At 40.1% G+C, this 121,896-nt stretch overlaps 2 protein-coding genes and 1 long non-coding RNA gene across 6 annotated transcripts; 1 reads left to right on the forward strand and 2 right to left on the reverse strand.

The window, feature by feature from the left end:
- Positions 1-19,968: 19,968 nt before the first annotated feature.
- On the reverse strand, positions 19,969-31,672 carry LOC125964098 (uncharacterized). The gene is made up of 3 exons (XR_007476763.1): positions 30,322-31,672; positions 23,088-23,244; positions 19,969-20,068 (listed from the first exon to the last, which is right to left on the reverse strand). It is a non-coding gene; the product is annotated as an uncharacterized LOC125964098 (long non-coding RNA).
- A 31,346-nt stretch (positions 31,673-63,018) lies between these two features.
- Positions 63,019-121,546, reverse strand: FAM170A (family with sequence similarity 170 member A). Of its 4 annotated transcripts, XM_049708512.1 has the most exons (10): positions 120,594-121,544; positions 116,248-116,341; positions 105,293-105,418; positions 82,503-82,661; positions 80,512-80,596; positions 68,276-69,704; positions 65,797-65,937; positions 64,264-64,990; positions 63,935-63,993; positions 63,254-63,330 (listed from the first exon to the last, which is right to left on the reverse strand). In XM_049708512.1, the coding sequence occupies exons 6-9, from the start codon at positions 68,343-68,345 to the stop codon at positions 63,987-63,989; spliced, it is 945 nt and encodes a 314-aa protein (XP_049564469.1). In that variant the 5' UTR covers positions 68,346-69,704; positions 80,512-80,596; positions 82,503-82,661; positions 105,293-105,418; positions 116,248-116,341; positions 120,594-121,544; the 3' UTR covers positions 63,254-63,330; positions 63,935-63,986. The 4 variants fall into 4 exon arrangements, with proteins under 4 accessions (XP_049564471.1, XP_049564469.1, XP_033279717.1 ...); XM_049708514.1 differs by lacking the exon at positions 105,293-105,418 and having other exon boundaries at positions 63,019-63,330; positions 64,707-64,990; positions 120,594-121,546; XM_033423826.2 differs by lacking the exon at positions 105,293-105,418.
- Positions 111,120-113,782, forward strand: LOC101283648 (nucleolin). Its single transcript, XM_012532179.3, has one exon. It carries the CDS (start codon positions 111,249-111,251, stop codon positions 113,370-113,372), a length of 2,124 nt encoding a protein of 707 aa, XP_012387633.2. The 5' UTR covers positions 111,120-111,248; the 3' UTR covers positions 113,373-113,782.
- Positions 121,547-121,896: the final 350 nt, after the last annotated feature.

The following is a 121,896-nucleotide window of genomic DNA, read 5'->3' on the forward strand; positions in this document are numbered from 1 at the left end:
CCCAGGCTTAACAGAGTGAGAACAAGGTGTATGTTGAAAACAAGGAATTAAGAAAATGCCTATTAAATAAAAAGATTATTCTGACACTTGTGAAAGACTTTTTTCAGGGAGACTATTACAATGGGGTTTGTAGTGGGGGATAGAGACTGGGTCAACTCTGAATAGAGCAAGAAAAAGTGGAAATATATAGCCAAAGAGCAGGGTGGAAATCAGTGGATGGAAAATTACTAAAAGGAAACATCAGGAGTAAGGAGAGATTCTGCATAATCAATTTGACAGGATTATTGCTGAAGGCAGGCCAGGGTGATAAGATATCTAGAGTGCAGGATAAGGAATTTGGTGAGATGCCAAAGCTAAGAGATGAAAATTTTGATCAGATATCAAGAGTGCAGGATTTTCTCTTTGGTGGGGCTAATAGTGGACTCCAGGAGGGCTTGTACCAAGGAGTACTTCCCAGAGCTTCTGCTGCCAGTGTCCTTGTCCCCACATTGAGCCACAGCTGCCCCCCGCCTCTGCAGGAGACCCTACAACGCTAGCAGCATTAACCAAGAAGAACTACAATCCTGCAGCCTGTGGAACGAAAAGCGCATTCACAGAAAGATAGACAAAATGAAAAGGCAGAGGACTATGTAACAGATGAAGGAACAAGATAAAACCCTAGAAAAACAACTAAATGAAGTGGAGATCGACAACCCTGCAGAAAAATAATTCAGAATAATGATAGTGAACATGATCCAGTACCTCGGAAAAAGAATGGAGGCAAAGATAGAGAAGATGCAAGAAATGTTTAACAAAGATCTAGAAGAATTAAAGAACAAACACCTAGAAGAATTAAAGAAGAAACAGACAGAGATGAACAATACAATAACTGAAATGAAAAATACACTAGAAGGAGTCAATATCAGAATAACTGAGGTAGAAGAATGGATAAGTGAACTGGAAGACAGAATGGTAGAATTCACTGCCACAGAACTGAATAAAGAAAAATGAATGAAAAGAAATGAAGACAGCCTAAGAGACCTCTGGGACAACATTAAATGCAACAACATTCACATTATAGGGGTCCCAGAAGAAGAGAGAGAGAAAGGACCCGAGAAAATATTTGAAGAGATTATAGTCCAAAACTTCCCTAACATGGGAAAGGAAATAGCCACCCAGGTCCAGGAAGTGCAGAGAGTCCCAGGCAGAAAAAACCCGAGGAGAAACACACCAAGACAAATAGTAATCAAATTTACAAAAATTAAAGACAAAAAAAAATTATTAAAAACAACAAGGGAAAAACCCCACAGATAACATACAAGGGAATCCCCATAAGGTTAACAGCTGATTTCTCAGCAGAAACTCTACAAGCCAGAAAGGAGTGGAACAATATATTTAAAGTGATGAAAAGGAAGAAACTACAACCAAGATTACTCTACCCGGCAAGGAGCTCATTCAAATTCGACGGAAAAATCAAAAGCTTTATAGACAAGCAAAAGCTAAGAGAATTCAGCACCACCAAACCAGCTCTACAACAGATGCTAAAGGAACTTCTCTAAGTGGGAAACACAAGAGAAGAAAAGGACCTACAAAAACAAACCCGAAACAATTAAGAAAATGGGAATAGGAACATAAATATCGATAATTACCTTAAATGTAAATGGATTAAATGCTCCCACCAAAAGAAACAGACCGGCTGAGTGGATACAAAAACAAGACCCATATATATGCTGTCTACAAGAGACCCACTTCAGACCTAGAGACACATACAGACTGAAAGTGAGGGGATGAAAAAAGATATTCCATGCAAATGGAAATCAACAGAAAGCTGGAGTAGCAATACTCATATCAGATAAAATAGACTTTAAAATAAAGAATGTTACAAGAGACAAGGAAGGACACTACTTAATGATCAAGGGATCAATCCAAGAAGAAGATGTAACAATTATAAATATATATGCACCCAACATAGGAGCACCTCAATATGTAAGGCAACTGCTAACAGCTGTAAAAGAGGAAATCGATAGTAACACAATAATATTGGGGGACTTTAACACCTCACTAACACCAATGGACAGATCATCCAAACAGAAAATTAATAAGGAAACACAAGCTGTAAATAACACAGCAGACCAGATACATTTAATTGATATTTATAGGACATTCCATCCAAAAACAGCAGATCACACTTTCTTCTCAAGTGTGCATGGAACATTCTCCAGGATAGATCACATCTTGGGTGAGAAATGAAGCCTCAGTAAATTTAAGAAAATTGAAATCATATCAAGCATCCTTTCTGACCACAAGGCTATAAGATTAGAAATCAATTACAGGGAAAAAATGTAAAAAACACAAACACATGGAGGCTAAACAGTACGTTACTAAATAACCAAGAGATCACTGCAGAAATCAAAGAGGAAATCAAAAAATACCTAGAGACAAATGAAAATGAAAACACGATGATCCAAACCTATGGGATGCAGAAAAAGCAGTTCTAAGAGGGAAGTTTCTATCAATACAAGTCTATCTCAAGAAACAACAAACATCTCAAATAAACAATCTAATCTTACACCTAAAGGACCTAGAGAAAAAAGAACAAACAAAACACAAAGTTAGTAGAATGAGAGAAATCATAAAGATCAGAGCAGAAATAAATGAAATAGAAACAAAGAAAACAATAGCAAATATCAATAAAACTAAAAGCTGGTTCTTGGAAAAGGTAAACAAAATTGGTAAACCTTTAGCCAGACTCATCAAGAAAAAGAGGGAGAGGACTCAAATCAGTTAAGATTAGAAATGAAAAAAGAGAAGTTACAACGGACACTGCAGAAATACAAAGCATCATAAGAAACTACTATAAGCACCTCTATGCCGATAAAATGGACAACCTGGAAGAAATGGACAACTTCTTAGAAAGGTATAACCTTACAAGACTGAACCAGGAAGAAATAGAAAACATGAACAGACCAATCACAAGTAATGAAATTGAAACTGTGATTAAAAATCTTCCAGCAAACAAGAGTCCAGGACCAGGTGGCTTCACAGATGAATTCTATCAAACATTTAGAAAAGAGCTAACACCCATCCTTCTCAAACTCTTCCAAAAAATTGCAGAGGAAGGAACACTCCCAAACTCATTCTACAAGTTCACCATCACCCTGCTACCAAAACCAGACAAAGATACCACAAAAAAAGAAAATTACAGACCAATATCACTGATGAACAAAGATGCAAAACTCCTCAACAAAATACTAGCAAACAGAATCCAACAACACATTAAAAGGATCATACACCATAATCAAGTGGGATTTATCCCAGGGATGCAAGGATTCTTCAATATATGCAAATCAATCAATATGATACACCATATTAATAAATTGAAGAATAAATCCACAAGATCATCTCAATAGATGCAGAAAAAGCTTTTGCCAAATACAACAGATTTATGATAAAAACTCTCCAGAAAGTAGGCATAGAGGGAACCTACCTCAACATAATAAAGGCCATATATGACAAACCCACAGCAAACATCATTCTCAATGGTGAAAAACTGAAAGCATTTCCTCTAAGTTCAGGAATAAGACAAGGAGGTCCACTCTTGCCACTATTATTCAACATAGTTTTGGAAGTCCTAGCCACGGCAACCAGAGAAGAAAAAGAAATAAAAGGAATACAAATTGGAAAAGAAGTAAAACTGTCACTGTTTGCAGATGGCATGATACTATACATAGATAATCCTAAAGATGCCACCAGAAAACTACTAGATCTAATCAATGAATTTGGTAAAGGTGCACGATACGAAATTAATGCACAGAAATCTCTTGCATTCCTATACACTAACAACAAAAGATCAGAAAGAGAAATTAAGGAAACAATCCCATTCACCACTGAAACAAAAAGAATAAAATACCTAGGAATAAACCTACCTAAGGAGGTAAAAGACCTGTACTCAGAAAACTGTAAGACACTGATGAAAGTAATTAAAGATGATACAAACAGATGGAGAGATATACCATGTTCTTGGATTGGAAGAAACAACATTGTGAAAATGACTATACTACTCAAAGCAATCTACAGACTCAAGGCAATCCCCATCAAATTACCAATGGCATTTTTTACGGAACTAGAACAAAAAAATCTTAAAGTTTGTATGGAGACAAAAAACACCCTGCATAGCCAAAGCAATCTTGAGGGAAAAAAACGGAGCTGGAGGAATCAGACTCCCTGACTTCAGACTATACTACAAAGCTACAGTAATCAAGACAATATGGTTCTGGCAGAAAAACAGAAATATAGATCAATGGGGGCTTCCCTGGTGGCACAATCGTTGAGAATCCGCCTGCTAATGCAGGGGACATGGGTTCGAGCCCTGGTCTGGGAGGATCCCACATGCCGCGGAGCAACTAGGCCCATGAGCCACAACTACTGAGCCTGCGTGTCTGGAGCCTGTGCTCCGCAACAAGAGAGGCCGCGATGGTGAGAGGCGCATGCACTGCAATGAAGAGTGGCCCCCGCTTGCCACAACTAGAAAAAGCCCTCGCACAGAAATGAAGACCCAACACAGCAAAAATAAATAAATTAATAAACTCCTACCACCCAACATCTTCTTTAAAAAAAAAAAGAAAGAAAGAAATATAGATCAATGGAACAGGATAGAAAGCCCAGAGATAAACCCACGCACCTATGGTCAACTAATCTATGATGAAGAAGGCAAGGATATACAATGGAGAAAAGACAGTCTCTCAATAAGCGGTGCTGGGAAAACTGGACAGCAACATGTAAAAGAATGAAATTAGAACACTCCCCACACATTAGAACACCATACACAAAAGTAAACTCAAAATGGATTAAAGACCTAAATGTAAGATACTATAAAACTCTTAGAGGAAAACACAGGAAGAATACTCTTTGACATAAATCACAGCAAGATCTTTTTTGACCCACCTCCTAGAGTAATGGAAATAAAAACAAAAATAAACAAATTGGACCTAATGAAACTTAAAAGCTTTTGCACAGCAAAGGAAACTATAAACAAGACAACCCTCCAAATGGGAGAAAATATTTGCAAATGAATCAATGGACAAAGGATTAATCTCCAAAATATATAAACAGCTCATGCAGCTCAGTATTAAGAAAACAAACAACCCAATGAAAATATGGGTAGAAAACCTAAATAGACATTTCTCCAAAGAACACATACAGATGGCCAAGAGCCACATGAAAAGCTGCTCAACAACACTATTAGAGATTTGCAAATCAAAACTACAATGAGGTATCACCTCACACCAGTTAGAATGGGCATCATCAGAAAATCTACAAACAACAAATGCTGGAGAGGGTGTGAAGAAAAGGGAACACTCTTGCACTGTTGGTGGGAACATAAATTGATACAGCCACTATTGAGAACAGTATGGAGGTTCCTTAAAAATCTAAAAACAAAATTACCATATGACCCAGTAATCCCACTACTGGGCATATACCCAGAGAAAACCATAATTCAAAAAGACACATGCACCCCAATATTCATTGCAGCACTATTTACAATAGCCAGGTCCTGGAAGCAACCTAAATGCCCATCGACAGACGAATGGATAAAGAAGATGTGGTACATGTATACAATGGAATATTACTCAGCCATAAAAAGGAACAATATTGGGTCATTTGTAGAGACGTGGATGGACCCAGAGACTGTCATACAGAGTGAAGTAAGTCAGAAAGAGAAAAACAAATATCGTATATTAGGGCATATATGTGGAATCTAGAAAAACGGTACAGATGAACCAGTTTTCAAGTCAAAACTAGAGACACAGATGTAGGGAACAAACGTATGGACACCAAGGGGGGAAAACAGGGAGGTGGGGGGATCGGGGGGGTACTGTGATGAATTGGGAGATTGGGATTGACATATATATACTAATATGTATAAAATGGATGACTAATAAGAACCTGCTGTATAAAAAAAAATAAGTAAATAAAAATGACAAAAAAAAAAAAAGAGTGCAGGGTTTTCACTAAGCTGAACCAGCAGGAATATTTCTAAAATTTGATCAACGGCAGGGCGCAAGAGTGAGGCCTAGTCAAAAAGAAGACTCAGAGGAGCCTGACTGAAGTTTGGTCTTTGTCACTATGAATGGTGAGGGAGGGAGTGGGGCACAGGTAAAATGCCAAGAATTGGGCCCAAAAATGGCATTATATTTCTCAACAGCATGGCTAAAAGCTGGAAAATAATGGAATAATATCTCTAAAACTCTGAGAGAAATTGTTTTTCAATCTAGAATTGTATATCCAAGTAGCTTGATTCAAGTGTGAAAGTCTCCTGAAAACATTTTTTGATTATTCTTAAAAAATTATTTTCCATGTTCCTTTTTTTTTTTCAGGGACATACATAGGATATGCTTCAAGTAAAGCTGTAAGCCCAGAAAAATATACCATGACAGCTTGCTGCCTGTGAGGGGAGCAGAATATGTGACCCCAAAATATGTCACCTTGGCATGTGGATTATTTTGAGCTGAAGGTAAACAAGACCCAGCAGACCTAAAAAAAAAAGCAACTTTTACTCCCTTAATTACCTAAAAGAATTTAGATGGAAGACCTGGCCCAGAAATATAGCTATTACCAAAGATAATTTTTTATCCGAAAGACCAAACGTAGGCAGAGCAAACATCTAATTACCAAGCATCTGCTCTTCTTATTCTCCTGTGAATTTCCCTCTTCCCCTTTGAAGCCCCAGGCCCCTACCCCATTCTTTAGCTCAGTATGGCATATAATCCTCAACTGCCCAACTTGCTCTTGGGGCTCAAATCTTTGGGGGTCCCATATATACAAAATTAAATATTTCTCTTGATAATCGATCTTATTTCAATTTAATTACTTATTTCAATTTTAATTACTTTAAAAACCTAAAGGGGAAAGAGGGAAAACGTTCTGCCTCTATACCTGCAGAAAATTATTTAGCCTTTAACAGTTTAGGGAAATTAAACTATAACCAATTATTTTACAAAGGGTTTTGGAATAAGAATTATAAACGAGAGAAGGGGAGACCTTTAAAAAGGTGGGAAATAACACTTTCCTCGTGTTTAAATTTTTTAATTAACATTATCTTTTATTAAGCTTGTTTTGCAAGACAAGTATCCCATAAATGCTTCTATCAATACCCTCTTCAGATCTTTTAGTTTCATTTTTGCTGGCGCCAACATTCAATGCAATCATATACTTGTGTGACCTTTTTGGTTTGTAAGGCATGGTAACCTGATAATTTTTCTTTTAGTTTTTCCATGTAAACACTTCACTGTGTTCAATGGGGCATAAGAATAGGAGCCTGCTTTTTATTCAGTTACCATATTAGTTAAGTCACCTTTTGTTGCAGAATAGACACCTTACGGATGCTAACTTGGCAAATAAAGGAAGTTATTGAATCACATGGATTAAAAATTCATGTATGACTTGAGGCCAGGGCTTGAACTACGTCAGCATAACCAGGCTTTCTCCTTCTCTCCACCCTGTTCCTTAATGTGATGGCTTAATGTGATGTCAATGAGGCAAGATAATTAATCCACACCTTTCATGTTCAAGTCTAGCAGAAAATATAAAGAGCATCTCTTTTAGAAAGCTCATCTTAGAACCCAAATAATTTACTTTGATTGGCTCACTTAGGTCAGGTGACTTTCCCTGAAACAAACACTATACCCTGGGAAATCAGGGTCACAGCTTTCATGCTGTAGAGTCTCTGGCCAGAGAATAGGTAATCCAGTTTCCCAAAGGAAAATTGGCATATTTTTTCCTGTAGAGGGGGAATAGATTCTGGGCAAGCAAAAATAGCATACATATGTTACAGCTCTTAATACATTCAAAAGCCCATTGTTCTGCTGTCTCCACCGAGCAGAATTCCCAAAGAAGAATTTACCTCAGCCCAACTAAATGCTTCTCTTGGTTAAAAAAAAAAAAAAAAAAAAAAAAGTTAAAAATTAACACACAATTTCTTTTTAAACTTATGATCAAATCACACACAAATGCATATTTTTCAAGTTCTACATAGTCATTTGGAGTCTTTATGGAGTCCTTGCTCAATGTTTTTAGTAGCTTATAGTTATGACAGAAACTAACTATAAATGTAAGGAAAAGTTGTGATTTTCTTTCCTCAGAGGATGTGCATTTCTACCTGCAGTTTTCTCTTGAATATCATCACATTCTACCCTCAGCTTTGAAGATGAAATATAAGGGTTTTCTTTCACATCGATGCCCCCTGGGTTGCTGGCTATAATCAGCCCCCCGGGCAGGAAGCTGAGTATTCTGGGCAGTCACGTTGCATGTCTCCGAGATCAGATGAGGAGAGCAGCTCCATGGAGGCCTCCTGCATATTCCAGGAAATGGCTAAAGTGATGTGGTTTTCCTCTTTCCAAATAATTAATTTTCAAAAATTGGCATGAGGCTCTGCTATTTCTGTACTTGCATAAGATAAGCCACTCTTGTTCCGTTCAGCTGCACATCTGCCTGTGGAGCACTGGGTTAATAAGTTACCCCTGCCATTGCCACCCGTGAAGGACTGGCTAGGGTTTTATTTCTTTTCTACTTTTATTTATTTATTTATTTATTTTGTGGTACGTGGGTCTCTCACTGTTGTGGCCTCTCCAGTTGCGGAGCACAGGCTCCGGACACGCAGGCTCAACGGCCATAGCTCATGGGCCCAGCCGCTCCGCGGCATGTGGGATCTTCCTGGACCGGGGCACGAACCCGTGTCCCCTGCATCGGCAGGCGGACTCTCAACCACTGTGCCACCAGGGAAGCCCTAGGGCTTTATTTCTACAGAAACAATCCATTCTCTGCCAATGCATCTGAAGGTCAGACAAAGAAGCATAGCTTTTCTAGTTTCAAACCTCACATTTTCTTTTCTAAATGAAAGTTTATCACATTTGTTTATCCAGTACCTAGCAGAATTAAGTATCCTCTCTTTAAGAGATCATAGTCTGGTAGAAATTCTGATATGTTATTATGCTATACAATGATTTAGAAATGTATTCTAGAATCCTAGTATATATGCATAGCTAATCTCCTAGATTAAAAGTTGTCTTTGGACTTCCCAGGTGGCGCGGTGGTTAAGAATCCACCTGCCAATGCAAGGGACATTGGTTCGAGCCCTGGTCTGGGAAGATCCCACATGCCGCAGAGCAACTAAGCCCACGAGCCACAACTACTGAGCCCATGTGCCATAACTACTGAAGCCCACGTGCCTAGAGCCCATGCTCCGCAACAAGAGAAGCCACCGCAATGAGAAGCCCGCGCACCACAGCGAGGAGTAGCCCCCGCTTGCCGCAACTAGAGAAAGCCCGTGCACAGCAACGAAGACCCAATGCAGCCAAAAATTAATTAATTAATTAATTTTTTTAATAAAGTTGTCTTTGATATTAAGTAACCACCAAAAAAAAAATCCACTTATGTATTCATGAATTCTGAGAGAGAAATATTTTTAATACATCTACATATATACATTTATATTTATATATATATTTATTTTTAATACATCAAAGACATTTGATACATTTACTTAAAGCATTTTTCTCCTATTGAACAAATCCCTGTTCTTTGGTTTTGTCAAATCATAATGATTATAATAATTTGCAAATTTAAAAAATTAATTTTGAACTTCCTTAGGGTATACATGGCTTGATAATTCTTTATATATCTTTAGATTCCATTATCAACTTCTCATAATTCTTTCCTGATAAAGTGGATTGGTGATGAACGGAAAGGACAACCCTAGAGGGGAAGCAAACTTCTTTTTTGTTTTGTTTTCTGGTCACTTCTTGAATGGGATTTCCCATGTATGGCTTGGATCTTGCAGCTAAAGAGAAGTAACTCATGGAAGAAGATATTTAGGAGCTAATTTATATAAGACGAATAAATCCAAGACAAGAAGAAACCTTTAGGGTTATAAATTATAGGATTTTTCCCTATTATAGATCCAAGTACAATAAATAAAAATTGGGATTTATTTTCCCAGAGATTAAAGTACCAGAAACGAATCTCCCATGTGGAACTTGCTCTTAGGCACAGCATCGGATTTCTCCCTTGATGTGTAAAGCAAGAAGTAATGGAAAAAAATATCCCAGCTGAATGAAAACCACAAGTGTCTCTGATGCCCTGGCCCTAATGGCTTTTATTCCTCTTGCAAAAACTTTTTTACCCTATAACCAAAATAACTGTCTAAGGCACATTGTCTGCAGTCCTTTGCAAGGCTTTTAAAATACTTTCAAATATAGTTTAACCCATCAAAGAAGCAACAGGTCAGATTAGGATTTGAGGCTACAGTAGTAATTACAGGTCCCTTTGGTTGTTTAACACATAACAACTCGTCTGGGGAAGGCTGGTATTAGAGTAAATTAAATTACAAGATAAACTTGTTAGACAAGTGTACTTTGACTAGGCTTTTGAAAAAGAATCCAAATGATGAAAACATCATCCACTATCATTTGTTTCACCAACCCACAAAATCTTCACTCAAATATTAGGGTCAGTTATATATTTATCAACTCGTGTGTGCTCTGAAGAGATAAACTAACGCATAGGGAATAGAAGTGTAAAGTGGGACTTTAAGTTATGTATCAGGGAAACACATAAGTCTTTGAGAATCTACACTGAAGATCAAATTTAAAACTTTCACTTGATTCTGGAAGGCTGAGAAAGCCCAAGGAAATAAAGTGCTAATAAATGAGGAAGTAGAAATATGCACTGAAATGCAACAGAATAAGGAAACAAATGTTATCCAGCTCAAGATACACTTAAAAAGATTCAATGTAGCTGGATTCTAAAATAAGACTTAATATTCAGGTTTAAGAGGTATTTAATTTTTTCCCAGCTCTGTCCACTGAAAGGTCCTAGAAGCCCAGAAGTAATTACACCCCCGGAGCAATTAGCACACCCAACACCCAGATCTTTATTCCTAAATACCATTCTCTATTAAAAAGAATCAGGTAACCCTGGAGAAATGACAGATTCCAGGGTTGGTGCAGGGAAGGTACAAGATGAACCTGAACATTTTGTGCCAGAAAGTAAGGAACTGCTAAAAATACACTAAAAGTTAAAAAAAAATTTGACATGTCAAAAGGACACATAGAGCCATCTCAAAGGCATTCCCACTGGGCAAGTCAGAGACAATTTAAGCATCAAAATAAACAAGGTCCATAACATATTATAACCCATTGAATAAAATAATAACCTATATTGACAATAAATAGATGATTGATAAATAAATAAATAAATGGTATAGATAGATCTTTCTAACTAGAATGCCAACTAATAAATCTGGAAAGATCCAATTTGAAAATCACATGCAACTATCATGATAAAAATTTATTTAGATAAGGCTAATTGATAGATTAGTCTTGGGTGATAAGGGTGGTGAGTGAGTTTGGTGAGAAACAGGATATTTCTATAGTTCCACCCCACAAATTATCACAACTATCACACCAACAGTGGAGCACAGCCAGCAATCTACCCAGTAGTGAAGCCTAGGCTGCAACCTTCACATCTTCAGGGTACAGCTCTTGGCCCCAGTGATCACACAACACAGCCTGAGGCCCTGCACCAACTTAGTACCCTGTCTGTGGCCCCACCTGAACATAGAGTCAAGCCAGCGGCACCACCCTGCCAGGAAACACAGCTTGTGATACTGCCCAACCAGAGGTGATTGCAGAGCCCAGCTGGTGGCCCCACCTGACAGCAGAGCACAGCAAGTATCTCTGCCAGACTAGGGAGCCCACCCAGCGGCCCCACTTGAATGTGGAGCCCAGCCAGCAGGCCCAACCAACTGTGGAGTCCAACCAGCAGTAACTGCCCTGACTTCAGAGCATGGACAGTGGTCTCATCCAAATGTATCCAAGGAGATGAAAGATCTGTACACTGAAAGCTATAAAGACACTGATGAAAGAAATTAAGCAGATACAAAAAAATGGAAAGATATTTCCTGTTGATGAGAAGAATTATATTCTTCTTGTTTTGGATTTTAGAAAGTTTATTAAACATTTTTGGATTGTCTGGGCTATTGTTCTCCATTGCCAGTGTTCACAGAGTATAGGAATTCATGCTTTGGGGTTGAGAGAGAGAGATTTATCCTGCCTTGTAGTCTTGGCTATTTCTTATCACACTTAGGGGATTTGACAGTTTGGAGGAAGCTGGGAGTAGAAGACGTTTCCATTCACTACTGTTTGAGGACACACTGGAGGAGGTCAGACACACTCTCTGCAGTGACCCTGTAATTGTCCCTACTGGAGAGAAGTATTCTTCTTAATATTTAATATTATTAAAATTTTCATACTACCCAAAGCCATCTATAGATTCAATGTAATCTTTATAGGAAAAAAAGGCATTTTTTTACAGATATAGAAAAAATTATTCTAAAATTCATTTAGAGCCACAAATAACCAAAGCAATCTTGAGAAAGAAGTACAAAGGTAGAGGCATCACACTTCCTGATTTCAAACTATATTAAAAAGCTATAGTTGGGGCTTCCCTGGTGGCGCAGTGGTTGGGAGTCCGCCTGCTGAGGCAGAGTACGCGGGTTCGTGCCCCGGTCTGGGAGGGTCCCGCATGCCGCGGAGCGGTTGGGCCCGTGAGCCATGGCCGCTGAGCCTGCGCGTCCGGAGCCTGTGCTCCGCAGCGGGAGAGGCCACAGCAGTGAGAGGCCCGCGTACTGCAAAAAAAAAAAAAAAAAAAAAAAGCTATAGTAATCAAAACAGTATGGTACTGGCCTATACATTGACACATAGACCAATTGAACAGAATCAAGAGCCCAGAAATAAACCCCCATATATAAGATCAACTATTATTTGACAAGGGAGCCATGAATACTCAATGGGGAAAAAGTATTCTCTTCAATAAATGGTGATGGGAAGACGGGAATAAAGACACAGACCTACTAAAGAATGGACTTGAGGATACAGGGAGGAGGAAGGGTAAGCTGAGACAAAGTGAGAGAGTGGCATGGACATATATATACTACCAAACATAAAATAGCTAGCTAGTGGGAAGCAGCTGCAGAGCACAGGGAGATCAGCTCAGTGCTTTGTGACCACCTAGAGGGGTGGGATAGGGAGGGTGGGAGGGAGACACAAGAGGGAGGAGATATGGGGATATATGTATATGTATAACTGATTCACTTTGTTATAAAGCAGAAACTAACACACCATTGTAAAGCATCCAATAAAGATGTTAAAAAAAAATGGTGATGGGGAAACAGGATATTCACATGCAGAAGAATGAAAATGGATCCTGATCTTACACCACTCACAAAAATTAACTTGAAATTACTTAAAAAAGTAAATGTAATACCTAAAAACTGTAAAACTCCTAGAATAAAATATAGCAGGTAAGCTGCTTGCCATTGGTCTTAGAAATCATTTTTTGGATATAACTCCAAAAGCACAAATTTTTAAAGGACTACTTCAAACTGAAAGTGTCAGAGTATCAAGAGAAACCATTAACAAAAATGAAAAAGCAACCTTTGGAATGGGAGAAAATATTTGCAAATCATGCATTTGATAAGAGGTCAATAAAAAGGTAGGAATGTAAATTGGTGCAGCCACTATGGAAAACAGCATGGAGCTCCCTCAAAAAAATTAAAAATAGAACTACCCTATAATCCAGCAATCCCATTTCTGGCTATATATTCAAGGAAATAAAATCATGATCTCAAAGATTTATCTGTACCCCCATGTTCAATGCAGCATTATTCACAACAGCTAAGACATGGAAACAACCTAAGAGTCCATCAACAGATGACTGGATAAAGAAAATGTTGAGATATATATATATATATATATATCTTTTAACATTCCCACCAACAATGCATAAGAATTCTCCTTTTCCTACATCCTTGCCAGCAATTGTTATCTCTTCTCCTTATACATACAATGGAATATTATTCAGTCATTAAAAATAAGGAAATCCTACCATTTGCAAAAAATAACATTAATGAAACCTGAGGGCTTCATGCTAAGTGAAATAAGAATGACAAATACTCTATCCCACTACTGGGCATATACCCAGAGAAAACCATAACTCAAAAAGACACATGCACCCCAATGTTCATTGCAGCACTATTTACAATAACCAGGTCATGGAAGCAACCTAAATGCCCATCGACAGACAAATGGATAAAGAAGATGTGGTACACATATACAATGGAATATTACTCAGCCATAAAAAGGAATGAAATTAGGTCATTTGTAGAGATGTGGATGGATCTAGAGACTGTCATACAGAATGAAGTAAGTCAGAAAGAGAGAAACAAATATCGTATATTAATGTATATATGTGGAACCTAGAAAAATGGTACAGATGAACCAGTTTGCAGGGCAGAAATAGAGACACAGACGTAGAGAACAAGCAGAAATAGAGACACAGATGTAGAGATTGGGATTGATATATATACACTAATATGTATAAAATGGATAACTAATAAGAACCTGCTGTATAACAAAGTAAATAAAATAAAATTTTAAAAAATTTAAAAAAAGAATGATATACTCTATGATCTGATCTCCCTTATGTGTAGAATCTAAAAACATTGAATTCATAGAAACAGAGTGTATACTGGTTAATGCCTGGGGCAGGGGATGGGGGAATGAATGAAGGTGGTCAAAGGGTATAACCTTCCAGTTATAAAAAGAGTAAGTGGGGCTTCCCTGGTGGTGCAGTGGTTGAGAGTCCGCCTGCCGATGCAGGGGACACGGGTTCGTGCCCCGGTCCGGGAAGATCCCACATGCTGCAGAGCGGCTGGGCCCGTGAGCCATGGCTGCTGAGCCTGTGCGTCCAGAGCCTGTGCTCCGCAACGGGAGAGGCCACAACAGTGAGAGGCCCGCGTACCGCAAAAAAAAAAAAAGAGTAAGTTGTTGGGATCCAATATAAAGCATGGTAACTGCAGTTAACAATGCTGTATTGCTAAGAGAGTAAATCTCAAAGGTTCTCACCACACGCACCAAAAGAAACACCTATGTGAGGTGCTGGATGTGTTAACTAACCTTATTGTGGTAATCATTTTGCAATATATACACATATCAAATCATCATATTTGTATGTCTTAAACTTACACAATGTTATATGAAAATTATATTTTGGTAAAGATAGAAAAAAATTTAAAACACAAGCAGAATTTATTCTCTCTCTCTCTCTCTCTCTCTCTCTCTCACTCACACACACACACACACACACACACACACAGTTAAAAAGCAGTTGAAAAACCTTAAAAGCCCTGCTTCTAAGGCCTTTCAACTGCTTTAATCAGGCCCTAGAACATCCCAGATAATCTCCCATAGTTAAAGCCAACTGAATAAGGATTTCAATTACATCTGCAAATTCCCTTCACAGCAATACCCAGATTAGTGTTTGAATAACTGGGGATGTAGCTTAGCCAAGTAGACACATCAAAAAGAAAAAGAGAAACCATCACGTTATGAAAACTCATATATATAAACAAGGAGGTTAAAAAAGATTATTTAAATGTAGAAACTATAGCCATTCATTCAATACTACTGCCATCATAAAAAAAACGTATAACAATAAAAGCCAGGCAAACCTTGTAAAAGAATAAAGATGTTTCAATAGGCACAAAACAGACATTTAAGATGAACGTCATTCTTGAGACAAAAGTAAGAAGCTATCAAAGAATAGTCAAACATAGCCATCTATAATATACTGTTTCAGAAGGAAAGCTTTAGCTCATAAGTCAGGTTCACCACGATAAACAACCAGAACCTGGAAAATATTGGACATCATAAATGACACAGAGACTGAGAAACAAGAAGTTGTCATATTTTATCATGGTTCAAAACAAAATGACTCTCAGTCCTATGCCTTGAAGGGGACAGAGGTTAGAAAAACGCTAGCAGTTGTTTTATGACCTTTCCAGCTTTGAAAAGAAAGGCCCCTTAGGCCAAGCAAAGCCCATTTTTCCCCATAATTTGAAGACCAACAACATTTTATCCTGGTGTGAGAGGTTGATCCTCACTGTTTGACCGCACACATCTTTTCACAGATGGAGCTGAAGGCAGTGCTTTCCCAGAACCACGACTCTTTTCCTCCTTTACCCTGAGCCTGCAGTGCCTGGGTACACTTCACTCCAAGTGACTGTTCCCTACAAGCTATAGTTCATCTTTTCTTTTCTTTTTTGAAACACTATATTGGAGAAGAAAGCTGCAGAGCAGCTTTTGTGAGACTCTATTATCAGAACAAAAGGAGGAAGAGCATGCATCAGTAGTTCATTCTTCTTAATAATTTTTACGGACTGAATGTTCTCACTGAGAAGTTAGAGAAGTCACTTAGAAATTCATTATGCAGGGAGAAAACTCAAGATGGCTCCTGGCACTAAGCAATTTTTTTTTTCTATTAGATCGCTAAAGTAGTTACCCCGCACCTGGGTGTGAACAAAGCTTAATAAAACCTTGTAAGTGATAACACTATGCTCTCAGATTATTATCTTCAGGATGTCTCTGTACACAGTGCATATAGTCATCTTCAGTATCACTGCCTACACTGAAACAAGCAGAGGCCAGGAAGACCCTGCTGAGATGGAGATATTATTGGGTCGCTGATCGGTTCACTTACTAAGAGGTCCACTCCTACCCACTGGCCTCGCCTGTGAGACCAGACTCAGCTTCAGGGTCTGCCTGTTAGTAGGGTGGGAAAACTCCCATAAAGTTGAAGCTTGAACTTCAATTTACCCAAACAAGCCCTCTCGTGGGGGAGGGTGAGTAAGCCTAAAGAAATAACGTTACTGAGAAGTTAAGACTTCTAGAGTAGAATCCCCTCGTACCAGCACTAAAAACGAGGAGTAGGACACAACATGGCATAAGTATTCCCTATTGGCCAGATAAAGGGGTGAGCATGTGAGATTCATAGGAAAGTTGGTGAAGACTCATAGTCCTGGATTTGTACAGAGAAAAGACCCCAAGGAGCTTGAGAGGTCAAGGGTGAGTCAAGGTCACTAGATGGGTAACCAGGACAGAATGCTAGTGGCACAGCAGGCCAGTGCAGACAACAGCAGCAGCACATGTTTTGTACAGCATCCTGGAGAGATAACAGGAGCGGTGGCTACAGCACACAGAAGCAGAGGCACAAAGAGAGGCACAAATCTTATGTAAGATAACCTTCCTCTTGGGGTCCTCCAGAAAGACTAGAAAGGGGAAGGTGTAGGTACCTGTTGAGGCCCTTGAGCTCTCAGATTTCTTGCTGCCTCTGGAGGTATTGATTAAGTCCCCCTATGATCTTAGCTCCGTAGTTCTTGCATTATGCATTTTCAGACTTTATTTGAGCATTTCTTTTTCCAGACTGGGTCTGAAAACCAGTGGTGTGAGACTAAGTGTGATTTAAAAACCAGACTGGGTCTGGGATCAGACCCAGACCACCTTCAGGGACTTGAACCTTTGGTTCACATCCCCCAATTAAAAAGGGTTACAGCAGGCTCTTGGAACGAGCTGGAGATCTGAAGTTAAAACTGACCTAGGGAGGTTTCTCTATAGAAGCAGTTGGCATCTTAAGGTGGACAGTTCTCCCAAGATCGTGGATCAAGATCTTAATCTCCAATATGAAAGCTTTATTCCTTTTGCTTTTTCACTACTTGCCTTTTCTCTCTGTTAATGTACAGGAAGATAAGGTTCCTTATCTCCGGTATCTTTCACTGAATGTACTGCTAAGTTCATGGCTGCACAACAAAAGTCCTTAAAACTTTCTTGCTAAGGTGGTTTAGATAATAAAATTGCAGAACTAGAAGGAGTCTGTGCCATAGTAAATATCTCTTACTGTACCTACATAGACACCTCTGGTATTGCAACAAATACAAGAAATTATCAAACAAGCCACTTGGCTAAAACAGGTTGATGCTCCTTCAGGTACATTCTTTGATTTATTTGATGCCAATTGGTTTGATTCTTGGGGGCCCTGGCTAAGGAGTACACTCAGTCTCTTGGTATTATCCTCCTAATAGCTATCATTATAGTTTCCCTGGTGTGCTATATTCTCTCAAAGGTCTTAAATGCATGTTTGCAGCCATCAGCAGTACATCAAACGGTCTCGCTGCACTTGGAAAAACAGAAACAAAACAAACAATGAGATGAACAGCAAGAACAATTCTTTCATGATCTGGCATCATAACCTAAAACTTTTACAAGGAGACAAGAAGGAACTTAACTCTGATGGTTACTGAGAGTGGGCTAATACCAATTTTTGGTCAATCTCTCATGTATGAGAGGATGAACAAAAGGGTGGAATTGTTAAATTAATAAACAAGGAGGGCATTAGACTGATGTGGCTTTAATGCTGTGGTGACCTACATAAGCAACCCAAAATCTCAGCCTATAAATGCCTCAAGACTACAAAATCAAAATACTGAGGACAACTAATCACAGTCAACTAGGCTTTAAGTTATAGCCAATAAATAATTTCCTTACTTTGCTTCTGCCTTTTCTCTATAAAAGCTTCTCCCCAAGCTTTTACCCGTGGACCATTCCTAAACACTTCTGGTTTGGTATTGCCCAATTCAAATCAATTTTTGCTCCAATAAGCTCAAAATGTTTACTATGCCTCAATTACTCTTTTAACAGCATGAACACTCCAGTCCTTCACAGTCCCCAGGACTCTCAATTGTCTTTTAACAGTTGTGTTTCACATTTTTGTGACTCAGTGACATTTGAGCTTGAAAGCCTCTGCTATAAGTGAGTATGAGGTGGGTCCAGTGGTAGATGATTCAAGGAAAGGCCAATTAAACTGTAGGTCACTCTTCCTGATACCCCAATTAACACATTTAATAAAAAGCAAGCTATGCTGTATTTCATGTTCTTCCAGGCATCCATCTAGCATTCCAAAGCTCACGATCAGAAAAATATGCAGTCCCAATAGCTCTCTTCTTATAAAATATGTATATTCATAGAATCTTTTCTGTTCGTTTCACAGAATCACAGCATACGTACATCTCTTTTTTGGCTTATTTGTTTAGCTTGAAATATCTTTTCTCAGTATAGAACAATGGATGAAGTATTTACAAATACTGACACAAAAATATTTAACATTTTTTCTTTCAGCTTAGCAATGTACAATAAAACAACAAACAGAAAGCATTAAGAGCTGAATTATTCTGAAATTGGTCACACAGAATTCCAAAATACTTGTCAGATTTTAAGCAATAGATATTAGGAAGGTAATGCATGTATTTACATGAATCTAAGAACATTTTTGTAGCCTCCTACAGTTGAAATATACTGAGCCACAACAAGCCTCCAGACAAAGCTCACTTCTATAATTTAAGTCCCATTTGCAATAACTTCATAGGACAGCATAGACATTAAAACATATAATTTGTGTCGGCGGCAAAGAGATTCCATTATTCACTTATTCATCTTGAGATTCTCAGTTACAAACCAAAGAAATTGTTCTAGCTCATTAAAGCAGAAAAAAATACTTCATTAAAAGGATATAAGTTTCAGAATCTCTGGGAAAGACCCAGAAGCAGGCTTGATGTTCACTCTTCCAAGAACAATCTCCAAAATAAGACACAAGACTGTTCCAGCACCAGGGCTACCACAAGGTACAACATCACAGTTTGCACTGGTGGTTCCAGGTACTAGAGACAACTCCTAGAGTCTTTTGGACTGTGCCTCTGGAAGGCTGGATGTCTTGGCCTGCGTCAATGTTTGTGCTTGGCTGCAAAGCATGATGGCTAGAAAAGTAAGGTTATGGGCTCTGCCACTGTGAGCGGTGGGTTAATAAGGCGAAGAACTCCCCACACACAAAAAAAGGTATACAAAGGTGCTGAGGAATCAAATGACCACTGCCCACGCACCCACCCCTGCCAAAGCAACAGGGCATTAGATACTGGGTGAGAAAGTGTTAAAGAAAAATAAAATAACATGTTAAGAAACAAATTCTTGTGGAATTTTTAGTCCGTTGGGGAAGACAGGACAAAAATTAAGCAAATAATCACATTAATAAATGTATAACTACCAACCGCATAAGTGATCCAAAGGAGAAAGTTCTGGTTCTCTGAGAGCTCATATCAACTGGAGATCCAGAAGACTTCTTAAGGAAATGATTTCTGACCTGGGATCTGAAGAAGGAATAAGAATTAAACTGATGAAGGGAATTGAAGAACATTCCAGAACATTCCATTCAGGGGAAGCACATACGCAGACAGCTGTGATGAAAGGGAACACAGCAAGTTTGAGGAGGAGGAAGGACCATGTATTTACTTGAGATTAAGGTTAGGGTGGGAAAAGAGTTGTGTAAATAAGGTTTGAGAGGTAGATGGGGCTAGATGAGGCAATATTTATGTCTTCATTCTGAAAGCAAATGTGGAAGGGGAGTGCAAGAGTACTCTAATCAGATCTCTCTGATAATTTTGTGTCAACTGAGCACTGGGAGGCTGTAGACAACATGTGGTTCAGGAGGGAGGTGATTGTAGTCTCACCTCTTACAAGACACTTGGAGAAAACCCACCAGCCACTTTACAGTAGATTCTTGTTGCTTTTTCTTCGGCGTGTGTAAGTTCTGTTTTAATCAGTTTTGCTATAACTGTTATTTTGCAAAATTGAATTACATACATGCTTAAAACATTTTCTGATTTTGAAAAGTTTAATGTCATAAATATTCCTTTTTTGGAAACTGCATCTCTGATGACACTCTAGAGCATTTGCAATTCATAGCCTAATGCATTTGGCTAAGTTGAAATTCCTTGAAATTCAGAATTTATAATAAAAGGCATTATAGTTTCCAAATAGTAGTGGATGACCAGGGAATTACAGTATTTAGCGCTGCTTTTCAGACTTCCACCTGAAAACTGCCTTTCCCTGGTCGTCTGATCTACTGTCTCTTCGCCAATTAATTCTTAGTTAATTTCTGCATAAATAGCAATAGAAAGCTCTATAAGAACTTCATTAATTTTTTCTTCAATTACTTGAAATTTGGTTAGAACTGAAGATTTCTTTGCATTAAAGCAGCCTGAAGTATTAGCTTTAAAAAGTGTGGTTTGAAGCCAGGAGACTTGATGTTAAGTTCTGTTTGCATCACTTCCCAGATATATGACATTTTGAAAGTTATTGGAGTCTTTAGCCTTTGTTTTCTCAACTGCAAAAGAGAGGGCCTCCAGCTGAGTTGTAATGAAGATAAAATAAGAGGCTATTTCATCAAAGTGATTCGCATGCTAGACAAGTGTAGAAGCATAAACATGAAAATGATTTACTAAATAAACAGGGTTCGGAAATGCAGAAACACTGGGGTGCTTCATAGCAAAGAAAATATTCAAAAATTTTGCAGCATTTTAAGAATACACACAAAAGTAGAGACCGGAACTGTTTTGACTGTGCCTGTGTTCCTTCTTTCGGGATTTTCCTTGTTGGTCTCTGAGTTTAGAGCATGTGAAAACCCTGGATCAGCCTCCAGCAGCCTCCCAGCTGGGCCACACCCCAGAAAGCAATCGTGGCAGTAAATTTAAACAGAGTCCAGGAGTAAGCACAGCATATCTCTTCAACAGCCATGTATGCTGAGGTTCTTTTGGTGCACTATGTTTCATTTCATTTTATTAGCTGTTTATCAGATATACAGGGCGGAATAATAATACACCTCAGCTCAAGGCACTTTATAATCATCGATCCATATGAGTCTCTCTAGTTTTAACAGTTATTTATTCTACTTATCCACATCTCCAAGGTAACCATTCTGCTGTATTTCTTTTTTTTTTTTAATTTATTTATTTATTTATTTATGGCCGCGTTGGGTCTTCATTGCTGTGCGCAGGCTTTCTCTAGCTGCGGTAAGCAGGGGCTACTCTTCGTTGCGGTACACAGCCTTCTCATTGCAGTGGCTTTTCTTGTTGCGGAGCATGGGCTCTAGGCGTGCAGGCTTCAGTAGTTGTGGCACACGGGCTCAGTAGTTGTGGCGCACGGGCTTAGTTGCTCCACAACATGTGGGATCTTCCCAGACCAGGGTTCAAACCCGCGTCCCCTGCATTGGCAGGCGGATTCTTAACCACTGCACCACCAGGGAAGCCCTATTTATTTCTTTTTATTTTAAAGTGCTCTAAAATGTGTTGTGTGATTTTGTTAGCATTTATTTTAAACTATGTAAATCCTTATAGATCTCATTCATTTTCTTACTCTTTTGGACTAAGTACTATCTTTTTAAGATCCAATCTTATTTCTATGTGTACATCAGATATGCCCCTCCTAAAGCTCCATAACCACCCATGGTATGTATTCTCCAAGTCTTGCCTATTTACTCTACCCAAACTGCCACCAACTCCCACCACTGTAAACATTACTGTAATAGCTATCTTTATATATTTCACACTATAAAAATATTTGAAATTTTCTGTGGGCTAAATTCTCAGTAGCAGAATTGCTGTGTCATAGTATGTATGTACACTTAATTTGTCTACATCCTGCCAGACTGTTCTTCAGAATGGCTGTATCAATCTACTCCCCATGAAGCTTTCTGCATAGCTGCTTCCCTGACAACACTCAGCATTATCCAGTTTTCTAATTTTTGCCAATTTAATACTGTTAATTTAACCTGAATTTCTCTGATTACTATCTTCAGCATGCCTTTGAGGACTTGGTTTCGAGAGTTTTCTTTTCTGTAAATTGCTCTCTCATAGTCTTTACCTGTTTTCCTATTGCGGTAACTGACTTGTCAATTTACAGAAATTCCCTGCTAATTATTAATTCCTTTCCAGTTTTGAACATTGAAAATACCTTCTCCCATTTAGTCATCTATTAATTTGGTCCATAGTGTTCTTCATGAATGAAAAACCTTAATTTTCCTGAGCATAATGAAGCTTTCACAGATTATTTCTTCTTTTCTAACTTTCTCATCCTTGGAGATCTTCCCCTGTGGTCCTCTCCCTGCCTGAAGTCTCACCTGAGGGTGCTGGGGACAGAATGACAGCTGCTCAAGTACAGAGGATGGATCAGTTTTGTTTGATGCTCTTTCCGCACAACTACAACAATGACTGGACCAGGGTTAGTGCCATTATATATAAGTGCTAAATGAAGTTAGAAAGTCTCCCAGAGCTATGGAGAGGTCATTTCACCTCCTGGATTCTTTAAGGTGCACAGTTCCCCACGACTTACTTGGTTTGCATACAAGAAAAATCCTTCTTGCTCAGGGAGGGAGGGCTGCAGTGGGGTGGAGCAACGGAAGCTGTTTGTCACTCTCTTTCCATGATCTCAATTTCCATGATTTCAATCTCCATATTGTTCCCAGTGGATCGTTCCGAAAAGTCAGTATCTGGAAGATTTTACATAGATATGCATATGAGTAAGTATCTTGCTGGTAACCAATATTTCTTGCTGGTACAAACCAATCCAAAACGTACATTCCCACAATATTTCTGATTGTTTTCTTTATTGGGGTATAACTTACATGCAATAAAATTCTCCCATCTATACAGCATATTTGCAGGGGGAGCCTTAATTTTGATATAATTGTATTTAGCAATCTTTTGCTTTGTTTTTCCTTTTGAAATTTTTTGAAGTGTTTCCCCATTCCTAGATTGTAAAGATTATCTCATACATTCTCTTAAATCAGCTGTATTTTTTTCCCTTCTAACTTACATGTTTAATCTATCTGGAGGTAACTCATTATGTAGTCTTAGGTAGGGATACAATTTTTCTCCATATAGTGAGACAATTTCCCAAAAAAACTTCAACTAAACATTTTCTACTGATTTGTGGTAATTCCTTTAAAGTTTATTAAATTCCCATGGATATATGAGTCTCATTCTGAGTGTATCATTTTCTTCCACTTATCTGTTTATCTGATCTTATACCAATAGCACATTGCTTTTACTACTCTGGCCTTGTAGTATGTCTTAATATCTGGCAGGGCAAGCTCTTCATCTTTACGACTTCTCTTTAAGCAGCAGACAGCCATGAACTTTTATTTCTCTCTACAAATTTTACAGCAAATTTAATAGTTTCCCTAAAATATCTAACTGGAATTGTTACTGAAATTGAATTGCATTTATATACTAAATTAAAGAAAATCTCTATCTTAATAATATGAATTCATCCCATCCAAGAGCATGAAATGTCACTCTCTTTCTTCATAGCATCTTTCATGTCCTTCACCCAAATTTTAAAGTGTGACAGGAAAATTATTTGAAACTTGGAAATAAGACCACAAAAAGGTGAGTGGGATATCCTTTCAGTATCACATGAGGGCAAAGGTCACAAAAGTATAGTTATAAAATGTATTTAGTTTATCTCATTGTTTACCATTAATAAAAGGTCTCAAACTTAGTGAGGTTACATGTTAACTTCTAGAATTTTTTCCAGTAGATGCAAATAATTTTGTGTCTAATGAAAGAGATGACTCCAAAGATTTATGGTCTGTGTTTGGGACATTAGTTTTATAACTAATTCAGCAGTCCCGATATTTCTCTGCTAAACTGCCTATAAATCCCTGGCATCTTAAGTTCTCTTTGAACTGGCCATACACCTTATTGGTCCCCTTATTAATTAATGGGTTTAAAATCTTTAACATGTTGATTTTATATTTGCATGAAAGTCATGGTTTTAACTTTTTGAAAAGCACACTTTGGTGAGTTCCTTCATAAAGGTCTTACATATTCTAGGTTACTTTAACTCTTAGATAGTTTATAGTTGTATTGCAATTATGAATGGAATATTATTTTTCTGGAGTTTCCTGATTAATTATTGCTGGTATAGAGCAATATTTTTGATTTTGTAAGTTGATGCTGTATAAAGCAACTTTGCTAAACACATACTGGTTCTAATAGGTTGTCTCTGGATTCTATTAGTTCTTTTAAGTACACAATTACAATATCAGCAATTAATGAACAGCTAGATACTATACACTAATAAATTTTTAAAGATAGATAAAGTGGATAAATCCCTAGAAAATTATCAAATGCCAAAATTAGCCCTAATTTTACAAATACTTCCCTTGAGGTTGATCCTAGGTTTAGCTTCTGACTCTCAATAAAATTCATATTTATGTTGTGTACATAAATGACCTCATTTAATATCCACTAAAATTCTGTAAGTTAAGTGCTATGCCCATTATATATTGAAGAAAATAAATATATAAAGGGTAAGCGCATCGTACAAAGTCACAACATTAGTTGTGGTGGCTCCTTGTCAAAAATTCAGCTCTTGTGCCTTGAAACCTGGTACAATTTTCTGAGGCAGAAACTTTTGTGTGTCTCTCTGCCCCTATCCTCCAGGTCGTTTTATTACCTAGAAGTTCAGAAAAAAATAAAATTGATCATAGCAAAGAAATGTTCATCAGCTAATAGGGTAAGTATTCACATGAGGTTTGATTTTTGCTATCCTTACATCTACAAAGGAAGACCAATTTGTTATCACAGAAAAGTGAGAAATACAAAATGATATCTCATCAGGGGTTTTGCTTTCTCTTTGGAGTCTGGAGGACAAGCAGGTTCCTATAACTGATGAAGCTGCTTTTAAGATGTACTTGTGGCTGTGTTCTCATATTCGGCAAATAAATATACAGGGTGCCCAGTTAAATTTAAATTTCAGGTAAACAATGGATATTATTTTAGTATAGCCATGTCCCATGCAATATTTAGGATATATCCAGTATGTGTGTATGTGTGCATACTATATATCCAGTGTATATTATATACACATAGTATACATTATAATCTTTACCACAACCCTGAAAGATTATTATTCACCTTTTAATATTGATAAGGAAGCTGAGGTTCAGAGATATTAAGTAAATCATTCAAGGCCACCAGGTGGTAACTGGCAAAGCTGATCAAGACCATCTAAAACCCATGCTCTTATACTGCTTCCCCAGTTCCTCAAGTAACCCTGTGGGACAGCACCATGTTTCAGTTAACCCCAGTCCCATTCCCAGCCCTCTCCTCCCTTGCTCCACTCTATGGCAGGGGTTGGGAAAACTAAACTCTCCCTTTCCAGCTTCCATCACTTCCAGAGCAGGCCATGTGACACAGTTCCGGCCAGAGAAGTGAAAGCAGAAGTTGACTGGAGCTTCTGGAAAATCTTGGCTTTCACGATCAAAGGGACAAACATGAGTCACTGATCTGCCCCTCCTCCTCTTGCCATGATCACAGATTTGATGACGGGCGACGTAGCCCTCATCTTGTGATGACTATTAAGGAAAGGCCAGGGGGTCTATAGAGTTGCCAGCCAACCCTGGTACTATCAAACCTCTGAACCAAGGAAGAGCAACACCTACCTCTAGACTTCCTATTAGGTAAAGATAAAACTATTTGTTTAGCTACAGTAAGTCAGGGTGTGAATTTCCTTTCCACACTAATTATTTGGGTGTTAGGGATTCTCAATAGATTCAAATTCAGACAACATGAATTGGATGCCTAATACTTCCAGGCTCCCTGATAGATGTCATCATAATTTAACCCTTACAATAGCCTTGTGTGGTGGGGATTACTGTACCCATTTCACAAAACTGCAGTTCAAAGAAGCCTCGCAGCCTGTTCAAAGTCTACCCTAAGCTGGTAGCAACATCAGGATTCAAACCTGTGTCATCTGAATCTGACTGTAGGCTTTTCTCTTTTAGATGACTGGAAACACTCGTATGATACTGAAATAACAGTTTGGTTTCATTTTGAAAGTATGCATTCAACAGGAATTTTCCAGTTTTCAGAGATGAATAATCATTTTATAAGGAAATTTTACTTTTACCAAAACTCATATTCCTTAAACTCACTGAATACATTAAACTAGCCTATGGTTTTTCATTTTTATGTAGAGCAAGTTATGTTCTCTACTAGGGAGAAAAGATGTGTGATAAAATAAAGGTTGAAATCCAAGGAACATTTTTTTAAAAACCAAGTACCAAAAACTACTACGTTACAAATGTGAAAAAAAACCATGGAATATGATTGTAATAGTTACATCTCACATTGGCTGAGGATGGAATATGTAATGCTGGAGAATTCTTTTACCATTGCATTTTACGCTGAGTTCACAGTACTACACTGACTGCCAATCTCTTCATAATGAGAGTCTTTCGGCAGAGGAAAAGAAAAATAAGTTGTCATCTTAAAAAAGAAAAAAAGTACTATAGAAAGGGACAAAGATTTGTCAAAGGGCAGCACAATAACCATTATGGGAAGGCATTACAAAGTCAAAGAGAGCTGGGTAACCACTCATTTGCCCACCAACTTAATAGGATAAATTCCTCCAGGCTCTTAAAAGATAATGAGCACACCAATTATTTTCTCAGGGCACAGGAGCAGGTCGAGGAATTACTGCTGTGTTCTGACACAATAACACAAGCCAGACAAGTCAGAAATGTCATCGTCAAGCAGTCTAAGGATATTTGAGCAGAGAGATGTTAATCACAGGTGAGTCTTGCCAGTGGCTCTCCAATCACAGAAGTCAGGGTTCATTTTCAGTTCAAGCATGATGCTCTCAAATCAAATCTGGTATTAACGACATCCCACAATAAGGAGATTTGCAGCAACCATAAATCTTTAGATCTCTAAGTCAGTTGTCTATTTGTCCTTGTTGTCAGAGAGCACATATTTACTCAGCTTTCAGAGCAAAATAATTCATATAGATGCCAGAGATAGGGGAAGATAGCATTGATTCATGGACATGGGTTGCTGTGCAGTAGGTTTTTTGACGTAATAATAATTGCTATTTGTTTTGTACACTAAAAATAATTTCCAGGTACAAATATTACAATCTGTTCAAATCTATTAAGTTTTCAGGGGAAGTAACAAGAGTTTTGCTGGCTTAAGCAGTCCTCTGAAGTTCTTTTGTTGTTTCTATTGCTGTTCCATTGGGCTTTTAACTTTAAATATTTTATTTAAAAATTTTTAAACCTACAAAAATGCTGAAAGAAGAGAACAATAAATACCATTCATCTAAATTCATCAAAATATTAATATTTTATCACTCTTGGTTTTTTTTTCTGGGAATTTTCTTTTTTATTTTATTTTATTGATTTACAATGTTGTGTTAACATTTCTTTCCTTCTTGCCTATCTCTGGACTAATCATATTTTTTAATGTAAGAATATATATACTTTCTTGCTCTACCATTTGAAAATAAGTTCCAGACACCATGACAGTTCATCCCTAAATATCACACATCTGCTAAGAATGAGTGTTCTCCTATATAATCAGAGTATCACTTTCATATATCCACATTCAAATTTCCCCAGTTGACCAAAATTGTTTTTTTTAATTGTTTTACTTTTTCAATCTAGGATCAAATCAAGGTTCACACATTGCCTTTGATTATGTCTTTTAGTATCTTAAATCTTTTCCTGAAGAGCATTCTTTTTGTTTCTGTTTCTATTTTCACAACATTGAAAAATTCAGGACAGTTGTCCTATATTATGCCCCACATTCTGTATTTAATTGTTCTTCACCACGAGAATCAGGTTAAATATTTTTGGCATAAGTACTACATAGCACACAGGGGATGCTGTATACCTCCCATTGTGTCAGGTATCTATTCTAAAGGTTAATTTTCCTTGGCAATGAAAACACATAATCCATGGGATAATACCTCTTGCCACCTCCAACAACATTTTACTCAAAAGTTTTAGTATTCTTTGATGATCTTTGCTTGAATTGCATTCAGGTGCAAAATGGTGATTTTTTTAAAGAATTCTCTCCTTTTTCTACATTTACTATAATCTTCTGTAAAGAAGAGCTTTCCTACTTATTTCTTCTCTCTCCCTCTCTTTCCCCTCTTCTTTCTATCACTATAGATTTATGTTCAATGTGATATAATCTCTTATCATCATTATTCTTTTCAATGCTCAAATTGTCCCGGTTTTTTTTTTTTTGGTTTTTTTTTTGTTGTTGTTGTTGTTTGGCTTTTTTGCCGTACGCGGGCCTCTCATTGTTGTGGCCTCTCCCGTTGCGGAGCACAGAGCCTCTCCCGTTGTGGCTCTGGACGCGCAGGCTCAGCGGCCATGGCTCACGGGCCCAGCCGCTCCGCGGCATGTGGGATCTTCCCGGACCAGGGCACGAACCCGCGTCCCCTACATCGGCAGGCGGACTCTCAACCACTGCGCCACCAGGGAAGCCCTCACTCAGACTTTCTTATCAGATTTCCCGGAAGTGGGGCAGAAGGGGAGGAGGGAAGGATGAGGTTTAAGATGTCAGCAAACATCAAATAAATGGGTTCAGATAAAATTTTAAATATTTTTTAAATTTGTTTAATTTAAAAAACTTTAAAAATAGAAAAATTTTAAAGTTATTTTAATTTAAAAAAATAAATTAATTAAAATGTTTTTAAAATGTTTAAAAATGGGGTCAGACTATTACACTGGGCTACACTTACATTCTTTTACATAAGTCTATGAGATAGAGATCTGTTACATAGGTACCATGTGTGCCCAAATCACCTCCACAGGGTACATGTGAAGTACCTGGAATAAGAACACAAGGCACTTCCAGCTCTTTAAGTGGGAAACAACCTCTATTAATACACAGTAGCAGCAGAAAAATCATTATTCCTTTGCAAGTTACTTGACATTTTCAAATTGTTTCTAAATCAGTTATGGACAGGGCTATCAATTTTCTGTTTAGAAAATCAACTTTAGAAAGGATATGTGCTTTCATGATGTCAGAGGGCTCCTCAGAGGGTCAAAAGCATTTAAACTTGTCTCTCAGTCAAGACATCAAGATAATTCTAAGAGCCTCTATATTTCATATAAGTGTCAGATTAGAGCAGCTCATCATTAAGTTGAATTAATAGAAATAACCATTACATTTAAACACTCAAAAAATAAAGCTACAGATCTTTGTCAAAACATATAATGATAAAACAATAATATTAGCAGCTAACGTGAATTGAATGTCTTTATGTTCCAAACACATTATAGTCATCCTCGTAACAGTTCTTTGGATTTAATATTAATATTATCTCAAGTTTGCAATGAGGAAATTTAAGCCCAAAGAGGTGAAATAATGTGACCAACATCCCACGGCAGGTAAGTGAAGAAGTGAGAATTCAAACACAAAGCAGAAAAATAACATTGAAAATTCAACATTTCGGGACTTCCCTGGTGGTCCAGCGGTTGAGATTCTGTGCTCCCAGTGTAGGGGCCCCAGGTTCGATCCCTGGTCAGGGAACTAGATCCCCCACACACCGCAACAAAGACCCCGCAGGTCACAACTAAGACCAGGCACAGCCAAATAAATAAATAGATATTTTTTTAAAAAAAGAAAATTCAACATTTCATTACTGTATTTTAGCTCTGAAAGTAGAACACGGATTGATTTCCACTAAAGATAGAAAGCGCCAGACTGGCTCAGATTTTAACCTAATCAGCATAAACTTTTATTCTCTTCTCTTCTATTTTTACCTTAGAATATTAGGGTCCAGCATCCAAGACAGCCAGTAGCCAAATGACCAGGGATGGGGCAGAAGAACTGTTTGGACTTTTCCAATCCAAAGGATCACATCAACAATCAGTTTGGAATTCAGTGAAGTATGCCCTGTTGCGGTCTTGAGGTGATTTTTTTCAGCTGAAATCCAGATTTCTCTGTGTTGTAACCACTCTGAAGAAACAGAATAAACCCCCCACCCAAAATCTGGTTGGAACGTCAAGACTGATGACACACAACAAGAAGGTATGAAAGGTTTATTACTTACATGAAATGAGAGAGGCGTTGAGTTCAAAAGTACCTATAGACTAATGGGTTAAAAAAATTGTTCAAACACTGTTTGACCTTCAGCTTTGGAGATCTCAATATCACATGTGTAGCGTAATAGTCTACATGACATATTTTTCAGAGCACTTTTACACACATCTCATTGAATCACCTCAATAACTGAGTGTGAATGAGAGAAAATTTACCTATGCAAACGTGAAGCAAATATCTCATGTAATCAATATGTGTATTCCAGTAGGCAGAGGGTGCTAAACACCTTTATAACCCCTTGGTGCACGGCTTTGCTCAAATGGCTGTGGCAACCAGCTGTGCCGCAGATATAACCTTTGACAAAATGACACACCTCTGCTGTACTGCCCGTCACTTGCTTTCTGGCCCAAGCTTCTCTGTCCACTGAGATTCTGGGCTGTGATGGGTCACATGCAAATCTGTAAGTACAAGGAAATTAACACCCCTGGAGCAACCCTTGATTAACATAGGATAGGAACTGGGAAATAAACACTCACCTTTCCCTGTCCCTGGTGGACGATTCTGAGGCACATTCTGTATAACTCCAGTGGGGCCCTGCTAGCATTGAGCCCCAGCTGCACGCAGCCACCTTCTTAAAATTGCATCCTTGGATTCACTTCCTTTCTTCCCTGTTCCACTCTTCCCAATCTGCTGTGCTTATCCTGCTTTATCAGATTTGGCTACAGTAGTTAATAAATCGTTAATATATACTTCAAGAAAAATCACATTCCCTGGGGACTATTCATCAAGCCCTTGTCATGGAATCTGCTTTAGAAGGGAACCCAAACAAAATCAGAGAGTTTAAGTAACTTAAAAAAGAGTCAGTTAATGTTGCAGTTAGAAAACAGGTCTTCTGTCTGCTTATGGGATGTGATTAAAAGCACAGGCACTAAAGTCACATTCAACTGGGTCTGAAACTAACTGGTGCACTTTAAGAATGTGACTTGATTTTTCTGATGCTCAACCACTTAATCGGAATATTAATATAAATGATAATAACAATGGCCAGTCATTATTGAGTGCTTCCATGTGTACACTCTTTGCATATATTAACCTTCTAATCCTCACCGTAACCTTATGACATATATATATATTTTATATATATATATATATATATTTTTTTTTATTCAAGACCCATTTATTCTCTAATTCTGCCCACATGGAGACACCCTCCTTGAAAAGGCATTGAATCCTTCCATTCACTTTAAAACCTTGTGCTGAAAACATGTGTTCTGAGGTTTCAACTATGAGATCCACATTCTTAAAGCACTGATTCTTAAAACTCATCTAGATTTCTCCCCTTGAATGGGGGGAGATGACCCAACCACAGCGAAGAACAGCTCAGGACTGTGGGCTCTGCTCGCCCAGAAGACCTTGCAGCTCCCCTGACCACCCGGCTGGATCCAGGACTAGGGCCCTGAGACGAGGGGTGCCTGCTGGACTGCCGCCAGCGCCACCGCCCCCAGCTCCTGTCCTCTTCACTAGGCTGGCTGTCACCTCTAGTTTCCCTGGAGTTTGGGGATTCCAGACAGTCTCTGCTCACACTTCTGTATGACGCCTGCTGCCTCAGCACTGCTGATCCACACTAAGGGGGGAAAGCACACAGAACTGCTTTTCAACACACCAACATTCCACACAAAAGTTATTTTATAAGCCTGCGGGTTCTTTTTCAGCAGAGGAGATTCCCAAGGTCATGACTTCCCCCGGCTCCCCACTGCCCTTGCCGGCAGACTGGATGTGCGTGGCCGCCATGCTGAGTCGGGCACACCCCCGTGGCTCCACTCCGGAGCACTCTCCTGGAGAACCGAGGACGGTTCCCTGGGCTCATCTGTCCTGAAGCCAGCCCTAAAGTGACAAGAGCCACACCTGCAGGTCTATTCCACTGACCAGCCGCACAGGACCGAGCTGGGCCCACGGACCTTGGTCTGAATTGTGTTGGCTGGTCATTCTTGCCTAGGTTCACAGGCCAACAGCCAGTGTCCTTCCTTCCCTGCTCATCACTGCACCAGTGGCTCACTCCTACCTGCTGCCATCACAGGCCTGGCAACCTCGTGTTCGGGGCCAGCCAAGAACTGAGACCCCAGCAGGCCCCTAGTTCCCAGCAGGCAAACTCCCCATTAAACTACCGCTGCCTGGCCGTGTTCTCGAGGCCTCAGAGCCGGGAAAGTGCGAAGGGCATAGCAAGCCGCGGCGCCCCCAGCCCCGGACCCGCCATGCTCCGCGGAGGCGCCGGGTCCTCGCCGCACCACTACCCCCAACACAAGCGACCTCTGCGCCCGCCTGTCCCGCGGACCCGGGTGCGCCTCCGGCCACCGCGACCCAGGACGGAAGCGCGGGGCGTGGTGCTCGGCACGCGGCGGGCGCGCGGCGGGCGCGGGGGCGGGCGCGCGACGGGCGCGGGGGCGGGCGGGGACCCCGGGTTCCGGCCCCGAGGCCGCGCGGACCCGGCAGGCCCACCTCCGTCCCCGCCGCCCGGAAAGCGAGATATAGTAATAATAATATTAATAATAGTATTACTAATATAATAATATTAATATATTATATTAATAATAATATATAATTATATAATAATGTTGGTATTCTATTATTAATAATTATTATTATATATTATTATTATTTTCACCATTTTGCAGATGAAGAAACTGGGGTACAAAAAGCTTACTATGCCCAAGATCCTAGAGCCAATAAGTGGCACCTCAGGTATTCCAACTCCAGACGCTCAAACTCTAGGGCTCACACATTTAATCATTATTAAACACATTTAAACACTATTAGCCTCCTCACAGGGTTGTAATAATAAAATTTAAAATAAAGCATCTAGTACAGTGCCAGTTGCATAAACAGTGCTTATAAACATTAACGCAAAAAGGAAAGAAAAATACTTTTTAAAAAGTTTAAATCCTGATTTAAAAATTGACAAATACTTCTTTTCTGTTAATTTATCTTTGTTTCTCTAATTTCCTTTTTTCTTGGACTCTCTTCCATTAAAATGTCACTGCCCTTCCACCACTGTGACTCACTGATGTTTTATCTTTCCCTTGTTCCTGGTCCCCAATCACCTGCTCCAACTTTACCCATTTCTTCCTTTCAAAGCTCATTTTTCTCAATTTCAAGGCTGCTGACAGATCAGCCTGTGAAACATTAGAGAGTTTATTTTCATACCATTCCCTTCAGAATATCACCAGAATAAACGTATTTGTGGTACTTGAGACAAACACCCCAAAATACATGGACAGTTGCAATCAGTATTTGTCAGACCCTTCAGTATGTAAACAGAGGCTTCTCAGTGATCAAAAGGGATCAAGAAAAGGATTTCCCTGCATTGTGGGTGCTGCTTACAGTCTGAGGTACAAGCAATAAATAAATAAATAAATAAAATAAACACTTTATTTGATTCACTAACAAGATCATCTTTCTTTTAATTAATAGCATAAGTACTAACTCACCTTAACTTTCCTCACAAAGGATACCAATGAGGATAATTTGCATATGCAAAAGATTCACTCAGGGAGCTTTAATTAAGGTCCCTGATAACTTCTCTGATTGCATTTTTCACAACTGCCAAGAAACAGTGCAGTGCGGACTTCTTTCCCCTGGTGGAGGAATATTTTTTATAGAATTCTGAATGATTCAATGATCACTAGTGAAACATCAGCAGATGACACATAGATGATTCCACAACTGATGCACTTTGTCTCCTTAGGCAACCTTGAATTATCCTAAGTTTTAGGAAAGCAACATCTATAACAGCTTGACTCTTCTTTGGAACTAAGCCGAGTATGAATTAATTTAATTTATTTTAATTATATTAGGTATTTCTCAATGAAGAAACATTCCCAGGCACTGTAAGTAAACTTGCAGTTTAGGATCTCCTTTTGATATAGCCAATATTTTATGATAACTGTAAATGGAGTATAACCTTTAAAAATCGTGAAACACTACATCGTAACTTATATAATATTGTACATCAACTATACCAAAATTTAAAAAAAAAAACCTTCCATCGAACAACCTTTTCAAGGTGGTTGGCACATTGACATTTCCAAGGTTTGCACTGGTTCCTCTATTCCTGTGGAAAACAGCCATTTGCTCTGACTTCTGCACAATGGTTAATTAATAAAAAAATTAATCTACAAATCAAAAGACCTTAATGGATCCACATCTCACACTGAAATATTCCCCCAGCTGAAGAGTTTACATATTGCTTACTCTTTCAGTCATCACTTGTTTCAAATGAGTAATTAAAGGAAAAGCAAAATTCTCAGGACCCACATATTCAATGGTATCTGTGTTTGTCTAATGTCAAGGATGTGCATATCCTTGCATTTTAGGAGATAATATTTTCATGCCAAATATCAATATACTTCAGTGGTAATCATATAAATGTCTATAATTTCAATTTTCTCTGTGTGTTCCCAGTCTAGTTAACTCAAATATAGAACCCCATATTAAACATTCTGAAACATTGTGTCCTCCAGCTTTATCAGCTGAAGAAGTTGTACTGAACTTTAAAATATAATGAAATAAGATGTTTTTAAAGGGGAACTCTTAGCACCACTTTTACAGAGCACTCTTGGTACAGGAATCAAAATTATTAGCAGTGCCTTTTTTTTTCTTGTTTTAAGAGACTTCTCATTTCTGGCTAATGGTTACACCTCTAACTAGATTTCATGCTCCATGCTCAGAGAAAGAAAAGCACACACAGCTCTCCTAATAACCAAATAATAATCTCTTCACTGATCATCACAAAAGTCCAATCTCTATCCCAGAACCTATTAAATTAACTACAAAATCTTTGCTGGACTCGAGTTCTCACCAAAAAAGCCTGTCTGTGAGGACATTGTAGTCATTTAACCTCACTATTCTACAGGATGTTCCTACATTCCATAATGTACCTGAAAGGGTTAAAAAAAAAAGTCCTTTCCTGTGACCCTGTGAATTAATCATAATGACTGCTCTCGATGACAAAGAAGGTCCCACATGAGGAGAGATCTGAGTGTAAGAACTACTGCTTGGTAAAAGCTCTGGCTTAGGGATATGCCATCATTTAGCCATAGGAAGTTCAAGTTACTATAGTTCAAAAACAAGAAAGGGATTACTTGCAGAATCCAACTGAAGATGGTAACAATCCAAGAGGCAATTGATTCCAAGGGAGGCACTGATGCCAAAGCTAAGCAGGGCTCTAAGAGAATAGCCAACATTGGAGGTCAGAAATCGGGTCATAGAGTAAGGGTATCAGGAGGGGGCAGCAGGCAATCAGCTCAGAGGACACCTGCTCCCCAGGAGTGACACATCCCCACTGGTCCTTAAAGACCTACCACAGCAATGGTGCCTGGCAGGAAATATTCACGAGAGATGAAAGCTTTTCCTTTTGAAGCTTTGATGGCTCTCCATAGCCTAGTACTACCCAGAATCATCCTGTGCTGCTGGAAGGCATGCAGCTAACAAGTGAGAATGGCACTTTCATCCATTTGTTTCTCAATTCTAGAATGCTATCATTTTAAAAGAATATTCGAAAGAGATCTTACAGTGACCTCAGAGAAGAGGGACATACTGGGTGCAAATATGTTGCTGTCATGCACACTCATTTAGTGCTGACTCCACCTCTCCCAATATCACCTTCCCCACAACCATCACTATCAGTCAGTTCACCAGGAACCAATAAGCAATATTACCCAAAGCTACCAAAAATTTAATTTTAAGTTCAAAATGGTTTCATAGGGTGTCAAAATTGTTAATGCTACAGGGCCTAAGCCAATGCTTCTCAAACTTTAATGTGCACACAAATCTCCTGAAGGATCTTGTTAAAATTCTATAGTTCTGGGGTGTTAACTGAGTGCTTGCATTTGTAACAAGCACTCAGGTGATGTCAAAAGCTGCTGCTCTATGGATCACACCATTGAGTCCCTTGGTGACTCAGAACCCCCATAAATGTCCAATACTCTTGATGCTCCTTCAGATTAGAATTCAGCCTAGAATCAAATCAAATTCTCCAAATCAAGGGTTCTCAAACTGAACTCCATGGGTCTGCAGCTCTGGCACCAGACTGCCTAGGTTTTAATCGCAGTTCCTCTGCTTACTTCCTCCATTTCCTCATCTTATAGAATGAGTATAACATAGAACCTGTCTCATCAGGTCATTGCTGGAATTAATTGAGATGACTCAGGTAACATGCATCACATAGTTCTTAGCATGGTAATCAAACAACAAAGGTTAGTTGTCCTTAGAGGACCCCAAGAAGAACTTCAGGGCACTCTATGAAGCCTTCAAAGTTATTTCTAACATATTCTGTGTGCTGCAATTCATTTACCCGAGAGAGAGTCTATGTCTTTCATAGATTCTCAATGGGATTCACAACCCCCAAAAGTTTGAGAACTGAATTTAACAGCACATTAAAAGTACTATACACCATGCCCAAGTGAAATGCAGTGATGATTTAACATATGAAAATCAATCATTGTAATACAGCAAATTAACAGAAGGAAAGACAAAACCACGTGATTATATCAACTGATGTAGAAAAAACATTTGACAAAGTTTAATACCCTTTCATGATAAAAACACAGCAAACTATTAATAGAAGGGAAGTACTTCAACATAATAAAAGCCATATATGAAAAACCCACAGCAGTGAAAGACTTAAAGCTTTTCCTCTAAGACTAGGAAGATGGAAAGGATACCCACTCTCATCACTACTATTCAACATAGTACTAAATGTCCTAGCCAGAGAAATTAGACACACAAAAAAATAAAATAAAAGGCATCCAAATTTGAAAGGAAGATGTAAAATGATCTCTGTTCACAGATGACATATTAGGCACAAAAATTCCTAAAGATTACACACACACACACACACACACACACACACACAAACCTGTTAAACCCAAGAAATAATTTTAGCAAAGTTGCAGAATATAAAATTAACATACAAAATTCAGTTGCATTTTTATACGTTAACAATGATCAACCTGAAAGAGAATTAAGAAAATAATCTCATTTACAACAGCATCAAGAAGGAGAAAATGCTTAGGAATAAACTTAGCCAAGAAGGTGAAAAACTTGTACATTGAAAACTACAAAACACTGCTTAAAGATATCAAGGAAGATTGTATTTGTATATAAATGGAAAGACATCCCCTGCTCAAGAATTGGAATATTGTTAAAATGGCCATGCTACCCAAAGAAATCTACAAATTGAATGCAATCCTATCAAAATCCCAGTAGCAGAAAAATATCTTATGATTCTTATGGAGCCTCAAGTGGCCATAACAATCTTGAAAAAGAACAAAGTTAGAAGCCTCACACTTCCTGATTTCAAAACACAGTACAAAGCAACAGTAATCAAAGTGGTATGGTACTGGTAGAAAAACATTTAGACCAATTTAACAGAATAGAGAGCTTAGAAATTAACCCTTGCTTATATGGCCAAATGATTTTTGACAAAGGTGCCAAAAATGCACAATGGGGAAAATACAATCTCTTGAACAAATGATATTGGAAAACTGGATATCTACTTGCAAAAGAATGAATTAAAGAACTAAGTACAGGACCAAAACTATAAAACTCCTAGAAGCAAACATAGGGTAAAAATTTCAGGACATTACATTTGGCAATAATTTCTGGGATATGACACTAAAAGCACATACAACAGTGCAAAAGTAGACAAATAGGACTACATCAAATTTTAAAACTTCCATGCAGGTAAGGAAACAATCAGCAGAATGACAAGGCAACCTATTGGAATGGGAAAAATATTTGAAAATCTTATATCTAATATGGAATTAATATCCAAAATATCTGAGAAACTTCCACAACTCAACAAAAAACCCCACAAATAACTGATTTTTTAAGTGCAAAGAACTTGAATAGACAATTCTCCAATGAAGATATACAAATGGCCAGCAAGCATATGAAACGATGCTCAACACCACTAAACTTAAGAGAAATGCAAATCAAGACCACAATGAGACATTATCTCACACCCATTAGGATGGCCACTGTCAAAAGAACAGAAATAACAAGTGTTGGAGAGGACATGGAGAGGTTAGAACCCTGTGCCCTCTTGCTGGGAATGAGAAATGGTGCAGCCACTATAGAAAATAGTACAGAAGTTCCACAAAAAATTAAAAATAAAATTACCATATGATCCAGCAATCCCAGTTCTGGGTTTCTCTGCAAAATAATTCAAAGCAGGATCTCAGAAATAAATCTGCACACTCTGCAACATTATTCACAATAGTCAGGAGGTGGAAGCAAACAAAATATTCCTTCACAGATGAATGGACAAACAATGAAATATTATACAGCCTTAAAAAAAAAGAAGGGAATCCTGTCAAATGCTACAACATGGATGAATCCTGAGGACGTGATGCTAAGCAAAATGAGCCGGTCACAAAAGGACAAATACTGTATGATTCCCCGCATATGAAGTATATAGAGTAGTCAAAATCATAGAAACAGGAAGTAGGAAAGTGGTTGCCAAGGAAGGGCTGGAAGAAGGAGGGTGGGGGAATTAGTGTTTAATGGGTATCGAGTTTCAGTTCTGCAAGATGAAAAAGTTCTAGAAGTCTGTTGCACAACAATGTGAATACACTTAAAACGCTAAACTGTACGTTTAAAATGACTTAGATGATAATCACTGTGTTTTTATTACAATTTTTTAAATATATACTGACGTCTGAGTGCTAACCACAGAGAATATCATTTAATTTGTCTGGGACACAGACTGGACACTGGGATTTTTTAAAGGCCCCCTGTAATTCATCAGTGCCATACAGGACCATGGGCCTAGCGTCAGATGTTATGATTTTTCCAAGAGAGGCTAAAATCAAGATTTTTATCTTTATTTTTAGTGTTTATATAAACATTGCTGATTTTTTTTTAATGCTGGCAACTAATTTTTTAAATTCTGTGCAAACAAAACACACCACTTGCTGCCTCTTGGGCTACCGATCTCCAAGTTCCTTTCTAGTTTAAAATGTCTGTGGATCAAAATTAAGTTTCCTGTGTCTCAGTAGGTGGCCTCCTTACCAGGGGACTCTCCTCTGGCTTTTGAATCTTCCTATGTGAAGTACTCATCAATAAAATGGGTCACTATGCACAATGGGGTGTCCCAAGAAGTGTATCATGGTTACAAGTCCTTAGCATGTGTGGGTTATCGTTTTGGTCAATAAACTAGACTGGAGGTTTTTGAACAACAATTTCAGGCAGAGAAACCTGTTTTTTTTGAGGGGGTGGGGGGATGTTTGTTTATTTGATTTCCAGTCTGAGAGAACCCTGTAGTTTAAGCTGAATAGTACATGGATTCCTAAATACATTTACCATACAAAAGCTGAATTGCTTTGATGTAAGTAGGACTGGAGAAGTGGGAAGCGAATGACTGTAATTCATTTCCTGCCTTATCAACAGGCTTTTCTGTCCTGAGTAAACTCGGCTCCACAGAGCCTCCATCCAGTTTCAAAGGGAAAGGTTCAAGGGCTGGAGGAGGGAAAGCAGTGAGCTGAACATCTTCATCCCCTGCTCCTGAGTAACCACTGCTCTTACCCACTGTACTGAGCTTCTACTTAAGCTTTTGTTAGAAAAGGGGTTCAAGTGCTTTAAAGAAAGAAGTTAAAAAACCCTGACCTAGGGGCTTCCGTGGTGGCGAAGTGGTTGAGAGTCCGCCTGCCGATGCAGGGGACACGGCTTCGTGCCCCGGTCCAGGAGGATCCCACGTGCCGTGGAGCCGCTGGGCCCGTGAGCCATGGCCGCTGAGCCTGAGCGTCTGGAGCCTGTGCTGCACAACGGGAGAGGCCACAACAGTGAGAGGCCCGCGTACCGCAAAAAAAAAAAAAAAAAAAAAACCCTGACCTAGATGAGGGTATCTAGAATACTCATTAATTTTTCAGATAACACTAATAGAAAAGTAACTGCACAAATAGAAAATACAAGCACCAATGAACAGTGAATAAATAGATGGAAAAGAAAGTGGAATTCTGAGGCTATCCAACAAACCAAATCATATGTGAGTGTTTATAACACAACTTCAACCTAGAGAAAGCCTAAGTCAAAGCATGGGGATGTAAGGTCCCTTGCAGCCTGCTCACTGACCTTCCGCGTGGAGCAACACTCCAGGCTAGATTTTAGTGTCTGTGAGAGTGAAAAGCATGCTTAGCAGTGAGGTTAAGTAAAGGTCTATAACATGAATCTTGAGGAAAGAGTAAAATAACCAAGATTATTCTTTCAAGATAAAAACACTATAAAAGATTGAATATAAAAAGACAAAGGCTGCAGAAGCAGCAAAAGAAAAAAATAGGTAAATTGGACTATATCAAAATTTAAAACGTTTATGCATCAAACTTTTGTACTATCAACAAAGTGAAAAGGCAGCTCTTGGAATGAAACAAAATATTTGCAAATTATATGTCTGACAAAGGGTTAATATCAAGAATATAAACAGAACTCCTACAACTCAACAACAAAACAAATAACTCAATTTAAAAATGGGCAAAGACTTGAATAGGAATTTCTTCAAAGAAAATATACAAATATCTAATAAGCACATGAAGAGATGGCTTTACATCTCTAATATTAGGGAAATACAGATCAAAACCACAGTGAGATACTACTTCCCATTCATCAGAATGGTTATTATCAAAAAAACAGAAAATAACTATTGGTGAAGATGTGGAGAAATTGGAACTCTTGTGCACTGCTGGTGGGAATATAAAACCGTGCAACACTGTGGAAAGTAGTATGGCAGTTCCTCAAAAAATTAAAAATAGGATTACTATCTGATCCAACAATTCCACTTTTGGACACATACCCAAAAGAATTGAAAGCAAGGATGTGAAAAGATATTTGCCCACCCACATTCATAGCAGTAGTATTCATAATAGCCAAAAGGAGGAAACAACCCAGTTGTGCATCAACAGATGAATGGATAAAGAAAATGTGGTATACACCTACAATGAAATATTATGCAGCCTTAAAAAGGAAAGAAATTCTGACGCATGCTACAACATGGATGAACCTTGAAGATATTATGTGAAGTGAAATAAGGCAGTCACAAAAGGACAAATACTGTATTACCCCACTTATATACAATACCTAGAACAGTCAAATTCATAGAGACAGAAAGTGGAATGATAGTTGCCAGGGGTTGGGGGAAGGGAGGAAAGAGGAGTTATTGTTTAATGAGTACCGGGTTCCTATTTTACGAGATGAAAAAAGTCCTTGAAGTGGACAGTAGTGATGGTTGCACAACAGTGTGAATGCCACTGAAGTGTATACCTTTTTATAAAATGGTTAAAATGGTAAATTACATGTTATGTATATTTTTACCACAATGTTTTCAAACATTTTTTAAAAACAAAGACTATAACAATCATGAAAGCGTATTAGTCCACGTGCCAAGTGAGTTTCATGAGATGCCAGCCATACTGACTTAACATATTTCTTCTTTACAATATCATCCCACTTCATTTGATAGACATGAGAATCTGTGATCCACCAGGGTGAACTCTGAGTGCACCTGCAATGGCAGGACTGGTCATAGGGACTGTGACTTAGAGAAGGAGATCAATGGAAACAAGAAGGAAAGCTTAGAAGGGCTGGTTGAACACAATGAGGTGAGCAGGAATACTGAAAACATTTCAGGCCAAAGGGATTTTAGTGAACCTGATGATTCTTGAATATTATTGGCAAAGCTACTTATAATAGACATCAAACTACTTATTGTAACAGGGGAGATAAAAGTCAACTGGTACAGTTTGTAAGAATGAAGTCTTTAGACTACTAACAGGACAAAAGTGCAGACAGTAGGGACTGTTTATCAGACACTAAATGTAATACAGAGAGAAACTAAAGGATCTCATTCCAAAAACACATAAAATTGCCTCATGGATGCTGAAACAATCTTGTGCTTGGAGACAGCAATGATTTCACACATTTTACAATATTAGAAGGTCTGGCCCCCCTTCCACTGGAAAAGTGAAGATTCTGATTTTTTTTCATCCTCTCTGCTTCAGATGGATCTGAGAAACTCAGACTTGTTTGGCATGACGTGTACCACCATTAAATATGCTTAAAGGAGTTTAAATATCAATGGATAATGAATAACGTAAAATTAACAATGAATAAAAGACATACCAAATTTGATACTTCCACGAATTGAGAACTAATAGCAAATTCACAGCAAATAAGAGAAAACTCCAACAAAGTAACCTGGAAAAAGCTCCAAAAGATTTAGTTATAATGTAAAAAAGAATTTTCAAGAAAACGTGTCAATTAAGCTTTTGGCAAGATTTAAGAGCAGAGGCAAAGCTCTCAAGTTCAGGGTGGTGCTAGAGGATCCAAGCCCCTGCTGTGCCTGAGGTAGGCAGTGAAGGAAGAAGATAAAGACATGATGCTTCATGGGAGGTAAGAACAGCTGGAAGATACACAAAGAGCTGCCAATGAGCTCCATCAGCCAAGTGGCCCCCCAGCCCACTGGCAGCACAGTGGGAGCCAGACACCTGCGCACAACGCCTGAAGCACACACCAGAAGGATGTTCTGTGTCCAAAGACATGCCAAGCTTCAGAGGCAAAAGCCTGTCCAGGTGGGCAAGATGTAATTGACCTATGTGCTCTTCTTCTTTTTGTTCCTCTTGTTATTGATGTCAGGTCACTGAATATTCATATCTTAAAAGCTGTGTTCCATTTCATAGAGATAGCCATTTCAGGGTTTGGGATTTAGACAAATGATCTACTTCACAACAACCAGCCATAAGACCCACATCACTTTACTTCTCAGTATTCAACCTTCCTAAATCCTCCTAGATGGCTACATTTTACCCAAAAGACATCTCTCCATTCACAGGAGCAGGGCTTCATGGGGGAGCAATTGCTCACACTTTCTGTGACTCGCCAACCACGTTCCTTGTGAGTAAAGGTCACCACGGCTTAGTAACACTTTCTGTGTAGAATATGGAGAGGAATACAATTGCATTTTATAACCAGATCTACGTTTGTCCTTGTGACATAGCGACAGAGGAGAAAAAAACATTCACTGACTGTCAAGCCTCAAAAGATGACTTTAAATCGCCCAGCTTTATGTTTCAGTGGCCTTTTTTATTGAAACATAATCAACTCATATTTGATGAAACAGACACAAGACTATGGGAAGAACAACGATTCCAAATGTGGGGAAGGTCTAGACTTCTTACTGTTTGTTATTTCAGTAATTTAAGCGTTTTGAGATTCAGGTCTATGAAACTCCTTTCTAACCCAAGTCAAGGACTTGGTCTCTCTCCAAAGTTTTTTAAAGAAAACACAGATTCAAAGTGAATGCACATCAGTCATGTGGGGGAAAGGCGGCTTTTGTAGTGAAATACAGATCTGAATCTCAGCCTTATCACTTATTAGTTACATGACCTGACATCAGTGTCTTTACCTCTCTGAGCCTCAATTTTCTGTCTGTAACAGGGTTCTGATAATGCTTACTTCTGCTGCTTGCTGAGGATATTAAATGGGGTAATTAAATCAACATTACCTGGCACAGAGCCAGGGACATGGTCAATGTTTTAAAAATTGAAGGTAAAAAGAGGTTAGGAAATTTCTGGCTTCTATATTGTCTGAGGAGAAGAAAGAGGATGGGGAGAGAAGGAAAGAAAAGAAGGAGTATCACAGCACAATGCACTGATATCCCTAAGATATGTCACTATCCTAACATCCTTTCTAACAGAAACACAGAATAGAATCAAAGACCCATCTTATGCAGCCAACTCATAAAGCAGGTATAGGACTCCCACCATAACATCAGGAGTCCAACGGGTTCCACTGTAAGTAACTTGGATTTGTACTCAGACCATTCAGATGTGAGGATAAAATCATTTCTTAAATAAACTAAAGGGAATTTAAAGCTATCCCTCTACCCCCAGTCTTTACTGCAAGGGCTAAAGAATTTCCATATTCATCTCCCTTTCCCACTCACTTCAGACGTGCCATGTCCCACTAAGATGCATTTACCCTACTTCCCTCTCTTCCATCTCTGTTTGGGTGAAAAAAATCATCCATTCCTGTATTGGTTCAGTCTTTTGGACCATTTCTAATCGATTTTCTTCATATCTCATCACAGAATGATAACTTTAGGCAACGCTTGAAGAGTAAACTGCAGCCAACTAGCAAATTCAAAACAAGCCCAAGGTCAGCAGCACACCAGTGAGACCAGGGTTCATTCCTTAAACGTTAGAATCATTTCACGTGAAAATGAAAAGCAGGGTTAATCAGTTAATGGATCTGGCACGGTAGCATCCAGAGGGGCAGGGGAGGACAAAACACTGAATGAGTTCAGAGACATTATAAACAAAGAGGGTCATTGCCTACATGTTCCTGCTTCTCTCCTTAAGATCTGAATGTCCTTTGAATCCTAACATTTAAGAGTGCAACCCTTTCCAGCTCTGGGAGGCTTGAATGCCTCTAGTGAAATGCCAGCACTAATGAAAGTCTAATACCTTTCCACTTGCAGCACCTGTGCAGACAAATTGTACCAGGCTTCAGACAAGCTGAAGAGCCTCCGTGTGCTGTAGATGGAACAGCTGGTAGAGTCAGTGTTCATTTGCTGAATGGTTCCTGTAATCCCAGCTTGAGCTGGATAGGAAACTCTACAAAGGTAGCTAACTCGGAGCTTCCACGCAAGAAACATCTGTCAACTAAACAACTTTGTGTGAGACGCCTGCCTTCTTGGCTGTGGTGAATGATGACAAAGACTGCCACCAGATAGACTGACAATGGTAGTCAACACATCCTTTCTGAAGTGACACAGCAAGACTCCATCGCCACTAGCTCCAGTTGTTAAACAACATCTGGCACAGAACCGGAGTCATTTACCCAACCCCCTCTTTGGAATAAAATGAACACTTGGTTATTCACAATGCATTTGGTCCCCTTCCACTGAGAGGTATTTTAGCTACCTATTTGTTCTATCTATTGAGTGTATTCTGCATCATTGTATCTACTCTACAAAGCCTGTAAGCATTATTATCAAAAAGAAAGATGAAAAGAACCTTTTCAGGAACCTTCAAACCACCCAACTAACTTCAAAGTATTATCTTACTCCCAGAATTACCCCAGTGGGTACAAGCATATACTATGGAGAGAGTGTATTTTTCAATAAAATATTCCCTTTGTGTGTATGCATTGGTTGAAACATGCCCTATCTTCTTATGAAATTATTAGTTCGTTATTAAAATTCTTCAATTGAACTATTTCTTGAGATCTGTTCCTTTGCTGACTCGTACCCACTATCACTGATCCTAATCCCACCCTATACCAGAGATTCTCAGTAAAAGGAAACGAGAAGATTGTACATACATGAAGCCTATGTTCACACCTTCTCTCCAAAACTAATACACCAATAAACCAATTGAAAATCAACAAAGAGAAAAAGACATCCTTCCATGCTCCATGCCCACCTGATCTCACATTGTGCTACTTCTACTCTCAGCTTTGTCTTCCATTTCTAGATCTTTTCCTATCTTTTGGGAAAATCTGAACTTATCTTCTGAATGAGAAAACTAAATGCCTTTAGTGAATACTCACCCCTACCTCCTCCTTCACTACACAAACTTCATCATGCATTTTCAAGGCAAGCACCTTAACTGAGCTCCCCCTGACTCTCCACAATGAGGGAAGGGGACTGTCCAGAATTTCCCATCAGAATGTATTTGGATGCAAAGAATTTGGATGCAAAGTTCCCATCCGAACTTTAAGGCTAGAAGAGGTTGTTCTGAATTTCACTCTTTGAGGAAAAGGATTTCTTTAAATGATGGTCCTTTAAAATGTTAATCTATTGGCAATGTGCTTCAGCATCACTTTAGGGAAAAACAAATGACACTTTGTTTCCTATAGACACTTTACAGTCTACAAGTTGAGTTGATGAACGCTTGATATTCGTACAACATGATGGCCCAAAAGCTAATAAGAAACTTATTATGAATGTCTTCACAGCCTAAGACAGTAGCCTACAATTCCTTCCCATCACTGGTTCTGTCTTCCAAGCCTAATGATTACTCCTGCACATAACTTTACACTTTGATTTTTTATCATTACCAAGCCATCAGACATGGATTAGGAGAAAAGTCAAAGTAATAGGAAGTTATATCCCAATATTATTTTTGAGCAACTAACAGTTCTCACTTGAATGAAATGAATTTTATTTTACACCAAACTCAACGATATAGCTGTCGTCTGGAACTTCAGTGCTATACTCTACTTACTGGAAGTTTAGCTCATTGGATTCCTGGATTTCAGCACAGAAACCCTGAGTTCCACTCTTCAGGCCTTCCATTGAGTTACTATGTAATCATGCCTGAGTCATTTTTTTGATTTGTTTGCTTTTTCTCCATTTGTAAAATGGCAATAATCCAAATTCTCCAAGTCAGGGACCTCATTTTAGGATTTATTTTTAAGCTATGTTTCTAGAAGCCCTAAAATTCTGCATAGTTGTTTCAGGTGTTACATATAAATAATTTAGTCCAAATTTTTTATTTTTAATGTATATTTTAACACTGTGGGAATATTCTAGGAGTCACTAACTCACAAGTGATATATATTAGATTTTAACACATTTTGGTGAACCCCCTTGCAAGATATGTCTAGTTAACTCATTCTTGTCTTCAAATCTCAGTGTAAAACTCCTACCAAATTTGTGTATATAAATGACCTTACTTTAAATATGTTATTTATTAGTAAGTGTGTAGATTAGCCCTGGTCATTTTTTTAAAACGGCAGTACCTGGTTTGCTCTCATTTCTAAAGATGTGTAATCAAGTCCTCATGTATGTGAAAGCCTTTGTCAAAGCCTACATTCTAAAACAGTCCATATTGGGCATGTGCAGTACCTAGTCTTATCATGCAATCTTTGGGCAATGAGGCAAGATGGTGCTAGTGGTATATTGAGAAACTACTAGAGCCAGGTTACAAGGGCTGTTTGATTAATGGCAGATTTTGCAATCATGTTGGGGAATCATGCTGGATTTTCAGGGTGAAAAACAGTTTTGGGGATCATAAAGGGTTAGATGAGACACCATTCTGGGTTTCATGCAACTGGATAGGACCTCAGAGAATGGAAAACCCATGTTCCTTGAACATCTCACAGACTGGCCTATAGGTACAATTTGCTGAGTGCATATCATTTAAGTTTATCACAGTAAACTGTCCCTTCTCTAAGATTTATATAATAAGAGAACTCAGTTTTCCCATATCAGTAACACAGTTCTACAATAACATGCCCCTCCAATTTCTATACCATGTAAAATTCAGATTCATCTACCTGGAACACAGTCTTATCACATAATAGTCAATTACTCAATAACTAATTTCCAACAGATAATGTTTTAATATTATTTAATTATAAATCTTTTAGTACTTATTAGAAGTTTTGTGTGCTTCTTCTCTGACTTTGATGCTTATGATAAGAAATACAAGGGCTTCCCTGGTGGCGAAGTGGTTGAGATTCCGCCTGCCGATGCAGGGGGCGCGGGTTCGTGCCCCGGTCTGGGAAGATCCCACATGCCGCGTAGCGGCTAGGCCCGTGAGCCATGGCCGCTGAGCCTGCGCGTCTGGAGCCTGTGCTCCGCAACGGGAAAGGCCACAACAGTGAGAGGCCCGTGTACCGCAAAAAAAAAAAAACAATACAAGCAGTAGTTAGGTATTGTTGGTGATGCAATTTTGAAATGGAATTTCTTACTATACCTCCCATGGGTTTCTGGGTAAAAACTGCAGAGTGTCCTGAGAGCACACAGAAGTCCATTACCATTTTCAACTACCTGCCTGTCAAATCAGTATTTTTATAATATAGTTTATACTTTGGAGTTCTAGAGAAAATTATATTTGTAAAAGGAATCAATCACTGGGGAAAAAAAAGTTTGAAAACTGCTATTTTGAAGGTACAACCACTGGCATCATTTGTAAATCAACCTGATAGGTAGAACCAAAACATCCAAAGTGTATTCCATGCTGTATTTTGTCCGAGTTATGAGTAGGCATCCCCACTGAGAGGGAGACTGCTTACTTCAGCCCAACTCAAAACACAGATGGAACAGCTCTCCAAAATCAAATATGCAGTCAATGCATGAAAAGAAAAAAAGTAAGTTTTGTGAGGAGACACAAAATTTGGGTTTCATCTGAAACAGAAAGAATACACAGAGGTCTCATGATGATACTATCATGTCACTGATATTTATTATAAATATTGGATGCCTCTGGCCTGGTTTTATATTTATGATAAGGAATTAAAGCAGTTGTTAAATGCTGAGCTGTGATTACACATGGGTTCCAGCTACGCTCTTAGCCTTCTGGTCTGATTCAATCTTTTTTTTTTTCTTTTTTTTTAACATCTTTATTGGATTATTTATTGGATATTTTTTGGATAATTACTTTAAAATAGTGTGTTAGTTCATGCTTTATAAAAATGTGAATCAGCTATACATATACATATATCACCATATCTCCTCCCTCTTGTGTCTCCCTCCCACCCTCCCTATCCCACCCCTCTAGGTGGTCACAAAGCACAGAGCTGATCTCCCTGTGCTATGTGGCTGCTTCCCACTAGCTATCTATTTTACATTTGGTAGTGTATATATGTCCATGCCACTCTCTCACTTCATCCCAGCTTACCCTTACCACTCCCCGTGTCCTCAAGTCCATTCTCTACATCTGCGTCTTTATTCCTAACCTGCCCCTAGGTTCTTCAGAACGTTGTTTTTTTTTTTTTTAGATACCATATATATGTGTTAGCATACGGTATTTATTTTTCTCTTTCGGACTTACTTCACTCTGTATGACAGTCTCTAGCTCCATCCACCTCACTACAAATAACTCAATTTTGTTTCTTTTTATGGCTGAGTAGTATTCCATTTTATATATGTGCCACATCTTCTTTACCCATTCATCTGTTGATGGACACTTAGGTTGCTTCCATGTCCTGGCTGTTGTAAATAGAGCTGCAATGAACATTGTGATACATGACTCTTTGTGAATTATGGTTTTCTCAGGGTATATGCCCAGTACTGGGATTGCTCAGTCATATGGTAGCTCTATTTTTAGTTTTTTTAAGGAACCTCCATACTGTTCTCCATAGTGGCTGTATCAATTTACATTCCCACCAACAGTGCAAGAGGCTTCCCTTTTCTCCACACCCTCTGCAGCATTTATGGTTTGTAGATTTTTTGATGATGGCCATTCTGACTGGTGTGAGGTGATACCTCATTGTAGCTTTGATTTGCATTTCTCTAAAGATTAGTGATGTTGAGCATTCTTTCATTTGTTTGTTGGTAATCTCTATATCTTCTTTGGAGAAATGTCTATTTAGGTCTTCTGCCCATTTATGGATTAGGTTCTTTGTTTTTTTGATACTGAGTTGCATGAGCTATTTGTGAATTTTGGAGATTGATCCTTTGTCAGTTGCTTCATTTGCAAATATTTTATCCCATTCTAAGGGTTGTCTTTTCATCTTATTTAGGTTTTCCTTTGATGTGCAAAAGGTTTTAAGTTTCATTAGGTCCCATTTGTTTATTTTTGTTTTTATTTCCATTACTCTAGGAGGTGGGTCAAAAAGGATCTTGCTGTGATTTATGTCATAGAGTGTTCTGCCTATGTTTTCCTTGAAGACTTTTATAGTGTCTGGCCATACATTTAGGTCTTTAATCCATTTTGAGTTTATTTTTTGTATGGTGTTAGGGAGTGTTCAAATTTCATTCTTTAACATGTAGCTGTCCAGCGGTCTCAGCACAACTTATTGAAGAGGCTGTCTTTTTTCCCTTGTATATTCTTGCCTCCTTTATCAAAAATAAGGTGACCATATGTGCGTGGCTTTATCTCCGGGCTTTCTATCCTGTTCCATTGATCTATATTTCTGTTTTTGTGCCAGTATCATACTGCCTTGATTACTGTAGCTTTGTAGTATAGTCTGAAGTCAGGGAGTCTGATTCCTCCAGCTCTGTTTTTCTTTCTTAACATTGCTTTGGCTATTCAGGGTCTTTTGTGTTTCCATACAAATTGTGAAATTTTTTGTTCTAGTTCTGTGAAAAATGCCATTGGTAGTTTGATGGGAATTGCATTGAATCTGTAGATTGTTTTGGGTAGTATAGTCATTTTCACAATGTTGATTCTTCCAATCCAAGAACATGGTATACCTCTCCATCTGTTTGAATCATCTTTAATTTCTTTCATCAGTGTTTTCCAGTTTTCTGCATACAGGTCTTTTGTCTCCTTAGGTAGGTTTATTCCTAGGTATTTTATTTTTATTGTTGCAATGGTAAATGGGAGTGTTTCCTTAATTTCTCTTTCAGATTTTTCATCATTAGTGTATAGGAATGCAAGATATTTCTGTGCATTAATTTTGTATCCTGCTACTTTACCAAATTCATTGATTAGCTCTAGTAGTTTTCTGGTAGCATCTTTAGGATTCTCTATGTAAAGTATCATGTCATCTGCAAGCAGTGACAGCTTTACTTCTTCTTTTCCAATTTGGATTCCTTTTACTTCTTTGTCTTCTCTGATTGTTGTGGCTAAAACTTCCAAAACTATGTTGAATAATAGTGGTGAGAGTGGACAACCTTGTCTTGTTCCTGACCTTAGAGGAAATGGTTTCAGTTTTTCACCATTGAGAATGATGTTGCCTATGGGCTTGTCATATATGGCCTTTATTATGTTGAGGTAAGTTCCCTCTATGCCTACTTTCTGGAGGCTTTTTAACATAAATGGGTGTTGAATTTTGTCGAAAGCTTTTTCTGCGTCTATTGAGATGATCATATTGTTTTACTCCTTCAATTTTTTAATATGGTTTATCACATTGATTGATTTGCATATATTGAAGAATCCTTGCATCCTGGGATAAACCCCACTTGATCATGGTGTATGATTCTTTTAATGTGCTGTTGGATTCTGTTTGCTAGTATTTTGGTGAGGATTTTTGCATCTATGTTCATAAATGATATTGACCTGCAGTTTTCTATCAATGTGACATATTTGTCTGGTTTTGATATCAGGGTTATGGTGGCCTTGTAGAATGAGTTTGGGAGTGTTGCTCCTTCTGCTATATTTTGGAAGAATTTGAGAAGGAGAAGTGTTAGCTCTTCTCTAAATGTTTGATAGAATTTGCCTGTGAAGCCATCTGGTCCTGAGCTTTTGTTTGTTGGAAGATTTTTAATCACAGTCTCAATTTCAGCACTTGTGATTGGTCTGTTTATATTTTCTATTTCTTCCTGGTTCAGTCTCGGAAGGTTGTGCTTTTCTAATAATTTGTCAATTTCTTCCAGGTTGTCCATTTTATTGGCAAATAGCTGCTTGTAGTAATCTCTCATGATCCTTTGTATTTCTGCAGTGTCAGTTGTTACTTTTCCTTTTTCATTTCTAATTCTGTTGATTTGAGTCTTCTCCCCTTTTTTCTTCATGAGTCTGGATAATGGTTTATCAATTTTGCTTCTCTTCTCAAAGAACCAGCTTTTAGTTTTATTGATCTTTGCTGTTGTTTCCTTCATTTCTTTTTTATTTATTTCTGATCTGATCTTAATGATTTCTTTCCTTTTGCTCACTTTGGGCCTTTTTTGTTCTTCTTTCTCTAATTGCTTTAGGTGTAAGGTTAGGTTGTTTATTTGAGATTTTTCCTGTTTCTTGAGGTAGGATTGTATTGCTATAAACTTCCCTCTTAGAACTGCTTTTGCTGCATCCCATAGGTTTTGGGTCATCATGTTTTCATTCACATAACTGATGTGTCTTAGATGCTTAACATGAAAGCAAATATTCTAAAATCAGCAGTGTCCTTTTGATTTTTGTATCACTTCTATATTATATAATTATTTAAACAATACTGTAGCCAATTAATGTGCATAGGGAAAAATGAATCAACTGTAAAGAAAACTTAAGTTTTTCTATTATTTAATATCTTTTCATAGAAGACAACTTTCATAGAAGACAACTTTTTTTTCTCAAGAAAATGACTTCCTATGTGTTCTCCCAGAATCAAACCCAATCACAAACATTCCAGTTCAAATAGTTAATATGAGAAATGGATGAAACTCCAATAGGAAAGTGAGATAGGGAAGAGAAGGCAAGCATTAAATACTGTGTTATAGCCATGTGGAAAAGTGGAGGTAATCCACAGAGAAACTCTGGGAAACACAAGCTTCCAACTTGAAGGGCCAGGGAGCTGGGGCATTTAGATACCCACTCCCATCAGTCCTTGGTTGAGGACTGCTGCTGGGAAGCTATTAATTCCCCTCACTTCCTCCCTGCCATCTACACAGGCAGACCAGACTTCAACAGCTTCAGAAGTTCCTGGGCTGGAAAATGCCAAATAATGGCAGTTGAAAGTTTGCCACATGCACAAAATGGTAGGGTCTAAGAAATATAGGAGGGACATTGAACAAATTTCCAATAGCAGGCAAGTGTCAAATGCAAATTCAGAGGGCTTCACAAGTGATCTTAGCAATTAGAATGGATAATAAGAAACCTCTCTCAACAAGAGCCTGAGATGCACTATTCTTATCATTTGAATAATGAGTGCTGCTTTCCATTTTTTTTTTTTTTTTTTTTTTTGGTATGCGGGCCTCTCACCGCTGCGGCCTTTCCCGTTGCGGAGCACAGGCTCCGGACGCGCAGGCCCAGCGGCCATGGCTCACGAGCCCAGCCACTCCGCGGCATGTGGGATCTTCCCGGACCGGGGCACGAACCCGCGCGCCCTGCATCGGCAGGCAGACCCTCAACCACTGCGCCACCAGGGAAGCCCTGAGATGCACTCTTCTTATCATTTGAATAATGAGTGCTGGTTTCCATTTTTTTTGTGAGTGTGTGGTACGCGGGCCTCTCACTGTTGTGGCCTCTCCCGTTGCGGAGCACAGGCTCCGGACGCGCAGGCTCAGCGGCCATGGCTCACGGGCCCAGCCACTCCGCGGCATGTGGGATCTTCCCGGACCAGGGCACGAACCCGTGTCCCCTGCATCGGCAGGCGGACTCTCAACCACTGCACCACCAGGGAAGGCCTGGTTTCCATTTATTAAACAGTTCTTTTGTGCCAGGTACTGTACCAATGGCCCAACGTCCATGATCTCATTTAATGCCCACAACAATCCTATTATTACATCACCAGTTTATAGATGAGGAAGCTGGACTCAGAGGGATTAAGTAATTTACTGAAGTAACAGACACCAGCCCAGGTCTCTCAGTTGCCAAAATATTTTTTCTTTCTGCCTCCCACTGTTTTCAATGTCCCTAGATGGACAGATATATTTTCTTTAGCTTGAGTATGTCATTAGCTCTGGAAATTCTATCTAAAAAACATCACAGTCCCCCGCTTTTCAGAGAAAGACCTGTGTCTTCATATCTTTGAAATTCCAGCCTGTGTACCAAAAATGGAGAGACTTCTCACCTGATGCCCCTGCCGTTTTTGCCGCATGGACTTTTACGAGAAGCTCTCATTTAGTGCTCTGCACCTGCCCCTTGGTGGTTAGCACTTTCAAAGAGCTGCAGTCTCCACGAATTACAAAATCATCTCTGCTTCTATTTCCTTTCCCGTCTGATTTCCATTTGCTCTGCCTGGTCATGGATGGGAAGTTTCTTTTCTTGTAGCATCATTCCAGTCTGACTTTTCTTTCACCTCTTCACATTCCACATTCCATCAAGTGGCAATTTTATTCTAAGATCACCAGTTAGATCTTTAAAATAGATTTTCAAAGAATATCTGACTGTTAGAACTTCAAATAGCTCAAATATAACCATTTTCTTCAATAAACCTAAATTCTAATCTATTTTAAATAGCATTTTGAGCAAAATAATAATTCATACTCACTTGTATTGGTCCCTTTTTCCTCCTGAGTCTCCAAGTCACTCTTAAAACCTTCAAACTTTACGTCCTGTAATGCTATCACAGCACATTTTTAATTATTGGTATCAAAAGAAAGGGACTATCATAGGGGAAAAGCCTTCTATGTTATTTTACCAGCTTAATTTCTACACAAAAGCTTTGAAGTAATCAACAAAAAGAAGAAATGTGAATCCAAATATGCCACAAACTAGGAAGACAGTCCAAGAATTAACAATGAAGGTCAAATCCAAGTACAACAAATCCCATGGAGAATACTGATATGTTTTGCTGTAGTGACATTTCATGGTTAATTGGTGGTTTGTTAAAGATTACATTTCCAAGACCAAAAAGAATAATGATAAAACACACTCAGAAATGGAAAGAAAGAGGGCTCTATAAACAGTAGCTGTTTGGAAATTATAAATGGTACTAAATGACTAATAAGGAAGATAAACAGCTTACCACTTCTCAGGGAATTTTGTAACTTTCAAACCACAGAGTGTTGTGGGCAGAATTTGATCAAAGGTCTCTAGAGTACACTTTCATCCTCATGAGGTTGGGGGCTGTGAGTTGGAAAGGCCTTTAGCGGTTATCTACTTCCAGCATCCTGCCCCAGAATTCCTCAAATTCCATTTTTTTCCCATAAGCTGTTATTTCCATCCAGGTGTTACATGTACCAGACCCCTTTTCTACAGCAATGGCCCTTTCAGGTCTTGAGGTAATTTTAAATAATACAAAGAAAAATCTGCCTTGCAGAATCTTAGATTTCACTGATTTCACATTGCTCTTAATGGAACGAAGGCATGGCATCATCTGCCTAGCCTCATATAAAAAAGGAGGAAAAAGCCAAAAAACATTCATTGCCCCATTGAATCTGGTGACCTACATAGTCCCATGTGTGACACTGGTCCCACATAGAAAAATTTGAGCTTACTGTCCACGCTGAGGCTCAGTTAAACCCACCCTATACACAGTCACCTAAGTGACTTTTCTAGAACACAATCTGATGGAGTCACTCCTCTGCCTTCACCTTCAGTGAATCTCCATCGCCTACAGAACAAACTCTAAATGACAGAGCCGTGGCTCTCTTTCCAGCCATATCTCCTATCAACCCCCTTTCTCAGAGTTCATGCCCCAGCCATACTGAAGAACATACAATATTCTCTTTATCTTAAGGATTTTGTACAGAGTGGTCCCTCTGCCTGAAACTTTCTTTCTTCCTTCCATCTTTGCCTGGGAAGGTCCTGGAAAATTTCTACTCACCCTGCTGATCTCCACTATCACTTCGTTCAAGAAGTCCCTCTGGGTCTCCCATTCCCTACCTCCACCACTGGGCTTAGTTAAATTTAGCCTCCTGTGTACACCCACAAAGACCCACTTCCTCTATCAAATGACTTATTTCCTATGTTGTAATTGCCTACTTCTTTATCAGTCTCTCTGACTGAACTATACACTCCTTAAAGACTGAGAATTTGTTTTCTTCACTATCATATCTCAAAACCTAACAGAGTAACTGACACATGACAGTAACTCAGTAAATACGTGTTGGATGAATGAATGAATGAATGAACGAAAGAACAACACACTGACCAGCTGTATGAGGTCAATCTCTACCATCCCTCCCTCTCTTACCTGCAACCTAAAACAAAGCCCAGTACTTCTGGATGTCTTCCCTGGTCCTGGAGCATTTGTGAAATTACAGCAACATCATTCCCATCCCAGACACCTCCACTTCCAATAATTTGTTCTCCTTGGCTATAGTAACACCAGTTACCTAAATGTGGCCCGTCTTCTCCCACCACATCCTAAATCCTCTGAGCCAGGTGCAGCAGCTTCCTTTCACGATGCTAGGACAGGCCACAAAACAGATGATAATCCCTTTGCACATTTCAAGGAGCAGCACCAAGGGAACAGTACCTGGGAAATGCCATTGAATATCCATGGCATTTCAGAATATCCATGGCATTTCAGAATATCCATGGCATTTCTATAGCCTCAGCACTTCTCTCGCTCTGGGAATGAAGGTACAAAAAGCACATCAGAGAATGTTCATAGTTGTAAACAAGCTCCACCTTTGAAACACAATCTAGATAGAACCAAATATAAAAGGCTGAACAATGGATGAAGCCAAGGTCTCCTCCATGATTTCCCTTCTGACAACCTTATTGTCTCCTCAACCATAAAAGGTGAACTTGAAACTCAGGACCTTGCCTTGTCACCAGAAACATCCAAGCTTGGATCAGTCTTTCTAAGACCATATATTTGCTTTGTGAACTATTAGAGACTTGTCACATACACAGAAGTATAACAGGATTATTTCTATCTACCTGGGGACCTGGAGTCTTTCACATTGCTCCTGTTAAAACTCTCAGAACAGCAAAACTTTACCTACAAAGTGTTAAAGCTATGACACTCCCAATTTTCACAAACCTCCTCATCTCTTGTGAGTCACATGCAGCCAATTCCAGGAATTGGAAACATGGTTGTGAGGATGAAACTGACTTTGGGGCTCCCCTTGGATATGGTCTTCCAGACTTACCAAAAGGCCATTAAGAGGAAGGTTTACCCCACCTCAGGGAAACCCGAGGAAGTACTTGCAGTCAAGGGCTGCCCGTGGCTTCTGAGCTATGTCCGAAAAGAATTTCATACTGTACCTGGCTCTGCTGAAGCAATTTCTGACTGTCCGAGAGCCAGCATGTACCATTCCTGAGCTGCCTCCATTGTGGATCATGCATAGGGCTGTCAGAGTTAGTAAATAAAAATACAGGATACCCAGTTAAACTTGAACTTCAGATGAATAATAAATCATTATTTTTAGTATAAGTATATCCTATGTACTATTTGGGGCATACTTATCTTAAAAATGTACTCATTGTTTTTCTGACATTCATATGGAACTAAACAGCCTATATTTTATCTGTCAGCCCTACTCATCAGAAATGATGGAGGCTTATAGCGATCCAAGAGATGCCTCAGAGCATCCGCAACTTTTATTTATATGTCCTGGACAGTGAGCACGAACTTTCCACTCCCATTAATTGGCTATAATGGAGTATATTCCCAATTTTAGAGCTTTTTCTACTTGTCATTGTTATTATCTTCCTTATTTTAAAGAGATGTTTATTTTTCTCCAAACTTAATAGCTCATCAAAAAGTATTTGAAAGTTCATTAGACAAGGGAAAAACAACACGATTCTGAAAAGTGAAGGAAACTGCCTGGTGTTTAGTAAAGAAGTATTAGGGAGATTGAAAAAGCCAAACTTAATAAGCAAATCTCTCCAAGGGTATTTTCATAGCGTGATACTCTCCCACACCCTGAAAATATTATTACATCAAGAATGTAGAACTGCTAACCAAATGTAAGGCTCCCATATGATTCTATCAAACTGAGGAGGCTTCTTCACTAAGCAGTGAGCAGACTTGCTGCCCCAGGGACCTTGGCAGTTGCAACATAGAGCTCTTCCCTTTGGGATGGAAGCAGCAAGTTTTCCTGTGGTCTACACGTTGGCCCCAAAAATACTACACTCCCAATACTTGTCAACTTTAAGTATTTTTCTACATATCTCCATTTTTCTGTTACTATTTGGACTACATCCTAGACTTGACATTACATAAATTGCATTCAAGAAGGTATTTTTAAAAGTTGGTAGGAAATCTTAAATCTATAGCTTGCAGTCCCTGGCTTACTTTCATCCAGGTGCATAAGGGTTTTCAAAAGTAGTCAGGTTAGTTACCCCATATCACAACCCCACGCTTGTATCGGAGATATAAAAATATAACATGATATTTAAGGTTTTAGTTGCAAAATCATCAAGCCTTCCAGACAGAGGCAATAGAGCAAAATGATTACAGAGGCATGGATTTTGATTTGCTCCAGTGTCTTGGGCAAGTCACTTGGCCTCTGTATTTATTTGTACTTATCTGCACTTATCTGTCACTTGGGGGTTATAATTGTACCTAGTCCATGGGTATATTGTACAAATTATCTGTAAAATAGTTAGAAGAAACCGACACAGAGTAAGCACTCCACAGACATTGGCTATTAGCTATTGGAAATATTTCTCCATGAAAAAGATTACTTTATCAGTGGATGACTCGGTGGGAGAGAGTGAATCACAGAATCACAGCATGTTGAAAGTGACCTAGTTCACACTCTTATGTGAAAAAAAGAAAAGTGTGTATGTGTAGAAAATGTCTGAAAGTTTACATAACAAATAGTCAATCATCTTAACTTTGAGGATTAGAATAAATCAGGAAGGAAGAAAAGATTGAGTGTAATTCAATTTCTATATCATTTGTGTTTCTACACTGAGACTTTTAATACACTGGAAGTGCAATTTTTTTTTAATGTGGCGGGATAAAGGTTTTCAAGTTTTCCTGATACATCTGTATTATTATTTCAGAATTGCTGGCATTTCTTGTCATCTTCAGGTCTACACCCATTTGAGTCAGTGGGCCATTCTGGACGGAGGAGATAATAGAGCCGAAGTGAAGTGAGAGAAAAGGAGAGAAAAGATTTTCTCTTTTCTCTTAAAAGAGGAAAGGTCTTTGGAATGAGAACAAGTCACAACCAAACTTTTGGAAAGGATGTGATGGAAAATGAGACAAACATCCTACCCCTGTGATGAGAAGGATTCCTTGGGCTGGATGGAGGGAAGTCAGAGGTGACTGGACAAGGAAACCAACTAGGGAGAAACACACACAAGTGCAGAGCAAACACCCTGAGGCCACTCAGCCTGACTCCATGCAAACATATGTCCAGCAGCCAGCCCTTCACCTGTGGTTCCCCAGCAAGACAGGTACCTCAGGGGTACCAACTCATTCTGAGTCCATTATGCCTGGCCATTCATAAACCGCTGTCTGACTTGTGAGGAATAAACTCTAAATGTTTATGAGGAAATTGGGGAAGGAGATTGAAAGGTTACTTAAACAGAAAAACAAGTTCAGGAAGGCAGGATGGTAGAGAGACAAGAAAAGGACCTTAAAAGATAGAAAGGATTTGCCAAAGAGGAGAAAGAAAAAGAAATGATTCCGAATGGGTTAACCTGCAGCTAGGAAGTTAAGGAAGATTATTGATGTGTGAGGACTATGGAATAAAGTGAATAAAATTTATCAGAAGTTGCTGAGAATATGGTAAGAAGCATGATTATCAAATTATTGATTTCCTGCAATGGCATTCTAGGGGGACACTAGGAAGGGGAAGCAAATGTTCATGAGATGACAGTAGCAGGTGGAACGTTGTTTCAGGGGAATATCAGTCTTGCAGTGTGTATCAGAGGAGGGCAAGTGTGAGCAAGCAATGAAATACTAAGTGTATACGGTTCCTTCACTGAGTGCACCCAGCCCCGTGGTCAGACTTGAGAACAAGCAGGACTTCAGGTACTGGAGCTACGTTTCATTCATCAAGACTTGAGAAGACACCCTTAACTCAGGTCTTCTCTTCAAACTCCATCTTTCCTTCTTGAGCTTCATTTGGCCTCCTCCCTTACCCTCAAGCTGTGGACTAATGCCACAGAGCAAGATGGGTCACTAGTGTCCTCCATCCCCTAGTGACTGTGGTTCACATCAGGAGAGTACCAAAGGCAATAACCAAGTAACAGACACAAGAGTGTATGAACAAGAAGAGATTCTGATAAGGCTTTCTGTGACAGTGTGGACCAAGTCGGCTGTATATGCCTGGTATCACCTTCATCATGAGCATCCTTAGGGGAGAAGTTCTCAGAAGGAAGAGCCTGGCTCTCTAGAGGCTCTGCGTCCTCACAGCCCACTCAAAGACCTCAGTTACAGCTTCAGCCCCCAATCGCTCTCCCTCTGCCTACTCACAGTTTTTGAAGTCTTTCCTCCACATTTCTCTTGAGAGATGGAGGAGGAGGAAGAGGTTCAGGCCAGCTCAGACTCCCCTGGGATCCCAGCAGGATGCCTATCATTAACCTCCCACCTTCTAGGAAGCTCCTAAGATCTCCACATTTGGGGGAGTTTTCATTTCATCTGTGCTTCAAATTGCTGGCTGGAGATGGCCTGTCGGAAGGTGGCTAAAAGCAAGTAGGAATCCTTCGGGCAGCCTGGCCCTTCTCGAGTGTCAAACATCTTCAGGGAGATTCTAGAAAACATTGAGAGAAGGGAGGGAAACAATCCAATTGGCCAATAATGCTTGAATGGAAAATAAATGATGCTATACGCATGTGACGAAATAATATCAAACAGTCAAAAATAAAAGACCTAGATCTATATGGATTGACGTGGATAAATCTTGAAAACATAATATTGATTGAAAGAAAATAAGATAAAGAATGTTAGATTATGATAACAGGTATGTAAGTATTTAAATATTTAAATCAATTCAACATATTGCTTGTATATATATATATATAGATGCAAGAAAATAAACTTTATCCAAAGAACACATTATTTACATTTAATTTCCTCATTTATCTAGGAAACCCAAAAGAACCCACAGATAAACTAGTAGGAACTAATAAGACGGTTCAACAAGGCAGACAGATACAAGATCAATAAATTTTTAAAACCAATCAGGCTCCTCTACACTGGTGATAACAAATTAGAAACTGTAAAAGAAAATAAGAAAAAAAAAATCTAAAAATAGTTACAAGAGCTATATAAATTATTTAGAGCTAAGCATATGTAAAAGTAAATAGAACTAACAAACTGAGTATGACCAATTAAACTCTGCCCAACCCAAGGATTAAAAAAAGACCGTTCTTACTTTATGAGAACAGACCCTCTTCTTAAGTAGCAGATCAGTAAGTGAGAGTGAATCAAAGAAACACAGCATTTGAAAAGTCAGCTAGTCCAAGCCTCTTGATCACACATACAGAAGCTGAAGCCCAGGAAGGTTGAGTTACTTGGTAAAGGGCCCAATGTCCTGACTCGAGGACTAGCATTTTTCACTAATTCATAAGACACAATCAACTTCAGTACCTTGGAAAGAGATGGAAAAAAAATGAAGAAATCAATCATATAGTTACTCATCTTTAAGTACAGAAATAGCCATGACAAAATTACAGGTATTGAGGGAAAACTGAAGTACAGAGTTTAAAAGGTCAATAATCCACAGGGAAACTGGAGACTATTTAAAATATTAATATTATATCTCTATATAAAAGACATTAAAAGATCTCCAATCAAAATGTTAATTTTAGAATAGATATGGTATGGCACAATTTATAAATCAAAAATACTTAGAAGAAACACAATCTGGTTAACAGGTAAAGTCACAAGACAATTGCAGGAGAAAAAGAGTATCTTTCTCAAAATGTCCATCAATAAGGGAATAATTATATTATGATTTGTCACTAGAAGTAAATAAATAACATTTGCCTAAAAAATGGGATAGACCTACAGCAAAGATTTATACTAAATCTCTATATTAAAGACATTAAAATATCTCCAATCAAAATGTTAATTTTAGAATAGATATGGTATGATATAATTTATAAATAAAAAATCTCTATAAAGCTATAAATCACATATAAAGCACCTACATATGTAAATTCATGAACCAAAAGTCTTGAAATCAGACAGCTAGTGATCAATAATCTCTACAAAAGGAAGTAGTCTTGAGAGTGGGGTTGGGGGGTTATGAAGGGGGACTTTTATTGTACTTTTATACATTGTACCCTTTAAAATAATTCAGTTTTTTTTAATTAATTAATTTATTGGGGGCTGCATTGGGTCTTTGCTGCTGCCAGCGGGCATTCTCTAGTTGCAGTGAGCAGGGGCTACTCTTAGCTGTGGTGCACGGGCTTCTCATTGCAGTGGCTTCTCTTGCTGCGGAGCATGGGCTCTAGGCGCACAGGCTTCAGTAGTTGTGGCATGTGGGCTCAGCAGTTGTGGCACACGGGCTCTGTAGCGCAGGCTCAGTAGTTGTGGCGCGCGGGCTTAGTTACTCCGTGGCATGTGGGATCTTCCCACACCAGGGCTCGAAGCCATGTCCCCTGCATTTGCAGGCAGATTCTTAACCACTGCACCACCAGGGAAGCCCAATAATTCAGTTTTTTATAAAGAGAATATTCCTAATATTATTCCTAAATTTTAAAAATATATAGTTGGATAACACTATGAAAAATTAACTGATATATTTTTTATTATTTCTCTTGGCTCCCTGGATTTTTTTCCCCATCCAGTCAGCTAGGCACTCTGAGTTCACTGCATTAGGAAGGTAAAGACTCAGCAGAAATGAAGGAGAAAAAAAGAAAATTCTCAGCTTTGGAATGTTAAAAACGGAGGCCACAGTAGAACAGGTGAGAATTCTGTGAACAAAAAATAAATCTCGTCTCAAATGTAAAAAGTATTCTCTGCACTGGGAGGCAGGAGAGGGAGGGAGGGAAGGACTGAAGGAGAGAGATCAGTGTGGCCAGGGACATAGAAACTGTGCTTGAGGACGATATGCCCAGGAAGAGAATCAGAATCTGGAGAAGATTCAGCCTGCACGTGACCATTACCTCCAGCCAGCACCCCCATCTCAGACCTCAGGAAATTCAGAGAGAGAGTGGGAGTAAGTCAGGAGGGCCACGTACACCGTCTGTGTGGCAAGGGTTGTGGCCATTCCCTATGTGCGAGAAGTCCCCAGCAATTTCCAGGCCTCCTTCTGGAAAATGCTGCCGGACGTCTCTAGTGCTTATGCGAAAGCTTGTTCACAAACCTTGAAAGATACAGATGTAGATGACTGATAGATAGATGCATAGATAGAAAAATGTAATTAAATAAAACATCCAGGAAAGGTTTGGAAAATGCCCTTTATTGCATATGTTTATAACATTATTTTAATGTGAGACTGAGTGCTGGTCCCTTCATCCTCCTTCAGACCACGGCATTCTGTCTGCTACTATCCTGAGGGTCCTTTCTTCTCCCTGGAATGGAGAAAACAAATGAGGTAGAACAGGAAGAGACAAGAAGCACTATAAGCTCTGCTGGTCAGGGTTACCCTCCAGCGTTGCCTTAAAGCTCAGAGCCACACACAGCACAGTGAGCTTGGCTACAGATCAACTACCGCACAACGAAGGTTCTGGAACATTTCCATATCTCGGGGGACCTCATTTCCACGTGACTCTCTTTCACATTCCCCTTTGTCCCAGAAGGCTAGGTACAGTGGTCAGGGTGAGATCTCAGCTCAGGCCAAAGGCTCTCAGACCTCAAAGTTCTGGTCCTGCAAGGGGCCCTGTCCTCTCTTCAGACCACTCCTGGCTCTCTCTGACGAGAAGGAGCTGCTGGAAGTACATCCTCTTAGAGTTGAGGTCCACCGTGCAGGCCCTGAGAAAACTCCTAGTCAAAACGCTCCACATTCTTATTTAAGTCAACAGAGGTCAATTCCTTTGGAAGTGCTGGGTGTGTCCCCAAGTCGACGCAACTGCACAGCCATTAGGTAAACCAGCACATCTCTGCGGCCCCTTCCCTTAGACTCCTCTGGGCCCTCGTGACATAGGCTCAGGAGACTGTGCCAGCCTCCAGCCTTACCTCTTCCAAGAGAAGGCCACACCATCTTCCGGGATCTTCTGTCCCATGAATCTCAGTTGCTGTGTGGAAATCAAAAGAGAAAAACACTTCTTAGCTAAAGAGAATTTCCTGTGGGAGCTGAAAAGCTCAGGATAAATTCCCACTTACAGTCATGACTTTATTATTAAATGACTGGGCCAGAAGCACGGGAGCCGGTTATCTCCCATTCAGTTGTCCCCTGAGGTGCTAAAGCCCCCAACTCTCCCTTATGGAAGCATGAGCCTGGGGTGGTGAGACGGGACTGGCTCAGGGAAGGTACAGCTCCCTCCGCAGCCCCAGCCCCTGCTCACTTCCTGTCCTTCGGAGAATGAAACACATAGACTGGACACCAGCTCCTTGGGCAGAGGTCTTCCCCCGTGGGCTGCTGCCCCTCATTCTCCTTTTCTTCTTGCTCCTCTTTCTCCTCCTCAGAGGTGCTCTCGGATTCCACATTGTCCGTCAGCTGGGACATGGCGAGATGAAAGACATGGCAGCTGAAGCCGTCCTGGACACTGTACTGCACGTGCTGCTGGAGGATCTCCAAGGTGGGGAAGACCCGGCAGCAGGCCATGCACCTGAAGCCCATCTCCATGGTCACCAGCCAGTCCGGTGTCTTGGCCCTGGGCGTCTCCTTGACTGCAGGTGACCTTGATGGGCTGTCTGGCTCTGCCCTTTCCTCACACTCATTCTCCTCCCCAGTGGTCTCACTGTCAGACAGGTTTCTGGTGGACACATGAGAGATGGCATTGCCTACCCACACATGCTCAGGAAGGGTCACTTCTTCTCTCCTCAGCTGCTTTTCTAGCAACTCCAAGGGTTTCTCTATCATCCAGGAGACAGCTACACCCTTGTTCACTTGTACCCGCATGTAGAATATTTTCATGCCCCTTTCCTCTTCGTCTGTATACAGAGAGTCCTCATAGGATGAAGAGGATGAGAAGGAGACATACTGTGATGGGGGAGTGGTCTCCCCTTGTTCCTGAACCTGGGCTAGGGGTGCTCTAGGCTGGGCAGTGTCTCGATGTAATCTCTGGATTTCTGAAAAAGGAAATTAAAAACATAATAACATGCATGGGCCATGCCGGAAGCTGAGGGAGCAGGTGTGGTAGACGAGGGAGGGACATTTGCATGACATAGCTGTGTCATGAGCTTGGTGTCTGTTGGCCGTAGGATGGAGTGGTGTATCTGGTGTCATCTGTGGGCTTTTCATCTGCGCGTGGGGGGATACTGGAGCGGTGTCTGTATACAGGGGTGTGGAGTATGGTGGTGAGGGCTGTGGTATGTGAGGGATGCGGAAGGATGCGTGTACGACAAGGAGTGTGAGTTTGGGAATATCGGTGGTGCATTACTTGTGGAATGGGGCTGTGGTGCAGGAGAAGAGCACTGTGGATCACGTGCCTGGGGGTTATGTGTGCACTGAGAAGGGCTGTGCCTGGAGGGCGGATGTATGTGTGAGCTGTGTGGACCTCAGCTGGGTGGTCCTGCTCTCAGGCTGGAGGTCTATGATGAAGAACTCTGTCCTTCTCTGGAAGCAAGGGCAAAGACAAACCCTACATTTCCCCCTGAAGATGCTTAATCCGGTCCCTCTGCCCTCCACCTCAAGCCCAGACCTTTCCGGCCCCTGCCCCTTGACTTCCCCACCATGGTGGTACCAGGATTCACACGCCCCCCAGACTCAGCTGGGATCCCTGCCCTCGTAACAGCTCAGCCATCCTGCCCAGGCTCCTCCACAGAGCCCTCATCACCTCCGATGACCCTGGGTTTCCTCTCAGCCTCCCTGGGATCTGTGTGCCTCCTGCCTCACAGCCAAGCACCCCCTCACCTGAGGAGCCCCGCGCCCTTACCACTGCAGATGAGCTTGCATGGAGAAGAAGCATAGGAGAAGTATTCAGAGGCAGAGGAGACCTCCCCTGACCCTGGGCTGCAGCCTTGGGCCACCACAGTGGATCCAAGCGGAGGGGGATCCTCTTGTGACTTCAAGATTCCTGAGGGAGGAATGAAAGGCTCAGGGTGGGTTCATCAGTCCTCTGTCCACAGATATTTACTGAGTGTCTGACACGTGTCAGGTGCAGCGAATACACACAGTTGAGAGTGTGGTTCCCGGTGGATACTCCAGTATTTAATTCAAATCAATACTTATTCTGTCAGTGTCTTGTTGGTAATGTAGGCCTCGGTGGTGACTGCGTATGAGGGAAGAGTGAGTGATGTGTATCAGTTAAGTCTGTGGTAAGCGTGGGGTTGGCGTGGGGAGCACAGTGCAGATGTGTCTATCTGTGTCTGTGGCCTTTGTGTGCGTGGTTTCTGTTCACAAGTCAGGAATTCTGGGACATGTAACTTTTCCTCATTACATGGTGTGGCTTGTATTTATGGTGTGTGTTCATTCAGCTATTCCTATGTATCCGGCACTCTTCCATTGTTCTAGTCTCTGGTAATGCTGCACATTCTAGTAGGCGAAGACAAACACTAAACAAAAATACAATAAATATATAATACATCAGCTGGTGGTAAGTATATAAGGGTTGCCAGACTTAGCAAACAAAAATACAGGGCAGCCAGTTAAATTTCAATTTCAGATAAACCCAGAATAATTTTTTAGTGTAAGTATTCCCATGCACTATTTGGTCTTACTTATTTTTAGTGTAAGTATGGCCCATACAATATTTGGGACATACTCCTACTGAAAAATTACTTGTTGTTTATCTGGAATTCAAAGTTAACTGGATAGCCCATATTTTATCTGGCAATCCTGACATGGGTTAGTGAGACTGTGGTTTACTGTGGTTTGTACAAAGCGGGTCTGGCATTACTCAAGAATGTGTTATAAGTGTGGTGTGTATGACATGTGACTGGTTCTTATAGAGGTATTTAGAGATAGCTGAAGTTAGCTGTGTTTGTGCGAGAGTTGAGGAGATACATATATATATATATAGTGTGTGTGTCATATATATATAGTGTGTGTGTCTATATACATATCTCATCTCCAGCGTTTGGTGTTGGAGGAGAGGATTGTGACACAGGTGGGTTGTATGAGAATGTAGTACAGGAGTGATGCGTGTATATACCTACATGTGCTGTGTGTGGTTTAATAAGGAAGTCGTATGTGGGGTGTGTGATATTTTTGCTGTATCAGAGTGTACATGGGTGTATGAGTTACTGTCTCATAAAACACCCCTAACAATAATTCTGTATACACTCTTACATACACCGAGTGTCACCCAGGTCCAGGCAGGGTGACAAGAACTTTACCATGCAGACTTTATATCTGATAAGCACTCTACCCCCATTCATCCCGCTCTTCTCTCCACTACCACACACACACACACACACACACACACACACACACACACTCTCTCTCTCACACACACACAGGAACATAGAGAAAAATATTCTGAATGGTGGGGACAGGGGCAGTCATTGCCTTCCCCAGCCTGTCCCAGCCACTGCCTGAAAATCTGCCTGCTGTCTAGACCTCCATTCCCAGGGCCCATCCTACAGTCTCCAGGGCCCTGGGCCCGGTAGAAGCTACTGGGCTCTAATCTGGGGCAGAGGCCTCTAGCTGGAACTCTGGGGTGGGCTCCACTTCCTCACATGACCACCCCTCTCCCAGGGCAAGCTACTCGCCTACATTTAATGCACGCAGGCACCACGTGGCCCGTGGCTCTCAGAGCTCCCCGCAGGACCCTGAGGACATTTCTCACCCCTGCCCACGTGGTCTCAGTCTCTGGAAAGCCCTTCCCTTCCCTTGATTTCCTTTGGGAAATTCTTCCTGTTGAAGGAATAAAACTTCCTTGCTTTCAATATGACACCATCCCTAGACAAACAATCTTCTTTTGAACTGCATTCCACTTCTCAAGGTATTTTTCAACAAGGCCTTCAACTCATGGGGCTTCTCTTTCCACTTTGGTAAAAGGGGCCAAGCAACTCATGGGTCTCTCTCAGCATCCTTGCATCCTTCACATCCCACACCTCATGACCCCAGGGAAAGATCAAAGAGACAACTCGGGGACTGAGAAAAGCTTCACCTCTAGGTCTGTGTGAGCAGGATGCAGCCTGCTGTGAGTCCGACAAAGCTCCAGGCCCGGCAGCCCCAGGAGAGAGTCCTCAGACCGGCGGAGCTGACCTCCCATCTCCCAGGGGCATCTGGCCCGTTCTGTGCCGTCTCACACCACAGGGACCCTCCGGATGGATACGGCAGCATCAGTGAGACAAGGTCTCTCGCTCCCTGCTTCACAGGTGACAGGTTCTCAGTAACCCCCCCTTCCTAGAGAAGGTTCAGTTTGGCAGAAACCCATGTGCCCCAGACAAGTTGCCCCCCCCACATACCTCCTCCCTTCTCGGCAGTTTCCTGGGACTCTTCATTTTCCAGATGTTTCCTCTTTTGTCGCTGTTTCATCGTACCAACTAGAAGTCTCCCTTAGAAGATGCCTCGCCTCCAACTCCTCCTCTTCCCTACAGCTTGGCCCTTCTTGGCTCTTGGGAAATCCGTTGAAATGATTCAATACAAATAAAAATAGTCAAGTCTCCTAAATGGCTGAAGAACTTAGACCACTTAGTGAACCGGCAGTACTGCCTAGCGCTCACCAGGGCTGCTAAGTTTCAAAGGTTGCCACGGCCACAGCAGAGTTCTCTGACCTCAAGGATGACCTCAGAGCATTCTGTGGACCTAGGTTCAACAGTCTCTGCAACAGCACAGACCCCATTTTCAAGAACAATTCCTTTTTCCCAGTAGAACCTTTCCCGTGAATTCAACTCTCACATCTTTCCAATGTGGCAGGATATTTTGAGATGTTAATCTGTTCCTGTTTATTTTCTTTTCTTCCTTTATTTCACCCTTTCCCTTCTGCATTCAGGTGGGTAGCAGACCCTATGTTCTCTGGCCAGTGGAAGAGCCTGGCAGGGCACAGCAGAAATAGCATGAAGATCTTGGCTTTTATTTCTAAAATCGCAAACTCCATGGAAAAGAGAGGATACTTGAGCAGAAACATAACAGAAGCAGGTTTTTGAAATTAGGTACTGTCTTGTTTCCCTATTGGAGTGTTGAAATGTGCTAATTAAGTCAGAGAGAGATGTCTGCAAATCCTAGAGGAGAAAAGGCCTCTCAAGTGTGGCTGGAGGGGTAAATGGGGCAAAAACTCTAAAAGGAGATGGCTATAGTATGCATACAAGCAGAATCATGGCAACCTGTCCCATGCCTGGCACAGCAGCCACCAAACCTAAAGGAGGCATGGCCCCCGAGCTGATGGACGTCTACACTTACAACTGTGGGCTCCAGTCAACAATGATCATGCTTCCACGCACTTCCTCAAAAGCTTGGCCCTGTATGACTTCCAAATAGGGATGGCGGAAATCCAAACAGGACACCAGCAGGATCAAGGCTTAAAATACAAATTACGTGGAATTATAAAAAAAAGTTTTGTACTGTTTCTTGCACACCTCTGCTTGTGGGCTGTAATTTATACCAGTTATAAGTGGCAATGCATCTGGATCCTCCTGATTCCACTCTAGAATTAGAGACACCTCATTTTGAGGTAGTGGCCAGGATCCAGTGGGAGTATTGGTGCACGGGACGAGGTAGACTCCCAGAAGTCACTGCTTTCATTAGAAATACCACATGGACTGAGGCGGGTCCCAATTTGAAAGGGCACTGCAGAATGACTTAAGGTTTCAGGCAACAGGAGAGTGAAGAGAGGACAACTTCAGCCTTGTGAGGGTTTGCTGATGAGATTAAATCTTTCTGCTTCTTGGAGAATCCCTAGAAAAGATGGGGCAAGGAGGATTTTTCTTCTTAGTTTTTTGGGGGTAGAAATTTCCAAACATACACAAAGTAAAGAGAATGATATAAAAGGAGTGCAGCACCATTTACCCATCACCCAGTTTCAACAATTATCAAAAGTCTGCCATTCTTGTTCTGCTACACACACACACACACACAAACACACTCACTCACTTGCACACTTTTAGTTTTTTGTGTATTTATTTTGGTTTAGGAGTTTGGGGAGGGTGGGACAAGCGCTGTTTTTTATTGCAAATCTCAGACATTATGTCATTTCTCCTTACATGCCATAGTATTTATCTCCAACAGATAAAAACTTGTTTCTAACATAACATCATTATCTCACCCAACAAATTTAATTATCATTTTTTCTTACCACAATAACTAAGCCATACTCAATTTCCTCCAAATGTGTTTAAATGTCTTTTTTTATACATGATCTATTGAAATCAAGATCTAAAGAAGGTCCACACCTTGCAATATGTCAATGTGTCTTTTAGTCTACAACAGTTCTCCCTCCCTTTTTTTTGGCACTGATTTGTTGAAGAAACTAAGTAATTTATCCTTTAGAATTTTCCACAGGAATCTGTTGATTGTATTCCTATGATGTCATTTAAGATGTCCCCTATTACCTCTATTTCCTTATAAACAGGTAGTTACAGCTAGAGAATTAATTAGATTTAGATTCGATTTCATGTTACTACAAGATTATTTTATAAGTGATGTTGTGTACCTTCCTATTGCATTGCAACAGGAAGTACAAAAAGTTGTCCGTTTTTTTGTTTGTTTGTTTTGTGGTACGCGGGCCTCTCACTGTTGTGGCCTCTCCCATTGCGGAGCACAGGCTCCGGACTCGCAGGCCCAGCGGCCATGGCTCACGGGCCCAGCCGCTCCACGGCACGTGGGATCCTCCCAGACCGGGGCACGAACCCGCGTCCCCTGCATCAGCAGGCGGACTCTCAACCACTGCGCCACCAGGGAAGCCCTGTCTGATTTTTAATGAAGTTAAGGTTGATCGGTGAGGTCAGGTACTGTCAGCTTGGTCCCTCCATCCATAATGATGAGGAACCACAATGCTCCTCACCAACCTTTCAACAAAGAGCATAACAACCGTTGATGATCACCACTTCCTTAGGAGTTGAACTTTCATTAGAAGTTCTAATTCCATCATTCCAAGGAGGACGATTCTTTAGGCATCTTTCTTAGACCCTGAATTTCTGAAAGAAATGAACCTCCCCTCAGAAAAGGAAAGACGATTCCAAACGTACCAGCTCAGGTTGTCCAACCTAGAAGCAATGGATTCATCACAGCAAGCCCCAGCTAGGTTGGGACATACTTTGGTCATTCCTTCATTTCTCTGTCCATTCTTCATGATATAAACAGTTATTTAGCCCCTCCTATGTGCCGGGCTCTCTAGATTCTGTACTTGAACATTTAAGAACAAAAGAGATACAAAGATTTTCTCTCAAGGAGCTTAATTCTAGAGGAGAAGATAGACAATTTTTTTAAAATAAGTAAAATACCTAGTAGGTTAGATATTTGCAAGTACCGTGATGAAAAATAAAACAAGAAACTGGATATGGGACTATAGGAAATAGGGGAATTTCTATGCTGAATGGGAGATCATGGAAGGCTTCTCTAAAAGGGCCTCATCTCAGTAGTACCTGAGGGCAATAAGGGAGCTTAGAGCCAAGGTTACATTTTTTAGGCAAAAAGAGACTGGAGTCTGGGTCAGGGATTGCTTGGCGTGTTTGAATACCAGGAAGAAAGCCAGCGTGGCTGAGGGAGGGAGAGAGTGGTAAGGGGGGAAGTCAGAGGGATAATGAGGAACCAAATTATATAGGGTTTATAGGCTACTGCTAAAACTTTGGCTTTTACTCTGAGTGACGTGGGAAGCTTGGAGAGTTTCAAATGAGAAATTACATTTTAAAAGATCACTCTAATTGCTTTGTTAAGAACAGACATTTGGAAGGCAAGGTCAGAATCAGAGAGAACAGTGGGCCTATTGCAATAAACCAGGAAAGAGATGAACCATAAAAGGAAAACTAGGTAAACTAGACGTCATCAAAACTAACATCGTTTGCTATGTGAAAGATTCTTTTAAGAGTATAAGAAGTCAAGCTAGAGACTGGGAGAAAATATTTACAAACTACATAGCCAACAAAGAAGTAAGTCTATAACATACAAAGAACGCTCAAACTCAACAGTAAGAAAATAAGCAATTTGATTAGAAAATGGACAAGAGATATGAAGAGATTCTTCATTGAAAAGGATATACAAATCGCAAATAAGCACATGAAATGATGTTTAATAGCACTAGCCATTAAGAAAATGAAAATGAAAACCATAATGAGATACCACTACTCATCTATCAGAATAGCTATGGGATCCAGGTAAAAAATTACCTTGTTTCTCCAAACAAATTTTTCTTAGCACCTGCGAAGTCACTATGAAAGGTACAGTGAATAAACATTTTGCTATCCACGGAAGAGCAAGTAAGTTAACACTGGAGAAAACACTTCATAAACCATACAAGCTGCACAAAGGTGAGGCGCAACAGTTACCCTCAGGAGCTGTAATTCTGAATACTTTTAACCTCAAATGGACCACGAACTTCTCTGTTCCAACCTAAGATTCTATAGTCGTTTCTCAGTATCCTCAGGGGATTGGTTCCAGGAGCCCCTGCAGACACAAAAACCCACGGATGCTCAAGTCCCCTATGTAAAATGGCATAATATAGTCAGCCCTCCTTACCTACAAGTTTCGCATATGCAGATTTAACCAACCATGGATAGAAATTTTGATTCACGTTTGGTTGAATCTAAGGATGTGTATTTACTGAAATAAATCCACCTATAAGTGGACCCACGCAGTTCAAACCCACGTTGTTCAAGAGTCAGCTGTAGTACCAAGTCCAGTGTGGAGGCACAGGGGGTTCCCCGTATCACCAAGCAATTATCAGACACCACCTGAGGGTTGTACAAATGCAGCTCAATTCTGACACTATTTACACAAAGATAGCGTCAGATTCCACAGATTAGGGCTCAGTCCTACAAGACTGCTCCTACCACACACACACACACACACACACACACACACACACACACACACACATTCAGACACCAGTAGCAAATAATGCAGGTTTCCATCCTTGCTTCTGACCAACCAGATGTTGCTTTCAGCTTGATTAATCCATTCACACAAAGCGGCCTCACAGAACTCAGAGAAACATTTTACTTACTAGATGACTATTTTACTTACTACATATTACAAGTTTTATATATATATAGACTCAGGAACAGCCAGATGGAAGAGACGCATAAGGTAAAAAGCATAGGGAAAGTGTCTAAATCTTTCATGGCCTCTGAGCATGCCACTCTCCTCGTATCTCCACATGTTCACCGAATCAGAAGCAACCCAAACCCCCTCCTTTTGGGTTTTTATGGAGGCTTATTAACATAAGCATCATGATTAAATCATTTGCCTTCGGTGAATGATTCAACCTCCAGCCCCTCTGACCACTTCAGAGCGGTGGGAATGGAAGTTCCAACCCTCTAATCACTTGGTTGGCTCTACTAGCAACAAGCCTCCGTCCTTAGACACCTTTATTGCCCTCGGCACTTAGGAAATTCCAAGGGTTTTAGGAGCTCTGCACCAGAACAATTGAAGACCAAATATCTATTTCTTATTATATCACAAAACCACCTTCAATTTCTACAGCACTGCCTTCAAGAGGTTGCCCAGTCCATATTTCAGTATTTCCAATGATAGGAAACAATTCCCCTCAAAGCAGCTTTGACATTTATGTATAGAAAACTTAAACTTTAATTCAGTAAAAAGAAGGACCTTCTATATCCATAGGGCTTTCCCTATGTATCCCAGTTATACTCTTTTTTTTTTTTAAGAAGATGTTGGGGGTAGGTGTTTATTAATTAATTAATTTAATTTTGCTGTGTTGGGTCTTCGTTTCTGTGCTAGGGCTTTCCCTAGTTGCGGCAAGCGGGGGCCACTCTTCATCGCGGTGCGTGGGCCACTCACTGTCGCAGCCTCTCTTGTTGTGGAGCACGGGCTCCAGACGCGCAGGCTCAGTAGTTGTGGCTCACGGGCCTAGTTGCTCGGCGGCATGTGGGATCCTCCCAGACCAGGGCTCAAACCTGTGTCCCCCGCATTAGCAGGCAGACTCTCAACCACTGAACCACTAGGGAAGCTCCAGTTATACTCTTTGAAGACCATATCAATCAAGAATAAGCTTGAACTACCACTGGCATTTTTCACAGAACTAGAACAAAAAATTTCACAATTTGTATGGAAACACAAAAGACCCCGAATAGCCAAAGCAATCTTGAGAACGAAAAACGGAGCTGGAAGAATCAGGCTCCCTCCCTGACCTCAGACTATACTACAAAGCTACAGTAATCAAGACAGTATGATACTGGCACAAAATCAGAAAGATAGATCAATGGAACAGGATAGAAAGCTCAGAGATAAACCCACGCACATATGATCACCTTATCTTTGATAAAGGAGGCAGGAATGTACAGTGGAGAAAGGACAGCCTCTTCAATAAGTGGTGCTGGGAAAACTGGACAGGTACCTGTAAAAGTATGAGATTAGATCACTCCTTAACACCATACACAAAAATAAGCTCAAAATGGCTTAAAGACCTAAATGTAAGGCCAGAAACTATCAAACTCTTAAGAGGAAAACATAGGCAGAACACCTTATGACATAAATCACAGCAAGATCCTTTTGGACCCACCTCCTAGAGAAATGGAAATAAAAACAAAAATAAACAAATGGGACCTAATGAAACTTAAAAGCTTTTGCACAGCAAAGGAAACCATAAACAAGACCAAAAGACAACCCTCAGAATGGGAGAAAATATTTGCAAATGAAGCAACTGACAAAGGATTAATCTCCAAAATTTATAAGCAGCTCATGCAGCTCAATAACAAAAAACAAACAACCCAATCCAAGAATGGGCAGAAGACCTAAATAGACATTTCTCCAAAGAAGATATACAGACTGCCAACAAACACATGAAAGAATGCTCAACATCATTAATCATTAGAAAAATGCAAATCAAAACTACAATGAGATATCTTCTCACACCAGTCAGAATGGCCATCATCAAAAAATCTAGAAACAATAAATGCTGGAGAGGGTGTGGAGAAAAGGGAACACTCTTGCACTGCTGGTGGGAATGTGAATTGGTTCAGCCACTATGGAGAACAGTATGGAGGTTCCTTAAAAAGCTACAAATAGAACTACCATATGACCCAGCAATCCCACTACGGGGCATATACCCTGAGAAAACCATAATTCAAAAAGAGTCATGTACCAAAATGTTCATTGCAGCTCTATTTACAATAGCCCAGAGATGGAAACAACCTAAGTGTCCATCATCGGATGAATGGATAAAGAAGATGTGGCACATATATACAATGGAATATTACTCAGCCATAAAAAGAAACGAAATTGAGCTATTTGTAATGAGGTGGATAGACCTAGAGTTTGTCATACAGAGTGAAGTAAGTCAGAAAGAGAAAGACAAATACCATATGCTAACACATATATATGGAATTTAAGGGAAAAAACTGTCATGAAGATCCTAGGGGTAAGATGGGAATAAAGACACAGACCTACTAGAGAATGGACTTGAGGATATGGGGAGGGGAAAGGGTAAGCTGTGACAAAGCGAGAGAGTGGCATGGGCAGGCATATATACACTACGAAACGTAAAATAGATAGCTAGTGGGAAGCAGCCGCATAGCACAGGGAGATCAGCTCAGTGCTTTGTGACCACCTGGAGGGGTGGGATAGGGAGGGTGGGAGGGAGGGAGACGCAAGAGGGAAGAGATATGGGAACATATGTATATGTATAACTGATTCACTTTGTTATAAAACAGAAACTAACACACCATTGTAAAGCAATTATACTCCAATAAAGATGTAAAAAAAAAAGAATAAGCTTGAAATTTTATTGTAACAAATAATTCCTCCAAATCTCAGTGGTTTAAAACAACAAAGGTTCATTTCCCGCTCCTTGTACATGCCCATCATGGGCTGCCTAGGAGTTCTGCTCTTCAGTTTCCTTATTCCTGCCCCCAGCTTGACAAAGCCACCTCTCTCAGTCATCTTTGTAGAGAGAAAGAATTCTGGAGCCTCACACTGGCAGTGTGAGTTCTGGCCCAAAAGTAACACACATCACTTCCACCCAAAACTGTTGACCACAATTTTATTTTTAGGGAAACCACTGCCCAAAACCGCCTGCCCTGACCAGGCCCGATAGTAACCACTTGCACGAGTTATCTTACAACAGGAGGTCCTGGTAAGGAACGCGGAACTAACAAACTACCACCAACTGGAAGAATTCGGGATAGGTCAAAAGGAGAGAGGAGACTCCAGTCCATATGTCCTACCAACCTCCCAGAATCCTTCTCGCTGGAACCTATCCTAGCTGAGCAATGTGTGCACCACCAGAAAGGATCCTGAGTCAGAATGATCGGCCAGAGACAACCCAGAAACTAACCCCATTACCATAAAACCTGAGACTGCGAGCCACATGGCAGAGCAGTTCTCCTGGGTTCCCTTACCCTGCTGCTCTCTGCCCGGACACGCCTTCCCAATAAAGTCTCTTGCTTTGTCAGCACGTGTGTCTCCTCAGAAAATTCTTTTCTGAGTGGTAGACAAGAGCCCACTCTTGGGCCCCGGAAGAGGTCCCTCTTCCTGCAACATTATCATATGTCTCTCCATTTTCTAAACTCCTTAGGGAAAAGTAATTGTGAACAATACCACTGAATAGTACAGAAACCATACAGAACAATTCTAATCCCTCCCTGTTAAAGATAAGACTTGACAAAACCATCAAGCTATGCATTCACAAAACTGGGTCTAGAACTCAGATCTCTTAGGTCATCATTCAGAACCTTTTTCCACTATGCTATGTTAGGATTTTTATACCAAGACAATGTAGTTGGGTTAATAATGCCTTTACTTCATTTTTTGTTTTTGTTTTTTTTCATAAATTGATTCAGGAGGGAGGCTTTGGAAGCCCGTAAAACACTTGCCTTAAACTGAAAAGCAACTGGAAAGTAATCCCACTGCCTTTTGAAATGGTTGACCTAGTCAAGATTAGATGTCTGGGAGGCTTTTATGTTCTGAATATAGGGAATAAAAAGGAAACAATCTTCCTAAGTCTTTAAGAAACAGGGGGAAAAACTCTTGACTCCCACTTTGCCATTTTGATTAGCTTGTTGACACTTCAGTTCTTTGAGTAATAGCAGTGGCAACAGCTAGAGTTTAGCCAAGATAAAAGTATATGTAATAGTGTGGCGGCCCCTGCAGAACCACATACCACTGTAAATGCTTTAGCTCAATCCTATTTGCTCATAGGTCTGTGCAAAGTAACAAATGGTTCTGAAACATTTATTCCAAATAGCTTTCTTATTATTACTTTAAAGATAACTTGGCTGCCAAATACTTGCTCCCTGGTGAAAAAGAATGCATATATGGGAGGAGGATTTATGTATCAAGATATGCTGCTTATTTCGCTCCTGCTGATACAATGCACATCTAATGAATTAGAGATAATCTCCCTCTCTTCCCCAAACTGTAGATAAATGAGTATGTCGTTTCTCCCTCCCTTCAATTCATCCTGGTCATAGTTATTTTCTTTAAGAATATTATTCCCCTGCTTAAATCTTAAATGGCTTCCCAATGCGAGAAGAATGAAACCTAAAATATTCAACCGAACATTCAAAGCCCCGTAGGGTTGAAGACCCTGCCGAGTTTTCCAGACTAAGCATAACACTCACCTTCCCGCCTCCACTCAACTAGGCCAGACTTCCCTCCCTCCATCAGAGGACAGGCGCTTGCTCAAGTCATTTCTTTCAAAAGTATAATTTTTCAAAGTACAATTTGTTTTTAAGTCCAATTAAAATCCCACTTTCTACAAGAAGCCCTTCCAGATATCCCAGTGAGAACGGACCACACATTTTCCCAGCATGTAAGTTGTATCTCTGTGATAACTCTTTTCACATTCTTCACTCTGGCAGACTCTTAACGAATGTGTCTGATTTCCCCCACAACATAGAGTAGGATCCCTTGGAAAGTAGAGGCCAAGATTCCTTATCTCTGGATTTTCCACATCTCCTTGCATTGAGCATGATCCCTAGCAGGACCCTGGGGGCTCCTGGGCACAAAGCCTGTATCAGTGTCGCCCATTTCTTGATTACAGGAAATAGGCTTCATTCAGCCTCCATGACCTTCCCTGAGTTCCAATGAGCAGGTTCAAACAGTTGCTAATTAGAGAAGGGAGGGGATGTGAGACAAGGGAGGAATAGTCAAAAGAAACAATAGTGCAGCCTTGGGGCAGGGTCTTGGTTCCCCCTCAAGGGATACACATAACAATATCTTTGAGCTGTTTTGCAGATACTGAAACCCCCACTAGTTGGGAGAAGTTAATGGTGTGCTACCCACAAACACGCAGACCCCAGAACCAGTTGGAACCATAAGGTTGATGATGCTGACTCCCACTTACCTCACCACCAACCAATCAGAGGAATGTCCATGAGCTGATCACGCCCTCCTTTTTGACCAATTACTATAAAACTCCTCACTACCCTCTCCAGGTCAGGGCCACAGAGTTTTGAGGGCAATCGCCTGCTCTAGGCCCCCTTTGCCTGGCAAAGCAATAAAGCTATTCTTTTCTACTTCACCCAAAACTCTGTCTTGAGATTTAATTCAGTGTTAGGGTACAGAGGCCAGATTCGGCTTCAAGTATGAGCTCCCCTACTTGCTCCCCTATCCCGCAAAAAAACAAAAGCTTAAATAAATTGCCAAAGTACTGGATCTTCTTCCTCCCTAGGCCAAACAATGTCCTGACCAGTGGCCTCTCTTCTTTTTCCCCATACCAGCACAGGAATGCCATCTCTGCATTTATGCTTGCCTGTCACCATGTTCATGTAACTGAACAAAAGTGACAGCCCTGTTCATCCCATGTCCTGTGTAATCCACCCAACTCCTTTCATCTCCATCTAAAACTATTTTTTACACTGCATAAAATTTAACCATAGAGAAGCAGTACTTTGAATATTTACCCTTCAAAGATTTTTATTAAAATACAAGTAACCTCATGAGAAGTGGTGCCTTAACTTAAACCATCATCAGCCATTGTTTTAGCAAGGACTAGGGGAAAACAGGCTGAGAATTGGGCCATTTTTTAATGGGACTGGAAATGTAGAGACAGGAAAAAGAACTGGTATCTGGTCAGGAGGTAGATGTTGGGGAGGTGGTGAAAAAGTACCAACAATAAATATTCAACTTCCTCATAAATTTGCAACAGACGAAGTCTTCCTGAGCTGGTGCCCCTGTGTGAAGCAATGTATTAAGGACATAAGACATACAGATCCACTTCAAATTAATAATGTTAATAAACTGAGCTGAGACTCAGAGAGTTCAAATAACTAGGGTTGAGAAGAATATTCGAAGTTTATTTTTAAAGAAGCCCAGAGATTGAGGTAAAACCCACAACTGTAAAGAACACCTTTCCATCAGGGACTTAGCTTCTATGTATGAATTGTAACTAAGGGAAGCAGCCTTAGAAAGCAGAATCAGATGATTACTGGTGCCTAGGAAAACCTCTGGCCTAAAGAAGTAATCTGAAGTTAGCCCCATCTTCCTCTAAACCCATTTGGTAGGGTTTTGAAAATCTCCACCATGAACATAATACACTTGACATGAATTCATGGAAGTAAATGAGGTTAACAGGATCTGACCAACATCTTAGTGTATCTTCCAAAGGATGGGCAGTGTATCCATAATGAGGAAAGGAATATGAAACGCTCACAGATCCCATGATTAAAATGCCTCTTGGTCTATAAATCATGTTTCCCTGCTGTTCATAGCTCTGAAAAGGATTAGAGAGAAACCTACTCCTGGGTGTGACAACTGGGGTCACTGAAGATTAGATGTTGCCAGGAGCCCACAGAGTCTGCCCTGCAGAAAGCAGTGAAATGATCAAACCCCCACCACTCCTTCTGCTGGAATATTTACTGTTGACACAAGAGTTCAGCTGTAGACTATGAGCAAAAACCTTCTGTCAATCCCTTTCAGTCCTTAATGGGATAAAAAGAGCTAGAGATCTTTCAAAACAGTTGAAGATTGCTACCTGACAGGGAGCTGGGAGTAGTGCAACTAGCATATGGGTAATTTTTAAGGCTACTTTTAATTGTGAAGCCCTTTGACTGGTTCTCTGTCTCATGGGTGTCCCGAAATTTCCATCTCACTGAAATTTGGAAAAGAATTCAGGCTCTATCTTTCCCCAGAGAGGGGAGGCAGCCACAAGCTTTACAAACCTAGAGTTTGTACATACGGCAAAGTTAGATTCGCTTACTATTGGAGCCTGACAATACTTGATACCTGATAAAAATCACTGTCAAATAACATTTATAAGAACCCAGTTGCATGAGATGGGGTACTATGTTGAGGATCACAAACAGTTACAGCAAAGGCCTCCAGGTGCCCAGAGTTTAGGGCAAGCAAATGAGCATATAGGAAAGGCAAAATTTTTAAATGGCAGACCAAATTTGAATGGACCAAGTAACTGCTTTGCCATTGTACATTCTTCCTATCCCCTGTCACCATCCATCTATCCATCCCCCCAAAACATACCCCCAACCCTAGTGACAAAGGTGGAGGCAAAGCCTGGAAGGACAGTCCACAGGTACTGAGATGCTCAGGGTTGGGAAGGACTTTGATGCTTGTGAAATCCAATCCACGGTACCTTTGAATTTCCTCTGCCATGGCTCCACCAAGTAATTACTTGGCACATGTCCTAGGACCTTCAGGGACTGGGAATCCACCACTTTCTAAAACAAAACAAAAAATAAACTCAACATATTTAGGCAGATAAAACATATTTAGGCAGATATAACAAAAAATTCTTCCTTGTAAGGACAAATCCACTTCCCCAGAGCCTGTTGCTTCTGGTTGCATCTTTTAGGGCCACAGAGAAAAAAAAAAAATCAACATTCCTCTTCCATAAGACAATCCTTCTAATATTTGAAGACTGTTATCTCAGCCCTTCAGGTCTTTTCTTCAGCTACACAGCCCTATTTCCCTAAACGTCCAGATTTCATTTCCACATTGTGATCCAAACTTTCTCCTGAATGTGTCCTAGTTGCTTTATATTTATCTTAGTCTACATTCCCCAGAGCTTAACACAGTATTCCAACTAAGGTCTGACCAAGGCAAAGTAGAGTGGGGTTCTTACCTCCCCCAGCAGAGATACTTCTCTTAAGACTGGCTTTTTGGTAGCCACATCAAACTGCTAACTCCTACCGAGCTGATACAGCCACTTTAAAGTAGCCAAGTCATACTTCAAAACCATTATTTCTTACCAAGTAATGTAGCTCTCTGGGTTATCCAGACCTCTTCTATCCCTCACCCAAAGACCATCCATAAGCCTCACCCCACCAACATAAAAGCACAAGAAACGGGTAAAGTTTTCTGTTTTGTACATTCCTTTGAAAAAGCTGAAAATTCTTTGATTTGCCCATGACTCCTCAAAATACCCCAGGTCAAAAATTGTCGTCTCAAAACGTCATGCAACTCGGTGAGCTAATTTCATGAATCTTTAAATACCATGAAGGATACCTAATACGTTAAACCATTAAATGGATCCTGCCTAATTAACAGTAAATCCTAGGGGAAAGAGTGCAGGTCTGTCATTAGAGCCACCTGAGTCTGAATCTCAGCCGTATTCATAAAGTGCTGTTGGCCCAGGACAACTTATTCTGAGTCTTGCTTTCCTCCCCTAGAAATGGGGCTAATACATCCACCTTGCCATGTCCTTGTATAAAGTACTTGACACAATGCCTGGTCTGTGGCGGATGGGCAGTAAATGATATGCTTCCCCTCGCAGCACAGATTATTACAGCTTACACCCCATTTCCCTTAGTAGATTCCTAGCTCTTAGAGAAAGGGCCTGGGACTTCCTTGTCTTCACATCCCCCAGACCCTCAACACCAGTGTAAGCAGACACACATTCCTCTTGAATATAAATGTGAGCATTTGGCTTTAAATTCAGTTGTATATCATATAGAAATAATTACATTTCTGCTCTGGCCTCTCAGTTTCAAAGGGATATTTTTTGAATTCCCAGGGAATAGCTAAGATTACCTATTATAAAAAAGAAAAAAGATAGACTCTACTCAAGTCTCGGGCAATCATGTTCAAATGGTGCTCTAAGTCTCGGAGAACAGGTTGACATTGACATTTCTAATATTCTTAATGTTGACCCAATTTTAAGCTCTATTTCTCTCCTCAAGTAACCATGTTTCAAGACACAACCAGAAAACAGGAGGGGCAAGACGAGGCTCTGACGGGGAAAGCCAACCTCTGATATATCCAATTTCTGACCTATGGCTCAGTCAGCTCAAGGAAAGTTTTGTGGGTCCCCAGTGTCTTCCCAGGGCAACAGACACTCCCACACGGCCTCAACCAGGCTGAGGTAATTGTTACTGTTATGGCTTTAACGATGTGAGTGGGAGAAGATGAGAATTCTGAAAGAGACTTATTTACTGCAAAGCATCCCAAATATCTCATTAATCTGCTTTTCATTTGGCAAACTCTTCCTTCATTAAAAGTGCCACGCTCTGCTCTGCGGTTTATGACAAAGTAAAACCGTCTCTGGGAGGCAAAGCAGCAAAATGGAAAGAATGTGGGCTCTGGAACAAATTAGACGTGAGTTTGATTTCCAAGTGTGCTACTTACTTGTTCTGTGACTGTGGGCAGTTTTCCTTAGCCTGTTAGAACCCCATCTTCCTCATCTGTCAAGAGAAGATGATTGTCCTGTCCTGGTTTATGAATATTGAGATCAGCCCTAGGCCCTAGGGCACTATGTTTGTTTCTCCTTTAAGGTTCAATGGTCACCTGCAAAAGGAAGATCATAATATTACCAACTTCATACACTTCGTGATGAGGATTTAAATGGGTGAATGTATGTAAACTAATTAGAACAGAGTCTGGCACAGAGGAAGTTCTATATAAGTGTGTGTTATCATAATCATTAAGGATTAAATGACACACATAAAGGACGCTTTGAATATGTACCTGTTACATATGAGGTGCTCAATAAATGTATGGGAAAATATCTCCCCTCCCAACTAGAGACTTTTCCTTGGGGTCTGAAGAAACTCCTTGGGTTGGAGGAGCTTTTCAAAATTATATACTCAGGGCTTCCCTGGTGGTGCAGTGGTTGAGAGTCCGCCTGCTGATGCAGGGGACATGGGTTCGTGCCCTGGTCCGGGAAGATCCCACATGCCGCGGAGCAGCTGGGCCCATGAGCCATGGCCGCTGAGCCTGCGCGTCCGGAGCCTGTGATCCACAACGGGAGGGGCCGCAACAGTGAGAGGCCTGCGTACCACCCCCCCAAAAAAATTATATACTCAGAACTTTAGAGAAAGAGGGATCACGTAGATAAAACCTGTTTACAAAGAAACAGACCGACGGACGTAGACAGGGAGAGCAGGGATGAGAGGTAGAGAAGGGAGCTTCCCTGGTAAGGTGGCACAGTTATCAGAAAAGAAGATTCCAGGTCTCCTGATACCCAGATGACTACATTCTTTTCCCCAGGTCATGCTGCCTTTTAAGTGTTGTCTTGATTGAGAAACACCTTCCTACAAACAGAGTTCAAATTGTCAGGTGACCTCTGATCTTCTTTGAGTTTCCAATAAAATGAGAATAAAGAAAAGACGTGGACTCAGGATGGTTTAGGAAGATGCTGGGAATGTAAAGGGAGAGAATGGCTCCCCCCAAAAATCCCAATTCAGAGCAGGGACTATTTACCTCACTCTGGACAGTAAAATAAGGGCAGTGCACCCAGATGCCTGCCACCCACAAATCCAAATCCAGGAAGCTCTGCCTCCCTTGGTTAATTTTAAACGCTGCTTTTATATCGCAGTTTAGATTTGTTTTGTTTTGTATGTACAGTATCAGTGAGCTGCAGATTCCTTATTCCTTAGCTCTAGGAATGAGAGCCCTTTCCAGCTGATTTGGTGTCACTCAACACTGAGGGAGTTAGAATATTCCTCTTCTGATTGGAAATACTCACTTTATTTCAGTGGGTCTCCTTCATTTCTTTCCCTTCCATCAGGGAGATAGATCTCACCTAGGGTGTTCTGCCTTTCAAAGCAGTTTTCACTTCAATAACTAAGATTTTTAAAATTTTTTTAAGTAACCAAAGAAACAGAAGCCAAGAGTACAAGAAAGAGAGCACAGAAAAATAGAAGGGGAAAAAAATCAGCCCCAGGGTGAACACAAATATTGATATTTGGGGTCCCCTAAGCTTGAGTCTAGGCTCTATTTTGTGCTGAAATTCTGGGCTCCTCTGGCAGCTAATAGGTATAATGTCTGCCAAAAAACGCTAATAAGTATTTTCATGAGGAACCAAGGGGGGGACAAGGTGAGGGTCTTAATACAGTTTTAATGTTCCCCAGCTCTGTCCGTGGCCTACCTACCCTCACGGACTCAGTGCTAAAAAGAGAAGGCTGTCCATCTAAAAATAAAGAGAAGGCATACTAACAATCCTGCCCTGCTATGAGATCCATGCATATCCCAAAAGGGGGAAGACTGCATGTCCTGCTTCTGCCTGGCTCACATCAAGAACTCCAAGAGAGAAATCAGAGGCAGAGGCAAGAACGGTACCAGGGGAGGCTATCCAACTGAGAGCAAAATCTGTGTCCCCTATGAGGGCAACCAGCCTACCACCACGGGGGCTGAAGTGGGGGAGGAAGGGAATGCATCATGGAACCCACAGGAGGCGGACAGAACTGGAGCACATGTAGGAGACAACCCGTGGGACTCCGCTGGGGCTGGGTGGGGAGGACATGGAGATTTGTAAGAGCCAAAGAGATAAAAAGCTAAAAATACGGGTTATTACCATTGCTGTGACCCCTTTGAAAACTCCAGGCTAGCGTGGCCTGAGAAAATGTGTTGACATTGGTAATATCACCTCCTTCTGTTATTTCTCTGCAATTTAATCTGCACACGGTGTTGTAACGAGGATCCCTAGTGGGCTGTATTCATCCAGACTAAATCTCTTCTGATGCAGGTGTTCCCAGTAAAAGAAATACGATTCTTGATTCTTAGAATTTAATTATGTGCTGCTCTTTGTATATTAAAGTAATTCAAACTACTGTACCACTGGGGTATATGATTTGTATTACTTTTCCTATAAGTGGGATGGGCTGGTAAAGAATCATGCATTTTCTCACAAAGGTTCCCTTGCAACTAATCACACACGTTTGAGAAATAGCAGGTCAGGACTAGAGGCACCGTGTGTGTCCATGAGACAATTTCTCTGCAAAGAAGCAATATAATATAAAGAACGGTTAAATCAATTAAACAAGGAGACCATTAGACTGAGGCAGCTCTAATACATTAGCCTACATAAGCAAACCAAAACCTAAGCCTGTAATGCCTCAAGGGTAAGAAAGTGAAACCTAAGGACAACCAATCGCAGACAGCCAATTCAGCTTTTCCAAATAAGGCAACTGCTTCAGCCAATCAGATAATCCCCTCACTTTGCTTCCCCTGCATCTTCTCTACAGAAGTCTTTCTCCCAGCTCCCGTATGGGGAGCATCCTAACCATTTCCCATTCGGTGCTGCTTGATTCAAATCAATTTTTGCTGAAATAAACTCTTAAAATTTGAATATGCCTCAGTTTATCTTTTAACAGAACTAAGCAACACTAGTCCAGAAGATACACCAAAAAGCATTATTATTAGCTAGCGCCTAGCCTTAACCTGTCTGGGTCTCAGTTTTCTCATGAGTTAAAAAAAAATTTGCAGTTAAAAAGATTTCATATGCCACCCCTTGGAGTTCTTGTGAGGGCCAAAAGAGAGTATTTGAAACATTTTCTAACATTTTCTACTATAAAAATAAGGGGCCACCTAGTCCATTGGAGCAATGGAACTTTGTTTTCAGGTAAGTTAAAATACCTGCTTTCTTAATTATTAAATTTGCAATTTAATAATTATAAAATGTATCACTCCAGCTCCTAATTCTTATGTGATGACATGAAGTACAAAGGCAAAGAAAAGAAAAAGACCAAATCCCCTTCAATCACAGTATCTGGGCAGGCCTGGCTCATATTAGAAATCTCTGTATGATATTACATTCTAACATCCGATATTAAGCTTTCTTTCAGAGAATAAAGAAAATATGTGCCAATATTAAGTTATTCTTGCCATTGTTGTCTTAAATGAATGTGGGTGTCTTCTTAAGGCACTTTATACAAATCAATATGCCACCAACCTAGTGAAATGTGGCCACCCACACCAAAAGTACGACTAGAGAGAAGCATCCAGCCCATGAAAAAAACTAGTGACTTTTAGTGAACAGAATAAGGAAGAAATTAAATTGGAGTCTGTGGGTGGTGACAGCAGAAGAAGTGGGTCATCCTTTTAAACCTCATTTCCTCCGAAGTTTTATGTTAAAGAGGCCCAACCACCAAAAAGTGAGTTTCCATATTGCCTAGGGAAAACGATGTCAAAGTAATTTGAATATTTTTCAAATAACTTTCCTTAATACCCTATGCAACTGAGAAATCCCACAGGCCTGTAAATCTTAACAAAGCCATTGTTTCCAGCTCTAAACCCTGCCTTTGGGTTTGGCTTTCTCCCTTTCTTTATGGATGAATAACATTTTCAATCAAGTTGTTTTTCTTCTTACTCTGGGAACCAAGCTCATTTTGCATAAACATAATCCTCTCTGGCATAAAGCCAGAGATTTTCAGGCTCTCTGGCTTTACCTTCCCTTTCTCATCACTACTAGAACATGAGAGTCACACTCTAGGAATCTCAGGGGGTGCAGGAGAGATGCTGTGCAGTGGGATGCAAGTTGCTTCTGAAATCTTAAGAGCAGAGTCACCTCAGAGAAGATGCTTCACACCCAAGTAAGGTTCTCAACTGTAAGCCATGTATAATAGTGACACTAGTAAGAATCAGATAAGACTTCACTCAATGACTGCTCCTCTATGAATGCTATCCTGTCCACTTTCCCCCTCCCTTAATGAGAATGGCCCACTTGCCACCTTTGCCTCCACCACTGAGGTGTATACAAGCTTTGATCACAACGTTTCCGTCATTTACTTGCTTTTTTTTTTGGCCGTGCGCCTTGTGGGGGGATCTTAGTTCCCCGACCAGGAATGGAACCTGGGCCCCCTGCAGTGGAAGCACAGAGTCCTAACCACTGGACCAGCAGGGAATTCCCTCATTTACTTGTCTATATTTCTGTCTACCCTCACCAGACTGAAGACTTTTACAGGGCAGTACCTTTGTCTTATTTATTTTAGAAATCCCCAAACCATGCTTGCCAATGTTTGTTATGTAATAGGCTCTAAAGAAATGTCTGTTGAAGGATTAATTTGTTAATTGACTGACTAGTTGATTGATTGAATGAATGCCACAGATGAAAGCACCCTACAAACCTCCTATCGCTAGACAAATGTAAGTCATTATTATGTGGAATTCCATAAATTAGCTTTGAACTTGAGGTAATTAGGCAATTGCTCCAAGTCAAGAGGTAATGGACCTTTTAAATGTTCTTATTTCATATCATCCTTTGTTCTTGTTTATTTATTTAATCCAGACAGCTGCCAAGCATTTACACATCTTAAGATAACACACTAAAAAAAAAAAAAAAACAGTCCCTGCCACAGAAATACTGAGAAATATTCTGCTGGCTAAATTAGAACTGACTCTTAGAGACACAATGATGAAATTACAGACTTTAAGTTCTTTCTCGAGTACAAACTGGTGTCCTGGGGAGACCAATTAATGCTAACGCCAACACAGAACAATGAGGGGACTGTCCTCAGATGCCCATTTTGTTTTTACCAGTTGCTCTCAATATGAGAGTACTTACAGGAAGTAGCTGGGTGTTTGGTTTTTTTTTTTTTCACTATTCACTTCATAAATATTGGACACTAGCTGTGTGTTGGCTAAATATAAGAGATGCAAACAAGGATTTCAAGGTGGCGTGTGGGTTGCATGAAAGGTTCTTGACAAGATTACATATACCATAACCAAGGCAGAATGAAATGCCATAAGACAAACAGAAATACAAAACTCCCCAGTGCAGTAACAGGCCCCTGGAGAAGATCAGAAAAGACTCCATGGAGGAGGTGGTAACTGTGATAAATTAGGCTTTGGACAATACGTCAATCCACATAGACAGGGAGAACAGCGTGGTGGGACTGGGGAAGAGTGGGGATTCCAAGGAGGAATGATGCTATACAGAAATTACAGAAGGGAGGGCCAGCTCCCATGGCTGTTTTTAGTCTTCATTTCCAGAAGTTTCCATTCCATGTGCTCCTGGTATGCTAATTTGACTCTGGTAATAACCAATTTGACATTAGTGTATTTAATGTAAAATAACACTGATATCATTACTATAAATCTCTCTCTCTTTTCACAGCAGCAATAAATATTATCTTGAAGCAATAGATCAAATACTACATTTTTATAATATCCCTAGAGAAATTATTCAAAATTGAAGCACACTTTGAGTATATTATAATTACATTTTCTTTAATTTTCCATGGAATTCAAAACAAATACTTCTCAGCGTTTTCTGAAAATGATCTGTGCTTAACATGGAAAAACATTTTAATTACTATAGCATAACATCTTGCCAACTTCTACATCATTTAATCCTTGCCAGATTCTGATTCTAGCATTAGAATTAGCTTCTCTGGAATATTTTTACAAGCTGGGAATGGACATGTTTAACTGTATAACATTTCTTAACTTCATCAAATTCTAGAACAGCCCCTTCAATCTGTGATAGAAATAAAGAATCAGTTTAATGGTATGTCTCTCAAACTAATGTTCTGAAGGATATTAACAGGTGTTTCATTAAAAAATGAGAAATGTTAATGGAACAAAGTTAAGTAAAGATTTCCACACTTATATGTGGAATCTAAAACATTCAACAAACTAGTGAATAAAACAAAAAGAAGTCAGACTAGCAGATACAGAGAATGGACTGGTGGTTGCCAGTGAGGAGAGGGAGTGGGGAGAGGCATTATAGGGGTAGGGGATTAAATATGGGGTTATTATCAGATTATATGAAATCATGTGTATGAAACTTTTGAAAATTGTAAAGCATTGTAGAATTTAAAGAATCTTTCATTCAATAAAATAGTTTAAATTTTTTTAATTTTAAAAAATATTCACTTAGATTTGAATAGGGAAGATTACCTGAATATATATTTGGACTGCTCATAGAGTAGGTGATTCAATACCTGACAAAATAAAGGGTACATCTTTTCCAACTAGACACCTCGGGAGTCTATAACGTTACTCCAACAATATCACCTTTATTCAAAATATTTCTGAACACCTCTTTAGTTTATGACATAAACTTTAGTTTATGACATAGACTCAGTGGTGACAACTTTTCATCATTTATGGGTAGATTTGATTTGGAGAATAGACAAAGACATTCAGAGCCAGATCTGGAAAATAAGGTAAATGGCCTTTTGATCACCTGGAATCTTCCTGTGAAGTAATGACACCAACTTTCTTGTGTAACTTATGAAGTGGTTCCAAAACCAGTAAGATAGGAAGAATTCCAAAGTGTTTTAAATAATGGTAGCATCATTAGAAAAGATATCTTTCTCCAAAAAGAATGTGACAAATTAAACTTTTTGTTATGAACATTTAGATATGGTTGTTCAAAATAGTTCTCAATCCCTTTTTTCACATTTTGTTCAAAAGTAACTTGTCAACTTAAGGCAAATTCCTAAAGATACCTACCTACCTACAAATGGGTTATGTCCCTTTCAAGTATTGTTTGAAAGGAGAAATGAGACTTACTCTGTCAGCTCTGGCTCCCTCCCCTTTACAGGGTAGAAAAAAACCTGAGAGAAGAAAAAGACAAGACAAGATTGGGGGTTGGGATAAGGGAGGTAGTCAGCAGATATTATCAATGGCCTGGAGGTCAATCAGATTCACAAGGCAAAAGGATTGTTTCATAATCTCCCAATACCTCTCAAATCAACCAGGCAAACCTCTGATGGTTTCCAGTCATAATAGTTACATTACATGAATTTTAAACAACCTTAAAGCTACGGTCCTTTTGGCCCTGAGCAATACAGCAATGGGCATTTAAGACACCTGGCTTCCAACACCCATCCTGCCCCTGCTGGTGGGGCCTTAGCACCTGAGATAGAGAACTCTGTTTTGTTCATTAATGAATCCCAAGCATTTACAACATATACTCATAGGTGCTCAATAAACACTTCAAGTAAGAAGGCTTACTCTCACCAGGCCTCAATTTCCTTATGTGTCAAAGAAGGTTATTAGCTTAGACCAAGAGATTCCTATCATAATCATGAACTTACTAATGGAGACTCATCATTTTTTCTTTCCTCTGCTTTCCAGCGGCAAAAACCTTTCCTCAAACTATACCAAAGAGCCAATGGTCAACTGTCTCTTCCTCACGCCTGACTACCATCTATATTATCAACAGACATTTTGCTTTCATAAACTCAAGATTTTCCAGAAATGAGGAGGTGTAGCTAAGATGATGGAGTAGGAAGAGGTGAGCTCACCCTGAGCTCACTTCCTCCCATGGGCACACCAATACTACAACTATTTACAGAGCCACTATTGATGAGAATGACCTGAAGACTAGCAGAAAAGATTTCCCAACTAAATATATAAAGAATCACAATGAGAACTTCCCTGGCGGCACAGTGGTTAAGAATCCACCTGCCAATGTAGGGGACATGGGTTCGATCCCTGGTCTGGGCAGATCCCACATGCAGCAGAGCAACTAAGCCCACGAGCCACAGCTACTGAGACTGCGCTCTACAGCCTGTGAGCCACCACTACTTAGGCCCACGTGCCACAACTACTGATGCCCGCATGCCTAGAGCCTGTGCTCTGCAACAAGAGAAGCCACCGCAATGAGAAGCCCGCGCACCACAACGAAGAGTAGCCTCCGCTCACCGCAGCTAGGGAAAGCCCGCACACAGCAGTGAAGACCCAACACAGCCAAAAATAAATAAGTTAAAAAAAAAAAAAAAAAGAATCACAATGAGATGGGTAGGAGTGGAGATGTAGTAAACTCAGGAGCCTTACCCCTGGGGTAGGTGACCCACAACTGGAAGGATAACCACAACTACAGAGGTTCCCTCCAAGGAGCAAGAGTTCCAAACCCCACATTGGGCTCCCCAGCCAGGGGGTCCTGCACTGGGAAGATGAGCCCCCAGAACAACTGGCTTTGCAGGTCAGCAGAACTTGTATATGGGAGAGCCAGAGGGCTCTGGGAAATAGCTTAAAGGGCACATGCAAAATTTCACATACTCCAAATCCCTGTGCAGAAGCAGTAATTTGAAAGGAATTTGGGTCAGACCCACTTGCTGATCTTGGAGAGCCTCCCAAAGAGGCAAGAGGCTAGTGGGACGCCCCCTGGGGACATAAACACTGGTGGCAGCCATTTTGGGGAGCTCATTCTACCATGAGGACACTGGAACTGGTAAGCACCACTTTGGAGTCCATCTGCTAGATTATTAGTGCCAGGGACTTACCGGCCCACCCAGTGCCAGCCCCGAGCCTCCCTGGCCCCACAGCCAGCCTAGTAGGGACACAGCCCTGACCATCAGAGAGCCAACACTGGCCCCAGGACCCACAAGGCCACACAACCAGCCATGTTGAGACTTACCCCACCCACAAGCAGCTCAGCATCCACTGCACAAGGTAAGCCTCGCAGCCAACCTGGCTGGGGGGTGTGGAGGTCAAACCCTGTCTACTAGCACACCCACAACAGTCAGCCCCACCATAAAGAAGGGCCCACACAGCCCACATAAGGGTACCCCTAAAGCATATGTCTCTGAAGACCACAGGAGAACGTGCTGCTAGGCCCCATAGTATGTCTGTAATATGGCCACTTCTCCAAGATTGGGAAGCATAACCAATCTACTGAATACATAGAAATAAACAGAGAATTAGGCAAAATGAGGAGACAGAGAAATATATTCCAAATGAATAAACAAGACAAACATCAGAAAAAGAACTAAATGAGGTGGAGATAAGCAGTCTACCCAATAAAAAGTTCAAGGTAATGATCATAAAGATGCTTAACGAACTCAGGTGAAGAATAGAGAAACATAGTGATAAATTTAACAAAAAGCTAGAAAATATGAAGAAGAACCAAACAGAGCTAAAGAATACAATAACTGAAATAAAAATACACTAGAAGGAATCAACAGTAGATCAGATGATACAGAGGAACAGCTCAGTGAATTGGAGGACAGAGTAGTGGAAATCACTGAAGGTGAACAGAAAAAAGAATTTTTTTTTAATGAGGATAGTTTAAGATATCTCTGGGACAACATCAGGAGTATAAACATTCATATTATAAGGGTCCTAGAAGTAGGAGAGAGAAAGGAACAGAAACTTTATCTGAAGAAATAATAGCTGAAAACTTTCCTAACCTGAGGGAAGGAAACAGACATCCAGTTCCAAGAAGCACAGAGAGTCCCAAACAGGATTAACCCAAAGAGGTCCACACCAAGATACACTGTAATTTAAATGGCAAAAATTAAAGATAAAGAGAGAGTCTTAAAAGCAGCAAGAGGAAAGCAGCTAGTTACACACAAGGGAACTCCCATAAGACTATCAGCTGACTTTTCAGTAGAAACTTTGCAGGCCAGAAGGGAGTGGCATGATATATTCAAAGTGATGAGAGGAGGGAGTTCCTTGGCAGTCCAGTGGCTAGGACTCCATGCTCTCACTGCTGAGAACCTGGGTTCAAACCCTGGTCAGGGAACTAAGATCCCACAAGCCACACGTCGCAGCCAAAAAAAAAAAAAGTGATGAAAGAAAAAACACAACCAAGAATACTCTACCTGTCAAAGCTGTCATTCGGATATAAGGGAAAGATAAAGAGTTTTACAGACAAACAGAAGCTAAAAGAGCTCAGCACCACTAAACACACCTTACAAGAAATGTCAAAGGGACTTCTCTAAGCAGAAAAGACCAGAATTAGAAATATAAAAATTATAAAAGGAAAAATTCCATTGGTAAAGGCAAACATACAGTAAAGGTAGGAGATCAATTACTTATAAAGCTAGTAGGAAGGTTGAAGACAAAAGTAGTAAAAATCATCTTTATCCACAATAAATAATTAAGGGATACATAAAAAGATGTAAAATATGATGTAAAAAACATTAAGCATGCACAGGGCAACAGCGGGTGAGTAAAAATGCAGGGTTGTAAGAATACATTCAACCTTAAGAGATCATCAACTTAAAATAAACATATATATATATATATATATATGGTCACCACAAACAAAAACCCGTAACAGATACAAAAATAGATACAAAAATAGAGAAAAAGGAGTCCAAACACAATATAAAGGTAGCCATGAAATCACAAGGGAAGGCAGCAAAAGAAGAAAGGAAAAAAAAGAACTACAAAAACAACTCCAAAACAATTAAGAAAATGGCAAAGAGTATATACCTATCAATACTTACTTAAAATATAAATGGACTAGATGTTCTAGTCAAAAGACATAAGGTACCTGAATGGATTAAACAAAACAAGACCCATATATATGCTGCCTACAAGGGACTCACTTCAGATCTAATGACACACAGAATAAATGTGTGGGGATGGAAAAAGGTATTACACGTAAATGGAAATTAAAAGAAAGCCAAAATACAATACTTAAATCTGACAAAATAGACTTTAAAATAAAGACTGTTAAAAATCCACAAACAATAAATGCTGAACAGGGTGTGGAGAGAAGGGAACCTGTTGGTGGGAATGTAAATTGGTGCAGCCACTATGGAGAACAGTTTGGAGGTTCCTTAAGAAACTAAAAAGAGAGCTACCATGTGATCCTGCAATCCCACTCCTGGGCATATACCTGGAGAAAAACATGGTTCAAAAGGATACAATGTTCATTGCAGTGCTGTTTACAATAGTCAAGACATGGAAGCAACCTAAATGTCCATCAACAGAAGAATGGATAAAAAAGATGTGGTACATATATACAATGGAATATTACTCAGCCATTAAAGAGAATAAAATAATGCCACTTGCAGCAACATGGACAGACCTAGAGATTGTCATACTGAGTGAGCTAAGTCGGACAGAGAAAGAGAAATATCATATGATATTGCTTATATGCGAAATCTTAAAAAATGATACAAATGAACTTATTTACAAAACAGAAACAGATTCACGTACTTAAAGAATGAACTTATGGTTACCAGGGGGGAAGGGTGGCAGGAGGGATAGTTAGGGAGTTTGGGATTGACATGTACATACTGCTATATTTAAAATGGATAACCAACAAGGACCTACTGTATAGCACAGGGAACTCTGCTTAATATTCTATAACAATCTAATTGGGAAAAGAATTTGAAAAAGAATAGATACATGTATATGTATAACTGAATCACTTTGCTGTATAGCTGAAACTAACACAACATTATTAATCAACTATACTCCAATATAAAATAAAAAGATAAAAAAATAAAATAAAATAAAGACTGTTACAAGAGACAAAGGAGGACACTACAAAATGATCATCGATCAATCCAAGAAGAAGATATAACAATTGTAAATATATATGCACCCAAAATAGGAGCGCCTCAATATATAAGGCAAATATTAACAGACATAAAGGGAGAAATCAACAATAACACAATAATAGTAGGGGACTTTAACACCCCACATACATCAATGGACAGATCATCCAGACAGAAAAATCAATAAAGAAACACTCACCTTAAATGACACATTAGACCTCATGGACTTAATAGATATCTATAGAACACTTCATGCAAAAGCAGGAGAATACACAATCTTTTCAAGTTCACGTGGAACATTCTCCAGGATAGATCACATGCTAGGCATAAAACAAGTCTCAACAAGTTTAAGAATATTGAAATCATATGAAGCATTTTTTCTGACCACAATGCTATGAGACTAGAAATCAACTACAAGAAAAAAACTACAAAAAAACACAAACATGTGGAGGCTAAGCAATAGGCTACTAAACAACCACTGGGTCACTGAATAAATCAAAGAGGCAATCAAAAAATACCTGGAGGCAAATGAAAATGGAAACAATGATCCAAAATCTATGGGACACAGCAAAAGCAGTTCAAAGAGGGAAGTTTATAGCAATACAAGCCTACCTCAGTAAACAAGAAAAATCTCAAATAAACAACCTAATTTTACCTAAAGGAACTAAAAAAAGAAAAAACAAAACCCAAAATTAATAGAAGGAAAAAAATCATAAAGCTCAGAGCAGAAATAAATGAAATATAGAGACTGAAAAACCAAAAGATCAATGAAACTAAGAGCTAGTCTTTGACAAGATGAACAAAATTGATAAACCTTTAGCTAGATTAACCAAGAAAAACAGATAGGGCCCAAGTGACTAAAATCAGAAAGGAAAGAAAAGTTACAATAAACATCACCAAAATAAAAAGTATCATAAGAGATTACTACAAACAATTATATGCTAAAAATATGGACAACTTAGAAGAAATGGATAAATTCCTAGAAACACACAATCCTCCAAGACTGAATCAGGAAGAAATTAAAAATATGAACAGACCAATTACCAGGAATAAAATTGAATCAGTAATAAACAAACAAACAAACAAAACTCCAAACAAAGAACAGTCCAGGAACAGATGGCTTCACAGGAGAATTCTACCAAACATTTAGAGAAGAGTTAATGCTTATCCTTCTCAAACTATTCCCCAAAACTGCAGAGGAAGGTACTCATTGTGAGGCCAGTATTACCCTGATACCAAAACCAGGTACCAAAGACACCACAAAAAAACAAAACTGCAAGCCAATATCACTGATGAATATAGAAGCAAAAATCCTCAACAAAATATTAGCAAACCAAATACAACACTACATTAAAAGGATCATCCACCATGATCAAGTGGGATTTATTCCAGGGATTCAAGGATGGATCCATATCCACAAATCAATAAGGTGAGCACCACATTAACAAACTGAAGAACAAAAACTACATAATTATCTCAATAGATGTAGAAAAGGCTTTTGATAAAATTCAACATCCACTTAGGGTAAAAACTCTCCAGAAAGTAGGTAGAGAGGGAATAGCCTCAATATAATAAAGGCCAAATATCACAAACCTACGGCCAACATCATACTCAACAGTGAAAAGCTAAAACCATTTCCTCTAAGATCAGGAACAAGACAAGGATGCCCACTCTCACCACTTTTATTCAACATAGTATTGGAAGCACTAACTACAGAAATCAGACAGGAAAAAGAAATAAAAGGAATCCAACTTGGAAAGAAAGAAGTAAAACTATCACTGTTTGCAGATGACATAATACTATATATAGAAGATCGTAAAGATGCCACCAAAAAAAATCAGAACTAATAAATAAATTCAGTAAAGTTGCAGGATTCAAAATTAATATACAGAAATCTGTTGTGCTTCTATACACTAACAATGAACTATCAAAAAGAGAAATTAAGAAAACAATCCCATTTACAATTGCATCAAAAGAATAAATACCTAGGAATAAATCTAAGCAAAGAGGTAAAAGACTTGTACTTGGAAAACTGTAAGACATTGATGAAAGAAACTGAAGACAACACGAACAAATGGAAAAATATACCATGCTTATAGATTGGAAGAATGAATATTGTTAAATTGACCATACTCCCCAAGGCAATCTACAGATTCAATGCAATATCTATCAAAATACCAGTGGCATTTTTCACAGAACTAGTACAAATAATTCTAAAATTTGTATGAAAGCACAAAAGACCCTAAATAGCCAAAACAATCTTGAGAAAGAAGAACAAAACCGGAGGTATCATGCTCCCTTATTCCAAGCCATACTATAAAACTATAATAATGAAAACAGTATAGTACTGCCACAAAAACAGACACATACATCAGTGGAACTGAATGGAGAGTCCAGAAATGAACCTACATGTATATGAACAATTATTCTACAATAAAGGAGTCAAGAAAATATGATGGGAAAAGATAGCCTCTTAAATAAATAGTGTTGGGAAAGCTGGACAACTGCATGCAACAAGAATTAAACTGGACTACTTTCTCACACCATATACAAAAATAACCTCAAAATGGATTAACGCCTTAAATGTAAGACCTGAAACCATAAAACTTCCAGAAGAAAACATAGACAATATGCTCTTTGACACTGATCTTATCAATAATTTTTTGGTTATGTCTCCAAAGGCAAGGGAAACAAAGACAAAAATAAATAAAAAACAAATGGGACTACATCAAACTAAAAAGCTTTTGCACAGCAAAGAAAACTATCAACAAAACAAAAAGGCAGCCTACTGAATAGGAAAATATATTTTCAAACAATATATCTGACAAGGGGTTAATATCCAAAATATACAGAGAACTCATGCAACTCAACATCAAAAAAACAAAAAACCCAATGAAAAAAATGGGCAGAGCACCTGAATAGACATTTTCCCAAAGGAGAGAAACAGATGGCCTACAGACACATGAAAAGATGCTCAACACCACTTATCATCAGGGAAATGCAAATCAAAACCACAATGCAATACCACCTCATACCTGTCAGAATGGCTATCATCAAAAAGATAACAAATAACATGTAACGGCAAGGATATGGAAAGGGAATCCTCACGCCTCATTGGTGGGACTGTAAATTGGTGCAGCCACTATGGAAAACAGTATGGAGGTTCCTAAAGAAATTAAAAATAGAACTACCATACAATCCAGCAATTCCACTTCTGGGTATTTATCCAAAGAAAACAAAAACACTGATTTGAAAAGACATATGCACTCCAATGTTTATTGCAGCATTATTTAAAATAGCCAAGGTGTGGAAGCAACCTAAGGCAGACATAGACAAATGTATAAAGAAGATGTGGAATATTACAAAATTATAATGGAATATTCCTCAGCCATAAAAAAATTAAGTCTTGTCATTTGCAACAGCAGGGATGGACCTAGAAGGTATTATATTAAGTGAAATAAGTTAGAAAGAGAAAGACAAGTACCACCTGATCTCACTTATATGTGGAATCTAAAAAACAAAAACAAACAGAACAAAATGAAAACAGAATCATGCACACAGAGAACAAACAGGTGGTTGCCAGAAGGAGGGGTGGGGAGGTGAAGCAGATGTAGAAGATAAGAGGTAACAAATCTCCAGTTATATAATATATAAGCCACAGGAATATAATATGCAGCATAAGGAATATGGTTAGTAATACTGTAAAAAGTTTGTACATGGACAGATGGTTACTAGAGTTATGGTGATCATTTTATACTGTATGCAAATGTCAAATTATTATGTAGTAACCTAAAACTAACATAATAGCATACATCAACTATGTTTCAATTTAAAAAAATGTTTTCCAGAAATGAAAAGAAAGTGGGGCAAAAACTACTTGTTGCCTACAAAATACCTATTCTTTTCTTCTTTCTCAGTAGCAGAATTCAATTTTGTTGGGACTGTGATATGTTCAGCTAAAACAAAAAACGTTTCCCCACCTCCCTTGTGGTTGCTATAGTTATACGACACAGTTCTGGCCTAAGAAATGAAAGCAGTAAAATTTCCTAGAAGGAGAACAGAATCAGTTGGTAGTGCTGCATTCTGCTGAAGCATGGGCACAGCGCTGAGATGCTGGAGGTGGGAGCACCATTCTACAACCTCAAGTAAATAGAAGGGAAGGGCCATTTGCAACAACATGGATGGATTTGGATCCATGTTCTGCTAACTGAAATAAGTCAGACAGAGAAAGACAATACTGTATGATATCACTTACATGTGGACCCTAAAAAATACAACGAACTAGTGAATACAACAAAAAAGCAACAGAGTCACAGATACAGAGAACAAACTAGTGGTTACCACTGGGGAAAGGGAAGGGGGAGGGGCAATATAGGGGTAGGGGACAAAGAGGTACAAACTGTTATGTATAAAATAAGCTACAAGGACCTAGAGATAATCATACTAGGTGAAGTAAGTCAGACAGAGGAAAACAAATATCATATGATATCACTTATATGTGGAATATAAAAAAAATGATACAAATGAACTTATTTACAAAACAGAAACAGACTCATAGACTTTGAAAACAAACTTATGGCTACCAAAGGGGCAAGGAAGGGGAGGGATAAATTAGGAGGTTGAGGTTAACATATACACACTACTGTATATAAAATAATCAACAAGGACCTACTGTATCTGGAACTCTACTCAATATTCTGCAATAACCTAAATGGGAAAAGAATCTGAAAAAGAATAGATACATGTAGCCGTATAACTGAATCACTTTGCTGTACACCTGAAACTAACACAAAATTGTAAATCAACTATACTCCAATATAAAAGTTTTTAAAATTTTGGGACTTCCCTGGTGGTGCAGTGGTTAAGAATCCGCCTGCCAATGCAGGGGACATGGGTTCGAGCCCTGGTACGGGAAGATCCCACATGCTGCGGAGCAACAAAACCCGTGCGCCACAACTACTGAGCCTGCACTCTAGAGCCTGTGAGCCACAACTACTGAGCCTGCGTGCCACAACTACTGAAGCCTGCGTGCCTAGAGCCCGTGCTCTGCAACAAGAGAAGCCACCGCAATGAGAAGTCCGTGTACCGCAGCAAGGAGTAGCCCCCGCTCACCGCAACTAGAGAAAGCCCGTGCGCAGCAACAAAGACCCAATGCAGCCAAAAAGTAAATAAATTTATTTTAAAAAAATTTTTTAATGGAAAAATAAGTTACAAGGATACAACATAGGGAATATAGCCAATATATCATAATAACTATAAATGGAGTATAACCCTTAAAAATTGTGAATCACTATATTGTACAGCTGTAACTTATATAATATTATACATCAGCTATATTTAATTTTTAAAAAATAGTAGGGAAGGGCCAAGAGAAGCGCTGTCAGGACCTCCAGGAAGCAGACACTGAATCAGAGTTAGGAGTGCAACTCTGGCATTATTGGGAGGGTAAAGATCAAAAGTGGTATTGGAGGGGGGTAGGGGATTGGGCCACAAAGGCCTTCAGATTTTCTGACTTGAAAATCTGACCACGCTTATGAGAGGAAAGGGGGAAGAAGGCAGTATTGAACAAGAGGAGCCTTGAATTAAGATGCAAATCTCGCAAAATTTCAGCAAAGCCAACTGTCCATTTGATGAATCCTATATCAGAGAGAATGGCCATGCCCAAGTGTCTTCTGATATGCTCAGTCATTACTTGGGGGCTGCCTGGGAAAAGTGTGGCCCTGCATCAAAAGCTGAGGCAGATCCTGAAACCGTTGCGTTTGGAGTCTCTCAAGATGGCAAATTCTTCCTTGAAGGAAGATCTAAGCGGTAGACCTGCATGGCCAGCACCACGGTGAAGGTCTCAGCCCTGACATCGTTAAGCTGGGATTACTGCCGGCAACTCCCCATTTCTGGCTTCTCATTGTGTCAGGAAAATGAAACCACTAATTTATTTAGTCCTGTGTTTGGGGGTTTCAGTTCTCTGTGTTTCTATAAATTATCAACTCAGATTCCACTGGGCGAGTCTCTAGTTAACAGTAAATTAGGTGCCTGGGGAGACACATTCACCACCATTCCAGGCTATGAGAGCTCTAAGTCAATGAAACAACAGCCCGCGCGCAATGCTGTCACCAGGCAAATATAAGCACCAGTTTCCCAGGAGAATTTTAGTGACAACAACTTGAATAACTGTTTGCCAAAAAACAGAAATAATAGGCTTAATGAGTGTCTGCTTGGGGGGCTGATGTTTGGGCCTTAGTGTAAGAATTTTCAGATAGCTACTCACATCAAAGAAATTACTGTTTTCTTACTGCTGGATTCTTAACCGCATTGCCAGTGCTTGAAATGCTAGAAGTTTGACTTCCAGATAGCCGTAGGAAGCACACTTTTATCTCTCTGGACTTCAAATTCCTCTTTACAAAATGAGGAGGTTGATTAGGTACCACTGCAAGTATTTAAAACAGAGGGGATTGAAGGCACAGAATGGGTAACACACGTGATGGAGAAGCTGAGAGTTGAACAGGTGATGATGTGTCATAACCCGGATATTAGCAACAACAGGAAGCCAATACCACCTTTAGGGTGGAGAACAAAGAGAAGAGGTGGTACTGCTGGAACTCAGGACAGTCCATCAGCCAACAAAGCCTGAAGCACGGAGAGCCTGTACAGTGGGAGCTGGAGCCGCGTGATAAATTCACCTGCTGCCAGAGCATCAGCCCAAGGCAGAGGGAGGAGGGAAGATACCCTGGCTTCTCCCAGCCTCCCTTGGGCCTCTCACCAGTGCCTCCGCTGGAAAAGTCAGTGAGAAGCTAGCAAACACAAGACTTTGGTATACCACAGCCTTCGTGGGTCAGCCCCTCCGTGACAGAGAACACAGCAGCAGAAGGACAAAAGAAAAGGAACTCAGGCAGAGCAGGTCCAAGACCATCATAGTCTAGACCAAAGGCATCTACATTTTTTCAGAAGTAGGTCACAAGAAAATAAAAACATAATTGGGAAGACTGTTTGAACTGTTGATAATGGTAGCTAGAGAAGATCAATGATTATCCTATAAACATGGACTTTACTCAGAAATACAGCAAATGTATACCAAGGCATTATTCATACTCATTATCTCTTGATTCATCAAATGGGTCTGGTGTAACTAGCTGAATTCAGATAGTTCAAAATTATGTAATTAATAAAACTCATTTCCATCATATCTGCTAACATGATTCCTGTCAGCTGCCACCCATTCAGCATGAGCTAATTTGTGTGTGTGATTTTGTTTGGTCACTTTTTTTAAGTGAACCGAAAGCTCCAGGCAGCCAGGACCCAGAGGGGGGGTAGCTGCGCTGCTCTGAGGACCTCTTATTGGATGCTGGGCCAAGACACCACAATTCCTCCTAATTTAATAGCCCCTATTTCTCCAGGGTAAGAGCACCTTCTACCGAGGAAAGGCTCCCAAAAGCTTTAAGGAGGTGGTGCATCTGTCACATGGTCATGCCAACATTGTCAGCCTCCACCAGGCCAAGGGGTACTGACTTCTGCCTAGGAAGTTCTTTAAGCCTACTTCTTACCGTCACACAAACGATTCATAAGGGAGCTCAGAACCGGTGAGAGCTACCTGGAGCCATAAACATTTATGCATCTCTAGACCTTTAGGGCATCAAACTTCTAAAATGAAATCTTTGGATGTCAAATAAATCTAAGCCAAAAGTGAAACTCCTCAACCCCATCATCCTGGTTTGTTCTCTGGAATAGGGCTCCCCAGCTGGTCCGTGGCCTGTTAGGAACCGAGCCGCACAGCAGGAGGTGAGTGCTGGGCCAGCAAGCAAAGCTTCATCTGCTGCTCCCCGTGGCTCGCGTTACTGCCTGAACCATTCCTGCCCACACCCCCGCCACCGGTCCGTAGAAAAACTGTCTTCCACGAAACCGGTCCCTGGTGCCGAAATGGTTGGGACCTCTGCTCTGGAAGCCTGCTGGGCACTGCATGTCAGCCAACTGTGCTGAAGGCACACAGTTGAAGCCTAGCACTTCTGTGTTTCGTGAGCAGCATGTTAACATCCCCCCAAAAAGGATATGAGTTAAAAACGACCAACATAAACATGAGCTTGTGTGTTTCTCTATTCACTTAAGGAAAGGGTATAATTCCATAACTACAAAGCCCCTGTTCCCATCCTTCAGATTCTCCTCCTCTGAATCCAGAGTTCCAGCCAAGGGTGACGCAGTAACTTCGGTTCCAGGAGGGCAATGAGATGGCTGAGTGGAGAGCACCGCGTCTCAGCCTTAGCTCAATAGAGCCGACCCAGCAAAAACAGAAGCGCTTATCAGTGAGGTAACAGACAAACAAAATGTTCTTTGTGGCTTAAAAACTATACTCCCATGCACCCCATTTTAAGAATTTAGGAAAGAGTGAAGCAACCTAAATGTCCATAGACAGATGAATGGATAAAAAATGTGGTACATATATACAATGTACAATGGAATATTACTCAGCCATAAAGAAGAATGAAATAATGCCATTTGCAGCCACATGAATGGACCTAGAGACGATCATACTAAGTGAAGCAAGCCAGAGAGGGAAAGAAAAATATCATATGATATCACTTATATGTGCCATCTAAAAAAAAGAGATACAAATCAACTTACTTATAAAATAGAAATAGACCCACAGACATAGAAAGCAAATTACCAAAGGGGATGGGGGGGATAAATTAGGAGTCTGGGATTAACATGCACACACTACTATATATAAAATAGATAGCAGCTTCCCTGGTAGCACAGTGGTTAGGAATCCGCCTGCCAATGCAGGGGACACAGGTTCGAGCCTTGGTATGGGAAGATCCCACATGCTGCGGAGCAACAAAACCCATATGCCACAACTACTGAGCCTGCACTCTAGAGCCTGCGAGCCACAACTACTGACCCCGCATGCCACAACTACTGAAACCCGCGTGCCTACGGCCCGTGCTCTGCAACAAGAGAAGCCACTGCAATGAGAAGCCCATGCACCGCAATGAAGAGTAGCCCCCGCTCGCCACAACTAGAGAAAGCCTGGGCGTAGCAACGAAGACCCAATGCAGCCAAAAATAAATTTATTTTTAAAAATAAACAAAAATTTTAAAAAATAGATAACCAACAAGGACCTACTGTACAGCACAGGGAGCTATACTCAATATTTTGTAATAACCTATAAGGGAAAAGAATCTGAAAAAATAGAGAGCTGAATCACTGTGCTGTACACCTGAAACTAACACAACATTGTAAATCAACTATACTTCAATTAAAAAAAAAGAATTTAGGAAGGAGTAAATATGGCCAACTGTCAGGTTAAGGAAAGAAATCCATGAAACTAGGTGGGAAAATTTATCTGAGAGGAAATTTTTTAAAGGAAGGTATTTAAGGCAATATAAAGGTTAATCTTGTTTACATTTAACATTTAATGGTTGGAAGGTTAAAGTTTGGGAACAAGAATTGCTGCTATTCTCCTAGAAGCAAATGATTATATTTTAAAGAACTTTACCCTCTCACAGGTCTTTGAGGAGACCTGTCATAATGTCAAGTCCTGATCTTTTTCTTGAAAGGAGGCAAAAGACATAAGAATTAACTCTATAGAATGGCACTGTGTCACAGTGCTTTCAGGGCAGCTAAAAAGAAGGAAAGAGCAGACAGCAAGTCTGAAAAGGACAGAGGGGAAGGGGCATCCCAGATTTCAAGATAAGTTCCCTTGACAGAAAAACAGGATATAGACTGTGATGAGGGGACTTCAGGTCATTACCTCTATTACAGGCTGGGATCCTGCAGTTGATTTCTCTCTCTCTCTCTCTCTCTCTCTCTCTCTCTCTCTCCCCCCTTATGCCCTTCCTCCACCCAACCTCATCTTTTCTCTGCAGGAAGCAGGTAATTAACAAGCACCCCTAAATGGAGGCCCCTGTTATCATTCCTTAATGTGTTTTCCAACTAAGTTAACAAGAATCTGGGGCTTTCTAAACCAGTTCAACATATGGGCCCAAAAAAGAAAATTTACACTTACGGCTACTGTCAATGGCTTTTTCACAGTTTAATGTGTTTTCTTCAATCTTGTGCTACTATTTAAAATAGCCAGTCTACAGAAAACTGTCCCTCTGGAGAAAGTGCTGTGATTTCCAGTGTGAGAGGGCAACAGAGCACTTTAAGGCAATTGATCTCAAAGGGAGCAAAACACACCAGCACCCAAGAGGAAGAGCGGCCACAGGAGAGGCAGCCACCTGCCTTCCACAAAGCTGTTCTGGGTGGACACAGGGGAGAGCTTAGTTGAAAGAAAACATGGGGAGGAAAAGGAGTTCAGCATCAAAAATCACCTAAGCACTGACTCGATACCAAATAGGAAGTTAAAATAATATCATTCCCAAGATGAAAGGAAGAGTTTTAGGTTGTCAGACCCAACTTTCATAACTTTAATTTTTTTCTACAGTAGACTGTCTCAGCTCTGGGGGCACATTGGAATCACCTGGGGAGTTTTAAGCTTTAAATCTGATGTCTGCTCCCATGTCAAACCAATTAAAGAAGACTAAATGAGGGAAAGGGACAAGCACAGGGAGCTTTATTGGAACATCTCCACTGACAAGGAATTCACTACCTTCCATGGAAACCCGTTCCCTGTTGAGACCATTCTGATTTTTCAAAGTTTTCCCTACGTTGAAGTTAGAGCTGCATTTTGTACCATCCCTCAATTTGTCCTTGTTCTGCCCAGAAGCACCATGGAAATCTACCCAATACGTATATCAAATTCTGGAATGATACAAACCTGGAGAGCTGCTTTGATAGCACAATTGACAGGCTGAGAGCAAATTGAACAAAATGAAATCCAACAGGTATCCACAACCTTTTTTCCTTGGGGCTAAGAAAGTATAGCACAAGGAGAGGATGGGAGAGAAAGGGCGTTAGCAGCAGGAGTTCCGTGATAGATTTCTGGGGTAGGGAGGGAGGGCTGGGGGGCAGTAACTCCACCTGAGTCATCAGGGTGACGTGGCTGCCGAAACCCCTCGTGCTCTCCCAGGCTGCATCCATAGACATGAGATCTCCAGAAGAGGGTTAATCAGGAGACACACCCGTAGGAGAGAATAGGTGACCACGCTTCAAAAGCGATAGAGAAAAACAGAGAGAAATGAACCCAACAGTGAAAGATTTTTGAAGGTTCAAATAAAGAACTGGTAGGGGGAAGGCCGACGAAAAAGAAAGCATTAAAGTGAGGAAGAGGAAACTAGCATTTGAGTATGTACTCTGTGCCAGCTACCCTACATACATCACTTCAGATAATCATCAAGACAGCCTCTGATACATATAACTGATTCACTGTTATACAGCAGAAACTAACACAACATTGTAAAGCAATTAAACTCCAATAAAGATGTTAAAAAAAAAAGACAGCCTCTGAAGTTACCTAATTAATGAGAAGATATTTACAGAGCCTCAAGGGATAAAACTAGAAAGAAGGGGTGGGTTTGGAGCTTTAAAAAAGACAGGTATCTTCAATTTTTTTGCTTTCCTTTTCTTTTTGGGTCTCCTTCAAAGACTGAGATGATTACACGCCTCAGTTGGTGGGACTCAGTTTACTGGTCCACACAGACTCCTCTCTTATTTATTCATTAACTCCTTTGTCTCTTCACATGTATATTTGTTAAATCCCCATGGCCCACCAGCATTTCTCTGCCTCTTCGTAAACAATGTATATTCTTTTATTTGCATATGTTCTTGTAAAATTTTGTGTGTATTCTGTAAATTTTCTTTTCCCATACTTCACCATTTTCCCCTACAGTTTGTACCTCTTTCTTGTTAATTTGCAATAGTTTTCAGATATCAGTCCCTTGTTGGCATTAGCACTTTATTTATCATGTCCGTTAACATTCTAATCTTTGTATCAACAATAACATTGCCCAGGTGTAATCGAAATCAACTTTGTTTTTTTAAAGATTTCACATTTGAGGATTTAGTTAATAAATCCTTCCCCACCTTAAGATCACAAAGAAATTGTACATTTTCTTCTAATAACTGTATAGTTTGAACTTTCACATTTAGGTCTTTCATTCATCTGGAATCTGCCTTTGTATATGGTGTTATAACAAGGTCAATCTTATTCTGCTCTGTATAATGTGCCTGTTCATCCAGTAGTATACTACACAATCCTTCCTTTCCCCATTGACTTGTGGTGCCACCTTGACGATACATTAATTTCCAATCAATATACAAATCACATTGAGCTCTCTATTCTGTTCCATTGATCAACCTGTCTGTCCTTGTATCAATATCACACTGTTTTCATTACTATGGCTTTGTAGTATGTCTTAACATCCACCAGGGAATGTTATTCCTTTTACTTTTCTTTCGCAAGATTGGCTTACTATGAAAAAGTTCGGGAGATCGGCTGTACAACATTCTGCTTATAGTTAGCAATACTGTACCGTACATTTGTTAGGAGCATAGATCTCATGTGTTTACAATTTTTAAAAAGATATTGGTTTACTATTTGTAGACTTTCATTATTCTGTATAAATGTTCAAGTAATGGCTATCAAATTCATCAAAAAATCCAAATAGAATTTTTATCAGGATTGAATTGAAATTATAGATAACTTAAGGAAAATTGTCATCTTCATTATATTAGTCATTTCATCCAAGAGCATGAAATGTTTCTCCATTTATTCAGATCATCTTCTATGCCTTTTCTTTACATTTTAATTTTTTCCCCATAGAGCATGTGCATAGTGTTGGATAAATTAACTCCTAGATACAGTCTGTCTTGCAGAAATTCCTACATATGGACTGACAGACAAATGATATCAGTACAACAGAGAAGCCTCTGGCTAATACGGGATTTTCCCAACACCGTTCATATCCTGTGCTATCCAGCCACAGCAGCTGTATGCTAAACAGCTAACCCAGCTGCCTTTGGCTCCTCCAGTCAAGACCCTTCACTATCTTGGTCTGTCCTTCATCTGCTTCAGGTCCCCAGTGTGTGGTAGCCAGTACCTCCCTAGACCTCAGTCTTTAACCCTAGCACCACAGATAGATCAGAAGACCCTGTTTCTTCGCAGCCAGTTGTTTACCTTCCCAGTTGAGCGGTTCAAGCAGGTCCTGTTCTCAGGGAGTGCCCCAGGGAAGCAGATTTCAACTCAGACCAAGGAAGGGCTTTCTCACCCAGCTGCCCTAGGAGGGAGCGGTGCAGTCCCTTCTCTCTGCCTCAGTTTCCTCTAATCAGGAGGTCCTGGTGTGACACTGAGTCTCCACATACCAGCCGAGGTCTCCAATCCTGAGTACACAGAGCTCTCGTCTGCTGGGGAGGTTGAGGAAGAAGGGAACGGGAAGAACCTGGCACCGTGGTGGCACATCTTTGGACTCAGTGGGCAAAGGCCAGGCTCCAACGTCTGCCCGGTGCTGAGGGAGCCGCCCCTCCTGGCAGAGGGTGCGCTCATAGACACACTGTGAAGCTTAGTTCTTACTCTGGATCCATGAAATGAGTCAGGCAGTTTTTATTCTCTTCCGTTGTCTGGAATATCCAGTGTAGGTTAGAAAACAACTGTTTCTTGAAAGTTTCTTAGAATTTACCTGTAAAACAATCTAAGCTTGGGGTTCCAGGGAGGGGAAGTTGTTCAATGCCATTTCAATTTATTTCATGTGTATGATTCTATTTCAGTTTTCTATATTTGTGCTAGTTGTGACATTTTATATTTTTCAAGGAATGTATCCACTTCATCTACATTTTGAGTTCACTCACATACAGTCATTCACAGTAGAGAAAAAGCCATAATTGGATAAGTAGAATGCAAACATTAGAAATTAGCCATGTAAATGAAGAGGTGTTTAATTGTGAGACTAAATGAAATGTCCAGCACAAGCTTCTATAACCATGGACCGAGAGTTGCAGCGTTGCACAGTTCAAATTCATCCTGGCTAGCTGCATTATGATGCCATCTAGTGGTTATTGTCCACTAGGGCTTCATTATAGATGGTAACAATGCTAGGACTCAGGTTAGCCAAAACTTCCAGGTCACTGGCAGAAATGCTAGGAATTTCCCAGTTCGCTGGTTGCCCATTGCTGCAGATTTGGCCTAAAGGGACTCCTTCTCCCTTTGAGGCCCCTTCAAAGATTGCTGTTGCCCCCCAACCCTACCCTCACACCCCCAACATGGCCCTCCCAGAAAAGATAAAACCTTAAGCCCACAGCCATTTGAGAACACGGGCAGGATACGTCATCAATCCTGATATATCAAGCTCATACTATTGTAAGATGTTTCTGTAATCTTTTATTATTTTTTTTAATATTCCTGTTGTATCTGTATTTATTTGACCATTCTCTTTCTGTATCATATTTAATTTTATCGACCTTCTTTTTCCTCGACACTTTTGTTAGAGTTTGTCAATCTCATTTATCTAGTCAAAGAAACAGCCTTTGATTTTGTTAATTTTTCTATTGCTTTATTGAGCTATAAAGGGTTTTTTTTATTAGTATATAATTCATATACCATCAAACTCATCCTTTTTCAAGTGTACAATTCACTGGTCTTTTAGTATATTTACAAGAATGTGCAACTATTATCACTATTTAATTTCAGAACATTTTTGTTACCCCAAGAGAGCACCCATATACATTAGTCATCATTTTCCATTTCCTTCTTTTGCTCACTGATCTGCTTTATGTCTCCATAAATTTCCTATCCTGGATCAATCACATAAATGGAATCATGCAATATGTAGCCTTTTATGGCTGGCTTCTCTCACTCAGCATAATGTTTTAAAGGTTCACCCACGTTGTAGCAGATATCAGTGCCTCTACCTTTTTATGGTGGAATATTATTCCACTGCATGCATATAGCATATTTTGTTCATCCATTCATTAGCTGATGGACATTTGAGTTTCTACTTTGGGGCTATTATGAATTATACTGCTACAAACATTCATGTACAAGTTTTTGTGTGGACATATGTTCTCAGTTCTTCTGAGCATATAACTAGGAGTCAAGTGGTTGGGTCATGTGATAAATCTATGTTTAACTATTTGAGGAACTGCCTAACTTTTCCACAGTGGCAACACCATTTTACATCCCCATCAGCAAAATGAATAAGGGTTTCAATTTCTCCACATCCTAGTGGCTATGAAGAGGTATCTCATTATGGTTTTGATTTGAGTTTTCCTAATGACAAATGACGTTGAGCATCTTTTCACATGCTTATTGGCATTTGTATATCTTCTTTGGATAATGGTCTATTCAAATTCTTTGCCCGTTTTTATTTGGGTTATTTGTCTCTTTATTGTTGATTTGTAAGAGTTACTTATATATTCTGGATACTGGACTTTTATCCACCTCCTTTGAACAATTTCTTTGGCCAAGATTTTATGAGTAAACTCAGGGAACAGCAGCATTGAGAGGAGGCAGTAAATGAGGAATCGTGCCAGGCAGCTTATGTATGTTTTTATCAACTGTTTATCCCATCAGGGCTCTGGCATTGCCTGGACTTTACCATCCCAGCACCGAAGATTTGGGTCTTCGATAAGATTTCTGCAATAAACCCCTATTTTTAGTCCATGATCTTGAGGATATTCCTGATCCGTCCGTACTTCATCTGTAAACTGGAGATATTATCCTTGAAGCTTCTTTTGAGGACTATATGATATAATGTATACAAACACTCGGCTTATAGTTGAAATAATAGATCCTCCTCCTCTCATTTTAATGTTTATTCCCACATTCTGCCTTCCAAAGTCTTAATCTCACATATTCTCACTATTTAAATATAATGAAGGTTTTCTTCCCATACTGACTTTGTTTGGCCTGCCACGGGAAGAAGCATCTTTGCCTAGTTACATATATAAATATTATGTATGTATGTAGTTATCTATCGCCAGCCTTCTAGCATGACTTATGTCCCACAAAGTTAAAAAAACAGCCCTAAGTTAAAAGTTAGCCTTCTTTTCTGATTGCATTTCTTTTTTTTCTTTCTTTTTTTTTTTTTTTTTTTTGCGGTACGCAGGCCTCTCTCTCACTGTTGTGGCTTCTCCCGTTGCGGAGCACAGACTCCGGATGCGCAGGCTCAGCGGCCATGGCTCACAGGCGCAGCCGCTCCGCGGCATGTGGGATCTTCCCGGACAGGGGCACGAACCCGTGTCCCCTGCATCGGCAGGCGGACTCTCAACCACTGCACCACCAGGGAAGCCCTCTGATTGCATTTCTGAATATGGCCTGTGGCTTATCATTTATTTCCCACAGACATTGCTGAATGAACTTTTATCCTGAAGCTTCATTTGTTTAAAAGAATATTAACATAAAAGAATCCTCACTAGAGCTCCGAGGAAGATATATTACTCCATTTTTTTCTAGACATCTAGTAGCAGAAAGCACATATTTTATTAAAAAGATTCAAAAGACTATTGTTTACAAAAATGACTCACAGAAACCTGATTCACAATTGATTTCTAAAACATATAATGGGAAGAATAAGTCATAGAGTGGACATATGAGGAACTGGGGAATCCTTTTTTAGTCAGTGTCTGATATACCCAATCTTCTAAAAATCTATCTCAGTCTTGACCATTCTGGGATAGTTTGATAGGGAAGCTATTCAGCCAAAAAGGATGCTCAATAAGGAATTGTTAGCTCAGCATATAATATCCACACAAGGGAAGGGGTAATTTTAGAAAATTAAGAGCCCCATATCTCAAACGTAAGGCATTCCTAAGGTGATATTTTTACTTTTGTATATGGTTTCTCCTTTATGCATATAAGGGTTCTCATTTTCAAAAACCTTGGTTTGGCTTGAGGTAAAATTCGGTTACTTTTAGTCTCGAGCTCTAGCTGGCAGCCAAGCGTACGAGCTCTGCGATCAGCGGCCGCCATCGACGTTGCTTCGCTTCTTCTAGGCTCATCTGCGCCACTCGCTCGCCACACACTCCGCAGTCCTAAGCCGCTATCATGGTAAAGCTTGCAAAGGCCGGTAAAAATCAAGGTGACCCCAAGAAAATGGCTCCTCCCCCAAAGGAGGTAGAAGAAGATAGTGAAGATGAGGAAATGTCAGAAGATGAAGAGGATGATAGCAGTGGAGAAGAGAAAAAAGGCAAAAAGGCTACCACAACTCCAGCAAAGAAGATGATGGTTTCCCCAACAAAAAAGGTTGCAGTTGCCACACCGGCAAAGAAAGCAGTTGTCACCCCTGGCAAAAAGACAGCCGCTACGCCAGCCAAGAAGACAGTTACACCTGCCAAAGCAGTAGCAACACCTGGCAAAAAGGGAGCCACACCAGGCAAAGCATTGGTAGCAACCCCTGGTAAGAAGGGAGCAGCCGCTCCAGCCAAGGGAGCAAAGAACGGCAAGAATGCCAAGAAGGAAGACAGTGATGAGGAAGATGAAGATGACAGTGAAGAGGAGGAGGAGGAGGATGAAGAGGAGGATGAGGATGAATTCGAGCCTGCGGTGATGAAAGCAACTGCTGCTCCTGCCTCGGATGATGAGGATGAGGATGACGAGGATGACGGTGAAGACGACGATGAGGATGACGAGGATGATGAGGATGACTCAGAAGAAGAAGCTATGGAGACTGCAGCAGCCAAAGGAAAGAAAGGTCCAGCAAAAGCTGCTCCTGTGAAGGCAAAGAGCACTGCTGAAGATGAAGATGAGGAAGATGACGAGGAGGACGAGGAGGAGGACGAGGACGAGGAGGAAGACGAGGACGAGGAGGAGGAGGACGAGGAGGAGGACGAGGAGGAGGAAGAACTTGTCAAAGAAGCACCTGGAAAGCGAAAGAAGGAAATGGCCAAACAAAAAGCAGCTCCCGAAGCCAAGAAACAGAAAGTGGAAGCCACAGAACCAACTACATCTTTCAATCTCTTTGTTGGAAACCTGAACTTCAGTAAATCTGCTCCTGAATTGAAAACGGGTATCAGTGACCTTTTTGCGAAAAATGATCTTGCAGTTGTTGATGTCAGAATTGGTGTGTCTAGGAAGTTTGGCTATGTGGATTTTGAATCTGCTGAAGACCTGGAAAAAGCCTTGGAACTCACTGGTTTAAAAGTCTTTGGCAATGAAATTAAACTAGAAAAACCAAAGGGAAAAGATAGTAAGAAAGAACGAGATGCGAGAACACTTTTGGCTAAAAATCTTCCTTATAAAGTTACTCAGGAAGAATTAAAAGAAGTGTTCGAAGATGCTGTGGAGATCAGATTAGTCAGCAAGGATGGAAAGAGTAAAGGGATTGCTTATATTGAATTTAAGACAGAAGCTGATGCAGAGAAAACCTTGGAAGAAAAGCAGGGAACAGAGATAGATGGGCGATCCATTTCCCTGTACTATACCGGAGAGAAAGGTCAAGGTCAAGACCATAGAGGTGGAAAGAATAGCACTTGGACTGGTGAATCAAAAACCCTGGTTTTAAGCAACCTCTCCTATAGTGCAATGGAAGAAACTCTTCAGGAAGTATTTGAGAAGGCAACGTTTATCAAAGTGCCCCAGAACCAAAGTGGCAAATCTAAAGGGTATGCATTTATAGAATTTGCATCATTTGAAGATGCTAAAGAAGCTTTAAATTCATGTAATAAAAGGGAAATTGAGGGCAGAGCCATCAGGCTGGAGTTGCAAGGACCCAGGGGACAACCTAATGCAAGAAGCCAGCCATCCAAAACTCTGTTTGTCAAAGGTCTGTCTGAGGATACTACAGAAGAGACATTAAAGGAGTCGTTTGACGGCTCTGTTCGTGCAAGGATAGTCACTGACCGGGAGACTGGATCCTCTAAGGGGTTTGGTTTTGTAGACTTCAACAGCGAGGAAGAGGCCAAAGCTGCCAAGGAGGCCATGGAAGATGGTGAAATCGATGGAAACAAAGTTACTTTGGACTGGGCCAAGCCTAAGGGTGAAGGTGGCTTCGGTGGCCGAGGAGGAGGCCGAGGTGGCTTCGGTGGCCGAGGAGGAGGCCGAGGTGGCGGCCGAGGTGGATTTGGAGGCCGAGGCCGGGGAGGCTTTGGAGGGCGAGGAGGCTTCCGAGGAGGCAGAGGAGGAGGAGGAGGAGACCACAAGCCACAAGGAAAGAAGACGAAGTTCGAATAGTTTCTTCTATCCCTGTCTTCCCCTCTTCCATTTGAAAGAAAGGACTCTGAGGTTTTTACTCTGTTACCTGCTCAATGGCAGAGCCTTCTGAGGACATTCCAAGACAGTATACAGCCCTGTGGTCTACTTGGAAATCCGTATAGATAACATTTCAAGGGAGATAACCCTGTTGGTGTTGACTGGATGTTCGTATAAACTTTTTAAAGAGATGAGTGATAGAGCTAACCCTTATCTGTAAGTTTTGAATTTATATTGTTTCCTCCCATGTACAAAACCATTTTTTTCCTACGGAGTTTTTTGGTTTTGTTTTTGTTTTTTTGCGTTGGTGGGTTATAAAGGAAAGCAGAATGTTTTATCATGATTTTTGCTTTAGCAACTTTGGGACAAATTAAAAGTCCTAAACTCTGGTGCCAGAAAAAAAAAAAAAAAAAAAAATTCGGTTACTTTTAATTTTGTATCTTTTCCATAGCGGTGTAACTCTGTGGTCAAAAAATCTTATTCACCCTTCATATGAATGTGGCTGACTCTTTCTCTTTTCTTTCTCTTTTTTTTTAGTTTATGAATTTTATTTTTTTATACAACTTTTTTTATTAGTTATCTATTTTATACATAGTGTATATATACCAATCCCAATCTCCCAATTCATCCCACCACCCCCTGAATGTGGCTAACTCTTCCTAACATTATTTGGAGGAAGGGTGAGAACACTATTACTATTCTGTCCACATGGTAGCCACCTAAATTCTGGTCACATTGATGAAAGAAAATATTCATAAAATTCCATATTCGAATTGGAATTCCTTATATTACCGAATGAACTGACCTTAACGTGAAGAACACATTACACATATAATGATTTGCAAGAGGGCCTTCATATTTAATCTTTATACCATTTGATTCTCATCACAAACATGCTATATAACTGATCCAAGGCTAAAAATGACTAAAACTCCCATGACTCTTCCTGCTGATGGTTTCTCTGAGCTGGTACAGAGTTAAAAATGTAATTTCTACAAATGAAAAATTGCCGTTACTGAAATTCAACAATTTCATGGTAATTATCCATCCATATTTCCTTTTTATATGCTTTCATTTGGATAAAATTTCATTTAATATCATCAAATAAGTTTTCTTTGGGGCACAGTGATTTTCATATTGTCAACTAATAACCAGTCAGGTGTGTGTCTTGGTGTTTCCCAGAATCACCCTTTATTCCTTTTCCTCTTTAAGTCAGTACTTTCCTTCTTAGCTTCAGGAATATTTTATTCTGAAGAGGCAAAATATCTCCAAGATTTTTAGGAAAAGAAATCTTGTTCTTAAATCTGTGGCCAACTTTAGCTGCCAAAACTCAACCTCCTGTTTACTCATTCACTACAGGAGAGCTTACAAACCAAGCTCTAATCTCACCAATTCACAAAGAGTTCTGGAAATCCCACATACCTATGGGTGGGATCCACTGAAAGGATGTAGACAGGTGGCTCTCCTACTTAAGCAGGCATCAGAATCACCTGGTAACTTGTTAAAACAAACTGCTGATCAGTAGGTCTGATCTGGGCCCAAGAATTTGCATTTCTAGCAATTTCCTGGATGACGCTGATGCTGCTGATTCCATGACCATGATCTGAAAACCGCTGCATAAATCCCTGTGCATTAACCTCCAGTCTGGAAAAATACTGACTTTTCTCAACACACACCAACTTTAAGGTTAAAAAGATTAGAAAAACAGCTAAAACCCTCAAGAATTCGTTTGCAGCCCTCACCTACTCTAGAGATCCTGGATTCCATAATCACTTGCTAAAGTCACTGCTACTGATACTATGGCCTTCTGGATTCTGGATCCTTTTCCCTTGCCAAGATTTTCAGAATTTTCCACATTCCCTCTGCTTCATTACTAGACCACTGTTGCCCTTGTCTCAGGATCACATTACTGTTACTGATCTTCTGATTCGGATAAAAGCCCAATGAAGGAAAAACTTGGCTCCTTTTCTGAAGGCAGATGCAAACTGCTCACCAGGTCATGATTTCTCTAAAGCACTTTTAAGAGTTCAACATTTATTAGCAAGTCAGTAAGTCCCTCTTCATTTTTTTTTTTTTTTTTTTTGCAGTACGCGAGCCTCTCACTGTTGTGGCCTCTCCCGTTGCGGAGCACAGGCTCCGGATGCGCAGGCTCAGCGGCCATGGCTCACGGGCCCAGCCGCTCCGCGGCATGTGGGATCTTCCCAGACCGGGGCACGAACCCGTGTCCCCTGCATCGGCAGGCGGACTCTCAACCACTGCGCCACCAGGGAAGCCCAGTCCCTCTTCATTTTAAAACCTCTCCATACTCAGAGGGAGGGGGCAGTCTGCTATTAGCCTCTCTTATTGCAAACACTTTAATAGCTTGTGAACAATTCTGAGAGGTAAAAACACGTCCTCCGTAGACTAACGACTGCAATAGAGACAGCATAAGGGCAGGAAAGGTGGGAGTGTGGCTGGACTCACATCCCCTTACAGTCATCTTAATTTATTCCTCTGCATTCCAAGCCATTTACAATACACTTAAAACATAGCTTAGGCTCTACTAGAGTCCCTGGCACAAAGCAGGTTTCCACAAAGCACTGTTTTTTTGGTCATGGAGCAAAATCATGTACTGATTACCTTATGTCTAATACTGTATGTGAGATAGTTCAGGGAGCAGTCATGAGTAATCTTTATCAAAACAAAAAAAACCCCACAAAAAACCCTTTCTGAATGATCTTCTCACAGCTAACACAATGATTTAAGACAATGCCAAAGCATATTAACAACTACGATTAATTTATGGTAAAAAGCAAGGATTTAAAAGTACCTTGTTAATACAAGGTAAACACACACTGTATTAGATATCAGAGATCACCTGTTTCACTTGTGCAGCCCAGTCTCCATGTAACAGAGTCAGAGAGGAAAACTCACTTGTTACAATATCCAAAATGATGTGGCCATCCTAGCACCTAAGTAGACAGAGAACACGTGTCAGCCATGCTTGCCATTGTCTGGTTTTAGCTCCCTAATTTACACTTGCCATCTCTGAACCTCTAAGGCCTCTTCCCCTGTCACATTTGGAAAAAAGAAAACCTCATACTGTAGAGCAATTAAATTGATTTCCATTGGCCAAATATAACAGGAAGGCTTCTTGCTTCAAAAGCACACCTCGGGGTTTCCCTCAGGGTCTTCCGTACCTCAGGCACCAGAGGCCACAGAAGCAAGAAAGGCCTTTGTCAGTCCACACACAGACCAGAATGAGTCAGGAGCGGCCTCTTCCGCTTTCCAGGCACCGTCCTCACCACCTTCTTCCCCTCTCGTTAGGAAAAGCTCTCATTTCAATACTTAACACTTGTTGACTGATGAGACCTCAGGGTAAATGAATGCCAATGCTTCATCTCAACCAGGTGTTTACTTTTATATATCTCATCATGGATTCGAGATTGAATTGCTTTCTCCTCTTACGGGGATTTTAGCCATCAGCAAGTAGATGGAGTTTGTAGGGAGCACCTAAGAACCACTTTCTGGAAATGGAGGGGAATGTGATGGGTAGGAGGCAAGAGCCACAGGACAGCAGTGCCCCAGAAACACAGCCTCAGGGACTGGAGCCCTTCTTTCCCCAGCACGAATATCTCGTGCAGTCTCAGCCTGGATGCAGAGGCTTTCCTTTCCTTTCCCACCCTTTGACCCCACCCAGCCCTGCACCAAGTACTCAGATGCCAGCCTCCTAGGCTCACTTGGACACGTGGGGGTGTTTCTCGTTGTCACAAGGACTGCGGAGTAACCCTAGCATTTTCTAGACTTCCTTGCTCATCTTTTCAAACTGGGCAGAGGGGGTTGGGTTCACTCTATGTGTGCGGATCAAAGGCGGTAGCTTTGCATTATGGCGTGCACGTGTATGAAGGGGCTAATTTTATTTTCCTTCCAATGTTATTGAGATATAATTGACATACAGCACTATCTAAGTTTAAGGTGTACAGCATAAAGATTTGCCTCTTCTACATCATGAAATTATTACCACAATAAGTTTAGTGACAACCATCACCTCATATAGATACAAAATAAAAGGAAAAATTTTTTCCTTGTGATGAGAACTCTTAGGGTTTACTTTAACAACTTTCATATATAACATACAGCAGTGTTAAATCATATGTATCACGTTGAACATTACATCCCTAGTATTTATTTTATAACTGGAAGTTTGTACCTTGTTACCACCTTCAGATGCCCCCTCTCCCCACCCCCCCACCTCTGGTAACCACAAATCTGATCTCTTGTTCTATGAGTTTGTTTGGGTTTGCAGTATTATTGACCTACAACACTATGTTAGTTCCCATTACACAACACAGTGATTCAATAGTTCTATACATTCAACATGATCACCACAATAAGTCTAGTTGCCAACTGTCACCATACAAAGATATTACATTATTATTGACTATATTCCCCACATTGAACATTTCATACTTGTGACTCACTTATTTTGTAACTGGAAGCTCATACTTCTTAATCTCCTTCACCTATTTCTCTCATCCCCCTTCTTCCCTCTCCTCTGGCAACCACCCATTTGTTCTCTGTATCTATGATTCTGTTCCTGTTTTGCTATGTTTGTTCATTTGTTTTGTTCTTTAGGTTTCACATAAAGGGAAATCACACAGTATTTGTCTTTCTCTGTCTGACTTTTTTCACTTAGCATAATACCCTCTAGGTGCATCCATGTTGTCACAAATAGCAAGATTTCATTCTTTTTTATGGCTGAGTAATAGTCCATTGTATATATATATACCACATATTCTTTATCCATTCATCTATTCATGGGCACTTAGGTTGCTTCCATAACTTGGCTATTGTATATAATGCTACAATGAACAGTGAAGTACATACATCTTTTTGAACTAATTTTTCATTTTCTTTGAATAACTACCCAGAAGTAGAAATGCTGGATCATACAGTATTTTTATTTTTATTTTTCTGAGGAAACTCCATACTGTTTTCCATAGTGGCTGCAGCAATTTCCATCCCCACCAACAGTGCACAAGGATTCACTTTTCTCCACATCCTCACCAACAGTTTTTATTTGTTGTTTTTTTGATAGCCATTCTGGCAGGTGTGAGGTGGTGGTATCTCATTGTGGCTTTGATTTACATTTCCTTGGTGATTAGTGATGTTGAGCATCTTTTAATGTGTCTGTTGGCCATCTATTTGTCTTCTTTGGAAAAATTTCTATTCAGGTCCTCCCCCCTTTTTTAATTGGGTGGTTTGTTTTTTTGATATTGAATTGTATGCATTCTTTGTATATTTTGGATATTAACCCCTTATTGGATATATCGTTTGCAAATATCTTCTCCCACTCAATAGGCAGTCTTTTCATTTTGTTGATAGTTTCCTTCACTGTACAAAAGTTTTTTAGCTTGATGTAGTCCCATTTGTTTATTTCTGCTTTTGTTTCCCTGGCCTGAGGAGACATAGCCAAAGAAATACTGCTAAAACCAATGTCAAAGAACATACTACCTATGTTTTCTTCTAGGGGTTTTATGGTTTTAGGTCTTACATTTAAGTTTTTAATCCATTTTGAGTTTATTTTTGTATAAGGTGTGAGAAAGTAGTCCAGTTTTCCCAACGCCATTTATTGAAGAGGCTGTCTTTTTCCCCATTCTATCTTCTTGCCTCCTTTGTCATAGATTAATTGCCCATATAAGTGTGAGTTCATTTCTGGGCTCTCCATTCTGTTCCATTCATCTATGTGCCTGTGTTTGTGCCAGCGCAATACTGTTTTGATGACTAAAGCTTTGTAATTTAGCTTGAACTCAGGGAGCATGATACCTCTTGTTTTGTTCTTTTTTTCTTAAGACTGTTTTGGCTATTCAGGGTCTTTTGTGTTTCTATACAAAATTTAGAATTATTTATTCCAGTCACATGAAAAATGCCAGTGGTGTTTTAATAGGGATTTCATCAAATCTGTAGATTACCTTGGATGGTATGGTCATTTTAACAATATTAATTCTTCCAATCCATGAGCTTTTTATCATGAAAATGTTCAAATATGCACAAAAAAATAGTATAATCAACTAGCATATCACTTCAGTCCTACATGATTCAGTGTGCATTTCTATAACGTAAGAACATTTTCTTACATAAGCACAACACCACTACTATCCTTAATAAAATTCCTTGATATCATCTAACATCCAGTCCATATTCAATCCTGAACTGGAGAGAAATATTTTTATTTTGTATGGATAGCAGGAAAACTAATAATATAGAAAAAATGATTATAGTAATATGATTATAGATACTGAACAACTATCAAAGGGAAACGAAACTTAAAAACATTTGGTTTGTTTAGCTGTATTAAAACAATACTAATTAAGGCAATTTATTCAACTGCTTGATATTTATCCCCAGTGACAACAGATCATCATAACAATTATGCACGTCATTAAATGTGCCCAGGATTACAGCTGGAAACAAACAGAATGCACACAAGTAGTACAGAAATCTGCTTGCAACTTGAAAATTGTTTACTTCGAAAGAAATAGAATTGACCTGGATAATCTGCGTTCAGACCCAGGGAAGTATAGTTGATACCAAGGGTACAAAAAAATTTTGAACTTCATCAAACTCCTGACAACCTTCTCTCATTACCTTTGCAATGATACATTATACTCTTAGCTAGGCGAGAAAAATGCTGATATGAAACTACAGCACCAGTACAAAAATGCAATTGTGCTGGGACCTCTGAGGAAGAACTCTTTTCATAAGAAAATCTTGGAGCCTGGAGGACCAGTTTTGCACACTGTAGCTGTTTAATAACTCCTCTTCCTTCTCCTCCTCCCTATGCCCACCTCAGTTTGCAGGACTGCACAGGTGAGGGCTCAGAAAACCGACCTGGAGCAAATTCCTTCTCATGACACAGTTTGTCATTTGGAAAACACTGATGGTTACATCAAAAGGCTTTCTGCAATGTTACTGCACTACCTTCACAGCAAATTTGCACAGTCCTTTCTAAATCTAGATTTAAAAAGGATGTACTTATTTCAAAGGAAAAAGGATTAAACAGAAGGTGAGGGGGAAGCTCCAGGCACTTAAGTCTCCTTCCACTCTGGCAGTGAGTGTTTGCCATTAAGGCAGCCTCAGACCCTTGTTCTCATCCTCTCCAGGCCTTGTGTGCACTTGGTTCTTTGGACACAGAATCTAGTGAACTCAGGGACCCCAACTTACCCCAGTGGTCAACCAAGACTGTCTTAGAATCCTTCTGGCAAAAGTAACCTCAGAAATGTTGACCTCAACTCATTACTGAGGTTGTAAGCATAACTGGGCAGCTTTTGTTAAGTTCACATTAGCCACAGCCTTCTGCAAAAAGGGGAAGAAAGAAAGAAGGAGTAAGGGAGGGAGGAAAGGAGAGAGGGAGGGGAGGGCTGAGCTTGGAAATGGACTCTCTGAAACCAAAGTACTGGTGAACTTGTTAAAGATTTTTAAGTCTGACAGGCCAGCTTTCCCAAACCATGGCAGCTGTAAAGGGAATATAATTATACTTAGCAGAAGCCACCAGAATTTTGAAGTTACCCTAAATTTAAAGCTTCTGGGAGACTTAATTAAATTTAATGAAAACCATAGCTGCTAAACAAAGATGTTGTAGCTCCCACTTAGTTATTCCTGAGAAAATTAAGTAGCAATCATGAAGACATACCTCAGCTTTCACATTTAAGCCGCTAGGTAGTAATGCCCAAAGTCTATAAATAAGGTAATGCTCTCTTCTTTTCATTAGCTAGTACCATTGTCAAACTACTCATCTGTTCCTGTAAGAAAGAAAATCAGAACTAGAACAGAAGGAAAAAAAAAGAGGAGAGGGCTTCCCTGGTGGCACAGTGGTTGAGAATCTGCCTGCCAACGCAGAGGACATGGGTTCGAGCCCTGGTCTGGGAAGATCCCACATGCTGCGGAGCAACTAGGACCGTAAGCCACAACTACTGAGCCTGCGCGTCTGGAGCCTGTGCTCCGCAACAAGAGAGGCCGCGATAGTGAGAGGCCCGTGCACCGCGATGAAGAGTGGCCCCCACTTGCCGCAACTAGAGAAAGCCCACGCACAGAAACGAAGACCCAACACAGCCAAAAATAAATAAATAAATAAATAAATAAATAAATAAATAAATAAATAAAATTTAAAGTAAAAAGCAAGTTCATTAAAGGAAATGTTTAAAAAAAAAAAAAAGAGGTGAGAAAAAGGAAGTACAGGGAAGTTATCCTGAGTGTGATGTAGGGTAATATTCTAGCTGACTTCAAACCCTTGAGCTCCTCCACCATCCCCACCACTCCCTCCTGTGGCATTTCTTTTGTTTTTTAAAAAATTGTATGTTGTCTGCCATTGCAGAATTAGTACCCAGCTAGTTCAGGTCAGGATGGATGTCTGTAAATCACAGCACCAGAATATGTGGCTCGTTATGCTCCCATGGTAATCTTAACCTGGACTATTTATATGTAGAAATAATCATGATCCTTTTGATGGATTTGAGCAACAGGATGG

This window comes from Orcinus orca, chromosome 3 (assembly GCF_937001465.1).
Source record: "Orcinus orca chromosome 3, mOrcOrc1.1, whole genome shotgun sequence".
NCBI classification, from domain to species: Eukaryota; Metazoa; Chordata; class Mammalia; order Artiodactyla; family Delphinidae; genus Orcinus; species Orcinus orca.

Bases quoted from the DNA above. Each gene is read 5' to 3' on its own strand.
- LOC101283648 (XM_012532179.3), top strand. From the start codon at position 111,249: ATGGTAAAGCTTGCAAAGGCCGGTAAAAATCAAGGTGACCCCAAGAAA.
- FAM170A (XM_033423826.2), bottom strand. From the start codon at position 68,345: ATGAAACAGCGACAAAAGAGGAAACATCTGGAAAATGAAGAGTCCCAG. The intron at 65,938-68,275 runs GTATGTGGGGGG...TTCCTCCCTCAG, and splicing joins AACTGCCGAGAAGGGAGGAG to GAATCTTGAAGTCACAAGAG. The intron at 64,991-65,796 runs GTAAGGGCGCGG...TTCCTTTTTCAG, and splicing joins ATGCAAGCTCATCTGCAGTG to AAATCCAGAGATTACATCGA.